At 38.4% G+C, this 138304-nt stretch overlaps 1 protein-coding gene and 1 long non-coding RNA gene across 8 annotated transcripts; both read right to left on the minus strand.

Annotated features, from left to right (window-relative positions):
• Window positions 1-2458: 2458 nt before the first annotated feature.
• On the minus strand, window positions 2459-118572 carry COL12A1 (collagen type XII alpha 1 chain). Of its 7 annotated transcripts, none has more exons than XM_025926140.2 (66): window positions 118433-118572; window positions 115280-115387; window positions 108349-108465; window positions 106193-106336; window positions 105480-105539; window positions 102978-103241; window positions 102637-102801; window positions 101773-101946; window positions 98997-99287; window positions 97952-98554; window positions 96255-96527; window positions 92757-93029; window positions 90789-91061; window positions 82096-82368; window positions 75651-75917; window positions 75020-75212; window positions 74022-74143; window positions 72133-72282; window positions 71932-72051; window positions 71668-71832; window positions 70965-71111; window positions 69280-69419; window positions 68602-68731; window positions 61480-61622; window positions 61039-61168; window positions 59018-59154; window positions 57802-57931; window positions 54360-54499; window positions 53961-54093; window positions 53803-53829; window positions 53320-53462; window positions 50510-50639; window positions 49945-50084; window positions 49383-49512; window positions 47989-48131; window positions 46539-46668; window positions 45822-45964; window positions 43996-44125; window positions 41497-41616; window positions 40057-40203; window positions 39170-39286; window positions 38832-38978; window positions 38215-38289; window positions 36261-36400; window positions 34810-34933; window positions 34492-34635; window positions 32625-32789; window positions 31257-31295; window positions 31022-31160; window positions 28788-28930; window positions 28406-28515; window positions 24619-24768; window positions 22679-22756; window positions 21276-21362; window positions 19822-19875; window positions 18637-18732; window positions 17379-17432; window positions 16967-17020; window positions 13388-13441; window positions 11903-11974; window positions 8654-8689; window positions 8478-8544; window positions 7203-7391; window positions 6163-6231; window positions 4976-5146; window positions 2459-2771 (listed from the first exon to the last, which is right to left on the minus strand). In XM_025926140.2, exons 2-66 carry the CDS (start codon window positions 115350-115352, stop codon window positions 2596-2598), a joined length of 9363 nt encoding a protein of 3120 aa, XP_025781925.2. In that variant the 5' UTR covers window positions 115353-115387; window positions 118433-118572; the 3' UTR covers window positions 2459-2595. The 7 variants fall into 7 exon arrangements, with proteins under 7 accessions (XP_025781925.2, XP_086563372.1, XP_086563373.1 ...); XM_086707246.1 differs by lacking the exon at window positions 118433-118572 and adding an exon at window positions 117443-118385; XM_086707250.1 differs by lacking the exon at window positions 2459-2771 and adding an exon at window positions 3122-3955.
• A 3213-nt stretch (window positions 118573-121785) lies between these two features.
• Window positions 121786-129226, minus strand: LOC147581034 (uncharacterized). The gene is made up of 2 exons (XR_015251330.1): window positions 128294-129226; window positions 121786-122082 (listed from the first exon to the last, which is right to left on the minus strand). It is a non-coding gene; the product is annotated as an uncharacterized LOC147581034 (long non-coding RNA).
• Between the last annotated feature and the right edge of the window lie 9078 nt (window positions 129227-138304).

Genomic DNA, 138304 nt, shown 5'->3' on the forward strand with positions numbered 1-138304 from the left:
GACCTGAGCGAAAGTCGGACGCTTAACTGAGCGAGCCACCCAGGCGTCCCCAGAAGATGAATTTCTTATAACACTTTAAAATTTAAAGAGGTAGAATAAGTGTTTCGGGATGTTCTGTGTTTCCCCCAAAGAAAGCCTGAATAAATAAACAAACACTCATGTGTTGGATTTTGTGGGGTTTTACCATTAGTTTTAAAACCCAGTCTACCTCTGGCATCTTCTCCCTATCGCTTGTCAGTATGCACTCAATCAGATATTAGAAAAATAATTTTAACATAAGATTCACCAAACTTGAGGAGCAAATATACTATGAAAATAAAAATCAATACATATATCTCAACTAGATATTAATTTGGTGCTTTTGCCCTGGTTAGAACTGCCTCGGCCCCTCAGCCCCTCTCCCAGCACAGACTAAAAAGGTAGTTAAATCAGTGCAGAGCCAACATCAAGAATCAAACCCACATCTAGCCAGTGAGAAAAGATGGAATTCCTTTGTGCCTCAAATTCACGTGGTATTGGGACTCAGCTGAGTCCCAAGGTACTGAGCCTGTCTTCAATCTCCTGATACAGAGGCTCTTCATTAAGGAGCATCAGAAACCCAAATGAATCAAAAAATTAATCAAAATAAATTTGTAGGACTGGAAGGTTCGGAAGCTCCTGCTAAAGAGTAAGTGTTTCCAGGAGGGGAGGGAGAGTATCTGGTAATAAAACTAGTTTAAGAACCACAAGACCTAGAGTCTTAGTCTTATTCTGTTACTAATTAGCTGAGTCTGTTTCCTTCTACATAAAGTGAAGAGAATTAAACTGGATGATCTCAGTGGTCTCTTCTAACGTTAAAAATGTAGGTACAGGGGCGCCTGGGTGGCGCAGTTGGTTAAGCGTCCGACTTCAGCCAGGTCACGATCTCGCGGTCCGTGAGTTCGAGCCCCGCGTCAGGCTCTGGGCTGATGGCTCAGAGCCTGGAGCCTGTTTCCGATTCTGTGTCTCCCTCTCTCTCTGCCCCTCCCCCGTTCATGCTTTGTCTCTCTCTGTCCCAAAAATAAATAAACGTTGAAAAAAAAAAAATGTAGGTACAGGGCATTACCGGTCAATGACATGGCTTGAAACCTCTTGAATGCAATACTTTCATTTATTGTCGTTTCTTTCTAATATTGGTCCCCAGGAAGTGTTTAACTCAGATGTTTGGCTCCGCAGAAAATTTTATTACTACCTCTCTCTTTCAATTGATGTTGGTTCTTTCAAACCTACATTTACATTGTTTTCTTTGCGATTTAGAATGATGTTACTGAATTCGTAAAAGTGCAAAAGGAAATTTTTACATTTAGGAAATTTTAAAAACTAAATGTAAAAATTTCCATTAAGGGATTTTCCTTTTTGCATTAAACATGTTATTGGGTAAAATATGGTATAGGAAAGTGATTAAATCAAAATCATGTGGGTTGTTAAAGATTATTTGGTTGTTTGGGGTCTCCTAGGATACCTAGTTGTTTTTCCACCAACCCACACATCCTCTACATTCCTAATAAAGCCTTTGGAATCTGCTGAGCTTTTTAAGGCTCTCAACATTCTCTATGACTTCACCATATCATTAAAAATCTAAAGTTATTTAGCATAATTTAATAGTATTAGCAAGATGTGTGTCCGTATCCAAGGATATAAACTTGTTTGTTGTGACAACCGCCTAAACACTCCAAAAGGCCACTCAAAGAAAAAAACATACCAGGTCAAATTTTCAGTAGTTTTATTGAAAAATGCCTCTTTTGTTTCAGAAATAAATAATATAAGGCAGTGAAATTCACAATCTGCAGTTAAAATATAAAAGCAGCAATTCTATGTTCATAGTCTTGCAAACATTTTCCAACTGCTTTTGATAACTAAGAAACATTATGTTCTGAAAAAAAAAGTTCATACTAAATATACAACACAAACATGCAATTCCGTCTCGGCAGAATAATCTGCAATTTGGCATAAATGTTAGTGTGTCTAAAACAAGGAGGTTTAAGGCAATATGGAACTGTATCCAGTTGATACAATAATTTCAGCTACATGGCTTAAGGTTTGTGGTTGTTAAAGGAGATGTATAAGAGCATCCTATGCCCTAATGTAGAACAGAAGAGAGAAGAGGAAGATAAATAATTGCAATGGAGTTGTTTTTTCCCTCCGTTTTGGTTTGAGGAGGGGAATTACTTGAATCGTGGTGTAATTGAATTGCAAAAAAAGTTTTGTAAAAGATGAACTGCCTTCTCGAAATATACAGTAGTCCTGGGGTTCCAGGACTTACTGCTTAACCTAAGAGTTTCACTGAGGCTGCCCTTTGTGCTAACTAAAGGCACAAGGCACGTTCTCTCCTTGCACCTTTGGGGCAAAGTATTTTGCAAGCATTTCAAGGGCAAAGGCAAAAATGTCTACAAGACTGCGTGCAGCGAGCTAGGTTTCCTGCAGAAACAAGGTTCTCTACAATCAGAAAGCGTACTCTTGGATGAAGCAACGCCGGAAGACACATCGCAGATAAGACGTAACACCTCTCTGTCTGACCTGTAAATGAAAATCCCAACACCTCCCCCCAGCGTGGCTGCGCTGCGCGCGGTTTCAGGTTCACTGCCCAGGGCCGCGGGGCAGGGCGCGCCGCCAGCGCGCGTGGGGAGGATCCTCGTCGCCAGGCTCGTCGGCGCCGTAGTCCTCGTACTCGTCCGCCGTCCGCTCGGGCTCCACCGGCACGATGAAGGGCTCCCGCTCGGGCAGGTAGGCCCCGCCCTCGGGCACGTACGGCTCTGTCCGATTCAACATTACAGTTATGGCATGATTTGGAAGGCACACACACAGCAAAAGCTAAATTATCACCCGAGGTGATGGCAATCCAGTCTTATCTCATAGCTATAAATAGAGAAGTTACAATGTCCTGATTACGTCCATTTGCTGAGAGAATTTGCTGATGATCAAATAATGAAATGGCACTTTTTTTTTTAACCTTCAAGGATCCAGCGGTAAATACAATCATTGCACAAATACCTGGGAAGGGTCAGAGGCTGGGCCAAATAACTGTAAACGCAGAAACCTAGGTAGGATTTTCGCAACTGTGCAGGAGTTCAAACTCCTCAATTCAAAGAACAATTTGGAAAGATGAGGAGATAAGGGAAGGTTTTATTGGCTCCTAGAAACTGAACGCTGGAGGTGAGAATCAACTATCACCAGGTAATATACAGTACATGACATTTTCTGTGGCTGTCTCTCCCACAGACTGAGTTACAGTCGGTGGGTGAGGAACACCAGTGACGACAGTTAAACAGGAAGAAGAAAAAGTGGCTATAAAACTTTGGTTTGAAAATTGCAATTACAAGACCCAAATGAGAGTACATGTACAAAAAATAATAATAGTAAGACACATGCCCTGAATCAGACACATCGCTAACAAGCAAGAGATGAGGAGATTCCATTCGGTGTTATTCCGGCATAGGGCAAGCAGCAGGCTTGGATGCAGAAGCTTATTGTAGAATTGTTAAGTGATTTTAGTGGACAGGATCACATACAAATCATTTACAAGCCACAATTAGTTTATTATTTACATAAGACATTTCCCTTTAACCAGGTTAATCATTTTTCTCCAAATGGCATAATCTCCGCTGGTTAGTAGTTTTATTATGCGCCTCTTTCACAACTGAGGCTCCTCATGGTTGTGTGTTTGAACTTTTTTTTTTAATAATACTTTTCTATGTTATTACTGAAATGCATCAGGCTTATAAACTAACACCACTGCTTTTGTCTCATTCAAGTTAGTATAAAGAGTCTCCACCCTCCTTTATGATGTCCACCCGGTTCTTTAACCATATATCTGTGGTGAAATTTCCATACAGACTCATTTCCTAATAAGCACGTGCGCAAACATCTCAGAAACAGGATTTTCATGTATTCAAACTGTAAGCAGCACTGGCGACTTAGAAAATTTGTTAGCCGGAACCTGAAACAGGTCAAAGATGATAGTTTTTAAAAGTTGAATTACTATGCAAAAAATATATATACACATCCATCTAAGTATGTAATGGTTAAAAAATATATATATATATATATCCATATATTTCCAGTTATTCACACATACCATAAGGCAGAGGTAATTAAAATTTATTTTATAAAGAATTAAATTATAATTTTGTGAATGAGCTGCATGAGAAATTTATATTAAAATTACTACTTTTGGTCATATATAAGTATGCACATAAATATATAGATATATAGATATTTAGATATCAACTACTCATGCACTATTTGCTAGTAGCCAACCATATCAAACAGCAGTATCATTTTTAAAACTTGCAAGATGCTTGAGGGTGCGCTGATGAAAAGGTCACCTCTGACCACAGCATGAGTTTCTCATTCCCAGATCAGCATATCTCCCTTGTCTCCACACTCCCCAAAATCAGGCGTAAGACACCTGGCCTCTGTAATTGTCAGACACTAGATATGCACTACCAACTCTTTAAAAGAAAAAAATTAAGTCCCAGATTTTAGGAACATTAATTCTATGGACAGGATGAGACGGTGTATTATTTTCAGTTGTCTGCACCATGTCAGCAAAAAGTTTGCCTCAACATCAGATTCCCAAAAACAATTTTTTAGTATGTATTCTTGATATTCTATAATTATATTCACAAATCTCTCTTCCCAATCTTTAGGTTTAAAAAAAAAAAGTCATGTTATAGCATTCTTTGAACTCCCAGAAGAAATAAGGAGAGATTTATGATGTGATTGGGCAAATGTAGAAATATAGGAAGGAAGAGCAAATAACCATTTGACCCCTAACAGTGAAGTCATGTTTTATGCTTTGAGAGAGAACATTACTGCATAATCAAAACACACAACTGAAAGAGTTTATATCTTCAAAAAATCCTCAAATCAACCTTCCTTCAATCCTAGGGAACTTCATTTCCATAAAGGTTCTAAATTCAGGTGAATTTGGGTTCCTACAATGGCAACAACATACCTGGATAGCCTTGCCCATTGTATGGGATGCTGGCACACTGGGATGAATCACAGTATCCAGGAGGACCTGGGGGGCCTCGGATACCTGAGTTTCCAGGACGACCTGGGGGGCCAGGAGGACCTCTTGAACCTGTGGACCCTGGTGGACCCGTTCTGGATTCTCCTTGTGGACCTAGTATGGGGTTAAAACAGAGATTTCCCCTCTTGTCAAATACATCTCCTGAGGCAGTCCACAATTCTTCCACACCACCACTGCCTCAAGACGACATGATGCACTAGTATATGGTAAGAAAATATTTCCTTAAGAAATCACCAGTATGAACCAAAGTGTGAAACTTTCTTACCAGTGATCCATCAAGAATTAATGACAGAAATACAACTACTTTAACGATTGTATCCAAAGAAAACCGACTCACCAAGAATTAAGCCAAACTAAAGATCCCAGTGAGTTCCCTGGATGGTTCCCACTCTTACAGAGATAAAACTATCTGAAGGAAATGGTTATATTAGCTGTGTTAGACTGCCAGGAGAACATGGGAGTGCCTGCCCACACCTCCAGACTATGTAAAGTAATGTTATTTCTGGATCAAGTTATACGTATTTATGGTTAACACAAATGTAAAGATTTAACCACTAGGGCTGACCTTGGTTACAGGGTCTCATGGACCTTATAATGAAGAAAAACAAGAAGTCATTTTCAATCTAGTAAATGAAATGCATAAAACAACTGGACAACTATTCTTTCTTTCTAAAACATCAATAAAGAAACTGTGAATGAAATCTTGCAATGTGTCAGGAATTTTAGTGAGAATATATTTTCTCAGCCGCTAGCAACATCTTGAAGAATACTAGAAGAAACAGGAAATAACACCATCCTTAAAGGCTATGTGGCCAAACAAAACAAATGGGAATTCCATAAAAAAGAAAACAGTAACCCTCTGTGTCATTAAAACCCATACCCTCATATATTAAAGTTACAGTGAGTGCTTAATAGAACACATTCAAACATTTTTTTTTGAACAAAGAGAACATAAAAATGAGCAGGTTTATACAGGTTGAACTTCTTGCTAAAATATATTCACAATGACAGGCCTGCCTGAAGCTAACAGGATGAGATTGTGAATCTCTTAGGGTTGTATACTCTCAGTATTTATGCTGTTTACTTATTTGATTTACTACCAAACGTACCTGGGGGGCCAGGCGGCCCTCGAGGTCCCAGAGATCCAATACCCCTTTCACCCTTCTCTCCCGGCAAACCTAAGGGAGGACAGAAAGAGAACAGGGAGAAAATTATCTGGAAACATGTAGTTTTCATCTTAACTGATAATACTTAATTCAAGAAATTCACTTCTTTTAGTGAAAGCAGAAACTAATTTTTCACAGAAGTTCACTCTTTAAGCCAAATTCTTTCTAGACATTTGGGTAATTCCAGATTCATGGCCAAGAAACAAATCTGGCTACAAGTCAGGGGGGAAATTATTTGAAGAAAACAAACATGTCTATTATATTTTTTTTAGAAATAGTAATTAAGAACAGGAATCTTGACTACATAGTTACAACTCATTCAGACACATCTTAAAGGTAGCTCTTTAATAGCTCTATTGCATAGCATCCAAACCGTTAGAATTATAGAGGTATCTAAATTTTCCCCAGAATATTAACTGCTGCTTTGACAAAAGGGAACACCCAGCATCCCGAAACATCTGGAATTAAATAATTCTATTTTTCTTCTTTTCCTTCAATGACACTTATCTACCATGAAATTAAAGCCAAACAAACACGTAAGACCAGTGCCAAGCCCTGAACAAAGGAACTAAAAGAATTTGGATCTAAAACTGTAAGGCTGCTTAAGTACATTCTAAGTACATTCAATGTACATTAAGCACATTGCTAGTCACAATAATTAATAATATTTTAGCGTCTGAGTGAGTTTGCCAAAATACAGTTTTTGCCATCAACAATAACAACAAACAATCAGAACATGGCATTATCTTTACTGAGATCTCCTGACAAAATCTTCCCATGTTCTAAGATACGGATCTCTATGGCCTGCGGCTGCCTAAAGAAAATAATGGGTTCGTGGACACACAGTTTTTCTGGGGCTGTCCAAACAAGAATAATTAAAGCAGTTTGCCAGGTTCAGCCTTCCACGTGCTTTTCAACCTGACCCAGATCCCCCACTTGCAAATTCCTTTCTTTAGCCCTGCACAGCGGCCAGAGATGCCCACCTCGTTCACCCGGGGGCCCCTGCATCCCTGGTGTGCCAGGGAAGCCTGGTCGCCCCCCAGGTCCCGGTTCTCCTCTGGCTCCTGCACTGCCAGGAGGGCCTGGGGGACCCGGTGGGCCTGGTTGGTTGCGATTGGAGTGATAATCATTTGGAATCTGATTCAGCATCTGATTGAATCTGCTCATCTGACCTACAAACAGAAATAAGACTTGTTAGTAAAAAACCCAGTAGGGAAGGGATGAGATGGTGAAACTCTTCTCTTAGTTCTCTATTCCTCCCCCTCCAGGACACATTCTAATTAGAAGCCTAAAAATAAAATAAAACACTCCAGTCATCTAGGACAAAATAATTCCTGATAAACATGTGTCTCCACAAAAATACTGACCAGTAAGCCACAGCATTACTATAAACATAAAAGAACTGTAAAAGTTTGATAGGGCTCTGATATAAAGCCCTGTGGTTTGCCAGATGATGTCATTCAAAAGAGAACCTTTCTTGAATTAAGCAATTTTTTGTGTGCATGTACCTAGAATGATAATCAGGCTTTAGTGTAAATTGAATCGCGTATAGGATACATTGAAAAATACAGATCTCTGGGCCTCATCTCCAAAGACAATAAGTCACTATGTTTAGGGTGTGGCCCAGGAACACTCATTGTTAACGAGCAATATAGGTGATTTATGCAGGTTTCCCTCAGGATCACACTTCAAGAAACACTGTTAAGACTTCTGAAGTAGCAAACCCTGAGTTTAAAACCATGCTGTTTGTAGGCACTGAGCCTTATTAGTTAATAGGCTTCATAAAATAAGAAGAAAGAGTCTGTGAAAAATAAGGAGGCAATAAAAAGGTCACCACCAATATGTACTTTCAATGATCAAATTAATCTTGATGGGCCCCCTTCCTTAAAGTCATAGAATAATTTAAAGTTTATAACTTTAAAAATCCAGTGTTTGCTGCTTCTACATGTATCCTGATGAAGATCAGTAAAAATCCTAACAAGGAAATTGAAAAGCCCTTTCAAAATATGATTCTGTATCAGATTAAGTATAGGATAACAGGCTATTATTTTACTTTGGGTTCTCGTTTTATCTTAATGACAGTCATTAACATATGACTAGTTTTAACCGACCAGATACAAAACCAAGAATGTATAAAAATAAGAGATCATCACAATGAAATAGGAACATATATCTTAGAAACTTTGTGACTCAAACTCTGCATTTTCCTGCAACAAATTTAAAAAGCATTCATACATTAAAAATAAAAGAAATTTTACCACTTATCAATTGTTCACAGACTTGTCTTGCAACTGCTCGCATCATGTTCTGGGAAGCAATGTCTCCCTTGTTGATCAAATCAATGAGAATCATTAGCATATTATTTCTATAGTTTCAGACTTCAATGTTTAACACACAAAATAAAAAAGTAAATCAGATTTTAAGAAATACATACTCTATCGCCCTTCTCTCCTTTCAATCCAGATGGACCCTGAAATACAGGAATTTCGTAGATTAGAAACTGACAAACATGATCTAAAATGATTCACGAACAGACTTGATGATGAAAGAGAGCAAGGTCTGCTTTCTAACAGATTAGCAAAATGACACTTCATATTTATATCCATCTTACTTGCATTTTGCTTGTCTGTAAAAAGGAATCTTTCTGTACTTGTCTCTCATAGAAGCACGTATCCTCCAAATTAGTGCTGAGATGTGAATTTTATGACTACACATTTAGAAATTATGTAATCTGCATGCATTTATGATGCAATTCACAATATAAGCCTGGAACTAAAATACAGATGAGAAATTGCCCTTGGTACCATTATTCTTTCCTTTACATCACCATGGCTGGGTAGCTCAGATTGTTTCTGTAGATTGTCCATGAGGTTAATCTTGGTTCAGTTCTAGTAAGAACCAGTGGGAAATGAGTCAATTTCCTAACTAAATATATATCTGTAACTTCTTGCAGTTATTGTGTGTGTGTGTGTGTGTGTGTGTGTGCACTGAGTATAAAAGGAACCATGTGTCTCTCTTACTAAAGTGGTCCCACATCTAAACGCAGCCACAGAATATTTGTCCCTACTCTGTCAAGCCTCTCACTGGCCATGAGAGGATCTTGAAAAAAGTTTTCTATAGTGCCAGAGGTTTTATTTTCCCATAATGTGTTTCTAGGCTGCCAATTGCTATCATGGAAGGAACTTCTAAACCATTGACAAACCCACTGCTCACGTAATGTCCCAAACCGAACCACCTCTTACAGTCCCTAAGAATTTTGCCTAAAGAACTCCAATATCTTCCTCACTGCTCTTCCTGTTTTCCCATTCTTCCTCTCTAGAGTCTATTTTCCACACAGAAGCCAGAGTGATATCTTTAAAAGGAAAATAAGATTAGGTCACTCTTTTAGCTCTAAGTGCCCATCATACTTAGCATGAAATAAGAATTACATATCTTGGGCTAGATGGTCCACACAATCACCTTGTCCAGCTCTCTGGTCTTGCCTGCTACTCTTCTTCTCCTCAACTCCCTTCAGTTCAGATACACAGGCCTCTCTGTGGTTCCTTTCATATGCCAGACTCATTCTTCAATCATTCTTCACTTGAGGCTTTTGTTCATACCTGGATCTTCTTCCCACAGATTTTCAAACAGCTCTCCCTCCATCCACTCCAGTGTCACCTCCTACGACAGGCTCCCTGACGACTGTATCTAAAATAGCCACCTTCTCACTATCACAATTACTCCCTTGGCCCTCACTCTGCTTCTTTTTCTTCACATCACTCAAAACTGCTAGAAACTATATTGTTTATGTACACGTTTTGGTCTATATCCCCCACTAGAATCCCCATGAGGGCCAGGACTTTGTCTTGTTTACTGTTGTATCCCCAGACCCCAGAACACAAGAACATGTACTAGCACATTTAGTCACTAAACAAAAAGGTTTTGAGTCAATGATAAAAAATATTCCACAAGAAGTTCCTTGAAACATCCGCTCTACAACATCATGTGTTACAAGTTAGCGAGAAGATACCAACTGCTTACAAGAGCTAATGACATAAGCCAACAGCCAAGCTCTCTGCTAAGACCTTTCTATACCCATCTGCTAGTTTTAGTTTTAGAAATTAAAGGTAAGTTAGAAAAGAGAAGAAAAGGAAGAACAATTTTCTACTTTAGAAGGATGAGGAAAATACAGGGGAAAAAGAAGGTAGGGAAGGTCCAAAAAATGTTACCAAATGATAAGAAGAAACCGGAGTTTGGTTCTCCCTTTGCCAAAATTCTAGACTCTTACAGAAACGCTACTGTTACTTAGTTTGGAGCCTTCTGTAAATTGCAAGGAATTTCTGTTTTGTTTGTTTTATATTTACTGCTACTTTGAGATTGTTCCTGGTTTGTGTGTGTTTTTTTTTTAATTTACTGCCACTGTGAGATTGTTCTAGTATATATGATTTGTAGAAATCATCTTTATTGCCAGTATCTAGAGATCACATTTCAAGTAAAGGAAGCAGAAATTTTTTTTAAGTTTCTAGTTCCAGCCATCAATTACATCTGGTATATTCTTATGTAAGACTCCATTTCAGTAATACTCAAATGAAATAGAATTGTGAATGGGTAGAAAAGTTCCATGTGCTTTTAACTGCTCTTGTGAAGTTCCTGCTATGATTCACTGAGGAAAAGAGAGTAATAAATTCATGTGCTAGGGTATACACAGATTGTAAAATATATCAGGGGTCCTTTCATCTTAATACTGCTTGCTTAATTTTATGTAAACATAGAAGGCAGGCCGTATCACATAAAGATTCTACCCTAAGTTTCTTTGACATTAGACAGTTTTTAAACTTGGGTTTATATAATTTGGACAAGATTTAAAAAAAGAGTTCCGTCCCGAGAACAGCCCTGATAGATTAGTGTCATTGCTAACAGTTGGACTTACTTATCTTGGAGATAAATTTTTATGTTTTAAAATTCATTTCAGACAAATAAACTGCTTAAAATAAATTCACACTTCACACATACAAATAAGAAAAAGGTTGTAAAGAAGAATATGATGCTCAATGGTCATTAAAAATACTTCTGGATTGGCAATTTTAGAACTTCAAATTCAGTTTTGGAGGTACCAACGTGGAAATGCCAGATATGCATAATGCCATTATTTTAACCAGGCCATCTGACCAAAAGAAGTTAAACTGTATGTGAATTGCAACAGGACAGTATAAAAAAGTAAAATAGCGGATCAGAGAAATCCTTTTAATCCTAGGACTACCGTCTAGCAGCCTTGAGGAAAGAGAAATGACTAAATGCATGGCTGGCTGACACTCATGAAGGGTTAACATCCATAAACTACAAATGAAGGCACCACGCACCATCATGTATTTTTCTATCTTAAGCAGCATACCGCTCCTAAATAAAAGAATCGTTCTGCTGACCCAGCTTTGAGTGTTTACACAGTGCAGAAATATGTGTCTTGGCTCAAAATCCCATTCTCCTTTTAAAGAAACCCTATGACCACAATTTTCATCCCAGAATATTATAACTCAGAAAAACTTTAGAACTGGTACCAAGTTAAATCCATGGGTTTCGCATAGTTTCAACAAATGCTTCAAACACATTACAGCAGAGATAACATAAATACGCCAAAGCCTTGGCAACATCCTCATTATTTATGGCCGCAGAGAAATGACTCCAGACACGCAATCTGTCCACTTACTGGTCTGCCATGGTCTCCAGGTTTTCCTGGTTTCCCACTAGGTCCTGTGACTCCTGGAGAGCCTGGGCTTCCCTGAAATACACAGGCCGAGAAAGGGAATGATGCGATGAAAGAAAAAGCCCACCTAGAGTAAACTAACAAATGTGGCCAGCTCTAAAAGCCTGTCACAGAAACAGCATACAATAGAGAGAGTAAAACCAAATTTTAAGATAGCATGAAAGAAAAAATTTTGAAAATTCTCAATATTTATGGTGTGTATAGTTCTAAAATATATTTTAAGACCACTTGAAAAATATATAGATACATATAATCAGTTTCACAATTCATAGACTGTGATTCTCATAAATTGGTTACAAAATGAATTTGCAGAAAGCAATCCCTATTTTTTAGTTCATTTCTATTACAAAACCGGAAAACTCCTCAAAAGACAGTAGTGAAAACTTTGGTTGGGAAAGAAATTAAGAAAGTAGCTGTTTCTATGCTAAATCAGGTACCACCGTGGCACAGTCTTCCCTTGTTGCTGGGAGTCTTGGTCTCAGCCTAGAAATTCACTATTTCGTTGGTGCCTTCTCTAAACTTCCACTTTTTTCTATCATCTCAGCACCCTTCACCTCCTCCAAACCATAGCTTTTAACACAGTTTCAAAAATCTTAGCCATATTTTAGTAGAATATATATAATATCTACTAACCAATACTTTATGTTCTAAAGCCTAAAATTTCCTTAAAATTGATCATCAAATTCTGTAAAACAAATAATCCTTTACTTCATCAATTATGCAAATATTAAGCTCTGTAGTAAATATTTAAAATGCAAGTTTACTATACATTTAAACTCTCCTTTACCTGAGAACATATATAATGTTGAATGTTCATTAGACATCAATAATTAACATTGTTTAATATATGCCCTCATGTCTTCATATCCTGCCATAAGACATGAAGATCATCCATCACTTCAGACAAGTTAATTATGATGTCACCTGGATGCAGGCATCTAGATGCCACTCTCAAAATCACTGGCTTTGGTGTTTTCCCCAAAAGATCTTAATTAGAAGATCTAGGGTAAATTTACTTCCTCAGAATGACTGATAGTGTTCAATAATAAATTCCCTTAAAACTGAAATGCCACACACCACAGCTTATCAAAGTTTTAGAATAGGAAGTAACCAGTAAGGTCTTAAAACCCCACCACTCGATGTGGGGCTGGAAGGAACTGGGGCACCAGCCAACTAGTGGTCAAGTCACTTAGGAGTATTTTTCTATTTTTCAAATGTAACTTGATTAAACAGACTCTGTATTTTAACACATCTGTTTTCTCCAGCCCATTTTGATTTAGGAAAATAAAACAAACAGCTCCCTTGACAGTGCACCCCATAGTACAGATAGAATGTGCCTCAAAAGCCAGGTTACTGGGCTTTTCCCTAGCAAATGGGGGTAGGGATTTTGGGGTGGGGAGACAACAATGTAACCCATTCAGTTCTTACCGGTGGCCCAGGGGGTCCCCTGGGTCCCATTGCACCATCTTTTCCAGTAAAGCCCTATTGTAAACATAAAATTAATTATGAATTAGTGACATAATGACCAAGTGAAAAGGAAAGATGCTAAAGAGACTGGTAAGAGTGAAGGGTGAAGTATTTAACCCAGCTGCAAGTAATCTTTCAGTACAAAAACAAATATACCCCCAAAATGCTTCCCAATTTAAGCTATGCCTTTGCTGATCATTTTTTTTTTTTTAATTTTTTTTCAACGTTTATTTATTTTTGGGACAGAGAGAGACAGAGCATGAACGGGGGAGGGGCAGAGAGAGAGGGAGACACAGAATCGGAAACAGGCTCCAGGCTCTGAGCCATCAGCCCAGAGCCCGACGCGGGGCTCGAACTCCCGGACCGCGAGATCGTGACCTGGCTGAAGTCGGACGCTCAACCGACTGCGCCACCCAGGCGCCCCAGATCATTTTAAGAGTCAAACTAGTTTTCTCCAAAGAAGGAGACTCCTTTCATAAAGATGCTAACTTTTGCTTTTGTGAGACTGTAAGGAAGCCTAAAGGAAGACTAACCTCTCTACTGAAAAAGTCAGTGTCCACAAACTGGTCCAGAAAGAATCAAAATGGGATGAAAAGAAATGTTGCTGAGAAGAGCAACATAAAAGCTGAAGGAGAGGCCAACCACCTGATTCAAAACTGTCCCGTTTCCTAAGCAATGGCCAGCCAGCCAGGGAAGGACTTCCCATGTCCCCACGGCTGGTGAACTTCTCTCCCTCACCCCAGAAAAGAGTGAAGTTGTCTTGACTGCCTTCCACGTGAAAGAAAGGAAATCCTCAGTCTTCAGCTAATTTTTTAGTGGTTTGCTGCTCCTCATCTTGCATGAAAGACCAGATCCGCACAAGTGTCAGGTTGACTGGGAAGAGAGATGTGCCCCAGGAGCACCGCGCGTTGCTGCGCAGGCTTGCTCGTTGGCTCTCAGGACCTGCCTCCATGCGGTGCCAAATGACCTCTGCCTCGCATGAGTCACTCTGCTACCCAGTTAGCATTCATCCCAACAGAGAGATCCCTGAAATTCAGCAGAGGATTTCTGAGTCAGGTCTTTTTTATAGCTCTTGCATTCCTCTGTCAAAGGAGATTTTTGTCTCATTTTCTGCAGGGAGTAAGAGTGATAATTTCATCCATATTCTTGGATTCTAACAAAAATCAAGAGCCTTTGGATAACTGCCTGGTCTAAGTATCCATGCTTCCATTGGTTTTATAACAGAGGAAGTTTAAATTATTTCCTTAAAATTGTGTTAGAAATATTCCACCACCACTACTCTCCGATTTTTTTCTCCAGAAACTTATACAGATAAAGATTTCAGAATGTTTTCTGGGAGCCCCAGGTCTGCTTCACAAAAAACAGACTCCAAGTTCACCTGATGTAACATCAACATTGCTTCTGAGAGCCACTTAAGAAACAAAAATGCTCTGGTGGTATTGCTTAGACAGTTTGAATTGCACGTCTTCCATCTAAATTTCTCCAGCGTCTAAGACACTCTTTTGTTTATTTGTTTAGGTGAGTATTATATTTCTGAATAATTCTCCTTCCTAAGAACTTCCTGATCAACCATTTTCTCTTTTTTCCCCCAGCTTTACTGAAGTATAATTGACAAATAAAAGTTGTACATATTTACGATGTACCTGTTTTGATATGCGTATACATGGTGAAATGATTACTGCAACCAAGATAATTGACATACACATCACCTCACATAGTTCTCATTTTTTGAGTGTGGTGAGAACATTTTTTTTTTTTTTTTTTTTAAATTTTTTTTTTTTCAACGTTTTTTTATTTATTTTTGGGACAGAGAGAGACAGAGCATGAACGGGGGAGGGGCAGAGAGAGAGGGAGACATAGAGTCGGAAACAGGCTCCAGGCTCCGAGCCATCAGCCCAGAGCCTGACGCGGGGCTCGAACTCACGGACCGCGAGATCGTGACCTGGCTGAAGTCGGACGCTTAACCGACTGCGCCACCCAGGCGCCCCTAGTGTGGTGAGAACATTTAAAGATCTACTCTATTTGCAAATTTCAGGTACACTATATAGTATTATTAACTATAGTCACCCTGCTGTACATTAGATCTCCAAAGATCATTCATCCTGCATAACAACTCCAACAGAGCCTTTTTGTAGCCTTTTTGTAGACTTTTTCCAACATAGCCTTTTTGTACCCTTTTTCCAACATCTCTCCATATCCCCCTCGCCCTTACCCTTGGCAACCACCATTCTACTAGTTGCCTCCATGAGTTCAACTTTTTTTAGATCCCATACATAAGTGAGATCATGCAGTATTTACCTTTCTGTGTTTGGCTTATTTCACTTACACTAAGGTCCCCCAGGTTCAAGTTTCATCCATGTTGTTGCAAATGACAGGATTTCCTTCTTTCTTAAGGCTGAGCATTTTATACATATAAAGCGTCCATCCATGAACACAGATCTGATCAACCATTTTCTTTTAGAAGAGACATATATCTAAGTTGGGGTGAAGAAGAGCTTATCCTAATGTTCTCAGGTCTAACTGAGCCATCTGCATAACTTTGTGATAAATTTTATTTTTTTCTCCATTCTCAAAGCAGCAGTGACTTTCAAAGCTGCTTCCCTCTAGGTGAGGTTGGATGAGAAGACCTATGGTTGTTTTCATAGGTGCACATGTATTAGATACCTATTCATGTGGTTCTTTTGTTTCTCTCTAGTGGTCCCCAAAGCTGTGCCTCATTTTGAAAATCATCTATGCAGAAGACAACCCATGTATCCAATTCCTACCAACTCCATCTTGGTAACAAGTCTTCCTTTCTCACTGTGGTCCTTGGGCTTGCTCTTCTGACCTTTCTTCTCTTCTCTTCCAACACAGAATTCAGGTTTCTTTCCCTTCCTTCCTTCCTTCCTTTCCTTCCTTCCTTCCTTCCTTCCTTCCTTCCTTCCTTCCTTCTCTTTCTTTCCAGCCCAGATGCCTATATCAAAGTCTATCTAACTTTCCAAAGTTTATGTTCTATCAGCTGTGCACCCTGTTTTCAGCGTTAGTGGTAGGGAACTAGGGAGTAGGTAGGTGAACAAGGCTGAGCGTAAAGAGGGGAATGATTTCCTGAGAAGCTTCCTCACTCTCAAGCTGGGAGATCTGGGTGGCCTCACCATAAAGTTGGAGTCACAGATTAGAGTTTGAAAGTGAAAAAGCAAAAAAGCATAGAATCTTCCCACTCCCTCATTTTTCTTGAAACAGTGATGGTGTCAATGGCTACCTGTCCCCAGTTCAGGAAGAGCCTTTTGATGGGACATCCCTGGCAACCCACCATGTCTGCACGAAGCCCACACTGGGTGGCCATGATGGGCCCAACAAGGCTTTCGTAACAACAGCACCAAGTGAGTCAGTCCATCATCACTTCTTGATTGCAGTGTCTTTGGTTTTGCTTTCTAATTGAATAGACTGACTTGTCACCTCTGCAATCTCACTATTGTCCTTTATTGTAAAATAATTCTTCATTAATAGGCAACAATGTGATATCATTGCCAACATCATCATAGCCTGCCTGAGAAAACTTACTCTATCTCCTGGAGGTCCCATTGGTCCTGGTGGGCCAGGTAATCCTGGGGTTCCCTACACAAAAGAAAGCAAACAAGTGACATGCTATAATATACTTCCTATATGGGAAAACATACTTTTTGTTCTTCAAAATGCTTGAAAAAAAATTCAGGGGGCTCTGAAAAGAAGCAGAAAACCAGAACCAAGCCCAGTGCCAGCCATATAGTGGATGATCATCAGGATGCCCACACTTGAATTGAACAGCACAAATTTGACAACTAAGACCAGGGTATGAAATGGAAATAATGCGATGCACATAGCCTGGCTTCTGCTTTGCTGCCTCCTCTGGGTTCACCTTTTGAGGCACTACAAGGGCAACTTTTCAAACAGCACCTGACAAGTAAAAAAAGAGGTAGCTTCAAGAACAACTCACGGTCCGGCCGGGAAGTCCTGGCTCTCCAGCATCACCTTTCATCCCTTGGCGACCCTACAGCAGCAATGGGAAAATAGTCCTCAGGCATTTTACAGAGATGAAGTGAAAAGGGGAGACATAAGTCACTTCTGAAATCTCCATCACTTCATAAATACAATGTAAACACATTTGGAAGGTAGACAAATCATTTTTCGGATTGATGCTCACTTTTGAAGCTATAAATGCTGTGTTCTGATTTCCATTTGTAATATTAAAGGATAATTTTATATAATTATGGGACGATATACCACTTTAAAAGAACATAGTTTAACATAAGGTATTTTCATAGGAAGAAAATTTGAAGGGAGAAAAACTATTTTTTATTTAATATATTTAATTAGTTGCTAATTTTAATAGATATTCAATGAAGTGTGATAATTTTGGTCTTTATAACTACATGCTAGAAAACACTTGTCATAAAAAAGTAGAATTAATTAAAAAAGTAGAATTAATTAAAACTGATAAATTTAATTTAATAGTAGTAAGAAAGGTAAAAGCCCCAAAAGTCCCTTTTGGACACAAGAAGCTAAAAGTAGATTCAGGCAACCCTTTTGAGTGAGAAAGCCCTATCCCTCCACATGTCTCATTTCCAGCTTTATCTGGTATCAATTATTTTTCCTCTAAGTGCCAAGAAAATGTATCTGTCCTATATTAAGGCATCTTAAAAGGAAGTTTAGACTTGAATTTAAAACTATGCAGTTATCATATTCTTATTCATATACTGTATTCTTTTGTTTTTTTAAGGTATAGAAAAAAATGTTAGTAGCTAAATAAAATATGAGTCTTAAAAGGTAAAAACACCTTTTATAACTTCAGATGAGCTTTTGGAACAAAAGGTAAACATTTCATTAAAAAGTTTTTTAAAGAAGTAGTGACCTAGATAGAGAATGCAAGCTTGCCTTGAGGTCATAAATATTAGCAAAGGGTTGCCACACACTGAAAGTAATTTCAAAGCCTTCAGGATGTTGAAGTATATATGCATTACTTATTCATTTTTAAAGGTCAAATTAGTAGCAATAATTTTATCTACACATTTAAATATTATTACATGCACTATTTGCATATCTGAAATCATAATCATAGGAAGTTGTCTCAATGGCCGACCTTGTTGAGTTCTCAGGAAACATTTGAGTTTGGCAAAATACAGTAAAAAATATTCTAGGTCAACTTAATGTTAATCTACCATCCTCACTGAAATACAGAAAGCCTTTGTGCTTACTTGTTCTCCCGGAATGGAGAGTCCGTTGGGTCCCTGGGGGCCTGGGGGACCCTGGGGGCCTGGAGGACCTGTATCTCCACGAGGGCCAGGGGGCCCCTAAAGCATACAAGAGAGAAACAACCACAAAGTCACATAATGACCTTCCAGTGCTAACATCCAATCAGAAGTCTGTCGGTGTGTCTTAAGACATCAGTCATATAATGTTTGCAAACATTTTCGAAATCTACACACCTATAAAAGCATTTATTAATGCCATTCCTTTCTTCCCTTTACTATTCATTAAAGAACAATTCAAGTGCAATAAATCCATAAGAGCACTTATATTTCCAAAAGTCCCATTAGAAGCAGATTTTTAAAAGAGGTAAAACACACTGGATATGATATATTCATAAATTTATACTCAAGAATTCATATGAGATCAAACCTTGAATTTCAGTGGATTTTCTTAGTTTAGGCTGGTCCTGCTTTCTCTTAGACTTGGCCTTATTTCTGGAACTAATGTGTATATAAAACAAGCAAGGAAAGAACAGATATCCACTAAGAAGATGCTCTATGCTGGAGCTTCTTTGCAAAATGCCCAGGTAGAAAAGGTACAAACTCGGAGTCAGGGAACTGGGTTATCATCCCAGCCTCACCCTTTCCTAACTGGGTTAGCTTATCATTAGTAATATCATGACTAAAAGCACACATCATCTTCATAATATATTGCCCTAATAAGCTTGAGTTATCTTATGGAAGACAAGTATGGACCTGGTAGAAAAGGGCCGGTGACCCCCCACTGAACATATACATGGCTGCTCAGCTCTTTCTCTGAGACAGGGTGAAAAAAGCCGCAGAACTGCTCCCAACTCCCTCCAGCTTTCTGGTGGGTCTCTGCTCCCTGTGGGTCTCCCAATGATTGGATTACCTGCTCTATTTCTCCATGTTGTAGCAGAACCCTTAGGTTCTTCTGCAGATTTCCTATGTGTAATTCCTATAGCAGTGAGATGCCTTGGACATTTCTTTCTCTGGCTAGTCTAATCCATCATCTTGACATCCAGAGACAAGACTGAGGTAATTATATTACCTAAGGCACACTAAACTTGAACTAACTTGCTCAAGGTCACATATCCCCTTAGTGGAAATTTTAACAATCAGACTTCAACATATACACGAAAACTTAAATGCACCATAAAATATACTTACAACTGCCCCACTGATACCTCTTTCACCTCTGGGACCTTTAGCACCAGGTCCTCCCTAAAATACATAGTAAGAACACATTTTAGGGTAAATATAAGGAAAGGAGGGAGAAGCCGATATACAGAAATTACATCAAGAAGCGGCATTCTCCAGGCAATTGATACCTCTATGGTTACTTACAAATATTGAAGTGAATTTTACATATCATACAAATACGTGGGGAAAGAGAATTTCATAACTTTGTACATTTTAAGTATCTCACTTTTACATTCTGAACTTTTCTTAATCGTTAGCAAATTTTGAAATTTATTTGAAAATTTGAAGCTTACTAGAAAAAACAAGCATTACTTAAATACAGCAAGGAGAAGATTCTGTTTGGAGTTATATGAGTGCACATTCTTCAGTGAAAATAATATGCAAAGAGAAGAATATCTTGAATCTTTCAGAATCTCAGAACATGTAGTTTAGTAACTGGAAATCAGAGTTCACTGAATAAAGAGGAAATAAATATGATAATGACATCCAATAATGTTACCTTATTAAAAAATCCTTACTTCTCAAAAACATCTACGTTACATCAGGATATAGTTTTATGATTACAGATATAAATCAGGTAAGTCACTGTTAATAAAAAAATAAATTAATAAATGGTCAATAATTCCAGTGACATTTTATTCTGTATGAGAGAAGCTGGTTTGTAATTAACCTAAAATCAATCTACACTATTTGCTCTGACCTAAGTACAATAAAATTTGTTGTTCTGAGAATCTCTGAGCGATTCCTACGTTAATTAACCATTTTCTTAAAAGAGACCACTAGGGCTTAGAGGTATCACTTCCATTCCACAAAACCAGCCCAGATCACATGCTGGATTAACTGAATCAAGGGGTTCCACATTGATTAGTGAAATCTATCACTGTAATCTTCAGTGTTGTGCCCCTCCCCCACAAATAGACCTGGTCATAGACTTTCTTACCCAAGTTATTCCAAACCCCAATACTTTCACCCAGAGTTTATGGTATCATCACATATGTAAATTTCCCTACTTATTGTCATGATGTATCTGCTACATAAGGTATACATATCCTAGGTTCCAAACAAGGTGTTCAGCCTCTCATCCATGCTCCATAGCATACATACAAGAAGCTTTCGGGAAATGTTTAGAAATTTTCAAAATCATGGGATTACAGATGGAAACCCAGATTCACATCTCTAAGGGGATAGCTCTTGAATACTAGCCAATCATTCATTCCTGCATGACTAGACAAAATGTGTTCAATGTGTTCAAACTTTCTTCTTGATTTATTCCATTTCAGATCTCGAAACATACCACAAAAAAATGGCCTGTCCCAGAAAAGACAGATGGCTGAAGCATTTTATGCACTACATACTGGCAAAAAGATGATCACTCCAAAGATTTAAGAGGAAGGCTAGAAGGACTATTGCAGTTTCCTTACCGCAGGGCCTGGTGGACCTGGAGGTCCAACACTGTCCTGTGTACATGTACAAGCATTGGGAAGAGCAGGGCATTTTGCTTCATCTCTCTGAAATTTTGAAAAAGAATATTCACCTATGAATTGAAAGTGAAATGTCTTCCAATCCTCCACCCCCATCTGTCTTACATACACAAGGAAATTCGGTTCTCAAGTTGAAGAAATAATTTGTATTTATCAGTAAAAATAGTCTTATGTTGAATCTTGCTTTGGTCTTTTATGTCTTTACGTTTTACTTTAGGAAACCTTATATAACGAAGAAATGCTTATAAAACCACCACATAGTCCACTGGTAATTTAATGTGGTTTTCTCTAATCCAGTATTAGAGAAATGCTGAGTATCTCAGATATCAATGCCCATTTTGTTCAGAGTAAGATCTAAAATCCTTTCCATGGCCTAGAAGGCCTTACACATTCTGCAAACCAGCGTCACCTTGCCCATCTCATTGCCTACCACTGCCCTTCCCGTTCACTTTACTCCAGCCCCACTGGTCTACTTAATATTTCTCAGATATTTAGGGCACTTTGTGGTCTTAGGACCTTTGCATGTGCAGTCTCCCGATTGGAATGCAGTCCCCGTCATCCACATTGTACATTCCCTTACTTCACCAGGTCTCTGCTTAAACCTCACCTCATCACTGAGGGCTGATAGTGCTCGCCTGACTCTCTATCCCTTCACCATGATTTGTTTTTTCATCATAAGACTTTCTACTTTGTAATGTAGCATGTATCTACTTGTTAATTCTTTCTCTCTCCTTTCCTTCCACTAGAATATTCACTTTCACTGCTGTAATCCATGCACACAAAATTGTGCCTGGCTTATAATAAATAGGTGCTCAATAAGCATTTGTGGAATAAATAACACACGTCGATCCTGTGGATGTATGTAGCTCACTGCTTGCCAAAAGCATCCACTCCATCATCACATTCAACTTTGTAGCCACAATGAGGGAAAACCATCATCTCATAAAGTAATATGGTTATGTCTGCCCTAAGCCTTAGATGTCCACAAAGGTGATGTTTTTTATTCTGTAAAATGCTAATATTTTACAAGCAATAGGAGGGCTTTGTAATTAATAGATATATCAAACGCCCTGATCCAGCGGACTTTTCTAACTACGCATAACCACCCTGGCTGTTAGGGAGAATTTCAGATGTGGTCTTGTGTATTCCTGGATTTTAAAGGAGGAGGTCACTGGCCTCAGCTGTGGTAGCTGATGAGCATGCACATCGTGCACATCCCTTGGCTCCGTCTTGGAGATTCAGTTGCTGAGTGCTACTTCCTCTCCCAGACCATCTGCATCCACATCCCTTATTCCAGGAGGGCTTTTAAGACCACGACAACGGTTCCATTCCATCTTACTTACCCTAGAGGGAATATCACAGCATCTGTCTCTACTGGTCCACACCGGACTGCATACAATATCAAAACTCTGGATTTGGAACTGCAAACAACCAACAGAAACATCAGCTAAAGATGCGTGAAAAACATTTCATATTAACAACTCCACATTTTAACCTTTGCCAATTTCTCACAAAGACTCTCTCAAGAGTGCAAACCCTTGAGGGCAATGTGATCCTTACTTCATACAGGAAGAACATAAAAACCTATGCCTAAGAGAAGGAGATGTTAAAACAAAATGCATATGTGAAATTCCCACATCTGATTCACTTCCCCGGCTAAAATAAAATGCTTGATTGAGTTTTGTTTTTTTTAAGAAAACATTAATTTCTTTAATTAAGAATTAAGAATGTATTTAAGAATTGGAAGACTACATCCATTTAAATCAACTTTTAAAAGTCCACTCTTGTAGAAAAATAACATTAAAAATAACATTCTTCATTTATTCTAAAATTGATGTTTTCTTTTCATAAATTCTTACCTGGGACTGACTAATAACTTTGATGATTCAGTTTAATTATTTCAACATAGCATATACTTTCTATCTTTCCACATTTAAAAAATAAAGTTATTTTGATAAAAAGGAAAAGGCTGCTTAGATGTAGCCATCCTTTTATAAACCTGTTGTAATTGTTCTATTTAAAGAAAAAGACAATATTCAATAAAAAGTCTATGTATAAACTTGCTGAATCACTGTTGTACATCTGAAAGTAATATAACATTATGTGTCGCCTATATTTTAATTAAAAAAAATAAAAAGGTACATGCTAAGTGCTTGATAAATCTTAGTTATCATTATTACCATCGTTATTGATTTATAAGATTAGGCATATTAAGTATTCTATTAATCCTAAAAAATGTTTAAATTTAATTAAATTAAAAGTCCAGATGTTTATCACAATATATTAAGTTTGCACTAATGGTTTCTACATTTCAGAATAAAAATTTCACTTGTGAATCTAAGAGAACAAAATCCTGTGTGTGGAAGAAAGCTAAATTAATAAATTTAATATTTATAAGTAAATTTTTTTAAAAAGCCAAAAATGTTAACCTTTATTTTATTTATTTTTTTAGACCAGAGAGGGGCAGAGAGAAGGAGAGAGAATCTTAAGCAGGTTCCACGCTCAGCACAGAGCCTGACTCAGGGCTTGATCCCATGACCCTGAGATCATGACCCGAGCCAAAATCAAGAGTTGGACACTTAACCAACTGAGCCACCCAGGTGCCCCTAACCTTGCTTATGGATCAATATTATTATTGATTGACATTTAATATAAACTTAATTAGCCTGATACAGTGAAAACTCTAGATTTAAATTTTTACTAATAGACAGCATTATAAATATGGTTGGCATGCTCCCGCCTCAAACTTGAGCCAGTGCAAATTGTGAGTAATGCAGTCAGCTGGCCGCCCTCCTACACTGATCTTCCTTCTGAGACAGACAGATGATGACTCTTCTCAGAGAGAGCACAGGCTCTATGACAGTCACTGTTTGTGCCTGTGTTATCAAGCTACAAATGCTTAATGTCTTGATTGCAGAAATTTGTATTAACAATTGCTATCTTTGAAGAACAAAAAATGAGTTATTTTAGATTTCACTGATTATCCTGGCAACTATTTGTGTTCTACTCTCCAATTTGGTACTGTTTCAAGATGACTACATGATGTTCTCTGGTGTCTTGACATCTTATTTTGTTTCTAGCAGTAAACCACATTATTATGTTCTGTCAGCAGTATATTTCCTCAATGTAACTTTTTCGATGTTTCAATCTGACCAAGGAATTTGACAATTTAAAACCCACTGAGAAAACAAAAACAAAAACAAAAACAACCCACTGATTATTTTTAAAATGTTATTTCAATCTTAATGAAAAGTACCTAGAAAAATAAAAATGTGTGACTTACTGTAGCTGATTTCCTCTCCCCTTTAAGAAGTTTTCCAAGAATTTCATAACCATCAGTTGTGATATTTCCAGCTTCCTTGATGTCTTTTTCTATAATTTCATAGCAGTCGATGTAAATCTTAACACTTTTTGAGGTCACTACAATATGAACCTAAAAAGATCATTTGTTTCCATTATAAAGTTTCTACCCCAAAAAACTTGGGTGATTTCTGCATATTTCAGATCACAGGTTGACAAATATGTTCTTTATATTATTGTTATCCCAAATCAAGTCTTGGACTAAAATCCCAACAGTCAGATTACAATGTCAATGTCATTTATTAAAAACATCAAATTAAATGAGCCTTCATCCACATATACATGCATAATTGCCTATTTTCCCATATGTACTCTTTCTGAGATGACCAGAGATAATGTAGTAGATGAGATGATCCCATTAACTATAAAGAACTATTCAAATACAAGTTAATAAATTATTAATGTATTGTTATACTCAGTAAACAGGATCCTCAAATGTCTTCCATTGATTTTGCTAAACTCAATTTTTAACTTGTTATTCCCTAATCTCAGCCAAAAAGAATTTGCATACCATATAGACATTTAACATGTAAAGAATTAGCCCACGTCTTCTACAGAGATTCGGTTCTGGAAATTGATAGATAGAAGATTCAATTTCCTTTTAAGGAAAGAATCTTATGTTGATTTACTTCTTATCTGATATTCAGGACACTCAGAATTTAAATCTATTAGTGCAGATAATTAATAAAACATTTGTATTTCAACAGTGTAAAGAATGGTGCAGGTAATCTTTGAGTTTATAGTTATACTCATAGTTTCCACTTATCACAACACAAATACTCAAGTAAGCACTCGATAATTACTTTGAAAAGTTGGCTCCAAGTTAAAAGGAAAAGAAATTCCCTTAAGTTCTTTGAGTCAGTAAGCATAAGGACAATCTCTGGCAATGTTTTTAAATAGTGAATATTTTTCCCACATAGAATCACCACCAAAACATTAATTTAGTGCATCTGTTAAGTTCTAAGTGTGAACTGCATATTGATTGCTTTTATATAAAAGTGATACATAGCTTACTAAAAATTAACTTTAAATGTCCCCAGAACAATCATCTAATATTGAATTCAAGAAGAATACCATATAAGCATTCCCAAGATATTTATTATCTAATAAGAACTAAAACTTATTTTTGGCTCTTATATGAACAATCTCAGAGGCAAAAATTCACAAAATATTTTGAAAAAACCATAGTACCCCCAAAATTATTTCAAAATCAAAACTTTTAATTTGTAACAAAATTATTCCAATTGCCAGTCAATACTAGCCATTAAGAAACTCATAATAAAAACATATTTTCCTACAATCTCTTCAATGTTTTTCATCACATTTTAAATACAGGCATAATAACATTTCAGAGTGGGTTCTTCATCTGTAGACCACTGTCCCAAGTATTTAGGGACTATTTCCCAGCTGTGAATCCTTTTCGGTCACAGTAAAGTAGGAAGAAATAGGAACACTCTTATCAACTCATCTCCCTTCCCAAGTTCTACTGGTCCCTAAATCTTTTATTTTTCATCTATTCCACTGCTTTTCTTATGACAAACTTCTCACTTGGAACAGAGACACAAAACGTGTCAAGAGAATCCTTAAAAAGCAATAGCTGTCTGCCATTCCTTACTTAAGCTCTTTTACCCTATGCTCCTTTTCTCCCAAGAGTCCCCTGCATGTCATTTTCATTAATTTCCTACTATCAGAGTACCACTCATTCACATCCTAAAGACTGAAGAATTTCAATTCCCAAATTAAATGGAAAATGAGAGAAAAGTGTTTGAATCTTTGAATGAGTAAAGAATGTAAACAGACAATAGTGACTGAACTTAGTACTTGAATTGAAGAGATAAATGAGAATAGGTTAAAAGAATGGGGTGGAGGAGTAGAGGAGGAAAAAGAGTATAGTGAAAACATAGAGGAGAAACTAAAAAAAGAAAAGTCTGATGAGAAAAAAAGGTAGAGATTTGAGGAGACAAGAGAGCTTGTCAGAAGGAAAAAGAAGAGGCATTACATAAAACCTAAGAACACAAATGCGTCTCCATAAAAGCAAGCAAAGAAAGAAATGTCAAAAAAAATTATCTTGATTTGTAATTAATGACTGTCATTATAGACCTCTGCACAAAATACTGTTTTTTTTTTAAGTAGAATGAAGTATTTGATGAGGGTTGGAAATATAAACATAATAGTGTTTAAGTGGTTATCAGTTGGTTCATAAATTTCTAATATCTTCAGTGGTATGGAAGGAAAAATAAAATAGTTCTTTTTAGCAACTACTGAAATGTGAGTTTAATAGGTGTATTAATGAGCCAAAAAAGTTCATAAGAACTTGGCCAAATTCAACATCTATTATCAGATAAGGAGCAGTTGAAGCTAATAATATTTGTCAAGCTAGAATTTTCTTTCCCAGTGAGGCATTTATTTTACTGTACTTCATCATGGCAGTAGATATGCCATTATACTCAGAGATCTTTGTTTTTCCTTCATTGCTGTTTTGCTTCTCACCAATGTGTACATTGAAGTGACTTTGAGCTTCATGAGGAGAGTCCCTTGCTATCCTTTGCAAGAATGATTCATCAATAAGAAAAAACATTCTGGAAAGAAACCAAGACTCTCAGGAAGAGAATTTTCAAAAAATCTAGCTAAACTACTCAAGTACAGGAAAGTTCAATTTTTACTTGAGAATCAGACTGAACTGGAAATATTTGTCTCCTATGCACGGGGACTAATTTTCCGAGTGCCTTACTGTTACACAAGTGCTATTCCTCCTGTTAACTCAATCCAATGAATGACGGAATACCATTAAAAAGCCCACTCTAACCTAGATGGCTCTTTTCATTTCTAATGCTCCCAACTGTAGTACTTATTTGTCAATTAATCGTCCTTTAGAAATTTGATAGAACTTGCGTATTATCCTCTAATGTTGACATACAAAAAATTTTAATGAAGATAAACAAGAATAGACAATCCCCTAAGAATGCATCTTAGAACTTTTAATAATATTTTTTAGAGAATTCATAATGTGTTCATGTAAGATAAATATTTCTCATAAATATTTTAATTACTTTAGTAAATAATCATAACTTTCGGACTAGCATGCTTGTAACTCTTTGGTAAACAAGCAGAAGCAGCTTACTGTGCTCTATGAAAGAATTATTTTTATCAATTAAAATACTATCCACAAAAATTAAGCTTTTGAAATGAAATGACATAAAGGTTCACAATAAAATGGTAGGTAGAAAAAATAGGCATACAAAACTATACCTACTACATGATTCAAATTTTGAAGATATTAGCATTGAAAACATATCAGCATGTTAGTAATAATTATCTCCTTGTTAGTAGAATTACTGTTTTATTTAAAATTTTTTAAATATTTATTCATTTTTGAGAGACAGAGAGACAGAGTGTGAGCAGGGGAGGGGCAGAGAGGAAACACAGCATCTGAAGCAGTCTCCAGGCTCTGAGCTGTCGGCACAGAGCCCGATGAGATCATGACCTGAGCCAAAGTCGAGCGCTTAACCGACTGAGCCACCCAGGCGCCCCTTACTGTTTTATTTTAAATATTCTCAAATTAATCAAATTCTTTAAAAGAAGATTTTGGTTTTAAAAGACATAGCTATGTTTCTACCAATTTAACATGACCTTTTAATAAATAATAAATTAGTTTGAATTTTTAAATCATATCCTTTTTCTATAAATAATCAGATATTTTATGTTTTTACCTTGTGAAAACTGCCATAAAATAATGTCTTCACTTCATCTGTGTCAAATGTAACAGTTTGCACTTCACCTCTTGTATCCTTGTTAAAGAACGATAATGTCTTGCTAGAAGCTGTAACCAACACATAATTGTTATTAAATCACATGCATGGTATACTTTATGTGGAAAATATTAACTAATGATTCTTGTTGGAGAGATTTCTAAAATATTCAATAATTTCAGTTGAGATTAAATTAGAATATTTACCAATACGTTGTATTTTTAAACAAAAAAATCATGTATCAAGTAATTATATATATTCAGTAGGTTTTTAAAGAAAAGGAAAGAGGATTCATAATCAAAAGTAGTATGCATGTGCCTTAAAATAAGATAAAAATCCTTACGATCTGCAATTACTCCAACTTGTGGTTTATAGTCTCTATCTGTGATTTGCCAAATTGCAAAAGGGTCACTGGGAGTTTCTGGGAGAAGTCTGAACAATAATATAATTGTATATGAAGAAGGAAGTCCATTTGGGTGTAGATCTCTGTTGGATAAAACATAACTGATTAGTTAATTAACAAAGATTTCTCACCAGAAATAGAGAATATTTTAAATCTTTGTACAATAAACTCATTACCAGCAGTATTAGAAGCTAGTCATAATAATCTGGCGACATATTAGAAAAGGAAAAATTTAGGAAACACATCAAAAGAGCAAACACTAAAGATCTATTATGTAAGTAGTGAATAGATTATTTACAATTGGCTAAATTTGCAAAAGTCTGGGAAATTGCCCAATGGTCTTTTATCCTACCGTTAATAACTGTTAATATCCTACTGTTGATTGTTTCTAGACACAAATATGATTATAAAATTACATAATGATTTTAGAGTGATAGACACTGTATCTATGGATGTAATTTTAAGAAAATGAATCTTACTAAATATGCTTAATTTCCAATGTCAGGGGAATGAGATCATGAGTAATACAGCTTAAGGTTTTAATTTCTCCTTGCCTATCTCTAATAGTTTTTACACTTCCAAATTCCTCCCTTGAAATCAAATAAATCACATAATCTCCAGAAGCTCACATGTTCCCAAAAATAAAACCAGTAATAAACGTTAAGCCCATGTACATGTGCAAACGTTTAGTGAAGATAAAGGATGTGATTCAATTAAAAGGAAATGCTTCTTGGCTCTAAAGCCATTAGACAAAAAATGTGGTCCCATGTGCTCTTCCAGAGTTGAGTCAGTCATTGTTCCGGGGGAATCTCTGAAGCAGGATTGATGGTTTTCTGTGTGAGACCATTTAATAATGCTTTCTTCCTGAAGGTAGCGAAAAGGCTTTAATTATCAACTCTTGGACAGAAAAGAAGCTGTTCCTCCACAAATTTTGACGGAGGGCACAGAATGTCTCTGAAGGTTTCATGTCCTAGTACCACACCACTGGTACTTCTGGAACACAATGCCGCCCTGCTTCTTAAAACGTATGTTCTCAGCATGCTGACATGATGCCTTTCATAAGTGCAAAAACCTGCTATCTCCATAATATTCCATGTTAAAAATAATATCTTCTCCATATTAATTCATCTCTCACCCAGTGCATGTTTCTCCATTAGTTAATGAGTGCTTATGAAAAAAGGTGTAATTGCATTCATGCTTCTGTCTTTCAGCCACAGTTCTGACTCTTGAGAACACAGTAGGCTGTCACAAATTAAATGTAGGAATCATACCTTGTGGTGACTGAAGTTAAACACCGGGTATTAAGATTCACTGACAAACCTAAAACTGTGAACCATCATGGTTAACCATAAAAGAGTTAGGAACTTACAGTGTGGTCAAACTACAACAATATGATCTGTGCTTTCTTAAAAGAAATTAGCTTTGGTTTTATTCTGAACTTTCCATCAGCTTTCCCAGAGCATTTCAAATTTCAGACATCATTTTCTGACCCTGTCCTAAGTTTCTAAAGGCTTTATTTCTTCTTGTTCTTTTCTTCCCATAAGCTGCCAAACACATATTAAAGTGTTTTAATTCTAATGAATAAAAAATACATATTTTAGTTATGATTACCAGGTGCCAACTTTCATGAAGTAAAATAACAACAGCTAGCGCTACCCAACAGATTGCCAGAGCATTGGCCAATAAAAACTAACCGCTGCCTGTCTGATCTTGGACAAGCAAAAGTGCCACAATACTTCATTTTCTGCAGATCTGAAACATTAAAAAGAATGCCGGCTCTCATTCGGCATTTATTCCATTCAGTCCCTCTGCACCACAGGAAGAAATGTTCAAAATAATTAGTTGCCTTCCTGCTTAAACAGCCTCCCTTAGAAGAAGCCTTAAATCTACAATCCTAGCCTTAAATCCTAAAAGGTCCATTATCCATAATATTTCAGAACCAGGATGAGATTCTTGGGTCTGAGAATAGTAAGGCTGGAGTCTTAGTCTCCTGTGTGACCCGATGGGGAAGACACTTAAACCGACTGTATTTAAGGAAACTAAGCTAAGTCATCCATGAGGAGACTTCTGACAATTCTAAAGTTTCTAGATTTTAAGAAGTCAGCAAAAATTCTAAGAGCTGCAAAAAAGTGTCAGGCCCATGATAAGAGAAAGAAACTCCTCGTCACACTTACGCTGTAGGCTGATTCACAAACGCATTCTTCTGAAGTTTGTATGCTGAGTAGCTGGGGAAAGACCCAGACTCCAAAGAGACTCCTGGTACGGAAGCAAAATTCTTTTCTGTCAGGTTGTATGCTTCAAGCATCTTAAAACCTTTACACCAGAAAAGAAAAGATCAAAATTAGGTCCTTTTAATTATTTTGTTGCTTAAATCTGGAAATAAGTTAGTCCAAGGGTATAAATGCTTACCGGGTGAGGTGTAGCCGTCCAAATAAATGAGAGGACAACCTGCAACATACAATGTTCTCTGAGTTCGATTCAGCCACATGATACACAAACATTACACACGCACACGAAGCAGCTATGTACATATACCAAGTCATGGGAGTGTACGTTCATTTACAAAAATAACATCCATCTAACCCTTTATAAGTGATTTCTTGTAGACTTCCTTTGTGTAGGAGAAATTATAGTGCTAACTGGTATAACCAATGTTTTCTGAAAATCCTCCAGTCCCAGTGGGAATTTTACAGTATTCTTACAAATAGCAAAAACAGAATTGAAGGGGGAAATTTTCAGATGTTTTTCAATAGATTAAAGAACTCTTCTCCCCGTGGATTTTAGATTTAAGCAAAGGCAGAAGTTTGTCCCTATTCAGCTGTCTGCCAACCCCTCCAACCCCCCAAGCCCCATGTCAGCTATTGGACGTCACACAGCGGTGACAAGCATGTGACAGTTTTCACCCTAGGCCCCCAGACCCAGGGATCCTAGAGGGTGGCTTTCAGGACCCCAGAACCGCAAGGGAGGCAATGGTACCTCCAGGCCCACTACCTCCCTCCCCTGCGCAATTCCATTCTGAGCTTTGGCATGAGTTCTGAGAGTAAACCCCAGATTATTGTTCACTGCTGCCACCTCTAAGCACATCTCTGAGTTTTTAGTAATGTGTGAGAAGGCAAGATATAACACCTGTGAAGCGTAGCCCTCCCTAGGACCAGGGGTCTAATACTAGCCACATAAGTGTCTCCATAACACCCCAAGAATCGGTGCTTACAGGTGGGAAAGAGGATAAATTGACTTAAATAATTGATCTTTGGTCCTTCGCTGTATTTGAAAAGCTCCAAGTTCATTGAAGTCTTGGCAAAAACAAGAAAAATCTACACCCAAAAAACCAAAAGAGGACCAAGTGAATTTCTATGGAGTGCACACGCAAAAGTCAGTGTTTTCCTTGCTCCCTTGAAGCACGGATGTTGACAGAACAAATACCAATTGATTACTAATAGGGAAAACCTTCATCTCACAGAAATGTTTCTATAAATGCATTTCTAAGCTGAAGATTAATTTACTCAAACGTCACAGCATTGGGACGGTGGGAAAAGGATATGTTAAAACACTTCATTTCCATACAAGGAATATTACATCCTCAAGGCTAAAAGCAGACCTCTGACAAACACACATTTAGCATGATCTCAATAGGAACAATGATTCATCAGGTTCCCAAGTGATTTCCCCGAATCTATTTACTCACGGACCTGATCCCATACAGGACAGGCCATTGTCTACTAAGTCGTTTTCTTCCAAAACAGGTGAGATTGTGGATCCATCTGGACCATGACTTACTTGAAGTGGCAGTCTCACAGACAAACGTGATAAGGTTGTCCTCAATCTTCTCAAAAGATTCAAAGTCATCCACAATGAACACGTGCCGTTCACTCGGTTTGCTGGCAATGTTAGCGAGCTCATTGTAGTCAACGTCAGCCACACCGACTACAAAGACACTGAACCCTGCAGAGCAGTGTTTATAGAGTGAATTACATGTCCCCTTTTCCATACTTTATTCAGCAGTTCAAAATAAAACCTTTTCAGAAATGACACTGCATTTTTCTCAGTATATGCAGTAAGTCCTTTTAATGGACATAAACTCTCTTGGACTTTTCCAGGTCTTCCTGTTTTCTGGCTTAGAAAACTCAATTATTTGGGTTTCCTAAAATAAAATCCTAACAAAAGGCGCACATCTTAACAGCATAAAGACTTGATGTGGTGCACATTTCCTTCCAGAGATCCATAGTCCTAACAGACCCAACCATTCGACAGCTCTCTTAGGCACCATTAACACTTTAAGCTTACGTAATTCAGGAACCAAGAATGGGCTCATTTTAAACTTTGAGTTCTTGAAACTGATTTTCTCAACAACTCAGGCTCAAAGGCAGCACTTTGGCCACTCTTGAAATGGAATCTATAATTCCCAGTGGAAATAAACTTTCATTTATTTAGGCTAACACAAATAAACAAAGACTTCACTCCAAAAGCTTAGTCTGAAAGTAGAAAAAAGTAGACTATATAAGAAATTAGTTCTCTAATGAGATATAAATAAGGTAACTTGAGCAAGCATGCGTCACCCCAAACTTAAATCAACCAAAAGCCCAAAATATGTAGATATCTGTTCTAAGTGCATGACATTGCACTCATGCAATGAGTGGGTGGCTCAGTCAGTTAAGCGTTCGACTCTTTATTTAGGCTCAGGTCATAATCTCACAGTTGTGGGTTTGAGTCCCATGTCAGGCTCTGTACTGACAGTGTGGAACCTGCTTGGGATTCTGTCTCTCCCTCTCTCTCTGCTCCTCCCCCATGCTCGCTTGCTCTCTCTCAAATAAATAAACTTAAAAAAATAAAGGCAATAACTTATTTAAAAAGAAAAGTCAGTACAAAGAACAATCTGTATTGAAAGAAGACAGTATGACTTAGCACTAATCATGACTCATGCTTTTAGCCAAAGAATTATGTATGTGCCGATGAAAAATTCCATATAACAAAGTACTTTCTAAATTTACTACAGTCAATCATGCACAAAATAGAATTCTCTCTAAAATATGTTAACCTTGGACTCTACCTGGGAGTTGGGATTTGGGGGTGTGGAGGGCGTTAACGCAAGTGCTGGTGAGACCTAATTTCATCTCTAGTAATCCTAAATAATGAATCCAAATCCGTGTTGCCAGGAGGCTCTCAGGATATTTGATTGTCAAGGTCCACTTCAAAGATATCTTCCTCCTCCTCCTTTCAGCAATCTGCATTGGGACTGTATCTGCAAGGATGTGCTAAAGCTAAAGGCTTCCCTATGTTTCTCCTGGCACAGGGAACCAGCATCAAAATTCACTTCTGCTATGGTAGGAAGTCTGCTCTGGGACCATCCCATTACTGCATTCTGTAGCCTTCTAGCCATGATGGGGAAATTAGGTTTGCTCTTTTACATACCCCAAGTCACATCTTACACACATATATATGTATACACACCATGTCATTTCTCAGCACTTACTAAACCATCCACAAATTAAATATAAACTAACATTTCAAGGGTATGGACTCCAGAGTAAAACAGGAAAAATAAAGTAAAATCAGCAGTTTCATCTTTCGCAATCATTCCTGAACATGTAAAACTGTTAAGATAATGAGTGCGCTCACTAGACATCAAATTCATGCCTGTGCTTACCCGACTGCTGGATGACCAGAGCTGCCTTCTTGACCTCATCCTGTGACCGACCATCTGTGACCACAACCAGCACCTTGGGGACATTCTTCCTCATGCCGCTCTCCCAGGTCAAGACCTTCTCCTTGATAAACGTGAGAGCTTTGCCTATAGAGTGTTGCAAGGAACATTGTACTGTCACCTCAGTGAAAACTATCCAAATGCCAATAGACACACTCAACTGAGAAGAATATGAATATCAGAATGTGGTAGTACACTCAGTTCTACCACTCCAAATGCTTTGGAGAGTGAAGGTCTACGTTCACAGTTGATTAACTGTACCTGTTCTTGTGTTTCCTCCTCTGTACCTAATATTCTGGAGGGCCCCAAGGGCTTGGGCCTTGTCATTGTACGTGTTCAACTTGAACTCAGACTTGACCTCGTCACTGTACTGCACAAATGAGACCTGAAAGGGAATGTAGTTGGTGGTGAGGTTAAGACACCTCTTTCTATAGTTCAATTTTCCAGTGGCTCCTCCTGCTGTTGAATGGGGAAAATAAATATCCTAGATTTGACAGACTATTATAAGCTCTTTATAGCTAACACTATAACACTGACTACTATTGTCTCATTAAATTTACTAATTTCTAATCTTCAATGAAACCACCAATAATTGATATTAACATTGTAAATATGCTGTATTCATATAGTATTCACATCTTTTCTCTAGGATGTAGGAAGAGATGGGCAAGGCTAGGGAAGAGTGAGGTCCCAGGATTAGAAATGAGAACACACCATCTTGAACTCAAATGTTGGCTAAGCAATTTGGTCCTTAGCCAACTGCTTCTTCTCACTAATTGCATTCATTCTTCATCTTAAGATTAAAATGTTGTATGTGTGCTAATAATCAGCACTCACCACAAACTTAGTGTAATTTACTAGACAGAGTACAGGCTTTGTAGTCAGAATTCAATGGGCTCAAATCCTAGCTCTGCCTCTTAGTAGCTGTGTGACATAGGGGAAGTTCTGCACCTCTCTGGGCTTTCATTTCCATATCAGTAAAATGGAGATAACTATCCTTACTTTCCAGAGTCATGTTAAGGACTGATAATCACGTATATAAAGTAGATGACACAGTAGCTATTTTTTGCTTTTTATTAGAAATCTCAGTGTCTGAATGGATGAAAAAAATGGCTTAATTGCTAAAACATTAATTTAAGACTATAACTAGCTTGAATTTTTTACTCTTCTTGGGTTGGAAAAATGTTCACAGGATTATTTGGGGATTTTAAATTTAGTATATTCCATAAAAGAATACATGATTTGTTTATGAACTTACGTGTGGCTTATGTCAAAATCTCTTATTTTTATAATCAAAGATGCCACAGTGATGAAGTATGAAACGCCACACACCCACGCCAGTCACTGCTCATCACTGTGTCCTCTATCTTAATAGGGATTGACAATCACAATGCATTTAATTTCCAGAACATTAGATGACCTTTTATGGAAATGTATCATTGTCGGAAGTCTTAAGCAGGAAGTCAGAGTCAGAATGCCCTAAATTCTCCAAAAGCAGTATCATCTAGCCAAGAGAATATCTACGGAAGGATTTATTTTTCTATTTGTCATTTATATCCAACTCCTTCTCAAAAATACATGTGTAAAGAAAAATAGTAAATAACAAAAGTCAAAACATAGTTTATACAGAAAAGCCTTTCTACTTAAAAAGAGAAATTCAAAGGAAATAGCAAGACCTTACAAATGAATAGCCACTATGAAACAGCACCCACCTGAATTCCAGCAGGACTGATTTCATCAAAGGCTCCCACAGTATTGAAGATGAATTTTACAACTTTGTTAAAATTGTCATCCCCGATACTCCAGGAGGCATCAGTCAAGAATACAATATCTGCCTTGGCCCCTTTGCATACTGGGGGGAAAAAACAGAGAAACCTCAATTCTCATGAATTCTTTTACTCAAATGAAGTTACAAAGCTGAGAAGTGTAGCCCAACACCCCCTACCCAAAGTAGTCTTCAGCAGCAGCAGCAATTCCTGGGAGCTTCTTAGAAATGCAGAATCTGGGCCCTACCCAAGACCTCCTGAATCAGATTAGCAATGACAAGGTACCCTGACGATTCACATGCACAATAAAGTTTGAGAAGCACTAGCCTAATTGTCCCTTAATTTCTGGTCTGGAATTACTCCACCTGCTTAGATCCATTATGCAACTATATGCTCTTTCCTTGTGGAACTTCTCAAGTGGTTTCAAACAATAGATGAGGAGGAAATAAAATGAAAAGCAACAATGTCTAGAATTTAAGAATACCCATCAGTGGGTCTGGAGGTTTTGTACATAATTGTCAAAGATTTGGTGCAAATTAGGTGTCTTTTCATTTTAAATTAGGCCACTAGAATCATACAGAGTAAGGGAAAGGAAGGAATAAATTATCTTTGATTTGAATTTTCAGACCTGGAGGGTTAAAAAAATTAAAATTTTAGTATATAAAAACATGTAGAACATACAGCACCAAGAATGAACCTCACATAAACTGTGGACTATGGATGAAAATTATGTGTCAGTGTAGACCGATGGTAACAAATGCACCACTCTGGTGTTCAGTGTTGATACTGAGGGAGGCTATGTGTGAGAGGGGCAGGTTGTATGTGGGAACTCTATGTACTTTCAGCTCAATTTTGCTAAGACTGCTTTAAAAAGTAAAGTCTAGGGCACCTGAGTGGCTCAGTCCATCGAGCCTCCAACTCTTGATTTCGGCTCAGGTGATGATCTCACAGTCATAGGATCTGGCCCTGTGCTGGGGCCAGATTGGGATTCTCTCTCCCTCTCCTTCTACCCCTTCCCTGCTCATACTCTCTCTCAAAAAAAAAAAAAAAAGTCTATTAAGAAAAATTTAATATATTTTAGGACAAGGTTTTTTACTGAATTTCTTTCAACAGTCTAAAGAAACCCATTATTATTTTACCCTATAATACAATTTACCCTATATAGTATTATTTTATCATATAAGAATACATTTTTAATTTTTTTATTTTATTTAGTAGGTTTAATAAAGTTGAAGCATTCTAGAGCCCTCTAAGACAAAAGAAAAATACTTATAAAATCTGAAATTCTTTCAGTTAAGTGCCAGAAACAGAAACGTGGGGAAAGAATAAAGCAGTAGTTAATTAGCTTCAACTTGATCTGATAAAACACTGAGAAGTGCCCCAAAGTACTGAGACACCAGTTCTGTTAGCTCACTATGTCTTTTTGCCAGTTCCCTGCAAGTGACAATTATGTCTCAAAACTGCATTGAATGAACATTTTTTAACTTTGTGCAATCCAGGGCAGAAGCCAGGAATTCCAAAGCCGAAGGCCCCAGGTGTAGGTTGAAGATACAGCCAAAAAGGTTCACAATGCCTATTGATGTCAGCATCCAGGAAAAAGAAATGCCCACCATGGGACTATGGACAATGCAAAGTATCACTAGACATTAATCTGCAAAATTGAGGAAAGAGAGTTCCAACTGAAGAGCTATAGCCTATGACTGAGTTCATTCACACTCCCGCCTGAGCGGGAGAAGAACAATTACTGGTAATCTTTTTATTTTTTTAATCTAAAAACTCTTCAGCAAAGATGATAAATCAGAAATAGCCTATATCAGTCGGAAGTAGCGTCTAGGCTACATAAATAAGAAGGCTATAAATCCCTATCAGCTGAATGTACTGCCTAACATGCTGTACTTACCTTCCCGGGCTGGTGGAATTGTGGGAGGGGGAGGAGGTGTGGGAGGCTCCGTAGGGGCTTCTGTTGGCTTCACAGCTGGAATTAAAAAATAATAATTAGAAGAATATAACCTGTGCAAATTTCATATCACAGGAAGCGCATGTTAAGAGCAATTTAAGTCCTAGATAACAAATCAAGTCTCATTGGCACTGATATACTGGAAATTCTATTGTATCCAAATTTGATATCATTGGTAGTCATTCAAACATTGACAACAGCTGCAGAAAGCAAAACGACAATTCAAAGGGTGGATGAAAGGCCTTCAAATAGGGTCAAATGAGTAAACGTCACTAATACGAGTGCATATTCACCTTCTCACTGCCAGCAAAAGCCGTATCTCCCTCCTGTAGCCCTTCCCTTAAAATAACACCAACTCTTGTAACAGGGACAACATGGATTTGCTGTAGATGAAAGTCCTGAACCAGCCACAGGTTCCTTCTTCATGAATCTGCCATCATTCCAATCATTACTATTGCCCAAAGGGAGAAGTGTCTACACCGGAGCCACTAAAGTCTCCCACACGTAGAACACTCTATTCTGACACCTTACAGAGACTTTCAGATTACTCAAAAACTTACTGGTATGTTCTTTGACAGAGACTCCAGGTCCCTCAAGATTTGGTGTCTGCACAAAAACAGTGACACCATAATCAGTTTCTGGTGAAAGACCAGTGAAGCAGTGACTGGTTTCCGATCCACGCACTGTAATTTCTTGTCCTCTGGTTCCTGATTATGACAACAAAGGAAAATGCCAGTGTCACCATCAAATATATGTAAAGACATTTTTATATATAATTTTGTAGACAGAATAGCATCTCCATTACTGAAGTTTAAAATGTTGCTACTCTGTGCCCAGTCCTTTTTTTTTTTTTTAATTTGTTTGTTTGTTTGTTTGTTTGTTGTTGTTACACACATACCATCTGCAGGGCTTAGTTTTAGCCTGTAGGAGGTGGCTGCCCGGTGAGGTGACCATCTAACACAGAACGTATCCCACCCGACCTGGTAAGTTTTCAGATCTGTCACATTTAAATACACTACAAGAAAAAAAAAAAAAAAGAAAGAAAGAAAGAAAGGAAAAACAAATTTACTTCACGAATAAAGACAAAAATGCATACTTTTAATCAAAACACAATTTTAAAACTTCCACTGTAGCTGAAAAACAAATGCCTATGTTCTTAGTATGTTTCCTTGTAAGAAACATACAAGAAACATACAGGAAAATGTGGTACAGCTAAAACAGACCTCCTGTTCTATCACTAGTTCTCAAGGGAAAGAAATTCTACATAGTCCCTCTGGACACTACAAAGAACCAAGACATCTCATGTAAAATAATAATAAGAAATTTTTCTAAAAGGCTATCTTCTAAGTCCTTAAATAGTTATTAACTACTTGGTGACCACAAAATCTATCTTTGGGCCAAGTCATTAATCATGGCATTTCTGTGAAAATTTTCAATTGAATCAATCATTTAAGTAATATATGTTTTAGCATCACATATGTCAAAAAAAAACTACATGGCATTCCAAATCTAATTTTACAGATAATTCATGGATAAAATCATAATTTCTATACTTTTTATCTTTCAAAATTCAAAACATATTTTACAAGAAATAAAAAAAAAGTCACATACATTTTTGTATACTCAATTATATTACTTATATATTTGTGTGGCTAGACAACAAAGGGCCACCTCCTTAATGCCGAGGAAACATGCATATGTTAAGAAGAAATGAAATTAGAACAGGCTGACCTGGCAATCTGCACCACACTCTTTCTTACAACCATGAGAAGATATGTCACTCACATGTAGTGCCTTGATCCGTCAGGGGGACACTGAGTCCAGAATCATACTGAGCATAAACATCCACATCATAGGTGGTGCTGGGATTGAGATTGTGTAATGTGTATGATGTCATTTCTCCAACAAAAACTTCCATGGGCTCATTGGAACCTTTAAGAACAATCACAAAAATACATAGAAATATGCCACCACTAGTCTCAAATTTTCCTTAAAATCAAATAACTTATACTCAAACGATGGTAGGAACACCATTAATTCCACAGCCCCTTCTGCACCTGCTCACTGTAGCACATGTTTCATTATATGGTGAATACAAAACTACAAGCAGAGACTGAATTCTTCACCCTCTTATAATCAAAGCATACATAGCACAGTACCTAGAACATAGTAGGTTTGTAATCAATGCTCCTTTAATGATAGTAACTACCCTAGACCCGTCAAGCCTCTTCTCTAAGCCCCAATTTGGCAGCATAGTGCTTTGTGCATAGTAGGTGCTCAGTTAACATTTTTCCAATTTGTTATAGAGATGATTTAAGAAATTCTATCTTGGGGTGTGCCTGGTTGTCTCAGGCAGCCGAGCGTCCGACTTTTGCTCAGGTCACGACCTCACAGCTTGTGAGTTTGAGCCCCATCTATATAGGGGTCTCTGCTGTTAGCACAGAGTCCACTTTGGATCTTCTGTCCCCCTCTCTCTCTGCACCTCCCCTGCTCACTCTCTTTCTCTCAAAAATAAACATTAAAAAAAAAGAAAAGAAATTCTATTTTGGTTCTTATTCCATGAGTTTGGTTCCTGAAGGTCCTCAATTAGCAACACCTTCTCCTCCTTTAAGCTCTCTCTCTCGAAGCTCACGTTTCCTTTCTCTTGCCCTCTCTCCTTTGTTTTTCATCGCTCACACCCTTTCTGGGTGCGTAAATGATACCCTCGCAAATTTGGTACAAAGAGCACTTTTCTTCCATTTTGCTAAGCATACAGGCAGAACATAGAAACAGAGACAGCAAATCACTTAATCAAGGTGATATCCACTTAGGTGTAAATGTTAATGGGAAGTTGAAAGCAAGCCTGTCAGGAATAAACTAAAATGCATATGCCCTTGACATAATGGGAAAACACAGAAGTTTATATTGATTAAATATGCATTATTTCACAATCATAATAACGTATAGAATATCTGAACACAGATTCCATTTGTGTCATTTTATGAACCAGACCAAACTTTATAATCATGCAATATAAGGAGAGTCTCATCTACACCCATAGTAACAATGACACTTCAGACCACAGGCTTAGAACATTATTTCCAAAAATATTGCCTCTAGTGGGAGAGGGCTTGATGTGACAACCAAACTCTCAAGAGAATCTAATCACCGAGGATGCGGTAAAGACTCCCTCATAAACAATAAACTCTTTAATGCATTTGTATGGCAATAAAGGTATTTCCTTACCCACTGGCTTATACACAATTTTATATCCAAGAACCGGAGAGGGTGAAGGGTCCCAGGATACTCTGAATCTCGTATACCATTCATCAGAGATGTGTATGTTTTGAGGTGGAAGCAGTCCCACTGCAAACAAATATTGGCACACATTACTGACCTCTCATTGACAAGCAAGGATGGAACTGGAGAGTGTTATGCTAAGTGAAATAAGCCATACAGAGAGCATAGGACATTATGAGTATTGATTGCGCGGTCCCATGACAATAATTTAATAAGATGCCCTCATCCAGAAAACAATTTCAAAGCTGTGAAACGTTCAACGGGAAACTTAGTAGTTTTCCAAATTCAAACAGTAACTCAAATGGCCCCAGCAACTGATGATTCCCAGAGCTATTAGGCTATATAATGCAGATTAACAGAAAATACGAGAGATCTCATACTATTTGTAGCATGTTATACATTACAGATTGTTAGAGCCAAAAAGCAATTTAGAAACTGTCTAGTCCAACCACCTTATCACAAAAATAAGATTTGATTTGCCCAAGACCACACAGCTCGCTGGTGACCAAAATGATGTTCTTTCCCAGCACCCTTCTATCCTCCCCCATCATAACCTAGAGCAAATCAATCTCCAGGGGTACTGCCTCCAACTCCACACCCTGTAAAACCAATGCTGTTAGGTAGCATGCTGAGTAGTTACTGCATTATTATTTTTATTTATATTATTAGATACATAACATATATTATAAAGGATTCAACTTAAACACTTTTTTTTTTTCTTGCAAGAGAAACTGGAAATGGCTTTGGCACTTCCTTGAAAATTTAAGTCTGGTAAAGGCTTTTTTTTAATATTTTGATAAGCACAAAATTCTAAAATATGCCATTTCCCAAGAAAAGTACCAGAGAGTATTCTAAAACCTAAGGGAAAGTGAAAAGTGAAAAGTTGTTCAATTTAAATCGTCAAGTCGCTGAACTGAGACTCCATTGACTCAGTCCTGCAGACAATAAGTATCAATAAATATATAAATTCTTGGCCTTGAGAGGCTGAGATAAAACAACTCTACAGGTATTTATTTTTCTCTTGGGAGCTTTCAAATGCCACCTCCCCCAAATTTTGTAATGTCAAGATTGTTTAAGCACTGAAAGTGTTTGGGCAACTGAGTGTAGCAAGGAACCTGAAATCATTTACTTTAGTGGGTTTTTGCGGAATGAAGTGGAAAGAGGAACACTGATATTTACCGGTAACAGAACTCAGACCTATATAGCCCAGCCTGCCTTTATGCTAAACCAATGACTTTGAATCTCGGCTGTGCGCTAGAACATAAGTGGATCCAGGTTACAGTTCAAACCAGTTCCAGTAGTATCTCTGGGGGTTTTAAGGCTCTTCAGGTAATTTCAGGGAGCAACCAACTTGGAGGACCTTTGCTCTAAACAATAAGAAATTGACACCAGTGTAAGCTGTAAAAGGGGCCCACCGTGGAGCCCAGGTGGCTCAGTTGGTTAAGCTTCAGATTCTTGATTTCAGCTCAGGTCAGGAGCCCCGCATCAGCTATGCACTAACAGTGAGGAGGCTGCTTGGAATTCTCTCTCTCTGCCCCTCCCCTGCATGCTCTCTCTCTTTCTCTCTCTCTCAAAACAAATAAACTTTATTTTTAAAAAAGAAAAAAATAAAGAAAAGGGATCCGAGCAATGAGAAAGAATGAAATATGGCCCTTTGTAGCAACGTGGATGGAACTGGAGAGTGTGATGCTAAGTGAAATAAGCCATACACAGAAAAACAGATACCACATGTGTTCACTCTTATGTGGATCCTGAGGAACTTAACAGAAACCCATGGGGGAGGGCAAGGAAAAAAAAAAAAAAAGAGGTTAGAGTGGGAGAGAGCCAAAGCATAACAGACTCTTAAAAACTGAGAACAAACTGAGGGTTGATGGGGGGTGGGAGGGAAGGGAGGGTGGGTGATGGGCATTGAAAAAAAGAGGGCATCTTTTGGGATGAGCACTGGGTGTTGTATGGACACCATTTTAACAATAAATTTCATATATTAAAAAAAAGGGGGATCCGAACACTAATAATTTTCTGTAAATTACTTGGTACAACAGAAAACAAAGCTAAATTTGCAAAGACAGAGATGAGTACCAATCATCTTGCTTCTTTATTTGTGACTTAACATTTTATCATGATACAGTGTTTTTTGCTGATACTAAATTGACTGAGTTAACAGCTACATCCTTTACTGATACCACACAAACTAAACCATTATTCGGAGAAACAATGGTTTTCCAAAGGAGAAACAAAACTATCTCAAGCAAAGCAAAATATGCAGATTTTGTCTCTTTTTCTTCTTTTAGGGGACTTTTAAAAAGTTAAAATACAAATTCTATTTCCATATCATTTTGACAAAATTCAATGTTTAATATAAATGTTAATGCAGTATTAATGTAATATTTGGGATGTACTGGTAAAGGAAAAACTTAAAGATTATAAAAGGATGAAGACAGTTACCAGTTCTTCCATTTCCTGTTAGATGGCCACCGTCTCCATCTTCATAAACAGCAATAACAGTAATTTTATATGGAGTATCAGACTGCAGGGGCTGCAACATTACATTATTTCTTCTGCCTGGGACTGTGGTCTATAAGAAGTTAAATGACAAATTATCAACTAGAGAGCTTCCAGATCAAAAGGCAACATTGTTTTATGTATTTCTATAAACAGTAACAGTTTCTTCATCCTTTGTTTTTGTTGCACAATGCTCAATCAAGGTCTACACTGCCTCTGTGCAGCGGCAGGAGAGTGGTTCTAGAGTCAGAGAGATCTGGGCTCAAATCCCAGATCAGCTATTTATCAGCCTTGTGACTAAGCAGAAAAATCATGGAGGAAATGGTGAGGATGAAAGGTAAGAACACATACAACACCTTGGTGCACATTACTGGGTACTGCGGCAGTCAGCAGCATGCAGCAAGGTTTGTCTCCACCTCTCATCCATGTGTGTTACATTTTCATGTACTCCCACAGCAAATTCCCACCACGCAGCCACTGTGGGAATGGTAATAGCTGCTGGGAATGCTTTGGTGAACAAAAATGGACTCCTTGTCTGCCCTCAGGGATATCAGTTTGGCTGATACTAATTAGGCGGAAAAGACGAAAAACAGGAAATGGAAAATACATTCAACTACCCCCGTGAAGAGGAAATGAACCAGATATATCTATCTCTCTTCCAACCCTATGCTTTACCTCTACAAACAATGTGCACTGCTTATGCCAGTGGTTCCCAGCATGGAGTCCCCTGAATTGTGAATTGGGTGAAGAAATTATATTTTCAGAAAGTAGGGGGGAAGTTGACCATTTGTCCAATGCAAGGCTGAATAAATGCTAAAGCATGAGCTTCTCTGCTTTGGCAAACTAAGTGTGGTAATACTGCATATCTCATTTTGATCGGAAACTCTAAATGACAATTGCATGTGTTTCTGATAAATAAAAATGGGTGTCTGAATTAAAGCTTAAGATATCAAGTTCAAAAGATGAAATAGAACATGATGATAACCAAGGGGGGGGGGTGATCAAAGAAGGTCTATGGCAGAATGATTGCAAACCACAGACCTAGCTGCTTTATAATCAACATTTTGTGTAATCTTCAATTGACCTATCACTTCAATTAACCACTAAACTTTTTAAAAAGTGGTAAGTTTTTCCATCCATAGCTAATGGATATGCCTGGTGAGGGCTGTGAGGAAGTTACAAGAAACCTAAATCTGGTTCAAGAGAGACACTGTGACACATAAAAAGTTTTCTGGTAATTTGACAGCATATTATATTCCAAAACCAAAGTGCAACAAAAAATGTTAAATTTAAAGAAAAGAGGCATCAGTTAGCACTGGAATACTGAAGGGGCATCTTGTAGAGAAATCAGATTTAAAGAAAGGATAGGCTTTGCAGGGTCGCATCATTTGGACATTAATTTAGGTAGCTCAGAATAGTAGGTATCATGTTTCACTAGACTTAGTTCTGAACAAAATTAGGTGGCTAGAAATATGTATTTCATGCAATAAGACAATTTTTCAATCTGTCTTTAGAACAAAATGAGCCCAAAGACATTGACTCTCCCTAACGTGGGAGGCACATTAGACGTATTTGGGTCAGAGAAAGTATTGTGTCAGTATTGTGTCAGAGAAAGTCATAACAAATGTGACTGTCACCCAAGAGTCAAGGACTCAGCTGTAATCACAGTACACTCTCAAAGGAAAAAAAAAAAAACAAACCAACTTAATTTCACCCCCCTGCCAGGTGAGAGATTATAAAATGCTCAAATAAATGAGAACTGAACTTACATATTCATCAATTGGATCTCCAACAGTGGGAGAATAAATGATCCTGTATTGCTGAACCGGCCCATCAGCATGATCCCAGACTACAGAGAGGCTATTGGTTGTCTCCCCAAAGACTCTCATATTTCTTGGTCCACTTCGTGGTACTAAATAAATAAAAATAGAATAAAGTTAGTTGCCCACTTGTGAGCATGGCAGACATGGGGGTGGCAGAAGGGGCATAGGATAATTTTACAAAGATACAAAGGAGTTACTTGGGGAAGTTTCACATTCGTTAGGATATTTACTCCCTTATGTTTGAAACTAAATATACAGACTGGGAGAGAAAGGGATTATTTCAACTACTATAAACCACCTCCTGTTTAATGAAACATAGAAGCCAAGCCCTCACATCTCTCAAGTGCCCACTTGGTGAGAAGATCCACTGCAAGGCAGAAGAAGAGAAAAACTCCTCTTTAACTTAGGTCCCAGATGAGAAAATGGCAGAATGAAGTTCCCTCAGCACAGACAGCAGTCATGGGCCCAGAGCTTTAGCCTGGAATTTGAACGTGAGGATGCCCAGGCAGAACCACATACCCAGGCCTACTCTCGTCTGTGCAAAGGTGGAGACAGTGCTCACCACTTCTCACTCAGCACCCACCTCCCACTTCTCACTCACTCAGAGAAGCCCTGCCAACCTAGTTAGAAGGGAAGGGGGTGGAGAAAGGATTTCTGCCTCACGCGTTCGGCCCTGGCCAGGGCTGGGATTTCCCTCTCCATCGGAGTAGAGAGCTACAATGTTCACAGAATAGGGTGTGTCCGGAATCAGCCGCTCCAGGTGCACCGTGCGGGTATTCCCTGGCACCACCATCTGGAGGGGAGGAAATGCCAAATTCTGCTTGACAACAGCTCAAATGCTTATCAAGTTTTTTATTAGTCAACATAATAACATTTACAATTAAAAGCTGAGCCCAGGCACGTCAGAAGTCAACCACTGTGCTTCCTCATGAGATCTGGCAAAGCCACACTATCAGATACAATTTATCCTCAAAAATTCCCCCTCCAAAAAAAAAAAAATTTAGTTCATACTAAACTACTAAACATGCTAAACTACCCTTAGTAGCTTCAGTTGTCTCTCATTTAGTTTACTATAAAGATGCTCAAATCCAGGGCTCATGGTAGTTACCCACAGAGCATCCTGATTGTTAGACACACATAAAAGAAGGGACCCCCCACACACACACACACTAGTAGGGGAGAAATTTTGCATTAAAATCGAGAGCTACTCCATAAAATGGACAAGGACAATGTTGCCTGAGTAAGTCCCACCATACACAGAGACATACAAATCATTTGTCTATCTTTGTTCACCGCCATTGTCCATTTTTATAAAGACGTAAATTAGTCCATAAATTTACTTTTCCCTAGGTGTTCTGATACTATTTCTATTCAAATTACTAATTTCAGATTTCTACATCATCAATCTACTTATAAAATTGAATAGGGGACACCTAGGTGGCTCACTCAGTTAAGCATCTGATTCTTGAATTTGGGTCAGGTCATGATCTCACAGTCGTGAGATCAAGCCCTGAGTCAGGCTCTGTGCTGAGCGTGGAGCCTGCTTAAGATTCTCTCTCTCCTGCCCCTCCCCCATTTGCGCGTGTATGTGCACACCCACTCCCTCTCATCTCTCTCTCAAAAACAAAAACAAAAACAAAAACAAAACTAAATAGTAATGTGAATTGAAACAGACTGGGCAACTTGTAAGAGCCAGTAAAGGCAAACTTTAAGATATTTTCATAACACAGACATTTCTACATTACAACAAAAGCCCATACTGACAAGGTCTGTTAATGATTTGCATTTATTACTGGGGTATTTAACTCATATAGCTGACTTGTATTTTCCCAAAATCCATCTTTGCTAACTAACCCTAAATTTAGTACACCGCCTTAAATCATTAGGTGCAATCGTTTAAGCATTATTCATGGTCATGTTTGTGGTTGGCATTCACACAGGCTACCAAACAAGACACAAACACAAGACTAAGCTCATCAGGAAATGAGGTTTGCATGAGTCTCGCTGCCACTCCAGTAACTGGCTTATCCGTCTGGCCCAGCAGCCACAGCAGGAGGTGCAGTAGAGTCTACACAGCTCTTTTACTGAGCTCAAAGAGGACCAGATTGCTTACAGACTCCGACGGTCTTGTGCCAGCCACAGGAGAATACACGATGCGATACTGCTGCACGGGCCCCGGCGCAGGGTCCCAGCGGACGTCTAGGCTGTTTGGCGTGGGATTGTACACTTGGACATTCCTTGCCAGCCCTCTCACCACTGAGGAAAGAAAAGCCAACACATATTTCTTAAGTCTGTTTATGTAGGTCAAGCTTTTGTTATCGCTTCTTCGGGAGTTATACTCTGTAACAGGATAAAATACTGTCCTCCTTAAATTTCTAATTATCTACCCACAAAAGCAGATGAAAACCCTCCAAATCCAAATTCAGTCTAAGTTAGCCAATTATGGCCTTTTTCTATATGGAAGCAAAACTGTTGCCAATAAAAACAAGCTAGTACAAGTAGTAGTACTGGGCTGGCCATAAAAGGACAAGGGACAAGGGAGGCAACACTGGAAAAGAAACTTTCGTTTTCCAACATAGATAATGGAGATACAGAAAAGGAATTTTGTAGTGTCTGCCTTCTCAGTACAAACTGACAACAGCTATGAAGCCTATCTAACTCAGCTGGCTGGTTTCAATCATTCATTCTTTCATCCAACCCTTCTTCATTCAAGAAATAGCTACTGAGGTGCTCTGTGATTAAGAGAAAAGTCAAAAAGAGGGAGAAATAGAAGATACACTCAGTTCTCAATTAACTTCCCCAACAGGGCCTTAGAAAAACATACAAATTAAATCCATGCATTAACCCCAAACTCTACTTTAGCTAATCACATCATCTTTCCAGAGCACAAATCTCTCACCATAAGAAGCCATCTATACTTGCTTCCTTTTAGCCATCAGCAAGTATATTTTTAAGGCCAAAGAAATTATTTATTAGTAAACACAAAAGCCTGTAAGCAATACTACAAAGCACAGTAAAACCACTTTAAACTGGTTTCACAAGATGTTAACAGCAAATGAAAGCACACAGATTTTTGACGACCAAAAGCACTTCATCAGCAAACCAGAGAAACATGCAATCAAGTAATGTGATAAACACATTTCAACAATTCACGCTATGAAAGCCAACTACAAAACACTGTTTCATACAGATTTATAAAGCACAAAGCAAAGCAAAATCAATTTTTGTCGGTGAAAGAGAATGACGAAAATAGCATACTAATGATCATATTCACATTTATAAGTCCTGAAATTACCATCCCAGAAGAATGCCATTATAAATTTGTTATTTCATGTGCAAAAATGTTAGCAGTTGGTGGTGTTTGGAAGACAAATAGCAGGTACCTGTTATGTAGTTATTCTATCATTCTGAATTTTCCAAAAATTTTTAACAGGCCTATGCGGCCTTTATAATGAAAAGCAAAATTTATAATGAAAAACCTAGAATTTTCCTTCCTTCTCAACTTACATGTCCTTCCGGTATCTGATGTGCGTCCTCCATCTCCTTCAGTATAAACAGGAACTACTGTAACAGTATATGGGGTATCTGGCTGCAGATTCCTAAGAATGGCATAATTCGTATTCCCAGGGATTGGTACCTAAAGATTTTAATAAAACGTAAAGCACTTGACTTGAAAAACTTGTAAAAGAAACAATACCTCAAACAATGTAATACTCAAAATACTAACTCAAGATCAAGTCAAGAAGCAAGTTCTGTAATATCGGAATATAAAGATGTGCCCATATGAACTGTTACAAGAGTTTATAAAGACTTTTTTAGACCCTGACACTCACCCTAGGATCCCCCTTTAGAACTTCCTGGAATAATTATTTCCCCCAGCTCAACCTCCCAGAATCCTCCTATCACCCTGTCACTAAGGCAGCAACCTATTACCCTCTACTGAGTTCTATTAAATGAATATGAACTTCGTCAGCCCTAAAGCAAACTGGTTAACATTTTTAGCTTGACTTTGAATTCATTCAGCTACAGTTTAAATAAACATGCATTTTTCGCTACAGGATGTAATTACCAGTTCCTCTGGACCACCTGCTGTTGGTGCGTAGAAGAGCTTGTACTGACGAGGGTTTCCCTCTGCGTGGTCCCAGCGAACATTCAAGGTGCTGGTAGAAGGGTCATATACTCTGAGGTTCCTCACAGTATTCAGAGGTTCTGCAATGCACAGAAATCACATGACAGTATGATCCCAACTACGAAGCACACTCAAAATGCACATTCGTTGATATTTCCCAGGCACCTTGAATACAGCAGAGACCCCATAATGGGCACCCCACAAATATTTGTTGAAGTAGTGAATAAATAAAAGAATTTCTTTGGTAATCCGGTACACATGTCTCCTCTCCACAAAATATTTTGGCCCCAAAGTGGTTTCTTTTTCAGTCCTAGAAAGTAATAAATGTCTTTCTCCATAAACAGAGACAGATAACTCCAAGCAAGGATAAGCAATTAATATCATTTTGTCAATGCATTTTAAAATTTGATTAGCAAAACTGTGTCACTCGCTGTTTCCAGATAAAGAGGTGATTCTGTTCCAGTGGTAGCTAATAAAGAACATACAGGAGTCTGGATTTACTTACTGGTCTTGCCTCTTCCTGTCATCCGACCTCCTTCACCGTCAGGATACAGGGAGGACACAGTGATCGTGTAAGGAGTGTCAGGCTTCAGTTTCTGCAGGACCACACTGTTCTGCCGTCCCCCTATTGTGGTCTTAAGCAAAACAGGGATAAGTGTTAGTCACGTCCTCTCCATCTCACTGATCTGTCAGAGAAAGCTCTTTCTACAGGGGAGCTATTTGAGACCCTTGCCAAGATCTGGAAACACATACCACAGTGAAGGTTTAAAATATATCTTATGGTGTAATTTGAAGTGTAAACGATGCACCTTAAATCATAAAGAACATTCTAAGCCTTAAACTGGTGACCTCAAAAAGATATTTCAACTTGCCGCCAGCACAGCAAAATTTCGTCCAAGGCACATTTCATAGCTCTTTCCTCAAAAAGGCTTTGATCATAAGTGAGCTACAAAGGAATTTTCAGATAGAAAGAACTGCCTAATATTAGAAGCTCCACACCATTCACTAGTATTTTTATTTTTTTTACAGATGTTTTTTATTTGCTTTAGAAAACACATTAAAATGATTCAGCAAAAGATCTAAAGCACTGGAATTTCTCCTCCCCGCCCTCCCCCTACCCCCCGCCCCAAAAGTGCCATTCTAACAGCATTAGCTGTGTAAACTACGTGACTGGACCCTTTGCCAGGTCACTCTCAGGCCAGGGTTCCCAGCCAGCTCTGTGATACCAGGCTTGACGTATGAAGCTTTCCCAATTTTCTCCAATTACAGAGTTTGAAGTTTTTTACTCATTGCTTAAGGCCATCTAGCTATCTTGTTGAAAGAAAATTTGTATGATTTGTTAACAGTCTACCGAATTCAAATACTTATGTGATACTAATTAAAATCACATGAAAATGGCATGCTGCCCACAAAGAGTGTACATCTGGATGGCTGGATGCTCTAGTATGGTCCAGATGTTTCCCACTTAACCACCCACCAACTCTTTGAATTCCAGAAAAAAACCTCAATGAAACACGAGTCATCCTCAATATGAGCAAATTGAATGAGGTGGCTAATTTTAGTAAATTGGATATTTGAGGTTATGAGAAAAGAAGTATCAATATCCATACAGACCATTTGATATTTAACAAGTATGAAGGCATTCACTTAGTAGAACAAGCCTGATGGGTAAGCAGAGGCATGACCTACTTCTCCCATCCAACTCTACAAAATATTTCCAGTACCAGTGATTCATTACTTTATTTCATGGACTAGCAGTGAAATGCAAATATTCCTAAGAATAACAAACCTTGAGGGATTATCATTTAATACTTTCCAGAGGGTGAGTTTATGAGACTCCTTCAAGTTGTATCAAACCTCTGAGACACAGTAGAAATGGGGAGGGAAATGCTGAAGACAAGCTTCACCTGCTTTTAAGTTTTACCTAAATCTGGCCTGACATAGACAAAAGAAGTTCTGGCGTTTTTTTTAAGTTTATTTATTTTGAGAGAGACAGCACAAGTGGGAGACGGATACAGAGAGAAAGAGAGAGAGAGAGAGGGAGACAGCGAGAATTCCAAGCAGCCTTCATGATGCCAGAACAGAGTCCGATGCTCAGTGTGGGGCTTGAACCCATGAAGCCATAACCAAAACCAACTGAGCCACTCAAGCACCCCAAGAAGTCCTGTTTCAGACATCAAATTATCAGTTCATCAAATGTGTCTTTTCTTATTTTCTATAAAAGCCAGTTGATTACAGTTGGTATTTAGTTTATTATTGAAAACTTATTTAATGAAAGTAGACAAAATTTCTATCCAAAAATACTGCCTAAGACTAGTTGTATGGAAACCTCAAAAGACTGACTCAAAAGTCACGCCAGGGATGGGAAGGGTTCCAGTTCAGCTAAACCCACTTAATATGCAGTATCAGAAAACTTTACCCATACACCTTTAACCACTGCCAGCATCCACCTCTGGCATCCATCTAACATCTCTACTGGTAAGGGGTAAGACCCATTTGCTGGATCTCGGCAAGTCAGGTGACTTACTGTTAATAACTCCTATCTCTCTATATGGCTATGTGAGGAAATGTTATAGCCAAAATTATGTCAACAAAATGCTGGACCATATACAGCAAAAGAGACATTTGAAATAAATCAGAAAGCATCTCCCTGCTGGTATAAAAAATCATGGTGCCTTCTGACCTATGTGCAGTTCTAGTCACATATTTCACAAAGCAAAGGTGGAGAAGGTTCAAAAAAAGACAAAGTGAATGGACAAGGACTTTGTTAAATCAGGGAAGACCAGAAAGATAAAGAAGATGAAGGTTGTTTACAGTAATATCATCTTTCTCAGAAACCTCTATTTGGATAAATATAAAAATAATAAATAATATGAATTAGGTGAACAGAAGCCTAGATCTGGAAACTCCAGATATAGGAAATATCTATCACATGCAAAAACAAGAAAATTACAATAACAGAAATTTGGCAAACTTTCAGTATTTGATTAAGTTGGAGAAATATGGATTAAAAATCTAAATAGACTTTAAAAATCTATAAATCTTCATAGATAACCCAGCGCTAGGAGTGTTTAAGGGAAATGTGCATGCATGAGGCACATATCTGATGCTGTGAGGCTGCCTACCATGAAAAGCAACTTACGCTTCTCATGAGAATGTCCAGAGTTCCCATCGCAAATGGAGTCAAATAAGTCCATTCAATACAATAAATTTTGCATCCCTCAAAGTAGTACGTATGACTAAACACTGGAGGCGAAAAGAGTTTGAGGAGAAAAGGTAGAATTTTCCCAGTTATATTTTTTTCAAAAATATTACCGTTTGCTCATTGCCTTCTCCTGTTGAAGGCTGGTAAGTAATTCTGTATTTCTGCACACGACCACTAGCGGGATCCCACTTTACAGTCAAGCTGTTAGATGTTGCATTGTACACTTGAAGGTTTCGTGGGCCACTTTTTGGAGCTGAAAAAAGATTGTTGAGAAACAGAGTAAGCTCACAGAACGAGGCCTCCTCCTCAAATAATCACTATTCACAAGGAAATCAGTATACTTTTAACTTTAGGACTAAATTTGACCCCAGTAAAGGATGGCCATTGAATCTTAAATGACTTCTTAACAAATGGCAATAAAGCAGTTTTTTAAGAAACGTTTAAAAATAGGTCTCAATCGATGCCTTGCAATTTAAAAGCAGAAAATCTCTTTGCAGTGGATTTTATGGTATTTTTCATTCATTCATTTGTTCATCATTTATTCATTCATTCATTATTTGTCATTCATATGGCTCAGCAAATTAAACTCTTACCTTGTGTTGTTAAGGGTATCAAACGTGCTGAAATTAAAAAAAAAAAAACAAAAAAAAAACAAAACAGAATTTGGGGAAATATTACTAATATAGCCATAGCTCTATTTTTTAAATTAACTTTAAAATAACAAGGTCCTATTTCAAAGCTGAACACCTACGTGTGCGCTCACTGCCAGTCAGGTCATCGCTTTCTGACTCATCAGGATATATGGCAGTAACAGAAACTTCATAAAGAGTGTTCGGGTTCAGGTTTTCAAACACCAAAGTATTTTCATCTCCATTTAAGATGGTCTTAGTGAAAGAGGAAAAAAAAAACAAACCCACACAAAATTAAGTCACCATGTACATCATACACTCAATGGAAGTTGGTTGACATTATTTAGCCACTACAAAGCCATTCTGGCTTTGTTGCATCCCAAGAGTTCAAATGTCACTAATAAGAAAGGATGCTTTTCTGGCAATAGAGGTAATACATGCTTCAAACAAGATTCCTTATAGTGAAATAAGATGTTTTTCAAAAACGGAAGGGAGAAAGGAAGGAAGAGAGCTAACACTACCTCCATCTTGTCTGAGCTTCCAAAAGGTGCCCAGGTTATTCTGTACAGGGACACATCTGAAGCTCCATGATCCCAAGTCCCTCGGAAACTCTCCGGTGTTACTTCAGTAATCTTTAGGTTTGTTGGTGCTGGCACAGTACCTATCATGAGATAAAGCAGGACCAAGTCTATGAATGTGATCCACAAACAATATAATAAAACTGCTTTGTTTTACCTTCATGGACATGGGGACACTGGCTGAAAGCATTGTTTAGAACCAAGTATCTTACCAGTCCAGTTCATTTGAAAGATAGTGTAAGAGAAAGCTCTGAAAACTGCAAACAGTACATGGATGTAATAGGTTACTATTTGTATTCTGTTAAAATGGTGATATTTTTTAAAGTACCTTTTAGTAATACTCTTCTGATTCACTGGTTCTCAATCATTCTGCATCTCAAGTATTTTTTTTCAATGTCCTATTTGAAAGCTGAACATCTACGGACCTGTTCACACAGCAATACCATAAACCTAAACTTTGGTAGATAATTATCTGAGAGTGCATGGGCCATCATGGCCTATGAAATGTAATGATCTAAGTAATCCATGCGTGAGGTTTTCTGATAAACACTCGTCTATCTTAAGGATAAGTGAAGCAGACTGTACTCACTCTGTCCAGAGACAGGAATAACCCCAGAGTGCTAATGACTGCTGAAACCCCAATTAAAAGCCTCTCCATTGACCAGGCACAAGGAATCTGGAATGTCTGCCTCCAGTTATGAGCTTTCATTTTCAATTATTTCTCTACCCCCTACTAACCAAAGCCAACTACACAAAATCCAGACCCATCAAAAATTTATTTCTAATAATTACAGTGAAAAGGCCCAATGAAATACTGAGTGGCACCACTTTCATAAGCACATCTGCAAAGCAAACCACATGTTAAGGATGTACTTTCAATATATCTAAAAGGTATTAGGAAGTCTTAAGGATTAAAAACACATTGAAAGTATTGATTTAGTAATTGCTAAATTAACTCCTTCCACTAGTCTTTCTTTCCTGACTTTTTTTCTTTACTACACCTGTTATGTTTATGCAGAGCTGTCTGTCTACTCGCATGCACTGATATTCCCATCCAGGCACTACCCTTTCCAGGTAAGAACCATGCCAAGAAGACAGCTGAGATTGCTAGCAGCAATCACATGATAAGAAAAGCAGAAGTCGATACTGTCTGATGTTAAGGAGTAGGCTGTAACATTTGACCAGACTCCCTGATCCTGTATAGACAGTTAGGTATGAAAGGAGAAGCTTTGGGGCCTCTAGTGAGGGAGTTACAGGGCAGGAAGCAAATGTTCCAGATTTGTATTGATCCCAGCAGTACCTTGCTGGATGAGGTGGGGCAAGTCATTTAAATTTTCTAGACCTGTGGTGTCTCCTGTCAAAGCTACTAGCCATACAGTAGTAGCTACTGAGTACTTGAAATATGCCTAGTCCCAATTGAGAAATACTGTAAGTATAAAGTTAATATGTACTGGATTTCAAATAATTATTATAGGAAAAAATTATGAGAAGTATTAATATAATTATTTTACTGATACATATTAAAATGACAACACTTTTTATATATTGGGTTAAATAGAACACATTGAAATTAGTTTCCTCTGTCTCCTTTTACTTTTTCAATTTTTTTTTAAACGTTTATTTATTTTTGAGATAGAGAGAGACAGAGCATGAACGGGGGAGGGTCAGAGAGAGAGGGAGACTCAGAATCGGAAGCAGGCTCCAGGCTCTGAGCCATCAGAGCCATCAGCCCAGAGCCCGACGCGGGGCTCGAACTCACGGACCGCGAGATCATGACCTGAGCCGAAGTCAGCCGCTCAACCGACTGAGCCACCCAGGCACCCCTCCTTTTACTTTTTCAAATGTGGCTACTAGAAAACTGTGAATTTCATAAGTAGCTCCCATTATATTTCTTTGGAACTAGACCGGCTCTAGACCTCAACTTTTTTTTAAAATTTTGTTTAGTGTTTATTTATTTTTGAGAGAGAGAGAGAAAGAGAAAGAGCGGGGTAGGGGCAGAGAGGGAGGGAGACACAGAGTCCAAAGCAGACTCCAGGATCCAGGCTGTCAGCACAGAGCCTGAAGTGGGGCTCAAACTCACAAACCATGAGATCATGACCTGAGAAGAAGTTGAATGCTCAACCAACCCACACGCCCCTCTAGACCTCAACTTCTTAAGCGCTATTTGATTAGGAAATTATGTGCTAAGCACAGTGCCAGGCACTGGAGATGCAAAGTTGTACAAAGTAAGTATGTCTCTGCCTTCACTTGTGGGGAGGAGGGGTAAGCAGAATAGATAGAAAAAGATTAACGAGCAACAATAATTGGGTTAAATACTATGCAAGTACCATGACAGAGGAAGAAACGGACATCCCTGGAAGCAGCAACAAAATGGAGCAGGTGAGACGGGACCAGGGCAGGTTGCCCTGCATCTCCCCTGCCTTTCCACCGTGCAAGCCTCCCCTTCCTCTGAAACCCGACAGTGCGCAACCTGAGTGCCGCTTACCTCACCTTCCTTACATGAGCCCCTACATTGTCAATTACTTTTTCTTATCTCCACAATGAAATCATGAACTACTGAAGGCAAAGATTTTATATTTTGTTACCGCTGATAGCACTTTATATATAGTAAGATTTCAAAAAATATTTGATAACTAACACAACTTTCCCAGAGAAAATGGCCAACTTACATCAAGAATATACTTCCTCCCCACCCCCCCCCACACATGCACACACGCACGCACACACACACGTACACACACCAGTTGAGTATCTGGAAGATGAATTAATGACAGTGGCTGATAGAATAATAGTAAGATAAACATATCATAGAAGGAATGGACATGTTAAATCACTATATTGTACACCTGAAACATAACACTGTATGTTAACTATACTAGAATTAAAATTTTAAACTTAGATAATAAAAACATTTTTAAAATTTTTAAATAGAGTGCCTGGGTGGCTCAATTGGTTAAGCGTCCAACTCTTGATTTCAGCTCAGGTCATGATCTCAAGGTCTGTGACTTAGAGCCCCACGTAGGGCTCTGTGCTACCACATGGAGACTGCTTAGGATTCTGTCCCTCTCTCTCTCTGCCCCTACCCTGTTCTTCCTCTTTCTCTCTCTCTGTCTCTCTCTCTCTCAAGATAAATAAAAACATTAATTTTTTTTTAATTTTTGAAAAATTAAAAACTTAATTGAAAAATAAAATAACACAATAAATTTGAAAATAAAAGGAATGGACATGAAGGTAGAAGATGGGCAGAAAATAAATAAAAAGCAATCTGGAAATCCACAAATATTCAAGAAAAATTGTACTAAGAAACAAAATGACCCAATAAGTTCAGTTACACAGTCATGTAATGTTGTTTCTCAATTATCAAGGAAGCATGATCACAACTTACGGGTAGTTTCTTGAGCAGTCACCGGGGGAGACTCCCCTTCATCATATACTGCAGAAACCCCTACTGTGTACAGGGTTTGTGAGAGCAGGTCTTTGAGAGGGGTGCTGGTCCTTGACCTGTCTACTTCTACCTGTAATAGAGCAGTGGAACTATTTTTACGAAGAGTATAGTTTTAACATTTCTGTTGTTTACTGTACCTCTTAGCAAAAGAGCATAAGAATTGTGCTACAAAAAATAGCAATGGTTTCTAATATGCAAAAGAGTCCAGGAACCAGAGACAGTTTAAATGCTTCCAATGTGGAAAAATATATTGACACTAGGGTTTGGTAAATAATGACTCTCTACAGATTCAAGCAACCTAACCATTTTGCAACGACAGTTTCTGTTTCCTTTTGTATCACTGCCTTACTTCTTTCAGAAATGTTCTCCTGTGCATTACCTCATTTGTTATGCACAAGAATCCTGTGAGGCCCACTGGTCATTGTGCCTCTTTTGAAATTGAAACCTAGAATGAAATGAATGTGTGCACATGTATAAATTAGCTTTAGTATAATCCAAATGACCAGCACAGTCAACAAGTGAGTGCTTACGGAAACTATTTCTATCTACCAAAAATGTCATTAATGTGCCCCCAAGCACACATAAGTTTTAAGCCCATTCTCTAGTGAAGGCCCTCAGTTTGCTCCCACCTTGAATCAGGTTGTCATCGAAACAGATCTCTGCCCCAACATCATTTCAAAAACGCTCACCACCAAAGGGACCCTCCTCTAAGAATACATTTACCCTTTCTCTCAGTCCTGCTGCATTGCCTTATCTTCCTATTATCTGATGAACTCCCCTCTTCTTTCCTGCATCCTTTGCTAGCTTTTATTTTTAGAAACATTATTATGATATTTTTAGTAATTTATAGAATGCAGAATACCATAAAAGGCATCTTAATGAGAAGGAAGTACCAACTACATTCTACGACTCTATCCATTAAGGGATAATGATTTTGAGATCAATATCACACAACAAAACATTTCCAAACTAAATGCAACACAGTCCAATATATCATCAAGTATTCAAAAAATGCTTTATTAATATAACAAATTTTCAATACTGTATTAATAAGGTTACAAGTATTCAAACATGCTATTCTCTATACTAATTTGGGTTCTTTTATTAAACCTACAGAAAACAAATATTTCCAAATCCATTCCAGTCTTCAACTTACCTCTTTGACATCCTCTTCTGGTGTTTTGTAGCGAACGATATATTTACGCACTTTTCCAGGCACGGGTTCCCAAAACACATTCATGGTGCTGTGAGTCACATCTCTGAGTCTCAGATCTCGAGGTTTGGGTAAAGGCACTGGAGACGCATGAGAAATGAGATTTTGATGTGGCTCTCACCACAGAATTCTAATGCATTTACACACGTTTTCAAGGAATTGTTTGCAGAAAACTTAACAGTGTGCAGCAAAATAACTTTGAAAAATAGCTATGCTGATAAACATACTATGATTCTACTAGGTAGAGCTCAATTTTTCTTAGTAAGGATCTTTAAAAATATGATAAATTTAAATTTTTATTATAATTATAATTTCTCTTTTATATGCAGACTTCCTTCCATACTATTTTAATAAGATCTTACTTGCTATTCACCTATAATATATCATAATTCAGCATAAATGTGCAGCTTGTGTTTATCAGATATTTAAATCAGTTAGGATAGAAAACAAAATCGAAAGAGTTATGGTCCCTTAAAAGAAAATGATAGAAAAACAAATGGTTATGAGAATGAAGAATGAAGATGGGCCAAAATTAAGCACCCGGTAAGCTGGTAAGAAAATCCACAGAAGCATAAATGGTTACAAGAAATCCAAATGACAAACTTTTTGACAAGTCAAACAAAACCTTACCTTAAAAAGAACATGGCTAAGGATAACCAACAAAGAATATATTAGACAGATCTCACTTTCTAGCTGCCCGTTGACCAATTTCCTTTGTCTCTCATTTCAACTCTGTACATCCTTCCTCCTGAACGTCACCCTCCACTTCCATGTTTCTGCACCTTTTTCCCTTCAATGTTTTTGTCTCTCTGCATCTCTGTGTCCTCCCTTCCTCCACTGTTGTATTCCAGTTCCATATCAAATCCATGACCACACTCGCCTTTCGTGCCATTATGACTCTTCCATCTTCTCTCCAGACACTCTGAGAACACCTATCTCCAATCCCTAGCTGGCTTCCCACTCTTTCCATCTGCCACTACCTCATTTCTACAAAACCACCACCAGCTCTAAACAGGGTCTAGTATATAAAAAATGATTATTTCTTGTCAGTGAATTTATACTGTCCCACCCTTCAAGGGCGCTTTCTCTTTTCTGCCTTATCATGCTTCTGTATCACTTCCCCTCCCCCTTGAAGTTTCCTTCTAACTTCTTAATTTCCTTAGAAACGTGGGCTGAGACTCAAATTTAAACCTAGTCATCTATTCCAATATGACCACCTCAACAAGCATGAAACAAAAGTTCTAGCCAGGAAAAGCAAGGGTCCTAAGTGCAATCATTGTCCTTTTCAAGAAAAAGCACCTGAATGCCAATGAAACAAACCAAAAACACAAAAGGGACTGATCAATAACTCAAGAAAAGTGCAAACCACAAAGGAGTCCACATGCTTTACACTACACCTTGTATTATCTATTGGTGCATTCCCAATACCCAGCAAAGTGACTGAAGTACAACAGATGATCAATAAATATGTTTTTGGATTGAGTAAACTGATTAGCTCACTTAATTGAAACAGACTTATCTACATGTGCCATAAAGTTTCTACTTCAGCAAGAACTTGAAACATCTTAATCTTAAGTCTAGAATCTTCCTCCAAAATTACACTCACTCGACATTCCCTTCTCACCAGTGCTATATATCATACTTAAATATACCATTATTTTATATTCTATGCCCTCATTGACATTTGGCCAAAACTACTTGTAAGACACCCACCGATTGTTAAGAAACATCCTCAGTATCAACTACGTTAAATGTGAAAAAAAAGTACATCCTAGAATCAATTTAAGATGCTGCCATAAGTCTAGAATTAACTTTAATTCTCAATTGTGATTCCCATAAGGAATAACCCTGTAATTTATGCACAAATTATTCAAGTATTGATAGTGTGATTGGGTGGAAGAAAAATCCTAATGAACATTACATCAACAGCAATAAAGAAAGAATAAAAACTGGTAATATCTTACAGGTGACTTCCCGAGCAGTGACAGGTTCACTAGTGAGGTCGTGCAAGGCAGCCTGCACTGTGACTGCATACTCAGTGTTGGGAAAAAGATCAGTCAGCTGCACGTCGTTCACTGTTGGCCCCACACGCATCTGCATATGGACATGCCAAAGGGAAATAAGACATTCAAATCAAACATTTCCATTTACTGGGGCTAGCCAATTATGGCCTATTTGTAACCACTAGATTATATAACACAACAGTTATTTTTCATTTCTCTGAACAGAATTTCCTTTCATGCCAATGTTTTTTAAAAATGTATCAAAGGTCACAAATCTAATTTTCTATTTTTCCATTTTGCATGTAGTTATAAATAAGTTCATAAGCAACTGCAGTTTAATGCAGTCTCTAAAACTATAAAGTCTCAGGAAGACCCAATGATAAAGAAACAAATGTCTCTCACCTCTTTCGGTTTTGCTGGTTCTGTGGCATTGGTGGGTTCGTATGTCACGGTGTAGCCAGTAGCCCCTCCCACTGGCTGCCACTGCACATGCATGCTGGTAGGGCTAATATCATAAATATTCATGCTGACCACGGGGACTGGTACTGTTGGAATGTAAAGGCAGACATCAGTCTAATTCCTGTCAATCTACTCATTTTTAATTGTTGACTCCTATTTAATAATTGGTATTATATATGCTAAATAGAGAATGGGTTGCTGCAAGAAGTCAATGAGGGTCAATATAATTCTTTCCTCTCTCCTGAAAAACCTAATCTCATTGTTCATTGCCACCTCATACTCAGGACAGCAAGTTACAACTATTTTATAAAAAAAGAAAGTTTAAATTTCAACTGGTATTCCAATGAGTCCATATGGAAGTGAAAATAGATAACAACTTCCTGAAATGTCAATCTCTTTTTCTGGAATATCTTTAAGTTGTCTCTTTTCAGATTTCAATCATAAAATTTCATACATAAGTAACAAGTACAGTATTTTATTTCATCATTAATTAAAGAAAAATTAAGTGAGAGTGCCATATATTAATAACTGAAACTTAGGGGATTCGTGGACTTCTGGACCCAGGCCCATGAGGCACAGTAAAAGATTTTCAGTTTCCTCTTCATTTAATACCCATATAGCTTTCTATATACTGTCCAAAGATTGAGTTTAAAGTTTCAAGAAAATATCAGATTAATCCTGCCCATTATGAAATACATTATTTCCCAGTTCCTATGATCTAATATGAAGGATAGTAAGAGAAGAGATGGAGGACAGGTTCAAGATGGTAACAAAAGAAGACTCTGAAATCACCTCTTCCCATGGATGTGAAAAATTTATAGCCACATATGAAATAATTTCTCTGAAACAGAAAGACCTGAGAACTAGAGGAATAGTACCTTCCACAACAAAGAGAAAAGAGCCATATCAGGGCAGGTAGGAGAGGTAGGAGAAATATGAAAGTAATAATTTCACTGGAAAAAGTAAATATATAGCAAAGATAGTAGATCAATCACCAATAAGGCAAGTATGAAGGTCAAAAGACAAAAGTAGTAAAGTTAACTAAAATTATAATAATTAGCTAAAGGATGCATAAAATAAAAGATGTAAAATGTATCATCAAAAATATAAAATGTGGGGTGCCAGGGTGGCTCAGCATCCGACTTCAGGTCATGATCTCATGGTTTGTGAATTCAAGCCCCACATCCAGCTCTCTGCTATCAGCACAAAGCCCGCTTTGGATCCTCTGTCCCCCTGTCTCTCTCTCTCTACCCCTCCTCCACCCACACTCTCTCTCTCTCTCTCAAAAATAAATATTTAAAAAAATCTTCTTACATAAAACATCATTTCTTTAAAAATATGAAAAATGGGAGATAAAAATGTAAAATTTGGGAATGTGTTCAAATTTAAGTTGCTATCAACTTAAGAGACTATCATATGCATAGGATGCTACATATGAATCTCACAGTAACCACAAAGAAAAACTAATACTAAATATATAAAAGAAAATAGGAAAGGAATCTAAACATAACACTAAAGAAAGCCAGAAAACCACAAGAGGAGAGAAAAAGAGAAGAAAAAGGACAAAGAAGAACTTCAAAAACAACCAGAAAACAACAAAATGGAAATAAGTACATACCTATTGATTATTTCTTCAAATATAAATGGACTAAATTTACCAATCAAAAGACAGAGTGGATAAATAGATTTAAAAAAAAAAAAAAAGAACTGTCTGTATGCTACCTACAAAAGACTCATTTCAGAAATAAGGACACATGCAGACTGAATGTGAAGGGATGCCAAACAATATTCTATGCAAATGGAAATGAAAAGAAAGCTGATGTAGCTATACTCATATCAGACAAAATAGACTTTAAAATAAATACTGTACTAAAAGACAAAGGGGGCACCACATAATGATAAAAAGATCAACCCAGGCAGAAGATACAACATTAAAAATAAAAGTTTATTTATAAACACCCAACACAGGAGCACCAAAGTATATAAAACAAATATTTAAAAACCTAAAAGGGGAGATTGAAAGCAAAAAAATAATAGTAGGTGACTTTAAAACCCTACTTACAGCAATGAATAGGTCATGAGACAGAACATAAATAAGGCAATATTGGTCTTAAATGACACATTAGGTCACATGGCCATAATAGATATATGCAGAACATTCTATCCAAAAGCAATAGAATGCACATGCTTCTAAACTGCACATGGACCATTCTCCAAGATAGATCACATGTTGGGTCACAAAATAAGTCTCAATAAATTTAAGAAGACTAAAATTGTATCAAGCATGTTCTCTGACAAAAATGGTAAGAAACTAAAATCAATTACAATGACAAAACTGGAAAAAACACAAAAACATGAAAACAAATAACATGTAACTGAACAACCATGAGGTCATCAAAGAAAGCAAAGGAGATATCAGAAAATACTTAGAAAAAAATAAGAGAAATAGCATACCAAAATCTATGAGATTCAGCAAAAGCAGTTCTCAGAGGGAAGTTCATAGCAATATAGGTTTACGTCAAGAAACAAGAAAAATCTCAAATAAACAATCTAACTTTACACCTAAAGAAACTAGAAAAAGAAAAATAAATTGAGCCCAAAGTTAGAAGGAAGGAAGTAATAAACATCAGAGGCAGAAATAAATTAAATAGAGACTAAGGAAATAGAAAAGATCAATGAAACTAAGAGCTGGTTCTTTGAAAAAGATAAACAAAATAAAAAAAAACCCTTAGTTAAACAAACAAAGAAAAAAAAAGGACTCAAATAAAATCAGAAATGAGAGAAAAGTTACAACTGATGTCATGGTGGGGAGCGGGGAAGATCATAAGACACTACATAGGAGTGCCTGGGTGGCTCAGTCAGTTAAGTGTCTGACCCTTGATTTCAGCTCAGGTCATGACCTCACGGTTGTGAAATCAAGCCCCATGAATGGCTCTGTACTCATCATGGAGTCTACTTGGGAGTCTCTTTCTCTCCCTCTCTCTCTCTCTCCCTCTCTCTCTCTCTCTCTCTCTCTCTGTCGGCCCCTCCACCACTTGTTTTCTCCCTCTCTCTCTCTCTCTCTCAAAATAAATAAACATTTTTTTAAAAGACCTACTACAAAAAACAATATGCCAACAAACTAGACAGCCTAGAAGAAAAGGATAAATTCTTAGAAACATACAATCTCCCAAGACTGAATCAGGAAGAAATAGAAAACCTGAGTAAAGTGATTACTAGCAAGAAGATTGAATCAGAAATCAAAAACTCCCAGCAAACAAAAGTTCAAGACCAAACAGCTTCACTGGTGAAATCTTCCAAACAGTCAAGGAGATTTAAAACGTAACCTTGTCAAACTCTTCCAAAAATTAAAGAGGAGGGAATGCTTCCAAACACATTTTATGAGGCCAACATTACCCTGACATAAAAACCAGACAAGGATGCCACACAAAAAGAGAGAAAATTATGGGTCAATATCCTTGACAAACATAGATGTAAAAATCCTCAACAACATATTAGCAAACCAGATTCAACAATACATTAAAAGCATTATACATTATGATCAAGTGGGATTTATTCCAGGGATGAAGAATGGTTCAAATTCACAAACCAATCAATGTTATATACAACATTAACAAAATGAAGGATAAAAATCATATGATCATCTCAACAGATGCAGAAAAAGCATTCAATAAAATTCAACACCCATTTATGATTTTAAAAAAACTCTCAACAAAGTGGCAATAGAGGAAATTTACCTCAATATAATAAAGTCCGTATATGACAAACCCACAGCCAACATCACATTCAATGGGAAAAAGCTGAAAGCTTTTCCTCCAAGTTCAAGAACAAGACAAGCATGCCCACTCTCACCACTAATTCAACATAGTATTGGAAGTCCTAAATATAGCAACTAGGCAAGGGGGAAAAAAGGTATTCAAATCAGAAAGGAAGAAGTAAAACTATCACTATTTGCAAATGACATGTTACTATATATAGAAAACCCTAAAGATGCCACCAAAAACTGTTAGACCTAATAAATGAATTCACAGGACATAAAATCAATATACAGATATCCATGGTATTTCCATACACTAATAACAAACTATCAAAAAGACAAATTAAGAAAATAACCTCATTTGTAATTGCATAAAAAAAAATAAAATATCTAGTAATAAATTTAACCAAAGAGGTGAAAGACCTATTCACTGAAAACTAATAAAACCTAATAAAAGAAATTGAAGATACACAAAGACATGGAAAGACATACTGTGCTCATAGATTGGAAGAATTTACACTGTCAAAATGTCCAGACTATCCATAAAAATCTACAGATTCAATGCAATCCCTATCAAAGTTACAATGGCATATTTCACAAAACTAGAACAAATAATTCTAAAATGTATGTGAAACCGCAAAAGGTGCTGAATAGCCAAAGCAATCACAGGGAAAGAAGAACAAAGTTGTGGGGTGCCTGGGTGGCTCAGTCGGTTAAGCGTCCGACTTCGGCTCAAGTCACGATCTCGTGACTTGTGTGTTCAGGCCCCATATCGGGCTCTGTGCTGACAGCTCAGAGCCTGGAGCCTGCTTCAGATTCTGTGTCTCTCCATCTCTCGGCCCCTCCCCCACTCATGCTCTGTGTCTCTCTGTCTCTCAGTAATAAATAATGTTAAAAAAATTTTAAAAAAAGAACAAAGTTGAAAGTATCACAGTCCCTGATTTCAAACTATATTACAAAGTTATAGTAATTAAAACAGTATGGTATGGGCAAAAAAACCCACACATATCAATAGAACAGAATTGAGAGTCCAGAAATTAACCTGCACATATATGGACAATTAATTTATGACAGAGGAACCACTGTATGTACAATAGAATAAAAACAGTATCTTCAATAAATGGTGCTGGGAAACTGGTCAGCCACATACAAAAGAATGAAACTTAGACCACTCTCATACACCATACACAAAAGTTAGCTCAAAATGGATTAAAGACTTGAATGTAAAACCTGAAACTATAAAAATCCTAGAACCAAAACATAGATGGTAAGCTTCTTGACATCAGTCTTGGTAATGTTTTTTTATTTTAATTTTTTTAACATTTATTTATTTTTGAGAGAGAGACAGAGTGTGAGCAGGGGAGGGGCAGAGAGAGAGGGAGACATAGAATCTGAAGCAGGCTCCAGGCTCTGAGCTGTCAGCACAGAGCCCAATGTGGGGCTCAAACTCATGAACTGTGAAATCATGACCTGAGCTGAAGTCAGACACTTAACCAACTGAGCCAGGCAGCTGCCCCAGTCATGGTAATGCTTTTGTGGCTGAGACTCCAAAGGCAAGGGAAACAAAAATAAAAATAGACAAATGAGACCACATCAAACTAAAAAGCTTCTGCACAGCAAAGGAAAATGTCATCAAAACAAAAAGCAACCCACTGGATAGAAGAAGATATTTGCAAATCAAAACTCCAATAAGGAGTTAATATCCAAAATGTATAAAAAACTCATACAACACAACAACAACAAGAACAACAAAACAAAGAACCCAATTAAAAAATGAGCAGAGGATGTGAATAGACATTTTTCCAAAGAAGACATACAGATGGCTAACAGGCACATGCAACGATGTTCAACATCACTGATTATTAGGAAAACACAATTCAAAACTACAATGAGAGGTATCACTTCATATGTGTTAGAATCATTATTATCAAAAAGATATGAAATAACAAGTGCTGGCAAGGATGTGGAGTAAAGGGAACCCTGATACACTATTGGTGGGATTGCAAATTGGTGTGGTCACTATGGAGAACAGTATGGAGATTCTGCAAAAAAATTAAGAATAGATACCATAAGATTCAGCTATTCCACTACTGGCTATTTATTCAAAGAGTACAAACCACTAATTCAAAAGATATATGCAACTCTATGTTCACTGAAGCATTATATAATGCTTATATTATATAATGTCATATTATAATGACCAAGATATAGAAACAACCTCTCTGTGTGCTGGTGGATAAATGGGTAAAGAAGAAGTGATATATAATGAAACATATAGAAGTATATATAAAGTGGAATACTGCTCAGCCATAAAAAAGAATTAAATCTTGCCATTAGTGACAACAAGAATGGGCCTTGAGGGTATTATGCTAAGTGAAATAGGTTAAGAGAAAGAGAAATACCACATGACTTCACTCATACGTGGAGTCTAAAAACAAACAAAATCCAAACAAACAAAACCAAATCCATATACGGAGAACATATCACTAGTTACCAGAGGGGAACAGGGTTGGAGGGTAGGTGAAAGGGATAAAGAGGATCAAGTGTAGAGTGATGGATGGTAATAGACTTTTGAGGGTGATCACTTTGTAGTGTATACAGATGTCAGCTTACAATGTTGTACACCTAAACCTTATACAATAAAGAGAGGGGGAAGAGATAAAGACTTAAGGAACTGAACAGTAAGTAGAGTCAATTCTTGTCTTAGAGAGAGTGATGCCCACTCCTTCATCTTATTACTGGCCTCCCTTCCCCTGGAGTCCAGCCAAGAAGGTGGGAAAAGGAAAGAGTTCTTTCATACGGCCTCAGAAACCTTACCAGGAATAGGAGCAAGGAACAACTCTGCCAGAAGCTCTACTCAAAGTCAAAGCCATTAGAACTTCTCTAATAAAGGCCAGGATGAAAAGGCCAGGAAAAAAGGGTTGATGTCATTGACAGCAGGAAGATCTGGCTACATGCAAAACTGAATAGGTCATCTCTGCACAGCTCCTCTTCCTAATCTTTGTCCCACTCCCCACATGACACCTTTCTTAAGTGAATAACTATATGAAAGGTAAGTGAGCCCTCTCCGTTATCTATGGCCATGACTACCCATTCTACCAGTGGAGTCCCATGATTGCAAGAACAGCCAGTAAGCACAGATGAGTATTTATTGAGCACCTGTACAAAGAACACACTTAATAAGTATTTGTTGAATGGATATTGAACAATGGAATGATATGTAAGGCTGCCAAAAATCCCACATAGACTGCCACCAATTCATCTTAAAAAACAAAATAATGAGAAGATTTTTTTTTAATCTGACTTACAAGTTTTTTCTGTGCCCTTCAGAGGCTCACTATATTCATCTTCTACCACAGAATACACATTAACAACATACTCCGTTTCAGGCTTCAGATCTTTCAGTACTGTGCTACTTTCCAGCCGGCTCACATAAAACTAGGGGAAAAAATTTAAAAAATAATAGCAACTTATGCTGTAATCACTTCCTTCTTTTCTACGACCATTACAAAGTAAGTTAACTGCAATGAGCTTAGAAATTATATTTCGATGAAACCATTGTCTTTTGCTTTTGGAAATTACCAGATTACAATGAGATCTTAGACAATTCATATCATTCATTCTCCCAGCTGTTGTTTCCTTATTTATTTGTAAAATGAGTGGGTAAAACTAGATCATCTTTAGTGTTTCCTTCCACCTCAAGGATTCTACTATAAACTCACAAATAAATCAAGCATCCTTTGATTAAAAATCATATTGATATTCTGCAATTCTTAGAAACCATGAGAATTTAAGCAAAGCTCTTTTCCTTTAATTAAGCCCAAATGGAAGTGTTTGCCTAGCAAGGAATAGAAAGGACCACTGTTGATTCAGTTCTGCCACTCTCTACATCTTTCTTGCTCCACACCCAACATTTTTTGAACCTTAATGTGAAGGACTCAATCTCAATATCAGGAAGGAGTGGGCTGTAGATGTTGTCTACTCACTTCTTGACGTTTCCCTCCAGAAACGGGATAGTATTCCACCTTATACCTGTCCACGCTGTCAGCAGGAGGTGTCCAGCTCACTCTAAGAGAACGATGGGTTCGCTCAGAAATAACTAGGTTAGAAGGTGCTTCCAGGTCACCTACACATGGAAGTAAAATGCATACGCTTTTATCATTATTTTAGCAAGGTGATGAAATCTGAAATTAGATCGAAACAGTATTACTCCCCGTATTTCAAATTTGTACACACATCCTGATAAAAAGTAAATCAGTCTACAGTCCCATTGCCCGTAAGACCTCCCTGGGTGGGCAAAGGATTTTTCAGTCCCTGAAGATTCAAGCCTGGGTTCATCTTTCATTAAAACCTGATCCCACTCTTTCTTGTGGCGCTACCTGTTTACCAATCACCTAGACTCTAAAACCTCTGAATTTCCTTGATTACTTCCTCCTTTCCCTAACCTTATACATATAACTGATGAATAAGGATTTGGGTCCTGATAATTCCACTGTCTCTATCATTGTTGGACCACCCACATTCACCACCCTCATTATCATTTGATTATTTATATTCATGTCTTAATCTCCTTAACAATAAGTTATACTCTGTGTGGACAGAATTGGTTTCTCATTTATGTTTAGTTCTCCTATAGGACCTAGTTCAGTGGTAAGAGAAGCTACCCACTTTCTTTCTCAAGAGAGAAGAAAAACAACCAAGTCTTTTAAAATTTGGGAATATCCTACTGCCTGTGATTGTGCTCTCTCTGGTTAAGGAAAGTGAAATGACCAATGAACAACAGAATGACTACAGACCAATATCTAGACGTAACATCAATGAAAATAGAAATATTAAGTTCACAGTGATCATTAGAAAGATGTCCCAAATAATAATTTAAGGAGAATTAATTCAATGACTTCATTAGCATAGCAATCATTCTCCTATAAACTCTTTCAACTTTCTTTGTAAAGCTGGGGAAAGCATTTCCATTCTTAGCACTCTAACCTTTATTATAGTTGGGTCATAATCAAGCCTACAAAATTATCAAGCAATTTTACAGTCTGAGAAACTAGAATGAATGCAACTATTACACAGCTGATAAAAAATAAATAAAGGAAAACTGATAAAAGGTGTTTTCATCCCCACTCAAAGTTCTTTCCAACTAAATAAAACTACAACTCCCTCAGCTAACCCAGAGCCAGAAGCCTAAAAATTCTGGCTTCCTGGCTGGTCTATTTCTCCAGGGAAAAGGTCAGTCTGTTGTTCAAAATCCAAAAGGAAAATCTGCAAATGTTTGGAGAGAGAAACTCAAGGAAAAAAGTCAAATACATGTATTCTCAATACCCAAAGCATATGAACCACTTTTACCATATTAGTTGCTTATCTTCAAATAAGCTAGAAGTCATTTCTAATTCGTTGCCATCAGAAACAAATCTGAGAAAAAATCACGGACTAAACTAATGATTCTCAACTGAGGACATTATTCTTCCCATCAGATATTTGGCAACATTCAAAGATATTTTTAGTTGTCACAACTCAGGGAATGCTACTGACATCCAGTAGGCAGAGCCAAGGGACGCTGCTAAACATTTCACAATACACAAAAGAGTCCCCTTTCCCCATACAAAAAATAATTATCTCTCCCAAATATCAACAGTGCTGAGGGCGAGAAGCCCTAGGCTAATCTTACCTGGACCTTTGACACTGTTACACAAGTTAATGGTGAGGTCATCTACAATCCTAGAGAGTGACTCAAAATCAGCCACGTTGTATGCATGAATATCATCAGGATCCGTCGCAATCATCTTTAACTCATCTTCATCAGCATTTTTAATGCCTTGCAAAAAAAAAAGGATACATCAAATTAAAAGCATTTGGATTTTCAATGTTAACTAGAATATACATATGATTTTCCTCAATAATAAAATGACTATCTCTGGCACAAAATAGAAACAAATAAAAAAATAATGTGAACTAAAGGCTATTCTGAATTGGCTTCTTCTAAATGCTTCTAGCACCAATTTCCCACCAAAAAGTGTCTCTTGAGTGTTTTCTCTGGAAAGTAAAATAATGGATATCAAAAATAAACATGGTGCCACAGAAAACCAAACAGGGATTTTCCTGCATCCTACTAATAGTACATTTGTCCTCCTGACCCATTACTTTCTTCCAAGAAGCCATGTAGTTGCATCCCATTACAAGGGGAAAAGAAGAAAATGAGTTGACTTCTTGGCATATCTTTTTGATAAATTATGTGATAGGGAAAATATGTTTAATAAATTATGTGATAGGGAAAATATGTTTATGTGTTTATGCTTCAAAAATATTTTAACTACAAAAATAGCCTCAGCTTTTGTAACCCCAGGGGCACTGCTAGCCTTTTGAGTGCTTACCAATAGCAAACAACTCCACGCCTTCATCCTTGAGTTTCTTTGAAGGTGCCTCAACATCATCTTGTGATTTTCCGTCAGTGATGAGAACACCAATTTTTCGAGCTCGAGGCCTCATGCCAGCTTGGGTCTTGAAGCTCTGTTGACGAATGAAATTCAAAGCCATGCCTAGTGGGATTTTTAAAAGAGAATCAGTCGCATCATTACTCAGCCACAAGTTCTGACCAAAAGCAAGACCTAAAAGTGCACCAGGCTGTCCTTACTCACCTGTGAGAGTATTGCCTCCTTTGTATGGTAAGTTTGCCACTGCTTGCAACAAGCTCTTCTTGTCTCTGTGAGCATTTAACTGCCACTCTGTTCTGGGATCCCCACTGTACTGAGCAAGGGCTAAAATAACACCACTGGCATTAGCATATATAAAAAAGAAGGACAAAAATGTCTAAAGGTCTTCAATATTGCCAGACCTACCAATTTGTACTCTTTTGGGACCAATTTCAAAGACTTCCACAATGCGAGAAATGAAACTCCTCACGGTTCTAAAATTTGCCCGGCCAATGCTCCATGATCCATCCACCAGCAACACAATGTCTGCTTCCGCTCTGGTGAGACACTCCATTCCTGACATGGCAATCATGAGACAGGACAGAGTAAGGAGCAAATTCTTAGTAGAATGACTTCCTAGCCATGCCTCTGCCATCCCTGGATGCTCAGTGTTGCCTAGCTGCTTCAGTTCTGTAGCTTAGCTTGGTGATTTGGAGGTCAAGACTCCAAAAATATGTCAATATGATTCATTAACCTCAAATAACATTCATAAGGATCACCAATCCCTCCAATGATATTTCAATGGCAAATATTTCCTTCATCTTTGACTCTTTCCTGGCTACAGTCATAGATGCTGGAGACTTAAATTAAACCATCATTGTATTTGAAAGGGCTTACAAACCCAAGAGCTGAAATAATTGAATGAGAATGTATAGCCATCTGGCGACAAGGCATTAATAATTTTAATAAAATTTTAATGTGATCTAAAAATTAGATGCAGCATTTTTTGGTAATATGTAATGGTCATTGGCAGACAAATACGAAATGAACTGATAAAATGTGTGAGCTAAAAAAGGTTTTAGTGAGCTTAAAACATCTTCTAAAATAATTAAGCTTCGGGTAATTATTACATATATTATGAAGGATTAGACACATGAATCTTTATTAGACCTTTTGGAAGTAAAGATACCTTGTTCTAAAACCTGATAGCTACTATATTATTGAGTTGCTAGCTGTTTAACTTTATCATGTACTATGTAAAACAATCAGGTAAATACAGATGGTGAAGTCTGCACATTTAAAAAATCAAGAAAGAAGGAAGACAATTTAGAAAAGTATGCAAACAAATATACAAATTGAGAGCTTTAGAGACAACAAGCACAAACACTGATACAAAGCTAGGGTGCTTTGGAAAGAGAAAAATCCCAATATCCTCAGTGCACAAGCTACAAAATAAAAATATAAGTCAGTTAATATCATCATAACAGAAACAACAGAACATTCATACAAAACAGCAGGATTTGACACTTTGACTTATTTTGTCCACATCCACATTTTTTTAAATCCCCTCTTTTCTGGAAGCTTACATTACCAGCTATGACTTTTCCAACTTCTTGCCGTGGTAGCATCCGAGAAAATTAAATGATGCTCGTCACACTACAACGGCATCCTTTGCATATAGTACCTCCCATCAGGACTGAAGACTCCCAAATACCACTCCAAACACCTAAGCCTTTGCAAGCCTGCCCCTACTCTGCCCAGGTCTACTCCTTTTTATCAAATGATGGAAAACATTTAGAGGTAAATTCTATCCACTACTTCCACCTCTAAGAACGTTCAAAGCTAGCTTCATGCACATCAAAGCAATAACTGTGGCAGGAGCAGAAAAATCCAGAAAGCTGATGCTTCCATGTTGCTTACCAAGTCATGGCTGTCCACCTATTTATGTAACCGAACTCTGCTTGCTCAGCCCAAATAAATCATTTCTGCAACTACTTTAACAAAATAACATTGCATTTTAGTTATTAAAAAGAGAGAAAGTGTATGTAACCTACCCATTGCAAAACCTCAGCTTTAAATAATACAGTACTATGTAACCAATGCAAATGCTGACAAGATAGGCCTTAAAAAATACTGTCAAAGGTATGTTTAGCTAGCTGTTTGAAGATACGTTTTTAAGTGTGCAAATTATTTAAGCATATTGTAGTATAAAGTGTTTATATTTGCTTTTCACTGTGTGACTAACCTAACAGTTCACATTTGAAATAGCATCATAATATTAAGTTTTCCTGGGGAAATGTAACTCAGTTTCTTACCAGAGGATAAAATTGGCATGACAGTTGTATCAGAAAGGGTTGTCATTTCTTGTCCAACAAGGGGTGAACTCTCTCCTCCATCGAACATTCCAAAAACATTTACTTTATACGTGGTACCTGCCCTGAAATGTTAAAATATATAGTTCGTATGTAGAACTGGCTCAAGGGGTAGCACATTTTGCTTTGTTAAACACATTCATCTTGATTTTACAAACGTTCACTTACAGCAAGTTAAAAGGTACTGCTTCTAAGCAATGGGCTTTAAGAAAATAATTTAAATGCTGTATATTGCAAGGTAACATACAGTACCTAGCACAATGCCTGGCACATAGCAACCTCAATAAATTTCATCCTCTCTAATCTGCTAAAAGTAAACAATGAGTATTTATATAGATTTCAGTATCGTTGAATGAATGATTGAGACAAACAAACTTTCCAAAAAGCAATGCACAGTAGTCCATTCTTCCTACTGTGATGAATGTAGGGTGCTGTTCAAACTCAGACTTCCTTGTTTTCCACTGCACAGCCTGAAGCGAGACCTTTAATCAGCCCACCCTTTCCCGTTCCTGCCAGCTGGCACCAAGCACAAAGTCCTGCTTCTCTCTCCCATGGCCCACCCTGGAAGAGGATTCATATTCAGCATCTCAGTGTGAGTCACCTGGGCCTTTCCAGAAGGCACAAGAACCCCCACATTTCAACAGGCCTGGCTAGGGACAAGCTGCTTTTGGTGACATCGTGAAATATGAAAGTTAACTTTTAAAAAAGCAGGATGTTATTGAAAAGATGCCATTCCGAACCATCAAAATGTCACAAAAAACTCAGCTTGGCCTCTGAATCCTAACCTCATCTTCCGTAAGAACAAGACTAAGAAAGCAACTTCAGCTGATTTTAAGCACTCTGCTGGCAATCAGACACATAAGTGATTATCTGTGTAAGTCCTACTAATTTACATAAACTATTCGATCTTTTAACCATAACTGAATATAGTTCATTCTTACCTAAGTTCCTCCAAAACAACTGTATTGTCATATGGTCCAACCACTAACTCCCCCAGTCTTCTGTCATCCCCCGTAGGGTGGAAAGTGACTTTATAACCCTTTACTTCCCCAGGGGCAGGCTCCCAAGTCACTCGGAAGCTTGACATGGTTGGGTCAGATGTTTTGAGGTTTCTGGGTGATTTAAACCGAGAAGCTGTAAAGATAAAAATGTTTTAAAATATTATCCATAAGACTAGGTTTGGGTTTTTTTTATTACCCCCTGCAATAAGAAATCAGATTAGCGATATCTAAGTGATATACATGGGAATCACCGCAAACACAACACTTCAAATTGTATATTTATAAAATGTGGTAGCACCAGACATAACATCCAATAAAAATCCTGATAACGAAGTGCTACCCAAATGGATATATAAATAATTCTCACCATTCATAAGATCATATTAGCATTAGAACATTAATATGAAGAATCATTTTACCAGGATTAGTATGCTAATCAGGATCCTATCTGATTATTATAATCTAATTTACTATGGAATTAATTTTAGACACAAACAAAGTAGATGTATTAAAGCCTTCCTTTAATATATTATACTCTTGCCCCCCCCTCCAAAAAAAAATTATTTTATACCTGTTGTTCCTGATCCTTGCCTAAGCTTTCCTTCTCCAGTCTTGTATATTGGGAGAACTGTAATGTCATATGTGGTCTGGGGCTGAAGTCGTTTTAACACTGTTGAGGTGACTGTGGGTGGCACTTTAGCAACCATTTGTCTCCCTCCCCCACGGGGGCGATACACAACACGGTAGTTGATGACTTTCCCAGGTGCTGCTTTCCAGGTAACTCTCATTGTGTTTTCTGTTTCTTCATCCACTTTCAAGGTTTTTGAATCTGGGGATACTGTGGGATAAAAGGAGATTACAATGTATACCGTGTTGAAAGAAAATATACATGTCTTCTTTCCCATTTATGTGAAAAGAAACTGTGGTTTCTTAAATATGTACAGTATTCTTTTGCTTAGCAATGTGATCTCTCATAAATTCATGATGGCGTGTGAGCCTAATCTCAGTGAGATCACGGTAAGATGTTTTCTCTTTACCTAGCTAATAACTAAAAAGTGGAAGTTCATATTGCATGGATTTCCTTTTGCATTCTAGAGACTTTAGTAAAGAAAACATCCATTTCCGGAGATGAGCTTTAGAATTTTTATTATATTTCCATCCGTAAAGAATTCCAGTAGCAATCATGCTGTGGAGAATACTAAAAATCATGAATGCAGGGTCAGAAATATTATTTGGGTCTTTTCAGTAAAAAGTATGGTCCATAAATGATTAGCCAGAGTTGACTATAGTTAACCCCATTTTTGTGACTGCCACTGACATGAACACAAAAAGAATAGGAAACTCTAACACATAAAAATATCTCCAGGATTCTAAAAACAAACTGGTATACACTGAGTGTTTTAGGGAACACTATGTAAAAAGTGTTTGATAAATATATAATCAATGTTTTTTATTAAATTATCTTTTACTAATATTTCACAATTATTAATAACTATATCAGTATCAGAAACAGATCACTAAACATCCACAAAAAGCCAACACACATCCCTTTTCTTTTACAAAGTTAAAGCATATAAGCAAGATCATTTCACTCAGTTCAATAATCTTAGCATTCAAAGATCATAAGCAATTTCTACACGAAGACACTAAACTAAAGGAAACAGTGCAAAGAATCTTTCTTGATCCTGAGAGAAATTTTCATGTAAAGAATCTTTCTTGATCCTATGAGAAATTTTCGTGTTCAAACAGGCAAGGGCCACTTGTAACAACTAAAAAATCTAAATAAACTAAATATGTATATTGAACAAAATTTTTCAAACATTGGATATCAGGCAAGGTAGGAGAGTGATCCCTGAGAGATAAAAACAAACGGGAGTGAGCTTTATGATTATCCTGGCTTATTGCTTAGACAGAATTTCCAGCCCCAGCTCAGGAACAGGGAAAGCAGATGGAGCCTGATGATCTCACTTAGATCTCACTTAGAGGAGATGGTTTTGTGCGTTAGGGGAGGCCAAGGCATCTAGAATTGCAGAGCAGAGTACTGAAGAGGAGATGGTGTAACAGAGGGAAAAGCTCCAGAAATCTGCAAGCGGTCCTCCTGGAATCTTCAGCCCAGTGCTAATCAGTGCATATGTATGAGGAAACCACCCAAAGCTAGGGAAAGAACTACTCAAAAGCAGCAGAAGGAACAATTATTTCCTAGAGTTCATGCATTCCCCCAGTGATGCCCCATTAATGGGGCAAAATTATCCCTAAACTAAGGGATTCTCTGGTCTGGTTGTAACAGAATTTAAATGGAAGCTTGAGAAAGATTAAACTACTCCAAATAACTTAACTGAATCCAAGAGCAAAGCTTAAAGATATTTATAAGAATGTAAAAATATCTGGCACCCAACAAAGTAAAATTCACAAAGTCTGGCATCTCATAAAAATTACCAGACATGCAAAGAAGGAAAAAATATGATTTATGTTATAGACTGAGTGACTGTGTCTCCTTAAAATTCATTTGTTAAAGCCTTCACCTCTAATGTGATGGTATTTGGAGTTGGGACCTTGGAGAGGTAATCAGGATTAAATAAAGTAGTAAGATTAGGGTCCTAATCTGATGGGACTGAAATCCTTATAATCCCCTAATCTGATGGGACTGAAATCTCTCTCTCTCTCTCTCTCTCTCTCTCTCTCTCTCTCTCTCTCTCTCTCTCTCCCCCCCCCCCACCTCCATGCGGAGACTGGGGAAAGGCCACATGAGGACATAGTGAGAAGATGGCCATCTGTGAGTCATGAACTGACTTCTCAATAGAAATCAAATCATGCCAGAATTTTGATCTTGGACTTCTAGCCTCTAGAAGTATGAGAAAATAAATTTCTGTTGTTTAAGCCACCACTTAATGGTATTTTGTTGTGGCAGTTAGAGCTAAGACAACCCATAAGAAGAAGAAAAATCAACCAATAGAAACAGCATCAGAAATGACATATATGACATAATTATTCAAAAGGGACAGTAAAACAGCTATTACAACTATATCCCACATGTTAATAATGCGAGAAAAAGTATTAGGCATGTTAAGTAAAGATATAGAACATATAAAAGAGACTCAAACCAAACTTCGAGATGAAAACTACAATGTCTAAGATTAAACATTTGGAAATTGTGGAAAGAAAATTAGTGAACCTGTTGACATGGTAATAGAAACTATCTGAAATCAAACACAAGGGGAAAAAAGATTGAAAGGCTGAACAGCACAATACTAAGCTGTGTGATAACCTCAAACAAATTAATACATGTATAATTGGAGTACCTAAAGAGAATGGGATGTAATAGAGTATTTTTAAAAAATAATGGTCTAAATATTTTCAAATTTTATAAAAGTATAAACTCGCAGATCCAAGAAACTCAATAAGCCCCAAGCACAAGTATGAAAAAAACTTCATCAAGGCCCATCAGAAACAAATTGCTTCAAATCGGTGATAAAAAGAAAAATTTTAAAGCAGCTATGTAAGCAAAAGATACATTATATAGAAAGGACAAATAATGACAAAATAGATAAAGAAATTCAATATATGGTGGGGCGCCTGGTGGATGGGTCAGTCGTTGAGTGTCCGACTTCAGCTCAGGTCATGATCTTGGGATTCGTGGGTTCAAGCTCTGCATCGGGCTTTGTGCTGACAGCTCAGAGCCTGCAGCCTGCTTTGGTTTCTGTTGTCTCTCTCTTTGGATTCTCTCTCTCTCTCTCTCTCTCTGTGCCCCTTCCCCGCTCACACTCTGTCTCTCTGTTTCTCTCTCAAAAGTAAATAAACATTAAAAAAAAAGAAATTCAATATATGGTTATGGATTGTTTCTGGGAGATGCAAAAGTATACGTTAAACTTAGAGTAAACTGGTTGCAATTTTTTATTTTAGGGTTTAAAGACACTAAGGATTCTCAGCAAAGCCCATTACTTTCTATAAATACTAACATTTATTCAGATTAATCCTCAATTCTCTATTACTATTCTCTAGGTAAGTAAACTATTATTTATATATACATATGATATTTATATTTATTATATTTTTTTCAAAGGAAAAAATGTAAAGTCCTTACAAAAACTTTTGGAAATAGTATAGGAAAGAGCACTATATAGAATAACAATCTATTTGGATTAGTATCATTTCCAATTGTCACAAATATTGAGTAAGTTGATGTGTGTCTAACACTTTTCTAGAAAAGATTGTGCTAATGTTTCTGACCTCTTGTTTCTATGCCTAAATTTTTATTCAGTGGAACAAAGTGTATCTCTCTTGCACAAAATTTCCAGACCAACTTCTCACAACTCAGAATTGAGAAAAATTAACAGTTAATTCTTACAAGTGTTGGTCTTGTAAGACACCTATATCCCCCAAAATATGAGATCCCAAACCTCAAAACAGTCCCAAATTTAAATGTTAGTAACAGTCAAATTTTGTAAATCATACTTGGAAATGCTTCAAGGAACGCAATTATATTCCTGCCTTTTAATTAATTCTTTAAAATAAAAGAATCGAGGTGAAATAAGGTACAACCTATCTTACCCTGGTCTTCATGGAAAACTTTGAAGTTTAGGGCAAAAAAAAAAAAAAAAAAAAAAAGCCTCACTGGCTTCCCATGAGCAAGAAGCAAAAATTTTCACTTCATTGATAGGTATGCCACGTGCTATAAAAGGGTGCAACATTCACATCTGTAAGTGCTTTTCATGTTTTAGAAGCTCTCACAAGATGCTTTCCAACACCCACTGTACCTCTGCTAACCCAGCTGCCATAAACTCGAGCGCCAATAGAAAGGTTCCCATCTGCTGGCTTTCTAGCCACAATCCACGGTTTTCATTGTGTCAGCAGTTTGCACACCATGTTGCCGAGTTTCAGGTGAAAGCACTCCTGAAAATATTTCCACAATGTCCCCTTGGAAGTTTATGAGAAACTCTGAGAGCATGACCTAGTGACTCTGCCCATTTATCCATACTTTAGGATTCATCCACCACCCAAGTACCACATCTGACTCCGATTTCTCAAGTACTTTCTAAACTGCTTTACTTTCCACAGAGAGGGCAAAATAAAATACAACAACAAAACAGAAGTAGAACAAAGAAAGTTTCTTGTCTTCTCTATCATTTGCTTAGATGTTTGAGCAGTTTGTGTAAAAATGAAACTCTGAAAACTGTACGTTTCATTCCTGCCTACTCTGCTCCTAGTTCAAAAGAGGCCTTTCTGTTCACTTACCTTTAACTCAATCAATTAGTCAAAAAAATACTGAAAATTTCTTAGAGGCTCAGCTTCTTAGAGATGAAGGTTTATTTAGGGTTTCTGTTAACATATTTGCTTTTGGCTAAAACATATCCCCTGTGGAGATTTTCAGTCCCAAATAAATATTTGAAGACTTAGTCTTTTTGGAAGAAGACACAAATGAGAAGATTTTTGAAAAAGCTCCCCTCTAAATACAGATACTTTTGTAACTGCTCAATCACATGAATTGTATCTTCACTCCTACAAATAAATTTGGCTATATGTGTAATATCTGGCCTGGTTTATGAAATGATTTCTCTTTACAACAAATAAAGTTCTGCCAGATGAACTTCTGCCAAATTTTTAAACTACATCAGCCAATATATTCAGACACAAGAGTTCATTTACTACCATGGAAACCAATCATGTGAATATCTGAGCAATGTGCCTTTTCACATATTTAAATTTCCAATAAGGAGTTTGTTTTAAATCTGGTTAATTTTGCACAAATTTAAACTTGGACACATTCTTCTGAGTTTTCCAGTGATTAAAAAAAGAGAGAGATGAGTTCTTCAGACAACTCTGACCAAAAGACTTCAAGACAACTTAAAATCAGGATATAGGACTTATCTAAAATTGCTCATGGCACTTCTCTCTCTTCTCTTTTACCCAAAAAAATTCCCCACTTCTTCCACTTCTTTCTAATGAAAGGAAATTCAAGAAGGTCCCATTCTTTTCCCTTTTCCTCAAATCTTCCCAAAACAAAAGGAATAAAATCTTCTCCTACAAATTCTTAGAAATGCCTATACTTGGTGGTGCCTGGGTGGCTCAGCTGGTTAAGTGTCCAACTCCTGATTTCGGTTCAGGCCATGATCTCATGGTTCCTGGGATCAAGCACCACATCAGGCTCTGTGCTGACAGCAGCAAGCCCACTTGAGATTCTTTCTCTCCCTCTCTCTCGGTCCCTCCCCGGCTCGTGCTTGCACTTGCTCTATCTCTCTCTTAAAATAAATAAATAAAGTTAAAAAAATAAATTCCTATTGTTAACAAATGGTTTTTTAGGAAAGAGAATTATGAAATGCTGGCACATCTTTCACCAACCAGCTGATAATAAATGATGATAGGTCATTCAAAACTATTCACAGGAAGGAATATTAATGATATTAAGGTAAACCTAAGCCATCAAAAAACACTGAGTGGACTTCTGATTTAACCTTACCAAATATAAAAGGAATAAAATAAAGACTCTAGGAATCTAGCATTAGTCTTGGGTATATAATAATCATAGCTTCAATAGCCACTATCATTTATCAATCAACTCTAAGTGGCTCGGCACTCTGCTTACGCTTTGCACACTGTCATTTCATTTAATCTCAAGTCAACTCTTAGAGACTTCAATCTACAGATAAGCAAACTGAAACTCAAGGGAAATTAAGTAATTTGCCCAAAGTCACATAGCTATAAACGTGCCTGCATTCTCTTTGTCTCCATAGCTCCTGATCTAACTAGCTGACCACTCTATCAGGAAAAAAGACAAAGAGACAAATATAGGTAGTTGGATGGGATTCAATATTTCAAAATTTGATATAATTTTTATACTAAATGAACCAAGCAAACTTGAATTTAAACCACATTCTTTAAAAGATGCTAATTTTTCAGACCCCATTTATCACATAAAAAGAAAGAAATAAAGGCAAGTGGTTAAACTGTCACTTGAGCTGATAGCTATTAGGTAGCACCAACACAAACACAAACACAAACACCCTTGTGCTGTTACCTACATTCAGTCGTGGCTTCTCCATTCAAAGGTTCTCCTTCTCCACTGCTGTAAACTGCAAATACTGAAACTTTATATTTGGTCTCTGGCTGCAGATTTTCTATCACAGTATGAATTGCATCTCTGGGAAGACTTTTCTCTCCAGTCTCAATATCGTCATAAAGCGATTTCCATGAAACCCTGTAACCTCGAACCATTCCTGGAGCAGATGTCCAATAAGCCCCAATTGATGTGTCGGTGATATCTTTAGTAACTAAATCCTTAGGTGAACCACGTTCTAGAATAGAAATGAAAGGGAAATCATTTTTCTTTTATCTACTAGATACGTAAATATTCCTTCATCCTAGTGCACATCCTAACTTGCTGAATTCAGACTCAGTTTGTCTAAGGTTGCCCATTCCTTCTTTCTGAGCCACCTGTCCTTTCCTGTCAGTGCAGCAGACTGATGCACTCAAACTTTAGAATCGTATCTGATTCCTACCTATCACCCTGGTCCCGGTACGTCCAGTCAGATCATAAAGCCCCTGAGGACAAGGATGACATCCAAACATGAAGGGGTACGTGCCTAAAAACGTTTTCTCTTCAAAGGGAAAATTGCATCTAAATCCCAAAATTTTACATTTCATTCCGGTTTTACAACATAGTCAGCCATCGTTCACGAAGATCTTTACATCTTTAGCATCACCTTTTTCTCTCTGATGTAACTTAAATAAGCTCATTTCAATGGATGACTTATAATAACTTCAATGACTTCATATCACTTGCAAATATTAATTCCACCAATCGTTTTTTCATGAAAACTCTACTTGTTCATGCTATTTAAAAGTATAAGTGCAACCTTCCAATAGAGCTGAACTCTAATGAAACTAAAAACCACCAATTCCCCTGGAAAACTTAAAAGCCATCAGTCATCAAAATAAAACACACCACTTGTTCTAGCTGATCGAAAATGTCTGCTACTAAATTTTGGCTCTTTCAATTCAAAAAAAAAAAAAAAATACAACCCAAACGGAAAAATATGGAAACCTCAACTTAATAGGAGGCACAGATGTCTTCCAATAAAACCCTCACTTTCCATAATTTAAATGTAAAATAAATATACAGGTCACTTTATATTGGCTACCTTTACTAGGGTTTATGCCACAGCATGACATAAATATAAAACTATCTGTCTCTACAGCATACATTTCATCAGTAATTGTTTTATATTCAAGCAAATGATATATAATGTTGTTACAAGAATTTTGAAGACTATTATTTTACTTGAAGAGTAAAAATGAGTATCTTAAAAAATACTCATGACGAAACAACTACATTTCAGCACAAAAAGTAAAGGTAAGAATAAATTAAAAAAAAAAAAAAGAAATCTGGATAGACAGAAACCTATCATACTGTAGAATTTAGAGGGAAAAATAAATAAAACAGGAGCTGGGCATCTTACCAGAGCCCAAGCACAAATGGAAAATTCTAACTCCATTAAAAATAACTTTAACTGCTGACAGGACATCTCATCTCTGGAGGGAAATTAGTTACATATTTCACTGAAACCCAGAATACTTATTTTCAAGAACACATTGACTTTTTTCCCCCCACAGTGCTTGAGGCTAATACTCATTTGAAGGCCTTCTTGAACTCTATTTCTTACTTAAATGGCCACATATTTTTATATTTTCTCTACTTGGGGGAATATAAACAAACTGTTTGTTTCTGATTCGGTTTGGTTGTTGCTTTTTAAGTTTTATTTTGTTTTGATCATTGACACCCCAGCAACTGGTCTCTAGATTTTCAATGTGCAGCACATGTTTCCTTTGCTTGATATACACCTTGTTTTCCTATGTGCCTCTGAATTTCATAAACTGCAGCTAGGCATAGCCATTGTAAAATAGTTGTACTTGAAAGTGACTGAACTTAAATGAGCCAAAAGCTGCATTAATGGCACTCCAAAAAAAAAGTATAAGATAAATAGATAGAATACGGGAATGTCTTCCAAATTAATACTGAAGTAATTTACAAATAATAGTTTCAGCATCTTTTCCATTCCAAGGTTGTGTTTCTCAGCCTGTCTTCCTCCCTACTTTGTACAGCACTGAGTTTGTGACACTATTTATTTCCATGACAACAGACATCAATCTCACAAACACAGGCTAATGATTTCTTTGTGAGAAAATAATAGACAATTATGGCTGAAGCAATCATACATTCACAAAGATATTTCTGGGCTACAAACAAAAGGAGCCTAGTTCACTAGACAAGCATTCCCATAGACTTTAATCAACTGTTTTAACACTCTCAGGACCTGGAAAGTTGGAACAAAATACTAGTAAAATTTCAGTAAATATCTTTGCAAGGTTTATCAATGTCCAGAAAAGAGTCTATAAAAGCACTTTTTGAAATACAAATGAAGCATTAACTAAAAAACATTCTTAAGTTATAATTAATGACATGACAACACTAAATCCAATGAGCACTGAGTAAATTCTCAATTACAGAAAACAATCCTCAAAAAATTATATTATCTGCCAGCGACACCCAAAGGCATTATATACAGGCAGTGGCATTGCAACATTCCTTATTAGTAACAAAGAAAATGAAATCCAAAGAAGGAAGAAAGGCACCTCAATCCAGAAGCCAAGACTGACAAGACAAACTGCTTCAACAGGCTTCAGTCGGTGTGATAAGAATATTCTTAAATATTAAGCTTATGCTCTTGTCAAACACATTGGTAAACTTTTTTTTCTCCCAAAAAAGCAGGAGGGTTGAGTATTCTAGCTGCTGCATTACACCCAAGAATTTTGAGAATATGATGTCCTTATGACAAGTAAATTTTATCAGGCCTATAACCCTTTAAAAATATTATTTAAATGGAATCTTAGCTTGGACAAATATTGGTTTACAAAAAAAAAAAAAAAGAAGCAATTGAATTGTATCCTGTGATACAATTGGCAGACTATCAAGTGGCCAAGCTGGTCTTAAGACCTGGTGTGCAACCAGCTGAGCAAGCCACCAGCAGGCTATGTCGCCCCCTGGGGCCCTGGGAAAAAATAAATGGACTGGACTTGATAAGATACATAGAATCACCTGGGGTGCCAAAGAGTAGGCCATGCCCAAATCAATTAAATTGAAATATGTGGAGATATGCCTAAGCACTGATACTTCCTAAAAAATCTTTTAAATCTCTATTATTCTCACTGCCCTACAATTCTTTATTCTTTCCTCATTTCTTTCTTTTTCCTTATGCTCCTCTCTAAGGCCATTATTTGTTAGATGTGCTTGGTCAGTGCAGGAAGAAACCCTCACACTTGCTTTCACTCTGAAATAAGGTTCCTTCAAAATAAAGACAGGTATGGGGTGCCTGGGTGGCTCAATTGGTAAAGTGTTCAACTTTGGCCCAGGTCATGATCTCACAGTCCACGGGTTCAAGCCCTGTGTCAGGCTCTGTGCTGACAGCTCAGAGCCCGGAGCCTGCTTCAGATTCTGTGTCTCCCTCTCTCTCTGCCCCTCCCCCGCTCACCCTCTGTCTCTTTCTCTCTATCTCATGGCTGACCCTCAGAGAACTGAGAAGTGTGTTGGATCTTTTCATCACATCCTTTCTCCCCCATAACACACATGTGATGTTCACTGCTCTCTCCTCCCCTTCATCCTGTTTCAAAAGGAAGTGGCTCTCAACCCATGCTTCTTATTCAAGAGTTGATCACATTTTCTGGTGAATGAGGTTCAACTGAAGTGTTACCTAGCTAGGCATTTGCTTTGGTTTAAAATACGAATTGCACATTTTGTCCTTGACCTGAGGAACTTCAGACATCAATAACTACAGAAAGAGTATTTGGCTCGGTTTGGTTAGATTGGGTTTGGGAGTCTCTTTTTAGAAAACCTGGGAAGGAAAAGGAAAGGAAGAGGAATAAGAAAGGAAAGATGTCAGAAGACCAGCGTGTAGCCTTTCGGCAGGAGAGATTACAGTTTCTTAAAAGGGGAAGCTATAGAAACGGTCCAGTGAACAGGAACCAATGCCAGTAGTCTTTTTGCCCCTTTGTCACTATGCTTCCCAGAACCTGGATCCACTTCCACTTTAGCAAAGGCTTCCTACCTCCTCGAGTCCCTCTTTTCGCTCTGCCTCAAGACTTATAAATGTTTGTTTTATGATCTTTTAGTTTGTTCAAGATTTCACATAAGCAATATTGTTCTCAATAATATTTAATTTCATGGTACCTGTTTTCTGCTGTTCTGGGGTATATGCCTAGGCTTTGAATATTACTTTTATTTCTGGTAATAGAATTTCTGGCAATCGTTTCAAACAAGTCCTCTTCTATAATGATGGCATGCCTTTATCTTCATCCTTCTCAATAGTTTTCCCAGCTACCTTATCCTCCCCAGTATAGTACCAGTATATTTATAAGAAATAACATGCTTTTCTGTCATAAATTTAAACACATAAAATTTATCAGTTTTTGAGATTTTGATACTCAATATCTCTTCTCTGATTATCAAACATATTTAGATATACTCAAAAGTCGTTTTTCTCATGCCTGCTCACATGCATCTCTGAGCTACCGTTGTGGGAAGTAATTTAGACAGGTGCATTTCTCATGATCTGAACATCCACAAGGGGTTGATTTCTGCTTTTTCCACATATGAAGCCAAAGAACTAATGCCTCATTTAAGTAACTTTCCTACGTTTCCTTAGCCCTTTTCCATTTGCTTTCTGAAAAGCAAATCATCATCCAATTCAAATATAATTATAACGCAAATTAGCCAATGATGATAACTGAAAAATTAATCATAATGAAATGAAACTGTATAAATTGTTCCAGTCAGCTTTCATTGAGTTTCACATACCACTTTCAAAAATAGAAATTAAATTGAAAATGTAATGTAAATCCTCTTCTAAATCAATTTGTCTTTTCCGTTAAAGCTCAGTTCAAAAGTCATCCAACTTTCCACAGCAGAATACAGAAAACCTGCTTCCGCGTTTATGTGGAAACATACTTGATTTACAGCCAATGAATTAGATCCACCACTCCAAAGGACAAAGTTCACTATTGATAAGCTAACAAGTATGTTAAGCAGTATGTAGTTCTTAAAAACCGCTTAACAAGTCACTCTTCAACCTCAAAGCCTGAGATTTCTTCCATAACTGTTATGTCTCCAACATGATTTAGATATTTCTCTGATGAGCCATTAACGTGCAGGAAAGGAAATATGAATTGCTGCTTGGTAATTGTGCTAAAGTTCCCAGGAAACCTCAGAGTTGTTATACTCAGAACATATAATTTTTCAAATTATGAGATAGCAATAACTCTAGGGAAACATAGAGACCTTATTTAGTCTGTCTTGGAGAGGCCCCACGCTACTCAACATCATGCAGAGGAATCCCTATGATGTGCTAAAAACCTCATTGTAACAAAATGTCAGCTGAGTTAGCTTGGTTTGATGTACAGGAAGTTCTTCATGTCTAGGAAGTTGGCAGGTTGCTATAGCAACTGCAACAAAGGAAATGTTGAAAAGTCATCTTTTCCACAGCCAAAAAACAACACTCAGAAACAAAACGAACCATATTATTCCCAAACTGAAATTTTCATTCATTTGTGGTCAATCTTTGCATTAAAAATGGCCATTATTCATTTCAGGGTTTCTTCTATGAACAGGTTTTCCTTTCTCTAAATACTAACAGTGACAATTAAAAGTTCCATCAGGACCTAAAGTACTTTTACATTACAACAGTGCTTTAGTAATTACATTAAATCTACTTTAACAACAACAACGGGGGGGGGGGGGGGGGGGGGAATCATGTAAATCAAACCCAAGAGTTTGTGCTCAGATTCCTCTGAAGTTTGGATCTGAAATAGTAATAAACACTGCCTTTGTGATTCTATTTCATACAGTCCTAGAGCAAACCATGAACTTCCCCAATGCCAATGCTAATAAATCTCTCTTCCAGGGACAGGGGAATTTTCTGATCATTGGCTACATTTCAACAAACTAGGAAATGGATTCAAGTTAGGGATGGTTGTAGACCATACTAAATATTTTTTTTAATATTTTTTGAATTGAACAGAATGCACTTCAGACAATCCATAAAATTTCAACCTACAGAATGCTCTTGCCGGCTGGACCATGCCTCTGGATGGAAGAAACATTCCTTCAAGGTCTGCTCTTACCACCTTCTCTCCCAAGAGAAAAACAGATTAGAAAAACAGCGGCCCTCAAAAGCAGTTGCCTGGCTCTGTTTCTGGCTTTCCACTCCCTGCATTTACCATCATATCCTATTCCTGTATATGGTATGTGGATTTGGCTAAGTTAATACAATAAAATGAAATGGAATAACCAGGGGCAAAAATCTACTATTTTAATTTAGTCACAACTATGCTTTCACATATTTGTCAAGTTTACCACACATAATGCAATGGGATAAATATGTTAATAAAATCAGGCTGGCAGCATTTTATATAATCCTTCATGCAGTAAAGAGCTTTGGTATAAATGGGAAAAAAGTATTATTACAATTCAATTATCAATTAACTATAGTTAATCATCTCACTTCCCTCCTTCTCAGGAAATTGAAAACAGTAATTTCTAAGATCTATTTTACTACTCATGTATCTCCCTTAGAGGTAATTTCTGATCAAACATGTGTGTTTGGGGGGGGGGGGGAGAGGGGGCACATGCATAGAAGTTGGTAGATTTTCTATACTACTTGTACAAAACTATAAAATTATAAACAATTTAGCTATACACTTGGCTTAGAAAAATCACAGCTTAATAGAATATGTTTGCTATTAAATTAAAATGTGTATTTTGTTTTCTAAAGATTGTTAATATATTATTAACAAAAATGCCCTAATTTTTAGCTTTAAGAGATTTGGACTGAGTATGAATATGGTTTGTTTTAAAGTAAGAAAATGCAGAAAAATATCAGAAGGTTAAAAGGTATAAGAAGTAAAACTATTAAATCATTTCCAAGATATTCCTTATGAGAAATTTTCACAAACATCAATAACCTACAATTACTCTGTAGAAAAACAGAAGCTCAAAAGTTTATCCTTAAAAAATCCTATAAACAACCTATGTTGAAAGCCCATGGGAAGTACATGAGAAAGAGAACTTCAAAAGTCAAAACAAAAAAACAAACTTTTCAGAAATTCTGGACGTTGCTCCAGATAGAAAGATCACATGCTTTACTGATTGGATTATGTCTCTGTAATTAAGGCAAATTCCATTTCTAGTTCTTATTATTTTCAAAACTTTAGGGTAGCTAATCAATATCTCCAAGATACTTACAAAAGCTTTATTTTTAGATATCAATCTTAAAGTGAATATTATTTCTCCTCATGAATTTTATATACATATAGTATTTTACAGTTCACAAAGAGTTTCACTTAGAGTCTCCCATTCGATCTCCACGATAAATCTGGGATGAAGGCCGAGCAATGATCATCCCCTCTTATAGATGGGAAAACTAAGACTCAAGGGGTTAAGGAAACATGTCAAGGTCACATGGCTAACTAGTCAAACCAGGACTCTTCTAGTAATCAGTATTGTACACACTGGTATTTAATCTTTCATTTAAATCCTCTTTTAAAAGTAGATTTCAGGGACTATTGGAATTAAACTCTTGGTCACCATTAGAGATAGGATTGATTAGAATATTTGTTTTTGTTTTAACTATTGACAAAGTCTTGAAGTTTTAATCAAAACTGTCTGTTGTGGGCCTTGTCCCTGTTAATTATAATATCTACAATCCTCCAAGCTCCCGGATCCACCAAATTAGACAGACATTTTACCTAAGGTCACTGTGACTTCACATCACAAAAGGTACTTCAGATTTGTTTTCTTCCTATAACTATTTTCAGTAAGTCATATAAAAGATGGTGATAACAAAAAGGAATCAATGCCTGATTTCCATTTAGGCTTCCAGCTATGGTACCGACTCATTATTGTAATCATCCACTGATATTTCTTTTTAATATCACAACATTCTTATTGAAGTTAGGCCAAATTTGTATTTTCTCCCTCTTACACAGCTTACTTTGTAGTTGTGGTGAGTTAAATGTAAGCTGCCATTATATTTCAAAGGATTCTAAGACATATGAAGCCCTCTGGCAATTAACTCTGCAGAACCAAGGACATAGCTCCAGTCTTGTTGGTGGTTCTTGCTAAGTACCACATTAACTTCAAACTTCTAACACAGAGCTGAATTTTAGAGGTCATTCAGAAAACAAACAAAGCAAAAACCTGGATTCTCATATTTCTCAAGCTGAATGCTTTTATGCATGGTGAATGAAATGAGACTCAGAGTCAGAAAAGGGTTTCTGTCTGCTCGTGAGTGATGGAAACAGTCGCATTACCTTGGGCAACCCAAATCCTTTTCACCCACAGATGTTCCCCAAGGCCCTTTCCCACCCTGAATGTCACACACCTCTTCTCCACTCAACCAACCCATGGCATTAAGAACACATTTCTATGGCCTTATGATGCACTCAGCTTCCCGGTACACCTCTTCCTGATCACACGTGATTTTTTACAGTTGCTTGCATTCTATGTCTCTGAATCACAGGCAGTTTCATAGTTACTTTTCAATCCAAATTCCTTTTAAGAGAATGGATAGCACATTTCTAGATTTTGTTCTCCAGGAACATTTTCAGCTTCCTAAACAAATCACCAACAAACTCAGGAATTTCTATAGAACGTGACGATAATTACCTTCAAGCGTTGCTCCTTCACCAAACAGGGCATCTCCAGCCCCGGATGCATACAAGGCTGTCACAGATAAGGCGTATTGTGTCCCTTCGTTTAATCCTCTCAGCACAGTTCTGTCTGTGTCTCCCGTCACAGTAACCTCTTGAGTTTCACCCCCTGCCGCTGGGGTGTATGTGATGAGATACTGTTTCACTTTCCCCGGTGCTCTAGTCCAAGACAATTTCATAGTTGATGTTGTGGGGTCAGAAACTCTTAAGTCTCTTGGGTTCCCTCTAACTTCATTAAAAAACAAGAACAACATCAAAACTCATTATTGAATAAAATGACTTGAAAAACATGTTGTTGCTTTGCGTGTGGGGGTGCGTGTTGCGGGGGGGGGGGGTGGTGTCTGTGTTTGTGTGTGGGCGGCACGCGCACCACATCAAATTTATATCCTGAGTGATATTACAGCAATCGTAACTCTTGATTGGCCAACAGAGCCTAAGCATTTCTAAACTGGGCCTTATTTGTCAGTAGAAACAAATCAAAAGGTATCCCATTCCTCTTCAGTGTTTACATAGGTTAATATCTTTCATGTTACTCTCTTTGATGTTAAAAACTACAATCTTTTTCTCTAAAAGTGGAACAAAGCCCTACAACTTGTAAATACATTGATTAGTATCACAATGTAGGCTTTAACTCCTCCAAGAAATTCTCAATAAAAAGGATTTTATTGGTATCATGCTATGAACTTCTAAATGTAATAACCAGGAAATACACTGATGTGATAAAAATGATAAATGATCAAATGCTATCCTAGAAAAAGTCTTAAGGTAAGAAACAGCCCAAGTGAGGCCTTGCCTTGGGTAAGACTCAGGGGCTGTCCATCCGTTTGCAACTATGATGTTTGGCATTTCATGACTTTTCTGGTAGAGTGGTAATGTCATCTCTGAAGGGTCACAAGGCACCAATCCTATGACACTCTCCACTGGGCACACAACAGCTAACCACTTTCACTCCGAAAAACAGAAAGATGAAGAGCCACTGGATCTTTTTATAGTACCCAGCACAAAGGGCCCTAGATCCCCAACTAGAAAGAGAAAAAAGGAAGTGGTGACTTTCTGAAGGGCAGAGAGGAGGAAGAAATCAGATGGAAAGAGAAGGGGACTCCACAAGACAGGCTATTTAGCTGCTTACACTGGGAGGGAAGTGGTGACGCAGGCCATGCTGGGGTGGATATTCCTTACGAGTGTCTGACTCAGATTCACTGCTTATCGGCAACATGACTCTGAGCTATTATTTAGTGTCCTCAGCCTTGACTTCCTTATAAAAAGGGATAATGATACTAACAATTCCATTGACTCTACGCATGGATCAAATAAGAAAATATATGAAAAGCTCTTTGCACAGAACCTGACACAAACAAGTCCTCAACAACTGTTCATTGTTGCGAATATGTTGTTATTGCTATTATTTTAAATGTTAAAGAATAAAATGAAATAAATAAAATGAAATGAATAAATGAATAAAACGAAAACTATGAATGCCTTAATTTTTCTCAGTAAAACAAATATTTAACATTAATAATTTGCAGCAAATATTAGAATCTATCCTGGGGGCCTAACCATTTAGGTAAAAAACAGGTTATTATTTTAAAATCTTCCTGAAGAAGTAATATATAATCTGTTTCAATGGTGCAGAGCAGTTTGATTTTCAATCCCTAGTCATCCTTCAATTTATATCAGAATATGTAATCATGCTATTTTTAAAAGAATATGTAGATCACAAATAGTATTTGAGTTCTATCGACACAAATAAATGTTGTCATAAGTCAGTCAAAAATTTGGGTAACTCCAGTCTAAAAGGACTACAGTCTAAAATACTCAGATAATCGAGATAAAGTAGTATCCTGTAGTGTCCTGACAGTTGCCTACAGCTTCCCCTGCAGTCAAGAGTTTGGTTGTTACCACGCAGTTGGCATATTTCCTCTACCTTCTTCAGTGGCTGCATTTCCAGTCAGCGGAGACCCAGGTCCTGAGAAATATTCCGGAATTACAGATACTTCATATTTTGTGTCTGGAGTCAGGTTCTCGAGTGTTATCCTCCTCTGATTGGCAGGCGTGGTCACTTCTTTGCTCTCTCCGCCAGCAACTGGTTTATATATAATTCGGTACCTTAACACTCTCCCTGGAGCTTGAGTCCAGGTAATTTTAAAGCTGTCTGTAGTTTCGTCTGTCACCTTTAGGTTTCGAGGTGCTCCTTTTACTGAAATATTTTTTTAAAAAGTTTATTTTACACAAAAAAATGCCAAACTAGCTTTTGATCAATAAATTATAGCATTCCTCTAAACAAATCCAAAAGCAGCATTTTATCAAACATCCTGGTTACAGCATTCATTTAGCCAGATATTAGCTAGGTGATGAAACAATAAATACTCAATATACAGAAAGAAAGCAAGTACTGTTAATTTTTTAATCAAAGAGGTACATAATAGTAAACTTTTAAAATCATAAGTATGTACTCTATTAAATAGTAAATTCATATTGACATAAAATTCAAAAATAAAAATAACTCATGTCTTCAAACATAAGTAGCCAACCCTTTTCCTCTAACTAGATTTTCTCAGAAACATAGGAAAATAATACCTAATACCCAGTTCTACCATATTTACCCACTTGAATGAACTGTCTTACCCAGCCAGTCCCACAGCTAACTTTTTTTATCTGCAGAGTCCGTTGACTTGGAGAATAATTAGACCATACATGTGTTGGACCAAACACACTGTAGACACTTAATGAATGCTACCTGTATCTAAATCTTGAGGTCAAATTGCAATGTGTGTAATGTCCATAGACTAACAGTCTTAAATAGATTTCCATTAAGCCTAAATGAGAACATCATTCAGCTTTATAGTTAGTAAACATGTTTAAATTATTTATTTATTTAAGGAGAAAATTGTTCATTTGGACCACACGTTCAGGGAAGATGGACTAAAGGTTATTGTCTTTTCAATCCACTGGAGTGAAAGTACAGTGCAAAACAACTGCATTTATCTCGCATATAATGAGAAGTTTACCTAAACAGCCAATACATCAGTAGATCACTTCAGGGAGAAAAGAAGTGTATCCCTTAAGAAAAACAATGGCAGTTGGCAGAGTTACAGCCATGATTCATTTTACACGGCAAGGAAAAAGACTAAATTAGCCAGAACAAATGAGACAGATAAACTGATGAGTTTGAATATAGTAGTTTCCCCCACCACTTATCTGCAAGGGTGACATTCCAAGACTTCCCAGAGGATGTTTAAAACCACGAATAGTACTGAACCTTATATACACTATGTTTTTCCTATAGAAGCATACCTATAGTGAAGTTTAATTTATAAATCAGGCACATTAAGAGATTAACAACAACTAATAATAAAATAGAATAATTATAACAATATACTATAATAAAAGTTAAGTGAATGTGGTCTCTCCCTCTCTCAAAATGTCTTATTGTGCTGTACTCACCCTTCCTGTGATAATGTGAGATGATGAAATGAAGTGAGGTGAATGACGTAGGCATTGGGATGTAGCATTAGACTACTATTGACCTTCTAACAATAGCCAGAAGGAAAATCATCTGCTTCTGGACTGTGGTTGACAGTGGGCAACTGAAACCACGGAAAGTGAAGCCACAGATTAAGGGGAACTACTGTACTAGTTTTGAAGCTGAATGTGTAATTTTGAGCCTCAGATTACCCAGAAGGAAAAACACGACTACTTATAAGTTTACTGAAGTTGTTAAATGAGATAATCCATGGAAAACAATTATCACAGCACCTGACACATAAGTTGGAGCTCAATAATTAGTAGCTTAACAAAGGTACTGAAATCAGAAACTTCCTTATTAACTAAAGAAAGTTTAAATTTCAGATTTCACTACAGACAATAGAATTAGAAATGTATTACCAAATTGTATCATTGGAGCCCAATGAGCAAAAACTAGAGCATATATGAATGTAGTTGGCTCTACTCAAATACCCTCTGGATTTAAATTTCTTCTTATCCATATTCCCATCCCCATCCCAAAATGCTGAAGGAAAAGGACCAGGCTCATCAAGCAACAATATGGGCATTATAGAGAAATTTTCAGAAAATCAGAAATATCTAAGTATGGATTTCAGGGTTACTCAACACAAAAAATCAAAGAAAAGAAGTAAACTTTGGCCATTATTTTATTTGCTGGATTTCATATAGAAATTTCCCTAAACCATGCACAGAAGGAAAACATCAATCTTATTTGAAAAATCCTTCAGAGAAAAAAGGTTCTCTAGCTTTTATCAGCAAGGTATGCCAACATGTGCCTTTCTTGTTAGCAAATACTTCTTTGTAACCATCTTAATTTCCTCATGTATCTATTTGTGCTTTTTTGCTCATCCCTAGTAAAAATAGAGAACAACTGACGTATCTTTTAATATTTGCGATATTTATCTTAAAGAGTAATTGCCTAGTCTTAGTCTTCTCATGGCCAGGTTCCTTGGTACCCTTTGAATATCCAATGTAGTGAAATGTATCAGAAAGTACTCAACTCTATCCAGTTAAGAGGATATACCTAAACAAACACTGCTTGAAACATTTGGTAAAATGTGTACACCCATGTTCTTAGCAGCATTATTTACAATAGCTAAAAGGTGGAAGCAACCCATGGGTGAGTGGACAATCAAAAAGTGGTATATACATACAATGGAATTTCTTTCAGCCATAAGAAGAAAGTATATTCTGACACAAGCTACAACATGAATGAACCTTGGGGACATTATGCTAAGTGAAATTAGCCAAACACAAAAGGTCAAATACTGTATGATTCCACCTCTATGAGGTAACTAGAGTAGTCAAATTCATAGAAACAGACAAATAGAATGGTGGTTGTCAGGGGCAGTGGGGAGAGGAATGGAGAGTTATTTTTTAATGAATACGGAGTTTCAGTTTTGCAAGCTAAAAAAAAGTTCTAGAGACACATGGTGGTAATAATAATATGAGTGTACTAACTGCCACCGAAATGTGCATTTAAAATGGTTAAAATGGTAATTTTATGTTATGTGTATTTTACCACAATTTTTACAAAGAAAAAATATTTGGTAATATATTTGCCATCACAGCCATAGATAAAGCAAACAAAATTCGTAAGTATTTGAACATAACACTGCTGAAACATGGGACAGAAAAATCTGGAAAAGTAGTATTTTGAGAGTTAATTCCATAATTATTAATAGTTCTCTGTATCTCTTAACCTCAAATTCATCAAAATAAATCTAGGGGTTTTTTTACATAAATTTTTTTTCCACTTTCTAAAAGGGTGTATGAATAGCTGTACTTTATAGAGGCTGAATCTTACAAAGACATTCACCATTCTAAACTATAGTTGCAGATGATTATTTCAAACTGTAACCTGGTTCTACAATAAATTGCTAGTTTTTGGAAAACAGGGTCAGAAACCCCATCTCACCTTCCGCAGTGGTCTCTTCTCCAGCTAAGGGAATGCTGAAACCATCCTCATACTCTGCAGTTACGTTGACTAAGTACAGGGTCTCTGGCTTCAAGTTGTTGAGAATGACACTGGTGCTCGATGCTGGCTCCACCACTGTGACCTCATCATCCCCGGTAGCTTCCTTGTAGGTGATGTGGTATGAAAAAACATTTTCTCCAGCGGGAGACCAGTTCGTTTTGAAACTGTAAGAAGTCACCTCAGAAAAACTAAGATCCTTTGGAGGTACATAAGCTATTAAAAAAAAAAAAAAAAGAAAGAAAAAAAAAGGCCAGAGTTTGAAATTTTTAAATCTATAAAGCTAAATTGGAACTAATGATTATTTTTCCGAAAGGGCTTATATTCATTGGAAGAATAGTCATTGAGACAAATACATTGAGTACATATGCCACACATGACCTGTGAGAGAGGGCCTCTCACTTACAGCCCTACAAGAAGATCCTGATCATTTGTCTCGACCATTCATAATACTAAGTTACACTGTTTAAAGGACTAATTAAAATTGAACTTGGGGGCACCAGGGTGGCTCAGTCATTTAAGTGACCGATTCTTGATTTTAGCTCAGGTCATGGTGTCACAGTTCATGGGATCAAGCCCCACATCAGGCTCTGTGCTGACAGCTTGGAGCCTGCATGAGATTGTCTCTCCCCTTCTCTCTCTCTGCCCCTCCTGCACTCACGTGTGCACTCTCTCTCTCTCTCTCTCAAAATAACTAAACTTTAAAAATAAAAAATAAAAATAAATAAATAAATAAAATTGAATTTGAATTGAGTTTCTAAACACAAAGCAGTAATGGAATGGTCCTGCCCACAACTGGAATAGTTAAACAGTAACAAACCTAAAATGAACCATCAGTATTTTCCCATTCATCCTCGGCAATCGGATATTAACTTCTGGTGATAGACAGATATTTCAAGATTATAATTAAGGGACTCTTCCTAACAAAAGAGTATTCATTAAACTGAGTCATAGGAAGAGCCAACATTTAAGGCACACTGCTGTTCTCAGGGAACAAACAATCGAATTGGAAAGAAGGAGAGTGTGACGTTATTAACAAAACAGAGCAGTACCTATGAACGCCAAATGACCGGAAGTGATACTAAGTGTTCCAGCACCAGAGCAGTTAAGGAAGCCTTGATGAAAGAGATGGGACTTTTAACTGAATGTTCAAAACCAGAATTTGAACAAATGAAGAAAAGAGGGTAGGGAAGTCCTGCTTGAGGAATAATGCCTAAAAGTGTAAGGGAAAGGGAATGCGAAAGAAGAATTCAAACATCCAGGACTCTGTTCTAGTCACCTTTGATTCAAAAGACTTGGTTCACCATCTAGCACATAGTAGACACTCAACTAGTGGTTGTTGAATTGAATATGGCAAATAAGTGTGATAAAGCTGGTAACCAGCCATGCTTAAGGATCTAGGATCGAAAATATCTCGTGACTCATGGTAAACAGCTTTTTCATCAATAAATACATGATCCATACCCAAAATAAAGTCCTATCTCAGAGCTAAATAAACTAAGCTCAAAAGATTTCTATAAGGCAGCAAAATTCCTTTTTCTAGCTCATGAAAAGAACAATCCACAATTATATATCCTCAATTTTATAACCAAATGCTTTGTTCATGAACAGATAACCTCGACTCTACAAAGTCTACTAACCTTTTTTCTTTATAGCTGCCAACTCTTGCTCAATTCTAAGGCAAATAGACTGTGTGAGTTCAAAAGATATTCTCTGAAAAGCATCAAAATCTTCCACTGTGAACACGTGGGTCTCAGCAGGAGGAGAGGCAATAGCTTCTAATTCTGAGCGAACAGCATCCTTCACACCAACTGCAAAGATTTCCACATCGGAATTCCTTAGTTTTATAGCAGGATCTCTGAAAGCATCTGAAGATTTCCCATCAGTGATAAGAATCATGACCTTTGGTACGTTGCCTCTTGAACCCTTGCTAGGCACAAATATTTTCTCTCTGACATAAGTCATTGCTTTCCCAGTGTTTGTAGATCCTCCTCTGTAGGGGAAGGTGTTTATTGCTTCGATTATATCTTCAACTTTGTTGAATTTTTTCAAAGTGAACTCAGTATGAGGATCCCGGCTGTACTGGACAAGACTTATCTGTACCCTATTTGGTGAAATCTCGAAACTTTTTACAAGAACTTCCAGAAAGGCTCTAACTTTAACAAAGTTTGCAATCCCAATGCTATAAGAACCATCAACCAAAAACACAATATCAGCTTTTATATCCACACCACGTGAGCATTCTGTAAGAAGAAAGAAAGTCCATTAAAGTTCAACAAATACAAATCAGTCATTAAAATATAGATATCTGGTTTTCTCAGTATGCACGCTTATTTAAAAGAAAACTATTGCAGGGTGCCTGGGTGGCTCAGTCAGTTGAGCATCCGACTTCCGCCCAGGTCATGATCTCATGGTTCATGAGTTCAAGCCCCATGTCAGGCTCTGTGCTGACAGCTCAGAGACTGGAGCCTGCTTCAAATTCTGTGCCTCCTTCTCCCTCTGCCCCAACCCACTTGCTTTCTGTCTTTGTCTCTCTCAAAAATAAATAAACATTAAAAAATTTTTTTAATTTTTTAAAGAAAACTATTGTAAATATTTTGTTTAAAATTAAACCCAATGCAGGAAGGCATACTGTCAAACGAACCATCACCTATTCCAAACTCAATGATATACCCATGAACTTACCCACTTGAACTTTCATGGGCTGAGTCTTCTCCATTATTGAAACGGGTTCACTGGATGTCAGTCCCTTCATGGCAGAAACACTGATCTGGTATTCTGTGTCTGCTGAAAGGTCACGAACACTGAGTGCGGTGGTCTGAGGCCCCACACTCAGTGCGTGCTGTCGGCTTCCGACGGTCATTGGTGTAAGGAGGACTTTATAGCCAGTCACTGGGCTAGGAGATGGACTCCAAGTTAGTTTAATGTATTTTGATGACACTTCCGTGGCAATCAAATTTGAAGGAGGTTCAATAACTAAAAAGTAACGAGTAGAACAGTGATTAAAAACAGTGAAATGCAACCCATAGGTTTGAACATTTGAGCCTCCCAAGTCAAATTAATCATGAAGGCATCAAGAAGAGTTGCCCAATCCCAAGTCTTCACTTTCACCTGTACACATCCAAACCAAAAAAGACTCAGTGCCTGATTTTTAATCAGGGAACTGAGAAAATTAAGGGGAAAGAAAGTCATTGGAAGAAATCAATAAAAAGATGTCTGATGCCTAATTTCTTCTCCGGGACCAAGGTTTCCATTCTAATTTTGGTATTTTACTCATCATCTTTATTCTTAGGTACCAAAGTGGGCACTCAATAAATATTTGCTCAACCAATGACTTGCTCCATTCTTTTTCTGTTTTCATGATATTATAAAGATTAAAATGTAATCTTTAAAAGATACTTTATAATATGCAAAGAAAGATAAAGGATTCAGCAGTTCTTAAATGACAGTTCTTATAATCTTAGACAACTTTATTCCCACTTGTTTCAAGCTAAGAAAAAATGTTCAACTCTATTCATAATGCCACCAGGAGTGACACATTTTACAACATGTATATCGACAAAGAAATATCAATCATGTAAAACATTTCTATCCTTATACAGTCATGTATGTAACAGACAACAAAGTATTTGAAGACATTTCACATCAAATTTTCACACTTTTACATTTGTCAATGTAATCAACTTCCCAGAATGTACAGTTCCAATTTTTATTTTAATCTCAGCCTGCAAGAAATGGATGATAAAACAGGCACCAGTTTACTCGTGGCCTCCTCAAAAAGGCAATCATATCTCCATATGTATACATATGTATAAAAATGATGTCTAAAAAGTGAGTAGTGGGGGGCATGGAGAAGCAACAGATGTGCCATCTGGATGTTTGGCCAAAACTTTTGAGTGATGCAAAGACAGAATAGGGAAAAGAAGTCACGGGCTAAGCCAGCAAGAGTGAGAGGCCCTGAAGAACAGTGTGAACACCTGGAATACAGCCCCGCGCATCATACAAGCAGAGTTCAAACAGTGGCAGGACAGAAATTTGGTCTACCCTCACACGTGCAGTGTGGACAGTGTACGACAGGTAAGAAATAGAGTATTTAAGAGGTGCATGGGTGGCTCAGACAGTTAAGCGTCAGACTTTGGCTCAGGTCAAAGTGTGTGAGTTCTAGCCCCACATGGAGCTCACTGCTGTCAGCCTGTCAGTGCAGAAGCCTCTTCAGATCCTCTGTTCTCCTCTCTCTGCCCCTCCCCGTCTTTTGCTCTCCCAAAAATAAATAACGATATTTCAAAAAATAGAGTATTGAAAAGACTACATAAAGAGAGGCTAATCAGGGAAAAGTGGGGTGAGGGGATTGATTTTGTAATAGCACAGATCAAAAGAATCAGACATTAGGCAGTAAAACGAAGAAGATTTGGAGCCCATGAAGTAATGAGAAGGGGTTCTGAAATAGAATTGGGGCCAGTGAACATTGCCAAAACACTTGGGGTTTGGAGATTAAAGAGTTTACATGACTGAAGATGTAGCTATTCCAAACTTATCTTTAATCACTTGTCAATTCTCAGGCTAAGAGGACAACAATCATGGAAATTGTGACTTTCTAATGCCCAAAAGGATGTTTATGAAATGTCTTCCGAAATGTCTTTTCCTTCTCCCATGTATTTAGAAACAATAACTGATAAAAATGGGAAATTCTTCCAGATGTGGAAGGATCAAACTGACTGATCTTTGATCTATTCTTAAAAGTTTTGAAAACATGCAGAGAATGATGATAGAAAACCCTTTTTTTCACCACTTAACACGAACATTTAACAGTGTTCTTATTAGCTGATGTTGCCAAATGCTAAGATACATGTCTTCCCAGCCTGCCAATGTTTAAATCAGAGTGTAAGACAATGAAAGCAAGTACCTGAATAGCATAATTATGGGCAGACGCTCAACATGCACAAAATGGTCTTAGACAAAAAGAGCAAGTCAAACTTGTTCAAATAAGACTTTTTAAGAACTTGATAATGATATAAATTTTTTTTTTAATTTTTTTTTCAACGTTTATTTATTTTTGGGACAGAGAGAGACAGAGCATGAATGGGGGAGGGGCAGAGAGAGAGGGAGACACAGAATCGGAAACAGGCTCCAGGCTCTGAGCCATCAGCCCAGAGCCCGACGCGGGGCTCGAACTCACAGACCGCGAGATCGTGACCTGGCTGAAGTCGGACGCTTAACCGACTGCGCCACCCAGGCACCCCTAAATATTTTTATTTAATGCTCCACTGGGGGAGGGGGACCAATACAAATAATATCAAGAAGTTGAGTTACTGAAAAACCATACACATGGAGTCTACAACTGGAGAATCACTAGAAGATATGTTTGAGTAAAAATGTCTACCTTTAGAATTCCTATAAAGCTACAAATGCCATCAAATAATGGAAAAGGCTAACACATGGGAACAGTGAACAATTTACTCACCTTCCTCTCCACTAACCAATTCACCAAGCTGTTCATCAACACCTGAGCACACCTGAGAGATGATCTCATTCTGAATATCCACAATTGCATCAAAGTTGGCCACGTTGAAAACATGGTTTAATGAAGGCGTGGAGGCGATTTGTTTGAGTTCTTTTGCATCTGCAGCTTTAATGCCTTAAAAACAAAAGGACAAGGATATATTGAAAAGAAAAATGTGCTGAATTCGGGGAGTTCTTTGCTTTCTCAGTCCTTCACAAGTAAAGACATTTTTAAATCCTTATTTAGTCATAAACCAGAATTGGTTTGCTTCATAACGAATGTGCAACTGTTCAAATGACAAAGGCATTTTATAATTTCACATAAAGTGGCCAGCCAAAGAGGAAAATGAATGGTTAGTGAAACAGAGTGGGCTCTCATCCCAACCATGCCATCATTTGTCCCTGCCATCTGTAAAGATAATACTTTCTTCTTCCAGAGTCCTGAATGAGCTGGAGCCCTCTGAATTCCACAAGTATTACATAATATAGGAAACACATTAAAAAAAAAAAAGAAACACTTAATGATAATACAAGGAGGATCTTTATTAGAATCAGTGGCCCAGCGTTCTTTGAAAAACAGAGGGCTGGCAAAAATATATATATGTATATATGAATACCACCTCACAATGCATAGGCTGAGGGAGTTCTAGGAGAGAAATACATAAGCAGAATTTTTACTGAAAGATAACCTGGCTTAACACTACACTATAAAATGCAGTGAACACTTGTAATAGCATCCTTCCTTCAGGAATCAACCTTTCCTCTTCCTAAGCAGGCAGTATTGAAGTAGTTCTAAAGTGAAAATAATCAGCCAAACGTGACCTACCCAAAGAGAAAACTTCAACCCCAATACTCCGAAGCTCTCTTGCTGGAATTTCCACTTCATCCTGGGACTTGCCATCCGTAATAATAATTGCCACTTTAGGAAAGCCAACTCTCGCTCCAGCAGATTCCGTGAAAGTATTTTTAATTAAGTAATCAATGGCATCCCCTGAAGCGAAAAAGAAGCATATTTGTTCCCTTCTTACTACACAATTTTGCCAAGGTCAAAAACTATGTGGTTAACTTCAAACTTATTTAAGCTATGATAACTGTGTGATGCTTAATTTCTTTCCCAAACAGGTGTTCCACTTATTTTTAAACAATAATGAACTTTGTAAAACATACCTGTCATTGTGTTGCCACCTTTGTATGGAATTTTTTTAATTGCAGCAAGAAGCTCATCCCTTTGGTAGTATTGACTTAAGTTAAATTCAGTCCTGGTATCAGAGCTGTACTGAACAACTCCAACCCTTGTCTTCTCTTCTCCGATGTCAAAAGCGGACACAAGAGCAGCAATAAAGTCTAAAATGTACTTAAAATTATTTCTTCCCACACTCCATGAGCCATCCACGAGGAACACCAGATCAGTCCAGGCACTGACAGAGCATTCTGAAATGCATTGGATATATTTTTAATTGATGTATTATTAACGTGCTTCATAGTCAAAGACTACAAGCTAACATTGAAAAACTGTTGTCTCCTTAAATCATTTTGTTGATCAGAATGAATTCACATTGTTCTTCACCCACAACCGACATGCACAAAAGAATAAACTGTTTTAATTGCGTATACAGAAGCATTTTCAGTGCTTTCATTTAACACGCATTTATGAAACTACATGGCTCTAAATTACTATGTAAGACATCGTGCAAGAAAAGATAAATAGAAAAATGACCTACTCTCCAAGAGCATGTGATGGAAGTATTTATGCTATCAACTTATCTATTTTTATAAATGATATCCTTCCTCTTTTCTCCAAGTAAAAATTACACAAAACATCTGGGAGACATACAAAACGAGTGTAAGCAGTGTCTTCATTCCTTGGTATTTAGCAATAAATACAAAACAACTGCTGTCCAATTCAAACAGATGCAGTTAAGTTGAAGAAAAGAGAAAAACTTTTAAAATTCTTCTGCATTTTATAATGTAATTGTCTGAAGTTTGCAGTGGGTTCGTCTAGAGGGTTAACAGAGTCTAACACAAGTCAAAACAAGCATAAATATGATGCAAGGTAGTCAAAATATCTTATTGTCCTAATTTTCAGTGCATCTAAATTGGAAGCCTAAAACCTACTTTTACAAAACAAAGAGTAGAAAAACACATTTCAATTCAGAAGTAAAAATTCACATTACATCCTTAAATTACTGAAATGCAATGATTGGCTTTTATAACTAAACATCCTATCTTTCTCTTCTTTGTGGTCAGAAGGGAAACAAACTGATTCTTATGAAAATCTGTATTTTTAAGGCAACACTAAGTGAATTTTCTGAAGATGTTTTAGTCCTTGCAGTCAGTTGGTGGATAATAAAAGAAATATTTGGCTAGGAAGAGAAGGAAAGGGTCCTGGAAAATTTTGCAAGCTAAATACAAGTTGCACACCTAAATAATTTTTGCACACCATTTAATGGGCCCATTTAAGTCTATTGAATAGTCAATATTTGGTATAATGCTTTGATTTAGAATAAATATTGATGGCTCGGAGAAAATATTAGCATTATAACTACATACTACAAACTTCACTTCGGATTATTAGGCATCAGAAGGAATGATAAACAATTATTTGTAGAGAAAAATTACAGATAAAGGGGACTTTGTATTCATAATCCTTTTATTGTCATCCTGGGTCATAAATCCATCTTTTATAAGGTGGTAAATTAGGAGTCCAAGAAACTCCTTAAAGGCCCACCCCAGTAAGTCAGACAAAGCAATGGAAGACAAAGGAAGCTAGGAACTGCAAAAACAAGACTAAATAAAATTCCTTTTGTTTGATTACAAACGCACCAAGGATCACTGTGTACCTTATTTTGTTTGGGGTTGGGCTCCTAATTGTATATTATAAAGAAAATTGTAAACAATGTTTTTCATGCCTTTTTCTTCTCTAACTTGCCTCCTGCATTCTTTGTGGGGGCGGAATAATAATAGAGCTAGTAGTGAAAGAATGTATCAGAATGACCTGGGAAGTTGTTTCAAACTGCTTAAGACTCCATTCCAATTTCTCACCCCACTGATTCCCAGACACCACCTCCCCAACATCATCTCTGGAAAATGTGTAATTATTCTTTAGATAGGTCAAGACCCACATGTTACCAAAGATGTTGTGCACAGACACTGGAAATAGCTACACTGCCATCAATTAAAGTCATCTAAATGCCCTAGAGATGAACATAACATATACATAGATTGAGAAGTATATTTTCATGGCAACTGAATTTCTTCAAACACAGTGAAGGCATCTCTCTTGTGTTCCAGCCTTAAATTTCTCCTATATCCCTATTTCAATCAGTTTCTCTTTGAGAAATGAGTTAAGTTCAGTGATGAGCTTTGTTTTTCACCTACTGCCAAAATCCTGCAAAAAAAAAAAAAAGTGGACACGCACCAGTTCAAAACACTCCCAGTAAAATGAATATTTAGTAACTAGAATGAAAAATTGACTAGAAACCCAGAATGTAAGGTAATATAACTATTTAGTCATATATTACTATTATGTTGTCTGTATTTGTTCTAGATAACACCAATAGAAATTAACACAGGAATAAAATCAAACTATGTATATAATTTGGAACATCTCCTTTATATTACAGTATGACTTCTATAAATCCAAGCAAAAACATTAAGGGAAATACTTACTTTGTATCTCTGGTTTTCCAGGTTTCTTCTCCCCTGGCTTTGTTGGGCCACCTGTTTGAACTGAATCAAAACCTGATTATTACAAAAAGAAATGAACCCTTACAAATAGTTCCTTTAAAAAATAAATATGTTGTTTTCTACCACTGTCTTTCAATGTTTATTTATTTATTTTTGAGAAAAAGAGATAGTGGAGGAGGGGCAGAGAGAGAGAGAGAGAGAAAATCCCAAACTGACTCCACACTGTCAGCACAGAGCCCGAGAGAGGGTTCAATCTCATCAACTGAGAGAGATCATGACCTGAGCAGAAATCAAGAGTGGGACACGCAGCCGACTGAGCCACCCACACGCCCCTACACCGCTGTCTCTCAAATGTACGGTCCATGCCCAGCTGCTCAAAGAATACTGCCAAATAAGCAATGCCTTGCAAATGAACTATTTTTAGTGAGATTTTAGATGTACTTCAAAAAGACATTAACATTGTTGCCTGGCAAAGTTTAATGTTTTTAATAGTTTTCATTCATAACACTCCTGCTGCTTCCAGAGACCAGGGTTATAAACCAGGAATGGATTATTAACATCCACTAATGACTACGATCATAGAAAGAACTGCTAATACTGATACAAACTAACTCTGCATAACAGATTAAATCTGAAAGTGGGAGAAGTCTTCTGCATAATAAAAAAGGATAGAAGTACTTTATATGTGTGCTTACTTGTTAATTGTCCTATAACTGGTACACTCTCTTCTACTTCATCATATGAAGTGATTGTCACCACATACTCTATTTCAGGTATAAGGTCTTTTAATAAAGTTTCAGTGGTACTAGCTGCAAGGGTAAATTCTTTACTAGGCCCATCTGGAAATATAGAAAGGAAAATATGAATGCAATAAAATATCTTTCACATATAACATGACACAATATAATATAATTCACAGATACACTCAAAATCTAAAAAATTAAATATATATGCATTTTTTTTCAGAACACCCACACATCATCTTCTTCTGTCTTCTAAAACCAGAACTTTGAAATGTAATAAATGGGCTGGCGTTGACCTTACTTATTATAATCATATTCAGTATTTGTTTGAGGACTCAAGGATTCCTCTGGAATAAAGATATACCAGAATATCAAACCAAAACCCCCCATTGTTTTTTAGGGCTAATGGCAGATAACAAAATTATTTCATAAATGAGACAAAAAAATTAATTTTAATTTTAAATTATGTGTTGGAGGAGAATGAAGAAAGGCAAGTAGGGGATGAAAATCAACTCAAAGACGACATTATAGGTTAAAATTAAACTGTAGTAGGAAGCAGTCTGTGTGGAAGCAATGCATTTTCCGGACTCAAATAGGTGCATACATTAATGGGTAACCATAGTCTTCTAAATTGACTTAACCAGGTATCAAACATTTCAAAATACAGTGTACTGGGTATACACTCGTATATAGATTATGTTCATTTTTTTTTAATATTTATTTATTTTTGAGACAGGAAGAGACAGCATGAATGGGGGAGGGTCAGAGAGAGAGGGAGACACAGAATCTGAAACAGGCTCCAGGCTCCGGGCTGTCAGCACAGAGCCTGACGCGGGGCTCGAACTCACGGACCGCGAGATCATGACCTGAGCCGAAGTCGGACGCTTAACCGACTGAGCCACCCAGGCGCCCCGATTATGTTCATTCTTAATTCAATCAGGAACGATGGTTCCTAGGCACTAAGTGCCTGGTAGGATTTTTAATTATATTAAATTTTCATCAAAAGATAAATAATCAATAAAGGTAACAGGTATAATAGAACCCTTAGAAACATTCCTGGTTTTTGTGTGGAACGTGCAGAACCGACCAGGGCTCCCACAGGACAAGCCAGCAGGGCTCTGTTGGGTTCGGTGGTCTCAGTGCCAGTTTGGGGAGTACAGGAGTCAGTAATTTCCAACATATGGAAACTGATAGCACTGTTTTTCAACGGACTTTTTGCCTTGGAATGAGTGAATTAGTGAACTGCAAGTATATTTGGGGAGAAAGATTCAAAATGGAAAAAGTAAATTCTGGACCCCTTAAGTTCTCACATCATATTTTTTTAAAAAATTCCAATTCCTTGATAAATTAGCATTTAAAATCACTCGTAGTTTCAGAAAACTTAAATTATAGCAACATCATTCATCTCTACTGTCGGCCAGACAAGACTTCTTCCCACCACCTGGCCAGTGCAAATGGCAATGGTTATTTTTCCGTGCCATGTTAAAACTAAAAGTTAATCAATAGAGATTAGTTCTCCACAGTTGGGCAACATCATGAACACTAAAGATAACTCTTGACAACAACCCACACAAGATTTTTTGTTTGTTTTTTAAAGACTCTGTGTCTAGGATCTACGGAATCCACCTAGCCAAAGTAAATTCTTATCTTCCATCATGGTAGCTCAACATTATTCCAGAAGAATGTTTCCTGTGTACTGAAATGTATAAGACACTGGGTAAGGCATAAGAACTCACTTATTCACTTGATAATTTAAATGTTAAAAATACTAATTCAAGAAAAATATCAAGAAATGAGAATTCTACTTTATAAAATCAAAGATTAGCAGCAATACTCTGGTCAGGTAAAAAAAAAAAAAGTAACTCTTTTAATAACAACAGCTTAGCACGGCAAACCATATAATAAAGCTCAACACTACAAAAATATAACAGTGGGTACTAAGCTGGAAATTTGGAGACCTGAGTCCACTAAATATCTGGTGACATTAGCTAAATCCTTAAGGTTCTCTAAATTTCAGCTTTCTTATAATGAAATGGAAGGAGGAGAGAAGACTGGATTATATCACGTTTAATGTCTCTATTTTAAAACCCCAACATTTCAAAACTTACCTGTTGTAGAGTCCACTGTTATTCTGTAACCCACAATTGGATCAGCTGGTTTTGCCCATGACATATGAACAGTATTTTCATCTTTTATTTTAAAATTCAAGTCTGAAGGTGGGTCAACTGCAAAAGAGAGAGTTGATATCAATTACATTTTCCAATGTCACAAAATGGTCAACTTAATCAATAAAGAATTGTGTCGAGCAAAGCTTACTAAAATTGTCTTTGCATAAATTTGTTTCCAACAAATATAGAAGATATCTTGTTGGATAAGAATAAAATTAAAAGCTGACAAGATATGACAAAACATCAGAGAGTATACATATTACAGAAGACAGCACAAAACACTTTTGATTCTTGAGTTGCTAGGTCATCCAAGAATGGCCAGCAAAATCAAGCAAAATAGAAACATATCTGGATACAAGTACATACAAGTACAATGAAATCACATATAATAACCACATATGCAAACAATTCACATAACAATTAAAGGAATCTAATACATGCTGAGTGCATTTTGAATAAGCATGCCAAATCACAACCTGCTTGTAACCATAGAAGTTAATTTAGAACAGTGACATAGTACTTTTTTTCCATAATGTGGAAAAGAATCAATGATGTTTTTTGTTCATTCTCTGCATCATTGTCTTGTTATTAATTTTTGTTGATACATCTCAATCTGTGCAGAGATGAAATATGTATTTTAATGAAAGGGAGAGATCATGGGAAATTTAGCACTGTTATGTTGCACAAGGAAATATACATTTAAATGTATATTCATGTTCTCATAGACAAGTAATCAAAAGTAGTAATAGGGATGTTAATAATGTTTAAATGTATAAAAAGTAATATACAGACGTCTATAAAACTAATATTCTGCCTGTTTACACCACTACGCTGTATGTTTGCAAGGTGTAAACCAACACTGTTATTTTCCTTTGCAGCAGGTATACTCCATACTAGAAGTGGCATTTTAGGTTAAAATGCCAGTATGGTCCTTTACAAAACAATGGTTAATCATGGAAAGACAACATCAATGTATACTTATGGACATTTATTTATAGAACTTAAAGAAAACAGTGAAGAAGGATCAGCAATCTGAAGACATGACTGTGCATAAAAACTTGGAGAAGTCAATGACAGGAATAATTGAAAAGTACAGAAAGAAATAGTTTACATACAGAACTATATAGCTTCATGCATGTGTCAATGAAATGTTGACTTGCTTTTAGTTTCCCACAATAAACGAAAGCCTCCATGTACAATAGTCATTACACAAAGACGTTTCAGAAATATTTTATAATGATATTCCCTCTGCCATGTTCATGCCTCATCATGCAGCATTGTACTGACTCACTGTCAGTGCATGGTCAATGCATTATAAATTACTACTCTTGAGGGAGGTCAACAAAGTAAGATGACTTTCAGCCATACTCTTCTTAAAGTGTTTAAGTCTGAAAGTATTCCTTGTGAGTCAGAATTTTTGCATCTGTTTTGAAGGATTACAATCTCCTTTTAGGTTTTCATAGAGGTCAATTGAAATACAGTAGTAGCTTTGAGACATGAGTCATAGAATTTAACTGGGGTTAGGGATTTATGTAATATTAAAAGCACATTTTAATGGAAATAAAACAAAATAAGCAAACATTTGCTTTAATGAACTGCTGCTTCCAACTGTAGGTGATGGCTTTTTATTTTTATTGGATACTCTAGCAATGGAATAAATGTTATTTTCTTACTATCCATACACAGGCAGTGAGATTAGACTATTAATCTACATGCACGGTTTAATTATTCAACATTCTGCTATCTGTAATCATACTGCAAGGTTTAGCTGTAGTCATCGCTTAGTATAACAAGCATGCAACAAATGTTAATACAACAAGAGGTATTAAGAATATCATTATAAAATATTGTTCCAGTAGCAATGGCTCAGGACAAATTTAATGCAAAGGCAGACGCAACTGGCCTGAGCATGCTTTAAAAAAAAAATCAGTACATGGAAAAACAGTACCACCAACCTTGCAGGGAAATTGACCTGAAGCAGCAGACATTAGGTTAAGACTGCTGAAGGGCAGCAGCGGCCCACCTTGTTGATTTCCAAATGACCAGGATTCCAGAAAAACTGAAAAATTGACTGTTGGGAAAAGTCTTTAACATTTCAGAGGTTTTTAAGGTGTTCATAGAAACTCAGATGTGGTACTTGGGAATCGAAAGAATGGCTGGCTAGCATGTGTACGACAGAGAGCCCACTCCACTCTTCTTCCTCCCACTTTTATCACACGTGAAACCTTTCAGCTTTGCCAGTCCATTTATACGTTTTTGTTTGTTTGTTTGTTTGTTTCTTTGTTTTGCAAAAAAAAGATAATAAAGCAGATGTGAGTATGGACCCACGTCAACTTGAATCAATGCAAAATGTATTTTCATTAATTTTGAAAATCTTTTATTTTGTACAAAAATAATTCACAACTGTCATTGCATTGTCACAAGCAGTGTCTATGTTCCCTAAAACAATGGAATGTTCCAGATGCTGGAATATTTCAGATATGAGCTACCTACATAGGGATTATGATGACAAAGAGTCATAGTTGCATACAATGAGAATCTGAACCAAGAGAAATAGAACTTAAATTATAAATAAATAATATAGCAATCAGATATATATTCAAAAAACCTGAACACTGATAATGAAAAGACTAAAATTTTAGGTATTCATGACTCTAGTAGTGTAATTTCCCATTTATGAATAGTGTTTTCTGTTATCAACAAGCTGTGCTATGCAAACTGCATCCTGGTGATATTCTGGTTTCATGAATTGGCAGGATTTAGGACTTTTTAGGAATGATAATAATAGTTAGCATTCTCTGAGTGTCTGCTATGCAACAGGTTGAGTACAAGTCACTTTATACGTTGTCTCTTTTTTTTCCTGATAACAATCCAGCATAACGTGCCCTGTTAGCCCTGTTTCACAGATGAGTCAGTGAAATTTAGAGAGGTGAACACAACTAAAAAGCAGCAAACCTTTAATCCCATAGTCTGACTCCAGAGCACACAACTCTCTACAATACTGGGTTGAATGTAAAGATTAGGAAATATTTGAGTGAACGACTAACTTTAGAAAGCAATATTTGTACACAGGTGCTTATTAACATATATACCTCTACATTTTTCAATCTATAAAAAGCATTATTTGATGCCTGCTCAATAATAAATTTGTGGTATTCAGATATTTCCAATTCAGATATAGATAGAATTTGACAAATTAATTTTACACACTTTGTTTAAAACTAAAGAATCTAGCTTAACATATAATTTAAAAAACTTTTCATTATGGCAACCAAAAGGAAGATATGTCCAAGAGTTTACCAACTCTACAGAGATTAATGGATGGATGGAAAGATGGACAGGTTGGAGGAGAGAGTCTAGTAAGTTTTGCTAACACATAAAATATGTTAAAGATAAAGCAGAATTCGACAACATACTACTAAAATATCATCTTGACGAACTAGTAACATTTTTAGTCTGGTCTTTGTGATAACAACACTGAAAAGGATACTGCCCTAATGGCAAAAACCTTTAGAAGTATGCCAAGAGTGGTTTTACTCTATGCAATTGGCATTAATTTATATCTTCCATCCAAGGCTAGTATAAGTTTAATGATCTTTGCCATGATATATTCATTTTATTTGTGTTTATAAGATACCAAAAATAAACAGTTGAAAAGTTAGTATTTCAAACAAGTGATGGATTATTCCTTACACGTTACAGAATGTGTTCCTTCCTTTAACTGGGTTGGCCAGTTTTTAAGCAAGAGAGAACAGTGTAGGCAAACCGGCACTAAACCAGGAGAAAATCTGTGTCTCATCTATACCTTATCTCGAAGTAACCACATTAGTTGACTGAGCTACTCAGCCTATCTTCCTCATTTGGAAAATGAGAGAATTAGAATAGATGATTAGAAAGTTCCTCTGTAGTCCAAAGTGTCTGTTTTATGACACGGGATTATCAGATAAACATAGACATACAATTATATATATATATATATATATATATATATATATCAATTAGCCTCTTAACCTAGACACAAGACAGTTAAAGCTTATGGCCTCAACTCACTGCTGAATTGATAATATCCAGGCACTCCTCATAAATTATAAATATAAATCAAACTTACTAAAATTAAAACCCTGTTTTTCACAAGATGTGTTCATCTTGAATTCTAGATTAATGAGAAAGGTGTCTAATTCTCATTAACCTTTAAATGTGAAATGTTAAATTTTCTAAATGGCAATTAATATACCGTATGATACATGAACCAAAAATGATTCGTACATTATAGGTCATACAGAACACTGGCCACTATTAAAAAAAAAAGAAGAAGATGCAAAAAGTATGTGCCAAACTTTTTAATTAACATGAAAAAGAGCACTGTTTTCAACGTATAAAAAATTAAGTAAGTAGAAATTCGTTGAAAAATAGTATGACTACGACAGTTCAAGTATGAGTTGTAAAAGGGAAAGAAAAGCAATTATGGGCATTTCATAACTAAGATCAAAATGACAAAGCAGGAAATGGGGAGGTCAGTTGAAATTTTGAAATGTGCCCCAATATTTCCAAGAAATTCTCTTTCCAGCCATCATTCCCAGAAGGGTCTTGGCCACAAATTCTGTTAGCTCTTCACAGGCTCGATGGGACCACTTAGTTGGTAGTTAGCACCAAGCTGTGCTGTCCAACACAGGAGCCGTATGCGTCCAGCCACATGTGGCTATCAAGCACTTGAAACATGCCCAGTTCAAAATGAAATGCGCTGCAAGTGTAAAATGCACAGCCAATTTCAAAGACTTAGCACAAAATTGTAAAATATCTCACTAATAATCTTTAAATTGATTACATGTTAAAGTGATAACTGTGTGGATGTATTAAGTTAAATATACTATAAGAAGTAGTTTCTCATGTTTCTTTTTCCTATTTTAGTGTGACAACCAGAAACTTTAAGTTACACATGTGGCTTGCATATGTGGCTTATAATATATTTCTATCTGACAGTACCAAATTAGAGAATAAGGCACAAAAAATGAATCCCATTAAAATATAATTACTAAATGCTGACCTAAGGAGTTGGGAGACAAGAAAGACACAGCTTAAGAAAGCAAAAGAAAGAGCTGCACCAAATTGAAAAGATAAAATGTGAGAAATATGGAAATCATCAGTAATGTAGATAGTAAAATGTTCTCCCTTTTGTTGTTGAGTACAGTTGACACACAATGTTAAAACGTTCTTTTTAACTGCACTTTGCTAACCAGCCATTATCCAATTGAGAATTGATTTTTTCCACTTACATCATTTCCAACTTCTTTTCCTAAAAATTCTCAAATCTTTCTGATTTTCAAATAACTATTTTCTTAATGAGCAATAAATAGGCCACTTGAGTGAATTATCTAAAAATATCTTTAGTAGGGCTTCTAGAAGTTCCTCAAATAAAATTCCTTCCTAACAACGACATAGAAAGGAACATTAAATGCAACCTCATCCGCGTATTACTTCACAGAAGCCACTCTGAAAAGCCTCTACATTGACACAGCATCAGTTAGATAAAAAGAACAGCAAGTTTCTGTCACTTTTCTAAGCAGGCCATCCATTTTGGAGCCTCTTTGTTTTCCTTAATCTTAATTTTTTTATACCTGCAGTCCTGAAGTCGAAAACCAAACACAATAGAAAGTTATTGAAAATATCAGTGTCGTCAAGAAACAGCTCTACTTTCCCACAATCTCTAAAAAAGCACAACCCACTCTCAAACCCCCACAGCTGCCCCATGCATGTCTTTTCTCCCTTAACCCCATCAGGGGGCATTTTTTATTGAAAAAAAAAAAAAAGATGTCTGTTATGGTATTACCCGATTTATCTTGCAGAGCAATAACTCTAGTTTGTCAGGTCTTGAATCATACTTGAGGGAACACAGAAGCTCTCATTGGGTTAATATAGAGAAATAACTTTTTCAATAAATACTGAGAAATTAGGGCATCAAGGGCACACAACAAAAAAGAATAAACTGAGGTTGAAATAAGCAAAGGTCCTTCATTTTCCACAAAGCAGGGCCACACGGAGCTGTTGTGACAGACCATGGGGCCACGACACCCATCTCCCAGCCCCTGACAGACTCTGCTCAGGTCTGATGCTAGAGGGAAGAAGGGAGGGACCGAAGCTGGGCTCCTCTGGCTCCCACTTGCTTCCTGGGTTGGAAACCTTGGCACAGATCCAAGCTAACTGCGCGGGGCTGGGCCTGAGCCACGTTCCTCCCGAAAACCAAACAGGGACAGCAGTCACCCTGGGCCACGCCAACACATCCTGGGTCCGGATCTCAGCTTGCCACCCATCCCCTAGGCGGTGTGTGGCTGCCACCTCACTTTGCCTGCACCGTCAGCCTAACGACTGCGCTCCCCACAAAACACACAGAGACGCAGAGCCGACACTGTTGGAGTCTTTTATTTCATGCTGTCACCGAGGTCGCAGCCCGGAGCCAGGTGGTAAACAGCCACGCGAGTAAGCGTGCCCGCGCTCCGGGGCTCCTGGGTACCACCAGGAGTCATCCTGTTCGTAGAGCTGGGTGCAGCTGTCGCCCCCTCCCGGACGGCCGGTCCTCTCGGAAGGCAGCACTGTAGGTGGCAGTGTGGACAGCACACCGCAGGGACAAGCGCAAGGAGACCACACAGCACTGTACGGAATGGATTAAACAGAATACGAAAGAGCTGGACCTGAGAGCCAGAAAATGGACAGACCTCAGGAGAAGGGGGCGTTTCTCTTAGAGGAGAGAAACCCCCGGAGAAAACACGAAGTACAGAAAAAAACAGAGCAAGCAATAGTGGCAAGATTGATTTGTTTTTTTCCTTTCTAGAATTCTGCATTGTCACTGACAGAAGGGGGAGGAAGAGCAGTTTACCTTCTGCCTCAATGGAAGACAGCAGCAGGGCCGCGCCCAGGGCGGCAAGCGCTGGGGGAAGCCTGGTCCGCATGCTCGGCCTCCGAGCTCACAGCCGCATGAAGGGATCTGCGGGAGGAAGCAGTGACCGTATCAGAACCGGGTCCGGGCAGGCCCGGAACCAGGTTAGAACTGGAGCCTGGACCTGGGCCAGGACCCGACCAGATCTGCCTTAATAACCGCAGGGCCCAGCCTCGAATATAATGGGCCTATTGTGGAGCAGTGTAAGTCAAGTTCATCTACTGCAGTTTAATCATGGCACTAAGAGGGATTTCAAGTTTAAAGAGGGTCCTGTTTTCCTGGAGGTTGGTCCTGCTTAGCATCCCCGGGTGACTGCCTTACCAGGCCCCACATGACTTCATCCTGCCTTGGTGATGGCTAATTCAGAGGTCATTTTATCCCTGACTCAACTAAATGTCTCTTCCAGCTGGGGATTTTATTTGGCCTGCAGCTTTTTCCTAGCTGCTGAACTCTTTAGGTAACTGTACTTTAGTGGTCTCAAGGTAATTTGGAAAAGTATAATAAACCTCTTTTACTCTCTTTTTTTCTTCATTTTGTTCTGCCTACCAATATGCAGCTCTTTAAGGTCTGAAATGGATTATACAGAAATATGTAAGGCCCAACTGAAACCTGACCCTACTGCTAGCTGTGTTCTCTTCACATCTGATAAATCCTTTACCCAAAATGAGGAGATAACAATTCTAAGATATATAATTTTAAAAAACAGGCAATAGAAGAGACAAAACACTCTCATCTGTTTTCCCAAGAGATTTTTAATAAAAATTCCCAATAATAATTAATATTTTCATTGAACTGTCCACTTAATCCAGAAGATTACGAGAATGTATCCTCCACAGGAGAATACATTCTATTCTAATTTTTCCTGATTCTGGAACTAGGTTATTAATTTCTTAAACACAAAGAGTCTTATTCATCTTTCGTGATTCCCAGCGCATAGTAGGTGCTTAACTATGTTAGCAGAAGGGAATCTTCTAAAATATTCTAAGGTCCAATCCACAGACAAAAGCCACTAGCAATGAGCTGAATTGGGAAGTTGCCAGAGGCAAGACATAAAAAGAGAGTTGACTGGGAAGTACATAAGTTATTGTAAGGCAACAGGCAAGGCTGCTTGAGAAACGAAGTCCTGCTTGGGAATCCAAAAATGAGCCAAAGGTCAAGCCCTCTTTGAGAAAAGAAACTGACAAGCTCCAACCATGCCCTTCCAAATTATTGGCACAATGTATTAGGGCATCTTTCCTCGGCCTGAGTGTAAATTGCGTTTTAAATGTCTGATGAGCAGGCGTGCCAAATTGCCCAGAGCTCCTTTTTATGAGGCCAAGATTAAAATGTTGGCGCTGCTCAGAAGATTCAAGGACTCCAGCAATTTCTTTCTCCCTAATTAACAGCTGTTTGACATTTCTAACCCTCTTCAACCATCAGTGAAAAGCAGGAGGTGAGGCTAGCCCATTGTTCCCATCAGCTGGCCTTAACTTTGCTACAATAATTTCCAGTTCAGTTGGCAGTCGTGCTCGCGAAGAGTTAAAGGCTGACTGACAATCCAACCATCAAAAAGCTGCGTTCAGACTTTTTTTTTTTTAAATTCCTGAACTCTTCACACACAAAAAAAAACCCTGAGAAGTGGAAGCGCTTTTGTCTGGGTCGAGAGCGCCACCTATTGGCTGCCTGACTCAGCGGCAAGAATGAATCACGTCGCGTCGGGATATCGGAACGTACAGTCAGTTCTACCAGCCCGCCAGGCATTCCGTCCATATGTTTAAAAAAAAGTTTTCTCTCCTTTTAGCCAAAACATTTACGTGAACGCTAAGGTCGGTGCTTCATTGAGCGTTCTCAGACATAAATGTCTGAAAGCGGCCGCCCCTACGTGTCCGCAAGGATTCCCTCACTTCACCCTCATGAATGAAAATGAGTCAGTTGCGGAGGAGCGGGTGCGGGGAGAGGGGAGGGGGAGGGGGTAGGTCTTAAGAAACTGGTCTCCTTCCACCCACTGCCCCCCTCCCACTCTCCTGGAAAAGACCAATTCTTTAACTCCTGAGTGCAGTTAAAAAAGAAAATTACACCTCCCCTCACCCACGGGGTTCCTCCAGATCCGTGCGCGTCACCTACCTCCTCTTTGACCCACTGCGACCTTGACATTAGTTAGCCAAGGGCGAGTTTAGCGCTCCTTTCCTTTCTTGCTCCATCCTTCCCCAGTACTCCTGCATACTTTAGGTTACGTAGTCCACGCTGCGGCCGGAGGGGGACAGAAAGGGGGTCCTGGAACGCCCCGCAAGGGTCACCCGAAGGTGCCCAAGGACCCTCGATTTGGGGTACCTCTTTTGCTCCCTGTCTTCGCGTCTCCGCTCCATAAATGAACCCGGCGCCCCACGCTCTCTGATCTTTATACACTATCTAGGATTTGCGACGCAAACTACTTCGAAGGTTCCACGGACCCCTCGACCAAGGCACTCGGGAAGAGGTCGGGAAGGGCGAGCTTTCTCGAGAAGTTGAGGAAGTCGGCCAAGGCTGCGTCTCCTAGAGCCGGATTAACCCACCATCATCGCAGATGCTTTGAAAAGCCGAGGAGCCAAAACACTCGACGAGGAATCTGTCTCAAGATGCCACACACGCCCGCGCAGCTTCGACGAGCTGCAGAGCACTCAGCCGGCCCGCCAAAGAATTCCGCGCCGTGCGTCACTAAAATACCTTCCCAGCGGCGCGGCTGCACCACCGCACCCCGGGAAAGCTCCGACCAAGAGGCAGCGAGCGGCCGGTGGCCCCAGAACCTGGGCCGCCCTTCCTGGAAGTCGACAGCATCTATAGATGAAATCCCTCTACGAGCAGAAACGCGGAACAGGGTGCTTCACGCACACACGGCCGCCCTGCATCAACTCGTAGGAGAAGCTACAACTCTTTGTCCCGCAAAGATAAAATGAATCACAGAACCCCAGGACACCCGGCAAATCCCAGGCACTGCTCCACTCTGACCAGTCCAAACGGGTCTCGCGCGCGGTCCCTAGGGACTTAGGGCAGCGCAAGGAACGGGCTAGAAACAAGGTTCCCTAGTTATCTTTGTGAGGGACGGGGTAAGGGGAAAGGGCTAGAAGCCGGACTAACCTGGGGCGGTGGTGTCCGAGGTAGCGGCGGCGACAGCGGCTTCCCGGCGTCGTAGAAGGCTGCGCTCGGCGTGACCCTCCGCACGCCCAGGCAATTGGCGCCGCGCTCCAGGAGCACCTGGCGGCTGCCGGGAGGCGGGCAGCGGCAAGGCCACCAAGGTTGTGAAGTGTTGGAGTGTCCCGGCGGGAGCCGCAGGCGCCGCCGGACGGGCGGAGACTGCCCGGGACCAAAGCTGCCCGCGCGCGGACGCGTCTGCGACGGCTCGCCTTGGTCGAGTGGGAAGAGGCTCCGCGCCGCGGGCTACTTAATAGAGGGCTGTTCCCGGCTCTCAGTTTACTCGGTTACGAAACGCCTGAGAAGGTGGACGGCTGCCACGGGGTGATGTATGCTCCTCCGGCGGTGAAGGAGGTCTACTTTTGGGAACGTGTGCATACTTCCAGCATTCCTTCGGCGTGAGGTGGCGATCCCCGTAGTAGCAATGCCCCGCCGGGAAGGGGGGGGGGGGAATACAGGGAGGGGGGGAAGAGGGAGGAAGCGGGGAGGGGGACAGCCGCAGCCGGGTTCCCTGCCAAGGGAAGCCGCGCACTCTTCTGCTTGGGGCGGGCTGGGGAGCTCGGGTTTCCCTATCCTTGCGATTTTCTTTAATGAATTTATTTTCCTAAATTAAGAACAATGGGAGGGAGGGAAGCGACTCTTAGTTTCAGAACTGCAAGAATGTGTGACCGACCCCACCCCACCCTAGTCCCATCCCCCATCATCACCACCTACACTTCCCTCCCCCTCCGTCCTGGGTGCACTTAAAACCGATTTACAGGGTTTCCATTAACTAACTGTCTGTGCACGCGGCGCGCCTTCTGTCTTTTTCAATCTCTGAGCGGCCGATTGGAAACCCGTACAGCCGCCCTCGCGGGGCTCAGCGACGGATGGCTTTCCCAGTCCTGTCTTACTTCGCTAATGCTTCGGGACGGAACTAAGAGGCTTAATTTGAGCCAAGACAGAGGGCAAGGGACGCAATGAAACCTTGGGGTCCTCAGCACAAGAAGCCGCTAGGGAACAAGTTGCAATCACGTTGGAAATTTGGCATCCGGACCACAGCATAACCTGGCCCCCAGCGGAGGCTTTGGACCAGAAACTCTGCCTTCCAACCCCGCGGGGTCGAGACGAATGAAAGTAAATTTCCCCCAACTACCAAAGAGATGGACGCCAAATGAGAGCTGACATTCTGCCAGCATCTTCCTCTTTTTACCGCCCCCTCCCCCCAATCGGCTCCACCCCCTTGGCCTAGAGCAGGAAACCTGGCACTCAGGGTTGCCAAATTGTACTAGATGCACGGGAGGAAGCGCGGGGCTCTAACACTGTAGCATCAGAAAAACGCTCCAGGAGAGGTTCAGATTACACACGTCTGTGCCCTGGTCACAAGCTCTGCACTTTTGGCCTTTTGAAGCCCAGAGGTTAACCCTGAAAGGGTGAGCACCCTGGATGGGGGAGGGGGCCCGGAGGGGAACGCGGGAGCTATGCCCCTGGAATTGACCGCCAGCAATAGTAAAAGGGGAGGTCTTGTCGCCAATGTAAACCTCTCTTCCCTATTTGACTGACGTTTGCAAATCTGGCCTTCCCTCCAACAGGCGTGATAGTCTCTGAACTTGCCTTTAGAATGACAAGAACTTGCAGAGCGCCCCCCTCCATTCCGCCCCACTCACAGCTGCCTCCAGCTAAAGCCAGAGGAAGCCAGAGAGAAGGTTGGAGGGAAAGAATGGAGAAAAATGGGAATCTCCACCTCTGCACATTCTCTGAGTACACACGGCCCACTCGAAAACCCGCTGGGCAGCTGTCACAAAGAGCCCACACACGCGCACAGTGCCCAGGCGTTTTCCCCCTTCAAACTCTCACAACCCGGGTGTCCGGCGCAAACCCCTAGGGCAGAAGCGCGTCCTGGACGTGAATGACCCGACGTGCACTACGCGGAACGGGGTCATCAGCTGAGTACCAGTGAGCTCTTATACCCAGCCGGTGGAGAGCGGTCCTTCGCTCGCTGGCCAGCCCTCTACCCGCACCCTCACTCAAATTCCTTCTTACAGACGCAAGTGGGCTGGTGGCAGACACAAGGACAGAGCCAAGAGGCAGATAAGTCCCGGCAGCCGCAGGCCGGTCACCCAGTCGCGCTGCGCTGCTCGCAGCGGACACCCTGGCCCGCACAGGGACTTAGAACCGCCAGGGACGCCCCTTGGGAAACCGACACCCACTGTCTAGAAAAGGAAAGCTGCCGCCTCGCTGGCCAGCCAAGGCTGGCTGGGGTTTGCATTTCGCTCAGGTGTGTGTGTGTGTGTGTGTGTGTGTAGGCGCGCTTTTCTTTCTTTATGTACTTTTTGTTGTTTTTAATTTGTGATGGCAAAGTTGTACACCGGGGAGCAGTGTAACTCTGGTTTTACTGATTTTATTTTTTTTAATTGTTATTTAAATGTTAGTTAAATACAGTGCAATATTGGTTTCAAGAGTAGAATTCAGTGATTCATCATTTACATACAACACCCAGGGCTCATCCCAACAAGGGTCCTCCTTAATACCCATCACCCATCTAGCCTATCCCTCACCCACCTCCCTCCATCAGCCCTCAGTTTGTTCTCTATTATTAATAGTCTCTTATGGTTTGTTTCTCTCTCTTAAAAGAGTTCTTCCCAGTTGATTTGGCTCAGAGCTGCAAATATGCAGAGTTGAACAGTCAGTCACCTGCTGGGGAGCCAAGGGCTGCCTTTTCCAGAGGCGGGAGCACGCCCCTCCCCTCCCCCCTCCCCCCCCCCCCCCCCCCGCAAAAGCACTCACATTGCACTGCTCTCCAACCCAAAGTGACATCCTGGGGACCCCTGTGGCCATCCTCTCTTGCTTAAGGCATTCTCATTAACAGACTTAGATTTAATGCATTTGAAAATAGTTACTGCAAAGGTCTGTCAGTAACAAACCACTGGCCGCAAACACCCTTGGTCCCTCAGAAAAAAGAATCTCTACGAAATACTTCCAAAATAGGTTGAGAGGAAAAAGAAGGAAGGAACACTGGTTCGGGGAGTACACAGACATACATCCACAAGCTAATCCAAAAACACCCATTTTCACGAGACAGGAGTGCAACTCAAGGTTATGCAAAGAGGCACCTCGGGAGGGACTTCCAGCAAGACACCTGCACGGTTTGGCCTCTGGAGGCCCTTCTGCAAGCTAGACTCCCAGTATGGTAAGGGGACAAATCGGTAAAAAAAAAAAACGTGTAAACCCTCTTCCAATCTGCCCCCTTTTGCAGAGCGTCCAGTTCTTGATGCCCCTTGGAATCCCTTAATGTTTGCAACAAATTGACATTTATCGAGTGAGGCAGAGATGGTTCAATTTATTCACTTTAGATGCTTTGTGTGTCTTTTATTCCTCAGGTTATACCCTGGGCTCACCCTTCCTCACTCTATCATCTGCTCGCCCACCTCTTCTCCCTTCGACTCCTGGGCTCCCAGAGGTTCCAGAGCTTCAGATTCCTTGTCCGACAGCGCAATCTAGCGGTGAGCACGAGCACTGGCGTCGGAGGTCAAAGTTCCAGAATGGAGAGCCAGAAGTTGAGTTGCAGGTGAGTTTTTGAAAAATGTGTCATTCATCCATCTGATTCCCAGAAATGTCTGAGAGGCGACAACATGGGAGAACAAGTGAGGAGGTGACATAAACTCTCTTTGTGTCCATTAACTAACCGCCTATAGAAATTCTTGCCCCAAGGCTGCTGCAAGGTTCTGGTCAGGGATAAACTTAAAATGTGTGAATTTCAGGAAGGAGTTCAGATTACAGGGTCGTCCCTAATTTATAAACAGGCAAAAGCAGCCTCCTCATTGATTTTCTTGGCGTTAACCTAACCAGCACTCCTGCTATAGGTGAAGGTGTTTCCACTGCAAGTTCTTGCTGATGTACCTCTAGGGGAAGGAAAGAAAAACCCAGGCTGAATGTGCACAGTTGGTCCAGTTCTTGGGGCTGTGTGTGGGCTGTACCCAGAGTGGACTTCAAGAGTCTTGGGAGAAGAAGCCCTTTGAGATAAGAGTGTGGAGAGAGGAGGTAGTATTCTGCCTGCACTGATTCTCAGAGGCAGAGAGGCATTGTATCTGAACAGTCAAGAAGTCACATCAAAAACAGTGTGTCTGAATCCTCTCCTTTAGAACCTTGTGCACGAAGTCAAAATACAGTTGATGAGCACCTTCCATGTGTGTGCACAGTGACAAGCTCAGAGCAGTGGATACAAAGACAATTCAGATGAGGCCTTGCCCTCAAAACTCTGTCAAGGAACACCCAGGACACCTGAAGGGATTTCACTGGCCCACTTACATCTCTTAAGAGATTATGGCTTCAGAATGTTTTAAAATTAAAAATGAGAAGCAGTAAGCAACTACCCTCTCTGTACTAGCAAAGCTAAAGAATCCAGGGACCAAAGACATCCCTACAGGAAGGGAGAAGGGATGTATTGTGTTCCTGCCTTCTTGACTTCTTCATAAAGAACTATTCCAGAGAGGTCGCCAGGCTTGTGCGCACCTCATCCAGACCTCTCACTTGCCCTGAAACGATCTCTCCCTTTCGGCGTGTGAGCAGCTGTGGAGCAGAAAACAGTAATTGCATCACATTTATCCTCCCACCCAAGGTGGCAAGTTCAACTTCTTGTGACCTCAACAAATGTGGTTGCCTGGAAGGCTATGAAGCTTAAAACAAAAAATTTGCATCCAAATACAACATCTTCCTAGGATGAACCATTCAGATTTGATAAAAGCCAAATGCTGATGGGAGTCGATTGTTCAGTTAGCTCTGACCTCCTTGAGCAACTATGAAAGATAAAAGGAAACACATTCACTTAAGAGTTAAGAAAGCAGCCCTTTGTGACTTCATTTCTATAAGATTCAATACTGTTTCAGTCATCCTTACCACCTCGGGACTCAGAATCTATTTATTTGGTAACTATCAAAGTAGTAGCAGGTCCAGAATTCCTAATCAGAACACCGCTCTGTGTGTGGACAGTTGGTAAGTGTATACTGACATAAATTTGTAGGTTGCTGGAAAATGTGAAAAGTCATTAGGAACTCATTTTTCAGGATTTGGTCATGGCCTTCAAACTGATTACGTAGTACACTGAAATGCAGTAGTGATGAAATCATAGTCAGAAGAGGTTTTATTGGTCCCAGTTGGAGCTCCTGTGTAGGATAAGTGTAACCAGACCAAGGTTTCATTTGATAAAGCATTTTTATACACTTACTACTTCATTCAGCTACATTTAAGAAGCACAGATACCCAGGTATTCAAGGCAGACAGAATTCCAGACTTTGAAATGTTCCTAAATCCAATATGGAGTGGAATGCGCCCTCTGGTGGAAAAGAGGGAAAGGATGGCCATTATGTGAGTAGACTCCTTTAATCGTTTTGATCTGGATCATTCATTCAGCAAACATTCATGATGTTCACTAGAAACTGTGAGGAATTTTTTTAAAAAGGCAAATCAAAAGAGGTCCTGTCCATAAAAAGCATAAATGTAGTAACAAAGACCAAAGTCAAAAGACTCAAGAGAAGTCTGGAGACAGTGTATAATTGGAAACTGACAGACCAGTATAAAAAATAATTGGGGGGCGGGGGGGAATCATGATATACAGAAACAAGACAAAAGACATTGCAGGAAGCAATCAATTCAACCCATGATTCAGAACATTCTGCATAAAAAAAGCAATTTCTCCACAAACCGGTTTCTCCATAAATCAGTCTCTCCAAAACCCCATGACAAGAAAAAAGGGGGGAAAGAGTAGATTGTTATGAAAAAATATTTAAGAGCCATAGCAACCAAATAATAACAATAACAATAATAGTCGTCAAGAACTATTTTAGGATCTGAAATTGTATCCTACTTGCAAGCTAACAAGTTAACATACTACAGATTCACAGGATGCTGGCAGAACACACGAGGAACCAGAGACAAAGGACTGTGTTACTGACAGCAATACCAGTAGCCAGAGTATCATTATTTGCCCTGGTTCTCCAGGCCCCAGTTCCCAGGGGGTAATGCGAAGAAGACCCAGTGACCCTTGCAAACACAGTGGGTTGCACTGAGGAAACTGAACTGAGCTTGGGGAACCCATGTCTTTTCTAAGGGCAGTCAGCCTGCCTGACTTTTGCCCTGAAAGGAGGCATTATCTTTGTTACACTAGACAGTAAACAAACTTGCCCTTTGCTCTGGAGGGGGAAATTACCTTTGGTTCTTAGGCTGCTAGTATACAAACTCCCTGGAAACAATCCTCTAAAATAAAAGCATTTGGTGCCTCTGCAGAAACAGGAGAGATCCACTAGAGAGGTGTCTCCCAACAATAAGAATCGTTGCAAGTTTGTGCAAGGGAGAAAGCAGTGTATGCTGAAGTGGTCCCTAAAGAATTTCTGGAGGAGGAAGATTTTAAAGGACTAGCAGTTAACATTCCAAGCACAAGATTCAAAATGAGAAGTTGAAAAAAATAGCAAAGAGAAAAGAAATGTCCTGAGCAATAAATAAAGCAGAGTTGTTTCAGCAGAAACTTTGTGAACACGATGGAATAGTATTGGAGTTTGGAAGTAGCTGAGATTCTGGAATTTAATCCTTTAAATATAATCATTACTGAGCAAATAATTGACAGGGCGTATCCCAGTCATTGCGCAAAGCATTTTACATACATCAGTCCATGACATTTAATTCTTATCTCTATGCTAGAGAGAAGGAATTGAGGCTCAGAGAAGTCAGGTGATTTACCTGTTAATTTTGGAACCCAGATATGAGCTCGGCTTTCTGATACCTAAGCTCATGGTCTTTCTGGTATATTAAAACCACAGAAAAATGATAAAAATCTTGTTGCAAAAAGCCTAATCTGACAATCAGGCTCACAGTAACTTGTTAGGAAGACAGCCTACAAGCAAGGAGACCGGTGGGGGGGGAGGGGGGGCGGTGCCTGGATGACTCAGTAGGTTAAGTGTCCAACTTCAGCTCAGGCCATGATCTCAAGGTCCATGAGTTCAAGCCCCGCTTTGGGCTCTGTGCTGACAGCTCAGAGCCTGGAGCCTGCTTTGGATTCTGTGTCTCTCTCTGTCCCTCCTCCATTTGTGCTTTCTGTCTCTCTCTAAGTAAGTAAATAAACTTTAAAAAATAAATAAAAATAAAGGGAGACAGGGTGAGGGGTGGGCCAGAATCCAGGTAAGAGACTCAGAGGGTCTATCTTGTGGCACTCACAACAGTGGCATGCAAAGAGGAAAATGACTGGTGTTAGGAAGTCATGATGGGAAAATATCTTAACGATGATTGAGCAAAGTCAGATGACTGAATGACATGCCAGGGACACAGAGAGAGAGAGAGAGAGAGAGAGAGCGAGAGAATCCCAAGCAGGCTCTGAGCTGTCAGTGCAGAGCCCGATGCAGGGCTCGATCTCACGAACCGAACTGCGAGATCATGACCTGAGACGAAATCAAGAATTGGTCACTTAACCATTGGAGCCACCCAGATGCCCCTCTATACAGATTTTTTAAGAGAAAGAGATGTATCCTTCCTCCCCATCCCCACCCCCCACCCAGAATTTTGCAAAGTGTGAAAAACTACTGAAGAGGTCACATTTGCACTGTGTGACAGGCAGTTACTCAAAGGGAAAAGGATGGCATTGTTGTTCCTTGGCTCTCCTGAAAGCTTGGTCATGGGTGGCTGAATACATAACACTGCATGTGATACAAAAAGCATCTGGGAAATGCTTAAACAATTTTCTCCATCCTCCCCCTGTCTATGCTGCCCGGGTGCTGGACTCATCAGGCTGAAAGTACATTAAATCCTCACTCAGTGTTTAAATTGAGAAAATCATTTCAAACTTTCACACATGGTCTAGTTTTTTTTTTTTTTTTTTAAGTGTAGTTTTATTTATTGAATGGCTTCTTTTCTTAGATTTTTGGTTTTTTCCTGGTAGCAATAGCTTTGAACAAAACCACTAACTGCCCCCAAAATAAAAGCTTCTGTTCTCTGATGTCAGGAACACTTAAGGCCATGCTCACCACACAAGTGTAAGAAACCAAGTATTGAGGTTATGTTTTTATTAACACTCTTTTGAAATGAAGTCTTGTGCCTTCACTATTTTTATTATTACCTATGAAAATGAAGTTGAAATGTCTGGTCTTGCATTTTCTAGCAGTGCCTGATGCTCATTCCCATTTCTACACTGGAACTAAGGTGAGGATTGCAGCAAATAAATAATGGGCTTTCACAATATGGCCATTGTCTGAGCTCTGTGATTGGCTCAGTGATATTCCTCCCACTTCTGTCCTACTGGAAAGCCACCATGTGCCTTGAGGTGACCTAAGCTTAGTAGACCTAAGCTAATGGGACTCAAGCCTACCTGCACAAAATAATCACTCAGGGAGCCTGGAAAACTTCTCTACTGATGTCTGAGCACCACCCTTAGACCAGTTATATCTGTTCTCCAAGGCAAGCCTGGGCATCTCTACATTTTTGAAGCTACCTTGATAATTCTGATGGTCTGTGAGGGTTGACCCGTGCTTATCTAAGCCAAGCCCCCTTTGCTATTCATGAAGTCTGTGCTGAGAAAAGCCGAGAACCCACCTGCCACCTGGAGGGCTAAGGGGAGCCATCTAGAACTGGCAGGTCAGGAGGACCAATCACCTGGAGAGCTGGTCCCCAAATCAGTGTGTTCCAAGGGAGTGTTTAAATTTGGGTTCGGTGTTGCCAGCCAGTTGTTAGAAAATTATTTTGAGGAAACCCCTAAACTGAAGAAAGGTTGATTGGCCAGGGTCAGAGAGCTGGCAGTGGGGCAGTCAGACTCAGACCCGCTCGCACCTGCTTCCCAGGCTTCCACCACCCCCACTCCCATGTTACACCTGGAAGGAGTCTGTTCATTGTTGTCATTGTCTTTAAAGTTTCAGTCAGAAAAAACATGGTCAAATTTCATTGCCAAAGGACACTCAAGATGCTATTTCTTGTTCTTACTAATGTTGACATTAAAATATATATCCAAAGATGAGGACAGAATTTGCTTTTATTTCTTCTAATGTAAATACTGTAATTTTTTTTTACTGTATGTACTTTCAGTAGATGAGTTGAATACTTTTTTTAAAAGGTTTATTTATTTATGAGAGAGAGAGAGAAAGCACAAGCAGGGGAGGGACAGCGAGAGAGAGACAGAGGATCTGAAGCAGGCTCCATGCGTGGAGGAGTGCTGACAGCAGTGAGCTCAATGTGGGGCTCAAACTCATGAACCATGAGATCATGACCTGAGCCGAAGTTGGACACTCAACCAACTGAGTCACCCAGATGCCCCATGAACACTTTTAGAGATAGAAATGAGATTATATGGTAGCCTCATCTATCTAATGATGATAGAAATTATCACAGAATGATAATAGAACTCTGATGTTTCTATTATTATGGAAGAAAGAGAGAAAAGGAAACGGGGGACAACTAGCTGACTCTATGACCAAAAGGGATCTTAGAAATCATGTAACCCACTGCATCATTTCACATTTACAAAACCTGAGAACCAGAGCAGTTCAGGAGCTTGCTCAATAGTATATTTCTGTCATTGGTGCCAGGACTAGAACCCAGGTGCCAACTGCTTAGATTGGTCTTCTTGCCATTATTCTGGGTACTGTATTCTTGAGCATGTCATTAATTTAGCAAAACATGTTGGGACTCATTGCCTCACTACCTCAAGAATGGGGTTGGACTAGAGCAGTGGAAGCTTGCTGCCTGTCACAACATACCTGCATCTGAAATCTTTTAAAGTTAAAGCAAAACAAAATTGCCACAAATAGGTAGCGATATACGCATCTAGATGTGCCTGGCCCACCCAGCACTTACCGGTACAGCTGACAGAGCTGCTAATAAGGAGACCAGATGTCTGGGAGCAGTTGCCATGTGTTCTGAGTGAAGGTGGAAGGACAGACCCAGCACAGCAGACTTGTGTCCTACGACAGGCAGTGACTGCTTCCTTCCTGAGACCATCTTTGGGAATCCATAAGAACAGTGCCACACCCACTTTAATCTCTCATCTCCTAAAAGTGCCCACAACTGGCACTCTACTGCATCAAAAAAGTTCTGCTGCTAGCAACAGGGAACAGAAGTAACAGGGATTAAAACACTCATGGAAGTCAGGAGGTAGACAATCCACATCTGAGATGGTGGACTTGTTCCATGAAGTCCACCGAAGCCCAGGCTTCTGTCATCTTATCAGTCCACAGATGAGGCTTCTGTTTCAAGATACCACATGGTCTAAGATGGCTGTTTTGGCTTCAGTCATGACACAGAAATTTTAGCCAAAAGGAAAAAGCAAAGGACAAAAAAAAAAAAAAAAAAAAAAAAGTGGGGGAAAGAGGTCAGACAGTAATCTCTGTCGTCTTCAGAGGAAGATTCCCACAGGCTGCTCTTAGATGATTGTGATTATATTTCTTTGGTCAGAACTTAGTCACATGGCCACATCTAGCTACAAAGGAGGCTTGACAATGTAGTTTATTCTGGCCACCCAGGCGCCCATCTTAAACTCTGAGGTTCCATTATGATGGAAGAAAGAGAGAAGCAATAATGGGGGGCGACCAGCAGACTGTACGACCAAAAGGGCCCTTAGAATTCAGCAGACTCTACCACTGAGAAATAGTAATCCAGTGGTAAACATCCACCTTCTGTGGACATCTGGGCTGGACTGGGCACTTGGTAGCTAAAAAGTAAGCTAAGCCAATCCCTCTCCAAGGTGCCAAATAGTCCTGGTTACTGACATCAGAGTTAATAAGACCTTAATCAGAATTTTGACTCGTTCCACTCAGTCTGGAGAACTGGCTGCCAAGAACAGAGGAATCTCCTTTGTGCTATTGTCTTCAGAAATTCCTTAACTCCTATTAACTTCTGGCCCTCACACTTAGCATAATTTTGAGATTGGCTTCACTTGAAAGCAAAACCATCCTGTGAGCTAGACAGCGTATGGAAACAGCAGGTCCCCAGAGAACAAAGGGGCCATGGAATCATCAGTGATGACATCATTGCATAGACATGTGTTTTCCCTAGCGAGTCATTGACTCCATTAAAACTTCATCTTTCCTATCGTAGAGGGCATTGCAAGGATTACATGACATCTTTTTTATAAATAAACATTATGCTGGAACACAAAAAAAAGGCAAAAACAAGTGGAGTTATAAATAGAAAGGGAATATAGGAAAATTTCCAGGAAAACGTAGGCGTTTTATAAATGACTATGACTGAACTTCTCCTGTGAAAAGATGCTTGTGTTAGAGACAACGGAAGAGTCACAGAAGGATGCTTTCACCTCCTCAGATATTAAGAAGGCTCCTAGCATCTCAGATCAATTTGATGTAATTTGAGTATTCTTTGTCATGTCACACTAGTTGAAACTGAAAGGCACATCTCAGTCACATCTAAAACCTCACAATTTTAGGGGTGCCTGAGTGGCTTAGTTGGTTAAACATCAGACTTCAGCTCAGGTTATGATCTCACGGTTTGTGGTTCGAGCCCTGACTCGGGTTCTGTGCTAACAGCTTAGAGCCTCGAGCCTGCTTTGGATTCTGTGTCTTCCTCTCTCTCTCTACGCCTCCCCCCTTGTCCTCTGTCTCTCTCTCACACTCGAAAATAAATAAACATTTAAAAAATCCTTCAAAACCTCACGATTTTGGGGGCGCCTGGGTGGCTCAGCCAGTTAAGCATCCGACTTCAGCTCAGGTCATGATCTCATGGTTCGTGGGTTCAAGCCCTCCATAGGGCTCTGTGCTGACAGTTCAGAGCCTGGAGCCTCCTTCAGATTCTGTGTCTCCCTCTCTCTCTGCCCCTCCCCAGCTCAAGCTCTATCTGTCTCTCTCTTAAAAATAAAGAAACATTAAAAAATTTTTTTAAAAACTCACAATTTTATTCTCTGGGTCTGAGGTGGACTTAGTGCGAAGAAATTTATGAATGTACCACCGACTACTACTGTAAAGCACGTGGGATGCTCTAAAGGGGCAGGAAAAGAGGTTAAATGAATCAGAAAGAGGGGACCATTGATGTGGTAGTTATAGAATGAAAGTCAAAAGAAGGTTCTACAGAAGAGAATTCAGGGGGGAAAGCAGTTTTTAAAATTGGCCATTTAAAAGACATTGATGAAGTATATATTTGCACTTACTAGTACATCTCAATGCAATGCCCACAACAAGCACTTGAAGCAGATGGAGTTACTCATATTTCCGCAGCATCTAGATGGAAGAGAAAAAAAAAAAAAAAATCTGGTGTTTAAATCAAAGGTTACAGGATTTGCTTAAAGCCACGTGACTAGAAAGCGGCTCGGCTGGTCCTCAAACCCCAATCTGCTGCCATAGCTGGCAGAGAAATAAAATGGATGTCTTGCTCCGGTCTCCTGTCAGCCTGGTTGTTGGCCATTTGCTGTGTGGCTCCCTCATCTTGGAACTCTGCTCTTCCCGGCCTTCGCTCATCCCTAGACTCAGATTCTCCATACTCGGCACGGCTCTCCCACCCCACTCAGAGCCAGGGCTTTGGAAACTGGTCCTGACAAATTTTGATGAAGTGATCCTATCAGATCAGCTTCCTGAGGACTTCGAGTTCTAACAAAGTATTGGGGGGACAATGACACTGCAAGGAAGGAATTTCAAGTATCGCTAACTAAAACAGTGGAGGAATTATTTGGGAGGAATGGGCCTTATTCAATATCTTTCTACTCTGGCAACCAAAAAAAATCCCAGATCTCAGCACCTCTATCCATTTACTTTTACATATTTTTTAAGTAACTTAGCAATATGTGACAACTATAGAACTAGAAATCTAGCGTACTTATTATATTCGTTGTAAAAGCACTGACGAACTGAAAACCACGTATGCTGCTGGTAGCAGTATATATTGGCACCATTGCTTTGCAAATGGTTAGTATTTTATTATAAGATTAAACACACGCTTACCATACAGCCCAGAAATCTCAATCATACGTACTTTCCCAAGAGAAATGAAAATCTGTGTCCACATAAAGATCTACATGTGAATCGTTTTAGCAGCATCCTCCCCAAGAGTTAAAAACTGGAAACAACCATAACTTCCACCAAGTGGATACACTTATTTAGACCGTGCATAAGATGGGTACTGCTTAGACACGAAAAGGAATAATCTGCTGATGTATGCAACATGGGCAGATCTCAAACACATCATGTCCAGTGAAAAGAGTCAAACTCAAAGGAGTATAAACAAATCTTGGAGATATTGTGGGTTTGGTTCCAGACGACCACAATAAAGTGAATATCATAATAAAGTGAGTCAAATGAATTTTTTGGCTTTCCAACATGCATAAAAATTACCTTTACACTACACTGTAGTCTAATAAGTGTGCAAAGGCATTATATATAAAAAAACAATGTACATGCCCTAATTTAAAAATCCTCTGTTGCTAAAAAATGTTAACGATCATCTGAGCTTTCAGCGAGTCCTAATCCTTTCACTGATAGAAAGTCTTGCCTCAGTGTTGGTGGCCACTGACTGACCAAGGTGGTGCTTCCTGAAGGTGGGAGCAGCTGGGGCAATTTCATAAAATAAGGCAACAGTGAAAATTGCCACATCAAATGACTCTTCATTTGAAAACTTCAAGGCCATTATATGGTTATTAAGTGGCCTAATTTCAATATTGTGTCTCAGGGGGCGCCTGGGTGGCGCAGTCGGTTAAGCGTCCGACTTCAGCCAGGTCACGATCTCGCGGTCCGTGAGTTCGAGCCCCGCGTCAGGCTCTGGGCTGATGGCTCAGAGCCTGGAGCCTGTTTCCGATTCTGTGTCTCCCTCTCTCTCTGCCCCTCCCCCGTTCATGCTCTGTCTCTCTCTGTCCCAAAAATAAATAAACGTTGAAAAAAAAAATTTTTTTTTTAAATAAAAAAAATAAAAAAAAAATAAAAAAAAATATTGTGTCTCAGGGAATAGGAGGCTCACAGAGAGGTAGAGACAGGGGGTCAGTGGAGCAGTGAGAACACACAATTTGTCAAGTAGGCTCACTGTCTTATACAGGCACAATTTGTGGCACCCCAAAACAAATACGATAGTAATACCAAAGATCTTTGACCACGTAACAAACATAATAATAATGATAAAGTTTGAAATATTGCAGGAATTACCAAAATGTGACACAGGGTCAGGAAGTGAACAAATGCTATGGAAAAGCGATACTGATAGACTTGTTAGATGCCGAACTGCCACAGACCTTCGATCTGTAAAAATACATGATTTGTGAAGGAGAATACATCAAAGTGTAATAAAATGAGGTATGCCTGCACATGATGCATAAGATTCCATTTGTACTGGCAGCATAGCACTAACAAAACTGTGGAGACAAAAATCAGAGCAGTGGTTTCCAGTGGCTGGACATGGGGTAAGGGAATGACTGCAGAGGAGCAAACAGAACTTTCAAGGGTGATGGAAACGTTCCACATCATAATCGTGGTGTGCTTACAAGACTGTATACATTTGGCAAAGTTCATTGATCTGTACCATTTTAAAATGTTAATTGTATTGCATGTGAATTACTCCTCAATAAATTTAACTTTAAAAGTATATGACGGGTGCCTGGGTGGCTCAGTTGAGCATCGGACTTTGGCTCAGGGCACGATCTCTCAAGTTTGTGAGTTCGAGCCCTGCGTTGGGCTTGCTGCTGTCAGCGCATAAATAGCCCACTTCAGATTTTCTGTCCCGCCTCTCTCTGTCCTTCCCCTGCTGGTGCTCTCTCTCTCTCAAATATAAATTAAAAAAAAAAAAACATTTAAAAATCTTTTAAAAAGTTTATGAATTTTTTTTAACATTTATTCATTTTTTGAGACAGAGAGAGACAGAGCATGAATGGGGGAGGGTTAGAGAGAGGGAGTCACAGAATCTGAAACAGGCTCCAGGCCCTGAGCTGTCAGCACAGAGCCGACGCGGGGCTCCAACTCACGGACCGTGAGATCATGACCTGAGCCAAAGTCGGCCGCCCAACCGACTGAGCCACTAAGGCACCCCTAAAAAGTTTATTAAAGAAAAATATATTTGAGATATTTTGAATCTCAGATGTGAGAAAACAATGTTTAAGGAAGAACTTATTGCATATTTGCTATAAGACAGGCACTTTGCTGGGATCTAAGAATATAGAGATGAAAGACAGTCTGTGACTTTAAGGAGCTTATAGTCCAGTGGAGAAGAGACAGGAGCAAGCAAAACCACAACACTGAGTGATAAGTGCATTAGTAGAGATACACACAGCAGGGCTGGAGCACACCTTGGGGTACCTAGACCAGGTTTCTAGAAATGATGGACTCCCTAAAGAGAGATGATGCTTGAGTTTGAGTCAAGCTGCTGTAGGGGTTAGTGAGCCAGATAACAGAAGGACATCCTTAACTAAGGAAGTATAAAGTACAAAAATAGAGGGAAAGAGAGAGAGAGAAAGTTCTCATGGATCAGCTCTAGTCTTGAAAGTTGCCAAAAGGAATAAGGCAATGAATGAATAGGAGAAAAATTAGACTTGTCAGAAAGTAAATTCCATGGCAGTGAGACATATTAAAATGTGAACTGTTATTTCCCCAGGAAATGGTAGATGATCTTGAGAATCCAGAAAACCAAGTTCATAAGATAAACAAGACTGCTACATGTTAAGAACGAGCACTCCTTGCTTTAGCATAGTGGCCTATTAATTCTTCATTGGCTCAAGAATCAACACAGACTTTATTGATCTGTTCCATTTCTAATATTTACTACTTGCCTCCTGTATGCCCTATCTACTTCAATTCACTAATATAATAGTTTGGCTTCAACTTTCTTCTCCCTACATTTTCACCTTTATTTTTTTTAATGTTTATTTATTTATTTTTGAGAGAGAGAGAGTGAGTGAGAGACAGAAGTGGGAAAGAGCGGAGAGAGAGAGAGAGGGAGAAAGAGAATCCCAAGCTGGCTGTGTGCTGTCAGTGCAGAGCCCGATGTGGGGCTCAAACCCATGAACCTGAGCCAAAACCAAGAGTTGGTCACTTAACCAGCTGGGGTACCCAGGCACCCCACATTTTCATCTTTAAAAAAAAGGTAAGCACACAAAAATATGGCTAGTTGTCGTGCTGTATCATTGTGAGACATATAAAATCGTTTACCTGATGTATTAACTTCATAGTACAAAAGTCCCTTCCCAAAGACACAACAAAAACAGTACAATCTGATGATCCCTAAAGCATATACCTAGTCTCATAAAGCAGGTTCCTGCATGTTATCCCACAATACTTCTATTTCTGTTCTCCTGGCCAAAACTTAGTTGCATGGCCTCACCTAACTGGAAGGTAGGAAAGAACACAGTCTTTATTCCAAGCAGTCACATGCCAGCTGCTAGAAAAGGAAGAATGGGTAGTGTAGGATAAGCAGGAATCTCTGAATCAAAGAGGAGATTTCCCTTATCCCTCAGAATACTGGGACCATAGAGATAATGCAGTTTCTTGTTAAAATACAAACTCTAGAACTTCACTGCCAAAATTTTCCTTTGATTTGGAGCTGTTTGTTTTTTCATTCTGTATTCATTCCATTCATGACCCTGGAGCCTCACAGGTTCCTTTACAAAGCACTAAGGACAGTGCCTAACGTAGAGTAAGTGCTAGATAAATACTGGCTGTTATGGTGATTGTCTCTGTGTCCTGAAGCCAAAGAATCTTATAGTTACAAAAGAGATAGTCCAGTCCAATCTCTGCCACCGTCTCCCACCCCTTACCCAAGTAAGGGTGCTCATTTACAGTCTTGGTGCCTCACTAAAAATAAGGCGATGAATTTGGTAGATTAGTGCTATACAAAAGCAAATAGCACTTAATAATGTATTTATAAAATGAGAAAAAAAAGTCTTTTGCAGAATTGTGTCTCCATTTAAAAATACTTTTTATTGCATTCAATTCCATCTCTTTGGGACTTAAAGTTTCCATGACTGGTGGCTTGTCAAATATGCCTAGTTGTTTCTACCTCTATTAACTGCAACTTTTTATGTGAATTCTTTCCTCATTTGTGAAGATCAGAATTTCTGTTCTGTAGATGATAGTACCAAAACCTCCCAAATAAGAGGTTCCACATATATATGCTTATTTTTAATTATTGATTATTAGCTTATTATACACAGGCACATTTTCTAATGAGCTAACTATATTCTTGGTAACAAAATTGAACAAAAATTACAGTTGCCTTTTCCAGTTTTTGTTTCGTAGCCATTGATAGTCTTTGTCAAATTTGCATATTGCTTTCTTTTTATAATTCAGGCTCTTATTTCTAAGAACGTCACTGAAAACTTGGCAAGAAAATACTAAAAATTTTCAGCTTTCTGTGTATCTTTTGCTGTGAACCACAGTCCAAGAAATACCATTTTGTCATATATACTAATGTTATATTTTGATAGATAAGATATTTCCTGATGGCTAATTTTGCAAGACAGACCTGAGAAAACTCAGATAAGATTGTTGACCTATTATTTTTATTTTATTAGAAAGCATCCTGGGTAATTTCCATAGCATCAAAATGACATGGGGGAAAAAGAGTAATAATTACTTGTTTTCGTTAACTGCAGTGTAATAATAAATAAATACGAGAGAGGACATTTCCATTAGATTTTCTTGTTTTAGAAAATTAAGTAGAAAACAACATTGCAGTTTACTTAGGGACAAACTGTTTTGAGAACTGAATTTATAATTAGCCCAAAAGACGAATCACATGAATTATTATACAAAGGAAACAAATTTGCTTCCAAACAACTTTATGAAAAGGAGTCAATCCAACAGATCTTGGATCATACTCTTTAGGAGACTAATTCATCTCTTGGGAACTCTGATCAAAAATAAAATCTTTCAAGTGTTTCCTTATCCACTAATAAGTCCAAATTATGAACAATGTTTCTAACATCTTCGTCTCATAGCTATCCACAGTCTAAAATCAAGAAGTCAAATTTTATCCCCTGTCTTCTAATTCACAAACACCTCATCATCACAAGAAGTGGCTCCAAGTCCCTCATTCTTTCTGAGGTTGGATTGAGACCTGTGAGCAAATTTGGCAGCCTGGTCATTTAATGCCACCTTTAAACCATTCTGTACCCATTTATTCAACATACAGTGCAGGTAGGATGAAACTGATTACCTGTTAATAAAAATTGTATGCCCTTTCCAAAGAAGTGGCACCGGGTATAACTTTGTATTTTAACTTACTTGCAAACGTCTCTTAATTTGCGGTTTTTTCACCCCTTTCTTTACGAGCAATGAAAGGAAGGAACAAAAAACTGTACCCTATGTCACCATAAGTCAAATGGCACAGATCTGCTGCATTCGTTTGCTAGGGCTTCCATAACAAAATACCACAGGCTGGGAGGCTTAAATAACAGAAATTTATTTTTTCATTGTCCTAGAGGCTGGAAGTCCAAGATCAAAGTATCGACAGGCTTGATTTCCCCTGAGGCCTTTCTCCTTGGCTGCAGACAGCTGCCTTCTCCCTGGGTGTTTCTGTTCTCAGAAGTACAGGGTGTGGCTTCTCCCTCTGCCTCCTAATCTCTCTCTTTTTTTTTTTTTTTAATTTAAATCCAAGTTAGTTAACATATAGTGTAATAATGATTTCAGGAGTAGAATTTAGTGATTCATCACTTACACATAACACCCTGTGCTCATCCCAACAAGTGCCCTGCTTAATGCCCATCACCCATTTAGCCCATCCCCCCCCACCCAACACCCCGCCAGCAACCCTCAGTTTGTTCTCTGTATTTAAGAGTCTCTTGTGGTTTGCCTCCTTCAAAATGATCTCCTCCTCTTATAAGGACACCAGGCGTATTGAGTTAGGGCCCAGCCTAATGATCCCACTCTAACTTAATACCTCTTGAAGGCACTACTTCCAAAATAAGGTCACATTGGGAGATACTAGGAGGGTTTCAACATATGCATTTGGGGAAGATGTAATTCAGCCTGTAACATCTGGCCATCCTAAAATGTTAAAATCAGACAGGAAAGGACCTTATTTCAACCCTTGACAGCCTTCGATTACAAAATCCTAAAATGTGTCTATCTTACATGGCATTTCATATTTTACTTTGGGATTCCAAATCATTTCCTACACAAGGACATTTGCAGAAACTGAAGGAACAAACACAGATTCATTTCTTAATTTACTTCTACTTGCTAAGGTAGGATTAGTATCCTGAGAAGGATAAAAAAAAAAAAAAAAAAAAAAAAAAAACAGCAAAATACTCCCTGTTTTTACTAAGTGTGAGTCCTCTGTTCAGCTTACCTTTGTGACTTTTGAAACCAGGAAGCTTCTTGGAAGATACACTAAAGGATTTAAAATTTAGAACTTTTTAAAAAAAAAAATCACTCATTCACGGGGCGTCTGGGTGGCTCAGTCAGTTAAGTGTCTGACTTCACCTCAGGTCATGATCTCACCGTTCGTGAGTTTGATCCCTGCATCGGGCTCTGTGCTGAAGGCTCAGAGCCTGGAGCCTGCTTTGGATTCTCTGTCTCCCTCTCTCTGCCCCTCCTTTGCTCACACTCTTTCTCTCTCAAAAATAAATAAGCATTAAAAAAAAAAATTTTTTTTAAATCACTCGTTCCTTGGAAGCCACATCATGGCAAATATATGTCATGTTTTGAACTACAAATAATAGGATACCTTCCTAACAGGCTTAACTGTGAAGGACAATTCTTATCTAACATGAAGCCCAGTAGCTAGCAGTTCCAGTTTGGTGAGTTCAGTACCAAAACGAAGGTGGAACTCAGGGCTTGTCGTCTCCCCTCTGAGGTATCAGAAGTTGGTTTCTGTCCTCTGCTGGTTGCCAGGTTGACCCCAGTCATCACCTCCTTCCAGTGTGCTCAGAGCCTGGAAAGGAAGCCT

The sequence above is a fragment of the Puma concolor genome, chromosome B2 (genome assembly GCF_028749965.1).
Source record: "Puma concolor isolate L17-30 chromosome B2, mPumCon1.1.hap2, whole genome shotgun sequence".
Lineage (NCBI taxonomy): Eukaryota > Metazoa > Chordata > Mammalia > Carnivora > Felidae > Puma > Puma concolor.

Bases quoted from the DNA above. Each gene is read 5' to 3' on its own strand.
- COL12A1 (XM_025926140.2), bottom strand. From the start codon at position 115,352: ATGCGGACCAGGCTTCCCCCAGCGCTTGCCGCCCTGGGCGCGGCCCTG. The intron at 17,021-17,378 runs GTGAGTTGTTCT...TCTTTTGTGTAG, and splicing joins CAGGACTTCCCGGCCGGACC to GGAACCCCAGGATTACCTGG. The intron at 8,545-8,653 runs GTATGTATTTCT...TTGATCAACAAG, and splicing joins AAGGAGAGAAGGGCGATAGA to GGAGACATTGCTTCCCAGAA.